The 108,706-nt window shown below is 48.9% G+C and overlaps 4 protein-coding genes, 1 long non-coding RNA gene and 1 other non-coding gene across 18 annotated transcripts; 3 read left to right on the top strand and 3 right to left on the bottom strand.

The window, feature by feature from the left end:
- Nucleotides 1-29,171: 29,171 nt before the first annotated feature.
- PLAAT5 (phospholipase A and acyltransferase 5) lies at nt 29,172-46,740 on the bottom strand. Of its 2 annotated transcripts, none has more exons than XM_027045321.2 (6): nt 46,592-46,740; nt 45,864-45,948; nt 43,890-43,998; nt 33,838-33,946; nt 31,537-31,799; nt 29,172-29,454 (listed from the first exon to the last, which is right to left on the bottom strand). In XM_027045321.2, the coding sequence occupies exons 1-6, from the start codon at nt 46,680-46,682 to the stop codon at nt 29,362-29,364; spliced, it is 750 nt and encodes a 249-aa protein (XP_026901122.1). In that variant the 5' UTR covers nt 46,683-46,740; the 3' UTR covers nt 29,172-29,361. The 2 variants fall into 2 exon arrangements, with proteins under 2 accessions (XP_026901122.1, XP_053058997.1); XM_053203022.1 differs by having other exon boundaries at nt 46,490-46,697.
- Nucleotides 46,741-52,731: 5,991 nt separating this feature from the next.
- On the top strand, nt 52,732-52,842 carry LOC113595535 (U6 spliceosomal RNA). The gene has a single exon (XR_003416062.1). It is a non-coding gene; the product is annotated as a U6 spliceosomal RNA (small nuclear RNA).
- A 3,607-nt stretch (nt 52,843-56,449) lies between these two features.
- Nucleotides 56,450-70,096, top strand: LGALS12 (galectin 12). 10 transcript variants are annotated; one of them, XM_053203020.1, is made up of 10 exons: nt 56,450-56,699; nt 58,208-58,492; nt 59,042-59,130; nt 59,214-59,427; nt 60,314-60,433; nt 60,962-61,000; nt 61,573-61,599; nt 62,197-62,285; nt 67,961-68,111; nt 68,970-70,096. In XM_053203020.1, the coding sequence occupies exons 3-10, from the start codon at nt 59,090-59,092 to the stop codon at nt 69,114-69,116; spliced, it is 828 nt and encodes a 275-aa protein (XP_053058995.1). In that variant the 5' UTR covers nt 56,450-56,699; nt 58,208-58,492; nt 59,042-59,089; the 3' UTR covers nt 69,117-70,096. The 10 variants fall into 10 exon arrangements, with proteins under 10 accessions (XP_053058995.1, XP_026901035.1, XP_026901040.2 ...); XM_027045233.2 differs by lacking the exon at nt 56,450-56,699 and adding an exon at nt 56,753-56,891; XM_027045235.2 differs by lacking the exon at nt 56,450-56,699 and adding an exon at nt 56,755-56,891 and having other exon boundaries at nt 58,242-58,492.
- Nucleotides 70,097-82,726: 12,630 nt separating this feature from the next.
- LOC106981733 (uncharacterized) lies at nt 82,727-86,141 on the bottom strand. The gene is made up of 2 exons (XR_008290275.1): nt 85,231-86,141; nt 82,727-82,849 (listed from the first exon to the last, which is right to left on the bottom strand). It is a non-coding gene; the product is annotated as an uncharacterized LOC106981733 (long non-coding RNA).
- A 2,381-nt stretch (nt 86,142-88,522) lies between these two features.
- Nucleotides 88,523-91,469, top strand: LOC106981730 (phospholipase A and acyltransferase 4-like). 3 transcript variants are annotated; one of them, XM_015079871.3, is made up of 3 exons: nt 88,523-89,094; nt 89,266-89,370; nt 90,339-91,469. In XM_015079871.3, exons 1-3 carry the CDS (start codon nt 88,729-88,731, stop codon nt 90,420-90,422), a joined length of 555 nt encoding a protein of 184 aa, XP_014935357.3. In that variant the 5' UTR covers nt 88,523-88,728; the 3' UTR covers nt 90,423-91,469. The 3 variants fall into 3 exon arrangements, with proteins under 3 accessions (XP_014935357.3, XP_014935358.3, XP_014935356.3); XM_015079872.3 differs by lacking the exon at nt 89,266-89,370; XM_015079870.3 differs by having other exon boundaries at nt 89,266-91,469.
- Nucleotides 91,470-97,177: 5,708 nt separating this feature from the next.
- Nucleotides 97,178-101,399, bottom strand: LOC106981690 (phospholipase A and acyltransferase 2-like; the record flags this gene model as incomplete). Its single annotated transcript, XM_053202659.1, has 4 exons — nt 97,178-97,410; nt 99,327-99,528; nt 100,141-100,322; nt 100,953-101,399. Coding segments are annotated over 4 exons (927 nt in total), but the record flags the coding sequence as incomplete, so codon positions are not given.
- Between the last annotated feature and the right edge of the window lie 7,307 nt (nt 101,400-108,706).

Raw genomic sequence — 108,706 nt, 5'->3', positions numbered from 1 at the left:
AGGGGAACTAAGGCCAGGAGAACTACAGGAAAGCATCTCCTGCTGTCTGCCCCAGGAGGCAAGAGGACCACCCATGGACCCCTGGGACTCCCCCCAGTTGGAGGAGCCCTTGTCTGGCGGTGGGCACACCGGAAGACCCAAGTGCCACCTCCACACCTCCCCCCACCACTCTACTGCCACCCTTTGCCTGTTTTAATTGAAGCATACTTGATATAAAATGTTACTTTCAGGCATAGACATAGGGATTCAACAACTCAACCCAGTAAGGGTTGTCACCATCTGCTACCGTGCAACATTAAAATAACGCCATTGACTATTATTTCCTACGTTGTACTTTCCATCTCCATGACTCATTTATTTTACAACTGGAACTTTGTACCTCTTTATCCCCTTTTTCTCTTTCGCCCACTGATCTCCCCTGTGGCAACCACCAATTTGTTCTCTGTGTTTAAGAGTCTGCTTGTTTTGGCTGTTTGTTCGTTTGTTTGGTCTTGTTTTAATTTCACATATAAGCGAAATCCCACGATGGGGCGCGTGGGTGGCTCAGTTGGTTGAGTGGGTTGGACTTTGGCTCAGGTCACGATCTCACAGCTCATGGGTGTGAGCCCTGCATCGGGCTCTGTGCTGACAGCTCAGAGCCTGGAGCCAGTTTCGGATCTGCATCTCCTTCTCTCTCTGCCCCTCCCCTGCTCATGCTCTGTCTGTCTGTCTCTCTCTCTCTCTCAAAAATAAACATTTACAAAATTTTAAAAAAATAAGTGAAATCAACATGATATTTGTCTTTCTCCATCCGACTTATTTCACATAGCATAATACCCCCGAGGTCCTCCGTATTGTCACAAATGGAAATATTTTGCTCTTTTTTTATGGCTGAGTAATAGTCCATTGTGTATAAATACCACGTCTTTAACCATTCATCCATTGATGGATGGAACTAGAAAAAATAATCCTAAAATTTGTATAGAACCACAGAAGACCTCAAAGAGCCAAAGGAATTTTGACAAAGAACAAAGCTGGAGCTATCACAATTTCAGATTTCAAGAGAATAAAGTTAGGGGACTGTACCTGACTTCAAGGCTTACAATAAAGTTGCAGTAATCAAGACAGCATAGTACTGGTGAAAAAATAGACAAATTGATAAATGGAATAGTATAGAGAGCCCAGAAATAGACCCGTATAAATACAAGCAATTGATCTCTGACAAAGGAGCAAGCTGAAACAGAGACATGAGTGTCTGACTTCAGCTCAGGTCATGATCTCACGGTTCATGAGTCTAAGCCCTACATCAGGCTCTGTGCTGGCAGCTCGGAGCCTGGAGCCTGCTTCAGATTCTGTGTCTCCCTCTCTCTCTGACCCTCTCCCATTCGCACTCTGTCTCTCTGTCTCAAAAATGAATAAACATGAAAATTTTTCTTAAAACATAAAAAAAAACCCAGGATCACAGGCTGAAATGCAAAACACAACCCTATCAAACTACAGGAAGATAACATAGGAGAAAATCTAAACAAACTTGGGTTTGATTATAAGTTTTTAAATACGGCACAAAAGGTGTGCTCCATGAAAGAAAGAAACGAAGAGTGAATTTTATTAAAATTCACAATTTCTGCTCTGCGAAATACACTGGCAGGAGAGTGAAAGGACAGACGACAGACCTGGGAGAAAACATTTGGAAGAAAAAAAACCCACATCTGCTAAAAGATTATTACCTAAAAATAGACAAAGAAATCTTAAAACTCAGCAATGAAAAAAACCCAAATAACCTGATTTCAAAATAGGCCAAAGACCTTAACAGACACATCACCAAAGATATACAGATGGCTAATCAGCAAATGAAAAGATGTTCCACATCGTGGGTCATCATGGAAATGCAAACTAAAACAACAATGAGATATCACTACCTATGTGTTAGAAAAGCCAAAATCCAGGACATTATCAACACCAAACCCTGGTGAGGACATAGAACAACAAAAATTCTGTTTCATTGTTGGAGGAGATGCAAAATGGTTTAGCCACCATGAAAGACTTAGAAAACTGCATGGTTTCCTACAGAACTAAGTATGGCCAACAGGTACATGAAAAGGTGCTCAACCTCACTAATCATTAGAGAAACGTAAATCAAGATTACCTCATGCCTATTTAGAGTGGCCATCATAAAAAAAAAAACACAAAAAAAACCCCAAAAACCCAAGAAATAACAAATGCTGGTGATGATACAGAAGAAAGGGAACCTTCATACACTATTAGTGGGAATGTAAGTGGAAAACAGTATGGAGGTTCCTCCAAAAATTAAAAATAAAACCACCGTGGGGCGCCTGGGTGGCTCAGTCGGTTGCGCGTCCGACTTCAGCTCAGGTCACGATCTCGCGGTCCGTGAGTTCGAGCCCCGCGTCGGGCTCTGGGCTGATGGCTCGGAGCCTGGAGCCTGCTTCCGATTCTGTGTCTCCCTCTCTCTTGGCCCCTCCCCCATTCATGCTCTGTCTCTCTCTGTCTCAAAAATAAACAAAAAACCTTTAAAAAAAATAAAATAAAATAAAACCACCGTATGATCCAAACATTCTACTTCTGGGTACATATCTGAAGGAAGCAAAAACACTGTGTTGAAGAGGTATCTATACTCCTACGTTCATTACAGCATTATTTACAATAGCCAAGACATGGAAACAACCTAAGTGTCTATTGATGGGTGAATGCATAAAGAAGTTGAATGGAATATCACTCAACCATAAAAAGGAAGGAAATCCGACATTTGCAACATCATAAATGGACCCTGAGGGCATTTTTTAAAGTGAAATACGTCAGACAGGGTAAGACAAATACTATATAACATCTCACTTAATGTGGACTGCGAAAAAAATCGTAGAAAAAGAGATCAGATTTGTGATTACCAGATGCGAGGCAGTTGGGAGGGATTGGATGAAGGTGGTCAAAAGGAACAATTTCCAGTTATTAGATAAATAAGTACTGGGGATAAAAAAAGTATAACATGCTGACTACAGTTAACACTGCTGTATGATATATGTGAAAGTTGCTAAGAAAGTAGATTCTAGAAGTTCTCATCACAAGAAAAATTTTTTTTCTTTTTCTTTTTGTGTCCTTATGAAACGATTACTGTTAACTAACTTTATCATGGTAATCATTTCATAATATATGTAATTCAAGTCTTTATGCTCTATGCCTTAAACTGATACAAAATATTAAGCACATACTAACAGATATAAAGGGAGAAGAAGACAACAACAATAGTAGGGGATTTAAACACCCGCTTTCGGGCGCATGGGTGGCTTAGTCGGTTGAGCGACCAACTCCCGATTTCAGCTCAGGTCATGATCTCGAGGTCGTGGGATCGAGCCCCATGTTGGGCTCTGTGCTGAGCGTGGAGCCTGCTTCAAATTCTCTCTCTCTTTCCTTCTACCCCTTTTGTCTCGTCTGTGCACTCTCTCTCTCTAAAAAAAGAAAGAAAGAAAGAAAGAAATTAAATTAATTAATTAAAAAGCTTAAATACCTCGTTTTCAACAATGGATAGGTCATCCAGATAGAAAATCAATAAGGAAATATTGGACTTCATGTTAGGGTACAAAACAAGTATTAGAAAATTTTAGAAGATCGAAATCCTATCACGTATCTTTTCTGGCCACTATGGCGTGAAACTGGAGATCAATAACAGAAGGAAGCCTTTGCATCAGCTTAGCCTTAGCTTTCAGGGCCCCTGAGACCCCAGAACAGATATGGATCCACTGAGTTCTGGCCACCACACAGACTCTCTCCTGCGCCAAAGGCATCTCTTCATACAAGGAATATTTATGATGTGCTAACAGTCCCAATATTGCAACGTGCCTTGTTTGAGTTTCAACTGGTGTCAAAGATCTACTGGTAACAGATGGGGGAAGAAACTGTGACACTCGGTACCTCTTTGCAAACAGGCGGGTTGCTTCTGGAAAGATCTGTTGCCGATGACCTCTGTTGATTATTTTCTTTAAAATTTTTTGTAACGTTTATTTATTTTTGAGAGAGAGAGAGGGAGACACAGTGTGAGCAGTGGAAAGGAAGAGAGAGAGGGAGCCGCGGAATCCGAAGCAGGCTCCCAGCTGCAAACTGTCAGCGCAGAGGCAGACGGGGGGGTCGCGAACTCACAAACCGTGAGATCATGACCTGAGCCAAAGTCAGATGCTTAACCGACTGAGCCACCCAGGCGCCCCTCTGTTGATTCTTTGTTTCAAGCCTCAAGTTTCATTTGATAACACATCACCCAAATGGCCATGCCTTTCTTTTCACACTTATTTTTACCATAAACTGCTGTCATTCCCGTCATCGAACCTATATACTTACTCTTCAGGTTTGGGAGGAAGTTATTTCTCAGATGGGGTTTCTGCCAGCTCGCCGTGACTGACACCTGTGCGGCAGGTATATCATTTCCTGCTCTCTGGGTTCTTGACTGGACTTTCTATCCTGACCACCTTTGCAAATAGTTGTATGCTCAGTAAGTCAACACTTCTGGCCTTGTACCTTTTCCAAGCCTTGACTCTGACATTGACATCCCACCTTTGTTTGAACTCCAAATCCCGTCTGTGTATTTTTTCAGAGTGGACAGCGCCATGAGAACGACTCTGGCCACCCATGCCAGGAGTTCCAGACATTTCATCTTAGGAGGCCTGTTTTTGGCCATTCAAGGGTGGCATCATCTCCAGCTGGTGGTTTCTGTGCATTGTTTGGACATCTTTCTGTCTTTAAGATATAAGCTCTCGCTTACTCTTAGAGGATCCTGGGGTGCAAGAGGCATGGAACCAGGATACATGAATTCTGTGTGGTCCTTGGTCAACCCTTGGGCACGTGCTCCCCTACTCTGGGTGATTCCAGAAGCTGAACCAATAGGGTTGCCAGATAATATCTTGGACGCTAAATTAACATTGAATTTCAGATAAACAGCAAGTATTTTTGTATAATAATATCCCAAATGTGGCATGGCACATAGTTAGTTTGAAAATTATTTGTTTGTGGGACATTTCTACTTACTTGAGGGTTTGTATTTTTATGTGCAACCTGGAAAAAAATACAGGATGTCCCATTAAATTCAAATTTCTGATACATAACAAATAATATTTTAGGATAAGTATGTCCAAAATATGGCATAGACCATAGTTATACTAAAGTTATTCCCCGTTTATTTGAATACGAATACAGGGCGCCTGGGTGGCTCAGTCGGTTGAGCATCTGACTTCGGCTCAGGTCATGATCTCACGGTTCATGGGTTCAAGCCCCATGTCGGGCTCTGTGCCGATATCTCGGAGCCTGGAGCCTGCTTCAGATTCTGTGTCTCCCTCTCTCTCTTTGCCCCACCCCCTCTCGCTCTGTCTTTGTCTCTCAAAAATGAATAAACGTTTAAAAAAAATTTTTTTGAATACAAATACAAATTCACTGTACTTACATTTGCTAAATTTGGTACTTCCCCCGAAAAAAAGGGGAGCCGATATGATTCCAAGTCTGTATTCCAAGCAGTGAAGGTACATTGCATGGAATTTTCCTAGTTATGGAACAAGAGGAAGTAGATTAAATATTTTCTGGTATAACTGAACAGGAGTGGGTACTAGATGGGAGGGGAAGGGCATGTATCTTCAGGGGAAGAAAACTTCCCTCTGCCCTGTTGGGTTCTGTGGGTGGCCTGAGAATTAAATTGACATGGGGCACTTGGGTGGCTCAGTCGGTTAAGCGTGGGATTTCGGCTCAGGTCATGATCTCACAGTTTATGGATTCGAGCCCCGCATTGAGCTCTGTGCTGACAGCTCAGAGCCTGGAGCCTGCTTCGGATTCTGTGTCCCCGCTGTCTCTCTGCCCCCCTCCCCCCTCGCTTGTGCTAGCTCTCGCTCGCTCTCTGTCTCAAAAATAAGTTGAAAACAATTTTTTAAAAAGGAATCAAACTGACATAAGACAGATTAGCAGGAGAAATACACACAGATTTATTTGATATTTTTACAGGCACATGAGAGTCTTCAGAAAGAAAATGAGGATTCAAAGAAGCCATTGGCCCTAAAAGTTTATATAGCTTTTTACCGCACACACACATGCACAGTAAATTGTGGGAATGAGGCACAATGAAGGGGCTGGGACTGAGGGCAGTAATTTGTGAGACAGGGGGTATGACGTATATGGGGAAACTAAGGGAAAAAATTCTCTGGGCTACAAGTTACTTCATTAAGTTTGTACAGGTCCGTTCCGGTATCAACTCCCAGTCTCTATGGATAAGAATATCCTCCTTTTTCTGGCACAGGAGGAACATTTTTGTCATGGGCAATTTTATGACTTATGTTTCGGTAGAAAGAGGGAGGTAAGAGCTCCTCCTGTGTCTGCTGTTTCCCAAGTGCTTTCAGCTCTAAAGAATCAAAAGGCCAAAGCAGCAGATTTGGGCGGTATGTTCTGAGTCCTTCCCCATCTCAGGACGAAGAATATGCGGAAAACGGGCACGTGAGAATTGACTGCAACTCTGTCTTCTTCGATCAGGTAGGTGACAGAGTCTGCTCGGTGGCTGGTTAATCACCAACAGACCCGAGGAGGGCTTAACGGCACTTAGAATAGCTGCACTTAGGAATGGAAGAAAGAATGCTGGAGACACACTAGCCAGGGGCATGAGTAGGAAGGGAGCTGGATTTGGGATATGGGGAAGCCATAACCTGACACCTCTATTAGTATCCGTAAGAGGAATGGAAGGTAAGATCACAGGTATGGTTGTGGCTCTTCTGACCTCACTGCCTTGGCTCTCCATGGGTGTCGGCATTGTTTGGGTTAGCATCAGAAAGCAACATACGGTTGCTGAAAGTATTGAACACTTTTTGCTCGATGAGGCAGAAAGGCACGGAGTGTTCGCAATTCTAAAAATTGTACTGGTCCCACTCTCTGTGAGAAAAAGTAATACAGACTCATCTGTGCCTTTCCAACTAATGTGATGGCAGCCATTTTTCAGGTCAGTATGGCCGGTGGAAGGAAGCGTTCGTGACCACGCAGAACAGAGCGAAAGGAGGGTTTCCTGTTTGTTAATTCACCCACACACTTCGGTTTATGGTATATGTAGTGAGTTTCTGCCTGTGGCAGGCTTTGTTCTATCTCTGGAAATTTGTAACATTCTATTATACATATATACCACATCTTCTTTATCCATTCATCTGTTGAAGGGCACTGAGGTTGCTTCCATGTCTTACCTGTTGTAAATAATGCATCAATGAGCATAGGAGCACATACATCTTTTCAAACTAGTGCTTCCATTTTCTTTGGGTAAATACCCAGTAGTGGAACTATTGGATAATACGGTAATTCTATTTTTAATTTTTTGAGGAACTTCCTTACTGTTTTTCACTGTAGCTGCACCACCAGTTTGCATTCCCACCAACAGGGCACCAGGTTCTTTTTTCTCCACATCCTCACCAACACTTACTGTTTCTTGGTTTATTTTTTTATTTTTTTATTTTTTATTTTAGCCATTCTGACAGGTGTGAGGTGGTATCTCATTGTGGTTTTCATTTGCATTTCCCTGTTGATGAGCGATGTTGAGCATCTTTTCATGTCTCTGCTGGCCATCTGGACGTCTTCTTTGGAGAAATGTCTGTTCATGTCTTCTGCCCATTTTTAACTGGATTATTTGGGTTGATGTTGAGTTGTATAAGTTCTTTATATATTTTCCCAACACCATTTATTGAAAAGACTGCCTTTTCTCCACTGTATGTTTTCGCCTTATCTGTCATAGATTAGTTCACCATACAAGCATGGGTTTATTTCCAGCTCTCTATTCTTTCCTATTGATCTATGTGTCTATTTTGGGGCCATACAGTTTGGACTACTATATCTTTGTAATATAGCTTGAAATCTGAGATTGTGATATCCCCAGCTTTGTGCTTCTTTCTCAAGATTGCTTTGGCTATTTTGGGTCTTTTGTGGTTCCATACAAATTTTAAGATTATTTGTTCTAGTTCTGTGAGAAATACTGTATTTTGATAGGGATTGCATTGAAATCTGTAAATTGCTTTGGGTACTGTGAACATTTTAATAATATTAGTCCTTCCAGTCCATGAGGATAATACATCTTTCCACTTGTGTTTTCTTTAATTTCTTTCATCAATGTCCTATAGATGTCAGAGTATAGGTTTTCCACTCCCTTTGTTACCCTTATTCCAAGGTATTTTATTCTTTTTGGTGCAATTGTAAATGGATTGTTTTTTAAATATCTCTTCCCGGTACTTCATTATTAGTGTACTGAAATGCAACAGATGTTAGCTGTGGATTTGTTTGCTGAGAGTTTTTATCATGAATGAGCGTTGAATTTTGTCAAATGCCTTTTCTGCATCTACTGAGATGATCATATGGTTTTTATCGTTCACTTAGTTATTGTGATGCATCACACTGATTGATTTGCGGTTACGAAATCATCCTTGCATCCCTTCTTATTCATGTTTTTTATGACAAGGAAATTGAGGCTTAGAGATTTCATGTTACTTTCCTCAAGGCATATACATAGCATGTTGCAGGGCCATCATATAATGCCAGGTTATAAAATCTGGGTGTAAATTATACTACACGAAGATCCTCCCTGATCTCATTCTCATATTGAATTCTAGGCATCTCACTCATGGAGCACAGCATGCCAGGATTTCTCTGAAAGAGGTAAACCCAAGAACCAAAATCTAGGTTCTCAGAAATTATCCTCTTTCCTGAAATAAACTGTTTGTTTTTTTTACTAAGAGTGGCCAACTGAGAACCAAGTTCAGTTACCAGAACTCTCATGCCCCTCGGGGATAAATGAAGCTTTGGACCATAATCCTAGTAACTTCTCATTTAGTCCCCATCCTGATCTAAATCTCTCACCTACACACCTCTTCTGAGGCCCTGCAGCCCAATTGAGTCGCGCGTTAAAATGTCATTCCCAGAGCGCCTGGGCGACTCTGTCATTTAAGCATCTGACTTTGGCTCAGGTCTTGAGCTCAGGTTATGATCTTAATGTTCGTGAGTTCTAGCCCCACATCACGCTCTCTGCTGTCAGCATGGAGCCCGCTTGGAATCCTCTGTCCCCTCTCTCTCTTCCCCTCCCCTGCTCGTGCACTCTCTCTCTCAAAAATAAATATTTATTTTTTTTAAAAAAAGTCATTGACACTGTATGATTTCTCTCAGTCCCCTTAAACTCCCCAGTTCACCTTTCATAACACTTTCACACCTATCAATGCAGGTTTCATGGCTGTATCTTCCCGCACATAGAAAAACAAGCCATCTGTCTTGTCGTCCATTATGGACCTCACAATGCCTACATTTTGGGACCGTGAGCAATTTCTTGCGGTTGTTGTTGAAAGTTGGGAGACCCAGCACGCAGGGGGAGCTGGAGGCAGCACCAAAAAACCTTCTATGGTTGACTTGTTCCACACTTGTTCTGCATCAAAGAACTGGGCCCTGTCCTGTGTGAGATAGGCTCTGCATACATAGTACATGAGGAATGCTGACATAATGGAGACACGATTCTGTTGGTTATTACAGAGGACACATGCTCTAGAGACAGATTTGAAATAAAACATAAGGAAGCTACAAAGATAATTGCCTTTTGGGAGTAGCACACGGGTCATGCAGAGACCAACACAAAACAAATTGTACAGTGATGGGTTTTATCGCATGGTCCCACCAGGCTCATCGCTGGAGAGGATGCTGAGATCTTCAGTCGTGGACAGACTCTGCTTTAAGTTCCTTCACGTGTTTGTTTTCATTTTAACTGAGGTAAAATTGTAAACAAGAAGGGGCTAACATAGATGCAACTCAATATTTCCCTATGTGAACATATAACCATCACCTAGATGAAGATATAGGGCAAAACTCTAAAACTCTAGGAGGCCCCATTATGTATACTCCACCACAAAACTCCCCACTCCCCTCCCCCAAAAACTTAACAGTTATAACCTCCATTACCGTATCATTGTTTTACAACTTTAAAAAAAAAATTTAATGTCTTTTAATTTATTTTTGAGAGAGAGAGCAGGAGCAGGGGAGGGACAGAGAGGGGGGAACAGAAGATACAAAGCAGGCACCACGCTGACAGTAGAGAGCCCAACGCAGGGCCCGAACTCATGAACTGCGAGATCATGACCTGAGCCAAAGTTGGACACTCAACGGACTGAGCCACTCAGGTGCCCCTTCATGGTAACTTGTAAATCATTACCTTGCAATGAAGGTGTGTTTAAGTGGTACCCAGAGATTCGTTTTAATCAGGTATGGTAAGACATGCAGACTTGGAAACGATTGTCATGAAGGAAGTTTATACTCACAGATCCCTGGAAAGAGAAGGCAGGACGCATCAACAGGGCCATGTGGAGAGAGGCACCAGGGTCATCCCGGAGGCAGAGAGGTGAGAGCATGGCCTAGCACCTTTATTGCAGTTTGGGTGGAAACAGAAGATGGTAGGCCCCCGAGTAGGGTTAGGATTGGATGGTTCGAATAATTCTGGTGTGCTCTGGGTGATAGTGGTGGCCCCTGGTTGTCCAGTACCTTGCCCTGGGGTGATTTAGGGGAGGGGGAGTATTGGCATGGTGTGTGAGTTTGACAAAGGTGGCTGGGCTGTGGGCTCTGGGCTGGTGGTCTGTATATCAAAGGTGCACTTACAGGAGAGTCACTTGCTATCCCTATGAATTAGCTAACCCTGGGAGAGCCAGTATCTCTGGGATCGAGGCCCCAAATGCCAGAGTGTCAAAAATACAGAAAATAAGAAAATGCCCTCAACACAAATATTCCACAAATCAGACTATGCCTTTGTATTTTATCACCAACCCCTGGCTTCCTCGCTCAAATTACCATTTTTAAGACAGAGAATCTAAACCTTATGCCATCTGTCTCTCCTCTTTTGTTCACCGCAGACTTTAGGGAGGTCATCATGACCTCAAGAAAACAAAAATTCCTTGCCTTCAAGGAAAGGAGGACACAGCAGGAACAAAGCATTAAGCAGTTACGAGACTCTCTTAGATCCATTTTATTAAACGGAATGATTATATGTGATGAATGGGGCAACCAAGGTGGCCTCCACGCTTCCCCTAACTCCCAGCACTGTTGTGTATTTTACAGGATTCCAGATCGGCGGCTCCGCGTCTCACACTCAATGTCCGCAATGACGCGAGTTTGCTGTCTTAGGACAGAGCCCGCTCCAATGTTGTAACACTCTTAATAAAACATTGGAAGGGGAGGGCAGGAAGGAGGTATCAAACTGACTCCCTGAAACTTGCCTTCTGTGACTTTCAAAGTCACACGTGTTCCTAGTAGAGGTCCTTAGACTCGATCACTGAAACGGGCTTCTAGATCCAGCTACTCTCCAGCAATCCGTTACGAAAGGTGCTGTTATTTTATCATTCTCTTCCGCAATACTAGTCCCATGTCAACACGGTGTAAGCTCCCAGGTTTTAAACTCTGGAATACATGGAGGAGTCTTACACCCTCAGTAACTGCTCACGTGACAGCCCTACGTTCTACATGATGGGCAGAGGAGACGCCGGACAGAATAAATTAAAGCAGCTCCTGCTGGCTTCACCTTCCTGTCTCCTTTTCTGCCAAGTCTCAGAGACACAAGAAGAGTTGACGAAATACCTTTTCAAACCTTTTATTCACCATAAGCCTAACGACGTAGGTAAGTCACAGATTACCTACTTACGTAGGTAAGTTAGCAGATTAGCCACTGCACCCATCCCGTCTCTGTGCAACGTCCATACGATGTATTTTACAAAGGCAAAAACATCTCCAAAAGTGTCTTTTTCACTTATCATTGAATGGATTCTGATTCTTACAGCTCAGATTTTTTTAATGTTTATTTATTTTGAGACAGTGTGAGCAGGGGAGGGGCAGAGAGGGAGAGAGAGAATCCCAAGCAGGCTCCGTGCTGTTGGCACATAGCCTGACGCAGGGCTCGATCCCCCGAATCGTGACATCGTGACCTGAGCTGAAATCAGGAGTCAGATGCCTAACTGACTGAGCCACCCAGGCACGCCTCAGCTTATCAAAAGCATCGATTTTAATAATAATTATTATTTTTAATTAATTTTAATTAATCAATTTTAATTAATTTTATTAAATTTATTAATTTAATTAAATTAATTTTGATTAATTTTAATTAATTTAATGTTAATTAATTTCAATAAATTTTATTGAAAGCTAAGCTTTTGTCAGGCACTGGATGAAGTCGTTTAATGTAATAGCTCATGTGATCTTCTGAATCACACAAAAGGTAGATGCCATGGTTAACAGTATTTTTTTTAATGATCAAATTGTGTCTTACTGAACGATTAAGCTTGAAAAAAAAATCGTTAGCAAATAAGAGAGAAAATTTCCAAAGCAAGAGAGTCTCGTCAACCTCCCTGGTGCCTAAACATGCTGATGTGCTGTCTCCCATAACCAAAACAAAATGATAAATCACAAATTACATGCGTGGATATTCACTATACTTTTTGTTTTGTTGTTTGCACCCCAAGGGCAATAGTTACAGGAATCCTGGGGATTGCTGCTTATATTGGGGCTGCCCTGTCTCCCCTCTTGATGATCCTAACTGTGTCTTCTCCCCACCTGCCCTGGATCATGTATGGAATCTTCTCCACCCTCGCTGGTCTTATTGTCCCACCCCTTCCTGAAACCAGGAATCAGCCTCTGCCTGGCTCCATCCAGGATGTGGAAAAGGAGTGAGTAAACCCCTGGCGGTCCCTTAGGGGAGCTGTGTGCTCTACGTCTACAGTGAGGAAGGCAAAACATGAGTTGAGCCCACTGTCCCTCAGCCTTAGACCTAGACTATTCCATGTGGCCCGTGCCTTTGGGTTAGGTACATCTTATGTTTTCCAGACTCCCTAGGCTTCAGACCCCTCCCACATCTCCCTAGATCACACAGACTAGCTCTTCTCAGCCTGCAATGGTAGGTTTAGTGGCAAAGAGGCCAAAATTTGGTGCCTTAGTGTGGCAAACACACCCTAAGGTATTTCACAAACACACACAGATTCTCTCTCCAGGCTCTCATCCCTCAGACCCTGACAGCCCCCAGCCCCAGGGACTGCAGTCAGCTCTCTGGGACTGCTGATCCCTGTAGGCCTGAATTAATCCGACTCTCCAGAGCAACAGAACCACTAGGATGTGCACGTATACAGAGAGAGATTTATTTTAAGGAATTGGCTCACAAGATTGTGGAGGCTGGCACATTCAAAATCTGGGGACCCAGGGAAGAGTTGAAAGAAGAGACAAGTTCCCCAGTCTGAAGGCGATCTGGAGGCAGACTTCCTCTCTCATCTGGGGGACCTTTTTCTTTAAGGCCTTCAACTGATTGGATGAGCTCCCCCTCTCATCCCTGCCCCCCCCCCACCACATTATGGAGGGAAATGTGCTTTACCCAAAGTCTACTGATTTATACATTAATTATATCTAAAAACTACCTTCACAGAAACATCTAGATTGATGTTTGACCAAACATCTGAACACCACAGCCTAACCAGGTTGACATATAAAGTCAGCCACCACCAAGCCTGAGGACTGCCCTGACCTCTGAAGAATCTGAGTGAGACCAGAGCCCCTCCCACAGATGACAATACATCTCAGGGGACAAGTCCTGTTGTGCAGTCTGCGAGATTCAGACCAACTGGTTTTGCTGGGAATGAAACTTTTGAGAAAAGAAGGAAAGGAGTAGTAATTTTAGGTGTTTTTAAATGATCAAGAATTGGAAAGGATTTTTAAATTTTTGCATACTATCCTTCCCTTTTCCAAATCCCTTTGGCATCTTTTTGAGAGAGAGAGAGAGAGGCAGAGTGTGAGTGTGGGAAGGGCAGAGAGAGAGGGAGACACAGAATCCGAAGCAGGCTCCAGGCTCTGAGCTGTCAGCATAGAGCCCAACGCAGGGCTTGAACTCACAGACTGCGAGATCATGACCTGAGCCGAAGTCGGACGCTCAACCAACTGAGCCACCCAGGCGCCCCCATAACTATTTTTAAATAAGTGACTAATGTGATGTTATAGCCTAAACCAAAAAATATTCTAATTAATAAAAATTTAAATGGAATAGGGGCGCCTGGGTGGCTCAGTCGGTTAAGCGGCCGACTTCGGCTCAGGTCATGATCTTGCGGTCCGTGAGTTCGAGCCTCACGTCGGGCTCTGTGCTGACAGCTCGGAGCCTGGAGCCTGCTTCCGATTCTGTGTCTCCCTCTCTCTGACCCTCCCCCATTCATGCTCTGTCTCTCTCTGTCTCAAAAATAAATAAACATTAAAAAAATTAAAAAAAAAATTTAAATGGAATAAATAAATCATACTTTCGATAGAAAACTTGGCTACAAAATCCTGGAATAAAAAATGTTTTGAATAGTAAAGCAAATGCCAGAAATTTAGAGAGAGGTCAATTTGAATAATGTTCATTTAAAACCACTGTTGGGCCAAACTTTAACAACTTATCAGAGGAAAAAAAAACAGAAAAATATTCAGCAAAATGATAAAAACGATTAACTTTTATTGGTGGACTTTCCAGTGTGTGATTTTCAAAGTATTCAAAGTTTCAACAAAAAGTACATAAAATTTCAAAATATCGTGTCAAAAATAAAAGAGGAGGGGCACCTGGGTGGCTCAGTCAGTTAAGTGTCTGATTCTTGGTTTTGGCTCAGGTCATGATCTCACAGTTGGTGAGTTTGAGCCCCGCATCAGGCTCTGTGCTGATGGCCTGGAGCCTGTTTGGGGCTCTGTCTCCCTCTCTCTCTCTGCCCTCCCCTGCTCTCTCACTCTCTCTCAAAAACAAATAAATAAATATTTTAAAATTTTAATTAAAAAAGAGTAAATGACAAAATGAACAATTTTCAAAAAAATACACTTTTAATATCTACTAAAAAAAGATAATAATTCAATAGAAAATGGGTAAAAGGCAGAATATTAAGTTTTCAAAAGAAAAAAGCCACATGGCTAATAAATTTATGGACAACCATATAAAACCCACTAGAAATTAAAGACATACAAACTAAAATGGAATGTCAACTTTTATTTTCAAAAGATCAAAAATTAAAGTGTGCTCATTGTCAAAGTCGGTGAGAGTGTAGTTAAATAGAAATTCATTATTCAAGAGCAGAATTGTAAAATAGTTCATGCTAGAAGGCTGGGAAAAACACAATTTGGCATCATTATCAAGAGATTTGAAATAAGTCTTCACTAATTCAGATGCCTTTTATTGAGCATGTAGTGTTGGGCATGTAGTAACTACCATGCATACAAAAAGCACGCCACATTCAGAGATGAAATGAAAACATAGGCATAAACAGAGGTAATGGTATATATCTTAGTGCACAGTGCAGGTGTAGGCTCATATTTTTATTTTCTATAACTCAACATAATTTTAATTTAAGTCCCAATTTCTGGGGCGCCTGGGTAACTCAGTTGGTTAAGTGTCCGACTTCAGCTCAGGTCATGATATCTCAGTTTGTGGGTTCAAGCCCACGTCAGGTTCTGTGCTGACAGCTTAGAGCCTGGAGTCTGCTCTAGGTTCTGTGTCTCCCTCTCTCTCTCTGCCCCTCCCCTGCTTGTGCTCTCTCTCTCTCTCTCAAAACTAAATAAATATTAAAAAAAATAATAAGTCCCAATTTCCTCCAAGTGGGCAGTAAATCACAAATTGGTTAGTTTTGTGGATTATTTTTACAATCCTTCCCTACCAGAACTATCTATATCTCACAGACATGTGCAATACTACAGTGATGGGGTGAGAAAAAGCTACAGATGATCAGTTATATGTTCAAAAGACTACCTACCAAATGAATGCTGACCCTGTGCTCTTGGCTGCTACAACCTTGCCATTTACCACCACATGAGGCATTGGCATTGGGGGCTTCCAGTCTCACTGATTAGCTCCCTAAGCAGCCACTCTGCTATGGGCCTGCTGTTCCCTGGGGTTCTACCAGATGTCAGCACTGAATCCTTGTGGCCTGCAACGCACAGACCCTCCCCCATTTTTTACCCCTCCCACACACTCAACTTCTTTCCTCTTCTCTCATTATCTCTTCCAGAGAACTTCTAGTGTTCCCTATGGACCTTGGGTTTTGAAAAGTCAAGCAGTATTACAAGCTCCTTCTGTTTTTCATCAGCAAAACGCCTTTGAAGAGACAAACAACACAAAACAAAACACCCCTACAGATATGATAAACCTTAGGAATGTGGGAAAGACACAAGGGAAATTTCAAAGAAAGCATCCATAATAGTATTGGCCAGCCATATCCCTCTTCCTAAGAAATGTTTGAGGCCCTATCATGAGAAGAAATATGGAGAACCTATTGTTCTCTTTGAAGAATTGTGGCCACTCCAGATTCTGAGGTTTCTGGAGAGAATGCCCCACGGTTCTTCATGGGCATTTTATGTTGCAAACCAGCAGTTGGACTTCACGAGACGATCGGTGGTGCAAAGATTTAAAAAGAATTAGGTAGGGAGTGACATCATGGAAGATGGGCAAGTAGAAGCACCAGGAATCCATCTTTTCATCTGGATGACAAAAGCACGGGTAGAAGCTATCTGGTTAACGATTTAAAAAATATAGAGCCTATTCAAAGCTTGGAGCTTCTAGATGAAGTCTTGGCTTATAAAGTGTTTTTCATTTTAGTCAGTTTCAGCCACTAGCACAGTATTGGCTACTATCCATAAACATCCATCCTTGGGGTAGGTAGCTATGTCCACATTCCTTGGAACAAGCTATGGGGGCCAGCGTGGGCAAAAAGGGACTTTGTCCTTCAGACAGTCAGGTGAGCATCATCGGACTCTTGATTTCGACTCAGGTCATGATCCCAGGGTCATGGGATCGAGCCCTAGGTCAGGCTCCGTGCTGAACCTGGAGCCTGCTTAAGACTCTCTCTCTCTCTCTCTCTCTCTCTCTTTCTCTTTTTCTCTCTCTCTCTCTCTCCCCCACTCATGCTCTTTCTCTCTCTCTCTCTCTAAAATAATTTTAAAAAGAAAGAAAAAGAAAAAAGAAAAAATTATCAACTGAGAATTTTATAGCCAACAAAACTGTCCTTCAAAAATGAAGGTTAAATTAAAATACGCCTACCTAAACTTAAAGCCTAGGGAGTTCATTATCACTAGATCTGCCCTGCAAAAAAATACTAAAGGTAGTTTTCAGGTTGAAATAAAAGTACGCTAGACAGTAATTCAAAGTTCCAACTATATGCTGTGTACTCACAATAGTTAAAAGTGAAAAGATGGAAAAAGATATTCCATGTAAATAGTAATCAAAAGGAATCTGGGTTGGCTACGTGAGTATCAGACAAAAGACTTGAAATCCAAACGTTTACAAGAGGCTAAAGAGAACATTATATATTAATAAAAGTTTCAATACAACAAAAATATCTAACAATCATAAACATTTACACACCTAAAGACAGACCCTCCAAATGCATGAAGTAAGAAAGACTGCCAGCGAGGAAATAGAAGGCACTCATTCCCCCCATGGCATCATTAATAAATTTTTAAACACTACAGACTTCAGAAAATAACTTCATAGGAGCTCTGGAAAACAATCAAAGGACTACAGCGACCAAATGAAAACCAATCGAGGATAACAGCACATTCAAAAAGGTAGGAAATTTTTCCTTACCTTACCCCCACCCTTTCCATAATCTGCACAGTAATGAGCTGGAGGAAAGCCCAGCTTTCAAAGCCTTCTGTAGAACTGGAAGGAAAAGAGAAAACCTTATTTGGAATGTTCTCACCTGTCTGGAGGCTGCCTGGAGTAGTGGTCTCTGTTTCAACTAACCAGGAGCTCAAGGCAGGAAAAGAGCATAATTCATCGCGGGCTGAGTAAAGAGACTGAAAGTGGTGGGCAATGGCTATAAAAGCTGGAGGGCTATAGATGTACAGAAGGCAGACATTACAGGTGAAGGAATACAACAGACCATCTCAAGTCCCAAAAGGAAGGAACGCCTGGGTAACTCTGTTGGTTAAGTGTCTGACTCTTGACTTCAGCTCAGGTCATGGCCTCACAGTTCATGGGTTCAAGCCCCATGTCAGGCTCTGTGCTTGGGATTCTCTCTCTCTCTCTCTCTCTCTCTGCCCTTCCCCGGCTTGTGTGTGCTCTCACTCTCTCTCAAAATAAATAACCTTTTTTAAAAATTTTTTTTAACGTTTTATTTATTTTTGAGACAGAGAGAGACAGAGCATGAACAGGGGAGGGGCAGAGACAGAGGGAGACACAGAATCAGAAGCAGGCTCCAGGCTCTGAGCCATCAGCCCAGAGTCCGACACGGGGCTCGAACTCACGGACCGCGAGATCGTGACCTGAGCCGAAGCCGGACGCTTAACCGACTGCGCCACCCAGGTGCCCCTCAAAATAAATAATCTTAAAAAATAAATAAAGTCCCAAGGGGAAGCTGTGATGAGACTCTTTGCAAAATAAAGAAATAAAATCTTCCTTCCCAGGACACCGACACAAGACAAATATGAAAGTGTTCATGGGTCTGCAGGAAAGCAGGGCAAGGTTAGCATGAATTTTGTTTCTTTGGTTTTGGCTGGAACCATAATAAGTCAGAGAAAGCTACAGTTTTCTCTCTGGACTCATCATGATGATGGAAAGAGATTTAATAGGTATAAATGGCTGGATTTGGAACTGACTGAGCTTTGAGTGAGGGTAAAGGGAGAGTGAATGGGTATTGTAAAGGCTTTCACTCGGGTAACTGGGTGGGTGAGAGTATCATTTACAGAGACAGACAAGAGGAGGAAGTGACAGTAAGAGGACCAGTGTTTGAAGGAGATAGCAGGAGTGATACATTTCTCTTCTCTTGTGGTTTTGCTAACCATTCCTAATGTCTGCTTTGCTGGATACAACTTCTCAAAGCCCTCTTTAAAATCAGAGTCAAATGTTCATGAGATCAAGCCCCATGTCGGGCTCCATGCTAACAGCACAGAGCCTGCTTGGGATTCTCTCTCTCCCTCCCTCTCTGTCTGCCTCTCTCCAACTTCTGTATTCATTCTCTCTCTTTCAAAATAAATAAATAAATAAGCTTTAAAATATATATAATAAAATAAAATCAGAGTCAAAAGAGTTCACCCTTAGCCCTCTTCTCTTCTCCTTTGACATAACCATCTTTGACGTTCTTGACATTAATAGGGACTTAATGTGCACCTATACCTGCAATGTCTCCAGCCCAGACCCTCTATTTAATGTAGACATATATTTCAAATGCCAACTGGAAAACCCTCCTTAGATATCCCCAGAAAATAATGGAAAGAAAGCATAAATTTGCTCCTCTTATATTCTGATTTTAGAGAATGCCCACTCAGATGCACAAGAAAGAAAATTAGGACTCAATCTGATTTCCTATTCCTAAATTCAATATTCAATGATACACAAAAATCTGGCGATAAAAATATATCACCATATAATACCGCCATAAGATATGTCTCAAAATCATTTCTTTACATCAACCCACAATGACACAACTTTAAGACCTTCTTCATATCTCACACAGACTGTTGCAGTATCTTTTCAACTAGGTCTCCTTGTCCTTGACTCTCCTTGACTTCTTTCCTTTTCCACTCACCTGTCGGTAATTTTTTTTTATAAAACACAGGAAACTATGGCACTCCTCTTTTTAAAACCTTTTGGGGGCGCCTGGGTGGCGCAGTCGGTTAAGCGTCTGACTTCAGCCAGGTCACGATCTCGCGGTCCGGGAGTTCGAGCCCCGCGTCAGGCTCTGGGCTGATGGCTCAGAGCCTGGAGCCTGTTTCCGATTCTGTGTCTCCCTCTCTCTCTGCCCCTCCCCCGTTCATGCTCTGTCTCTCTCTGTCCCAAAAAAAAATAAATAAACGTTGAAAAAAAAAAAAACAACCTTTTGATAGCCCTTTAGTATCTGTGGCAAAGCCAACTTAATCATTAAGCATGGCAGGCACAGTGCCTGAGGCATATAAACATGTTTAAAAACATTTTATTTTTTTATTTAAAAAATTGTTTTAATGTTTATTTATTTTTGAGAAAGAGAGAGACAGAGTGTGAGCTGAGGAGTGGGGTAGAGAGAGAGAGAGAGAGAGAGAGAGGGAGAATCCCAAGCAGGTTCCATGCTCATCACAGAACCCAACATGGGGCTCAATCCCACGACCCTGGGATCATGACCTGAGCCAAAATCAAGAGTTGGACACTCAACCAACTGAGCCACCCAGGTGCCCCCTGTTATCCTGGCACAGTTATTCAGCCCCCCCTTACTACCAAAAGTGCTTCAGTTTTGCTTTTATGATCATCCTGCCTAAGGCCTTTCTTTTCAGGTCAAGCAGCTGGAAATAAGTCAATGAACTAGGCATGAGTTATAACATGGGAGGAAACCTGTAAGATAAACCAGCACAATTTTTAGCGTGGGTTCACAAATCCAGTATCAGAAAGAATTAGGAAGACAGCTTATTTAGCAGTCCTGTCCTCATGCCATTCCCTCAACCCAAAGACCAGCTAAAGATCTTCTGAGCTGGGGAAGGAGCATCTGAGAGGAAGCAGCAGGAGACTAGGAGCTCATCAAGAACTGGCCAGCAGGTCCATGATGCACCATCCAAAATGGAGAGAATAAAGTCTCCCACTTAGCAGGAAGTCAAAGGCTTAAGGAGGTACATTCAGGTAGAGAATCTGAAAACAATAATACAACTTACTAAGTCAGCCTCTGTTTTCTTATCACCAGACATCAGCAATTTAAAATAATGTAAGTGATAAACTCTTCCTACCCAACCAAAAAAAAAAAAATACTTTGTCGGTCCGAGTTCTAGACAATAGATGTGATTATTAAGTTTTGATAATGTATCTGTAGGCCTTAAGTTAGCACAGTTTTGTTACTTGTCACTTGATAGATATTGTATCCAGGGGCACCTGGGTGGCTCAGTCGGTTAAGGTCTGACTTCGGCTCAGGTCATGATCTCACGGTCCGTGAGTTCGAGCCCCACATCGGGCTCTGTGCCGGCAGCCCAGAGCCTGGAGCCTGCTTCGGATTCTGTGTCTCCCTCTCTCTCTGCCCCTCCCCCCCACTCAAAGTCTGTCTCTCTCAAAAATAAAATAAAAACATTAAAAAATTTTTTAAATAAATATTGTATCTACATGGACATTGATTTGGAGGACTGCCTGCCATATCAGTGGTCCCAGGGATCCGTGGAGCCAGCTACACTCATTCCTTCCAAGAAGAAGTTCATGAAGATTTAGAATCCTACCAGCTCCCCTTGGGCACTATCGTGCCTTCCATCCCTGTGGCACGACATATTCCTGCCTTTCCATAGTGGGTTCAAACAAATGATGAAAGCACAGTGATTGGTAAGATAAAGAACTTGAACTTGAATTACTTAAATGATGTCATTTTATGTGGCCACCTGGCGTCTTATCTGTGTTTAAAATTTAAAACAATAAAACAATGCCAACTGTGAGATGTAACATCTTTGTCTGGCAAGTGAACATTTAATTTTGTGTAATGAAATATTTTACTGAACTTGAATAATATTTTCCAACTGGAACTTACATTTTTAAGCCCTTACCTGGTTTAAAACCAATGAATAAATTAAGAAACACAAAATGTTATGTCAGCGGTAGAAGAGGGGTTGCTTCTGTTGAACCTTTTGCTGATGTTTCCATTTTGCTGTGTCCGGGTTTTTTTGGTTTTTTGTTTTTGCTTTTTTTTTTTACTCACTGGACAATTATTTACATAAAATACCACTTCAGGCTGTAAGCAAAGGATCAAAGTTCAAACGGCAAGGCAGGATAAAATCTATTGAGCAAATAGTGGCACTTTGTATTAGTTGTTTTTTCTGTTTTAAAATTTTTTTGAGTTTATTTATTTTTGAGAGAAAGAGAGGGCACAAATCGGAGAGGGACAGAGAGAGGGAGAGGGAGAATTCCAAGCAGACTCCACACCTTGCACAGAGCCGCACATGGGGCTCGATCCCACGACTGTGAGATCATGACCTGAGCTGAAATCAAGAGTGGGACATTTAACCGACTGAGCCATCCAGGCGCCCACACCCCATGTATTAGTTGTTTTATGTATTCAAAATTCAATTAAAAATATTTTGTCCCTATGAATGCTAGCTATGATTATTATTTGCTTATTTCATGATTATTACTGACAATAATTTTGCCATATAGAGGATGAAGAGCTTAAAATATGTCCTATTCCGGGTGACAACATATATGCTAGGTTCTGCCCCCCCTAAAATTGGGGAACTGAGGATGGAACGAATTTGTGCAAGACTCCCAACAGGAACTTTTGTCACCGGACAACACTCTCGATGTTCCCCTGCCACAAAGGTAGGGAAGAGGCAAAGTACGGATGGCTAAATTACGGGAAGGGTGTGAATGCAGACCCAAGCCTCCCCTCCCCAGGCGGCGAACAGGCCAAGAGAACAGCTAGAGCTAAGAACGGATGGCTGGAAGGAGTTTCAGAGTCTTGAGGAGGGTGCCCCCCGGTGGACAGTGGTGTGAACTGCACCTTTTTCCTCCACAAGGTGCATGCACAGGGACTTCACCTGAGGCAGATGTTAAGCAACAGAGGAGAGGAAATAGGTACGACTCCACCCTCTTCCGTGTCATTCAAGGTATCTATCATCCAGGAGCAAAAGAAAGAGAAGAAAATCCTCGGAAATGACTCGCCTTAAACCTGAAATAACTGAGTACCGATGCTGTCAGGCAGACCTGGGACTCTAAACGGACGGAAAGTTATATTTTTTCGAAGTTGTATTTTCGCAGCGCCTAGTTACTTGGCTTTGAGGGAAATCTCGTCTGCAACTCTTGCATCGGTGTTGAGTAAAATCCAGGGGTGCCTGGGTGGCTCAGTCGGTTGAGTGTCCGACTTTGGCTCAGGTCGTGATCTCATGGTCCGTGAGTTCGAGCCCCTCGTCGGGCTCTGTGCTGACAGCTCTGAGCCTGGAGCCTGCTTCCGATTCTGTGTCTCGCTCTCTCTCTCTCTGCCCTTCCCCTGCTCATTCTCTCTCTCTGTCTCTCAAAGATGAATAAACGTTAAAAAAAATTTTTTTTTAAAAATCCAAACACCATCCCTACCCTTCCCCTGCTCATGCTCTCTCTCTGTCTCTCAAAGATGAATAAACGTTAAAAAAATTTTTTTTTTAAAAATCCAAACACCATCCCTACCCCACCCGCACCCCAAAACAGGAATCATTTTGCTATCTGCCAACGGAATCGCATGGACAGCGTCTGTGGAGGGCAGATGACGCTTTGGTTTTCTGTGCTGTGGGCATCCCCTCCAGAGGCTGAACTTCGCAAGGACTCTTTCTATTGTTGACTCTCCAGAAACTATCGTGGCGCCTGGAAATGTGATCACCGTGTGCACTGCTGTGGATTGCCTACACGCGTGATGTGCTGCCCGCTCCCCACTGTCTTCAGGACTGAAGGATGCATTTTCCACCTGCTAGGAGTGTTGACGGCTGACAGCTCCCAACTGAGACCCTCTCTGGGAGGGCCACCCCTTGTCCTTGGCAGCCTGCAGCCACCAGCCAATAAACACAGAGGCCCTCTAGTCAAGGACTGGCCTTCCGTCCTCACTGCGGGACAACCCCATAAGGGCTATTGCAGCTCCCCAGCTCCCCGGAGGCTGGCTCAGGCCTTTGCCGTGACAGCATCGCGGCTCAATTCTCTCTGCCAAGTTCTGCTTCCTCATCCTCCCCCAGGGAACTTCCTGCCCGAAAACCTCTGTCTCAGAGTCTGCATCCCAGGGAGCCTGATCTGCAACAGTAGAGCATGTTCTGGGACCTACCGGAAAACGAGCAAGGATCCAAGATGGTGAGGTGTCCTGCAGTCATGTGCTCTTTTGTCTGCCCGACTCCTTCACCTCCTGATCCACAATAATCATACGGTTCTGGAGAACCGGCCTGTCATGTTATTTTAAAGCCGTCGTCGGGGCGCCTGGGTGGCTCAGTCGGTTAGGGGTCTGACTTCGGCTCGGGTCCTGATCTTGCGTTCATGAGTTCGAGCCCCAGGTCAGGCTCCGTGCTGACAGCTCAGAGCCTGGAGCCCGCTTCGGATTCTGCGTCTCCCTCTCTCTCTCTGCCCCTCCACAGCTCACGCTGTCTCTCTCTCTCAAAAATAAATAAACATTTAAAATAATTTAAAGGTATTTAGATTTTGGGGCACCTGGGTGGCTCAGTTAAGCGCCTGACTTTGGCTCAGGTCATGATCTCACAGTCCATGAGTTCAAGCCCCACATCGGGCTCTGTGCTGACAGCTCAGAGCCTGGAGCCTGCTTCGGATTCTGCGTCTCCCTCTCTCTCTCTGCCCCTCCACAGCTCACGCTGTCTCTCTCTCTCAAAAATAAATACACATTATAAAAAATGAAAAATAATAGTGACATTCACGGAGTGCTCACACTGTTCTAGGCACTGTTTTAAACGGGTTAGGACCTTCATCCCCCCCCCCCCCACCATGTTCCATATCACCTTCGTTGCAGGCTCTGTGGCCCCTTAGGCAGCTGCCCCACTCAACCTGCTTTACCCAGTGCCTTACGTGGGTAAATGTTTATAGCATCAATGTCCCCACTTGGCGAAATAAGGAAATTGAGACCAAGAGCTGCTTTATGATGAACCCAGAGGTAACTAGGGGAAGAGAGTACTTCAGGGCCAAAGAGAGGCATAACCATGACAAGGTGGGCAGGGACCAAAGACAGCGTCAGCCACCACGGGGCTCACAGGCAGAGGCAGAGTCTGCATGTGACCCTAAGGGGGGGGGGGCATGTAGGAGGTGAGTAGCAGTAGATACTAGTGGGTAGGATAAGCTTTTGCAGCCGATCTGTGCCACGTTTGGGATGCAAGGTGTTCTGCAGCCTCCAGATGCTGAGAGGTGTATTCGCCCGCACACGGTATCTACTCACAGAGCGGAAGCAACAAGTTGCGTTCTCTTCCCGGGAGATGGGGGAAAACGCAGTCCGGGGAGCCACAGAGCATCAGAATTTCTTTGGCACGAATCAGCCTTGCGGGATCGACATGGCAGAGACCAGCAAGTCGTGGGTGCCCCCGAGCTGGCCCAGACACTGACGCCCCGGGAGGAGAGGGCTCTGCTGCTAACATCACCTGAAAGCCACTCTTCTGGAAAATCAGCTGAGGCCACAGTGGCCTCGTCTTTCTGACTCAGAACTTCTCACTGCCACCCTGGTCACTGCTCGTGGGTTCAGGCAAAGGTGAAGGAAGCCACCTTTCGTCAAGAGGAAAAGACCCGGCGGGAGCTGTGGGCTCAGCTGAGTTTTTCAAAAGCCCTTCTTCTGGGGCAGAAGTACCCCAAATGATTCCTTGACAAAGCATCACCCACACTGCTATAAACTCCACTACGCTTTACCTCTGGAGCTGAACTTTAAGCAATCTGTCTGAAAACAAATATCAAAACTGATCTTTTGGTTTTAACCTGGCAAACTGAACAATTTGGGTTACCAAAATATTTCTTAAAAAAAACAAAAACACTAATCAAGCAAAAAAAAAAAAAAAAGCCCAAACCACTCCTTCTGTGCCAGGAAGCAGCACAGGGTTCGTAAATAGTTGCCTTCTCTTCAGAGAGTCTGCTTGGCCAACAATTGGCTTCAATAGCCCTGGGAACGGAAACTTTGAGAGAACAGAGCCTTAGGCGGCCCAAATAGCCTTCTCAGAGTTTGTATAACCATGTATTGGTCTGCTAACGTGACAAAAGAAGTTTCGGTAGGAACAGTGTAGGGGTCAAAATGCTTTATCATCATCAGAATGCAGTGTTCAATTCCCACTGCCCTTATGTTGTGCTGGACGCAGTGTGATTATAAGCATCCAAGTCCTACAGATTCAGACGCCATCCTTCCCTTTAAAATCTTACTTTTTTTAGGGGCGCCTGGGTGGCTCAGTCAGTTGAGCATCCGACTTCGGCTCAGGTCACGATCTCACGGTTGGTGGGTTCAAACCCCGCGCCAGACTCTGGGCTGACAGCTCGGAGCCTGGAGCCTGCTTCGGATTCTGTGTCTCCCTCTCTCCCTCTGCCCCTCCCTGTTTGCACTCTGACTCTCTGTCTCTGTCTCAAAAATAAAGAAACATTAAAAATTTAAAAATAAATTTTAAAAAGATACGTTACTTTTTTTGACAGAGAGAGAGAGAATCAAGCAGGCTCTATACCCGGCACGGAGCCCAATGCGGGGCTCGATCTCACGATCCTAGGATCGTGACCTGAGCTAAAATCAAGAGTCAGATGCTCAATGGACTGAGCCACCCAGGCACCCCCCCCCCCCAAAACGCCACTTTTTTGACCAAGCCCCGCCCCTGCATGACTACAGGACATCCAGTTCTCTCCCAGGGTTTTGCAGAGGACATGGACAGGGAGACTCCCTGGGCTGCTCGCTTCTGACGACTCCTCCCAGTGCTCCCCGAGCCTCTTCCCTCGCAGCTCTCCTGGGGACCGCGGCTTGTGCACTGGCTCTCCACTCCCCTTCCCAAGACAAGGCTTGAGAATAACAAAAGGTGATTATGCACAGTAGACAAAAAAACTTCAAACCAGGACCTGGGGAGCAGCTTATCGCTACCCCTGGCGTCCCAGGACGCCCCTCTGTCCATTTCCCCCCTTAGCCTCCGGCCTGCTGCCCCAGTGGAGGGCTGCATTCTCTTTTATGCAGCTGGCATCCCCGACTGGACTGACGTTTTCTACTCCCTACGTCCCGCTCCCAGTCAGCGAAGCCAGAGCCCTTTACCAATCCCTCTCCACTTAACCTCGGCAGAACTTACTTCTGAATTTTTTTTTCCTGAATTCAGCCTCTCAAGCAGTAAGCCACGCACCTGGACCGCGTGAAGCACCTGTCGGCTCATGTGTCACTGCCACAGGGCCCCCCTCCCCGCCATGAGGGAACGCAGCGCGTTCAAGTTCTCCGACTTTCCCTGTGACACGCCCAGTGAACCAAGACCACCACTGACCGCAACCCCCACCCCCCGGCCCAGCCCCCAAAAGTGAAAAGGAATACACACTAAAAAATAAGCACCCAAACGAGAGATCCGGGTCTGACATCTCAGAAACACTTCCGTTTCCACTGCTTTCCCTTCGGATTTCCCAGAACCGGGGGGGGGGGGGGGGGGGAAATGGGCCTTATACCTGAGAGAGTAAAAACCCTCACCCAGGGTTCAAAGCAGAGATTTCAGTTTTTACCCGCGAACCGCAGACACTGCCCCGGGGTTTTAAACGGCGCTTCAAGAAACTCTGCCCCCACGTCTGCAAGGTGTGGGGTGGGCATTCCAGACCCCACGGCTTTGCAGGCAGCTGGGAAGCAGAGGCTGGCCAGCCGGCAGGTGGTCTCTTCCAACCAACTCAACTTCTCTCTGCCGTTCCCCCCACCACTGCTCACGGGTTCAGGCAGAGGCCCTCTGCCCCACCGGGTGCAAACCAGAAAAGAAACCAGGGAAGCATCTTTCTGTCCCCAGCATAAGCGATGGATAAGCCCTTAGTTTAGGAGTCACCAAAACACTCCCTGGTGTGGGGGAGTTGTTTGTTTGATGATCAAACGACATCCCGTTTATTCGAGTAAGGATTAAAAGGGGAGGGGAGTTCAAAGTCTCATCCTCAGAATCAAAAGGGTCACTAACACACGACTGAATTCATTTAAGACTAAAAGGAATATACTCCAGAAAATATAAATTCCTGGCGGCTGCGTTCTGCTTCAACGTGTCAACCCAGACCATAATGAGTATGGAGACTGAAGGGAGAGGTATCGGGGGCTCAGCAGATTTTGGAGAGGGGGTATGGGGGGAGATGATGGGAGCGATAAGAGGTAATGGCTTTATGCTCATCCTCGATTCACAGAAATGAGGGCACAGGCTCGCTCTACCGACACCTGGAAATGCCACGCAAAGCAAAGAGGGAGGTCATCGGGCAGGGCAGGTGGAAGACAGAGACACACACCCAGACTCCAGCATCTAAGAAACAGGAGGATACGGTCAAGTTTGGATCGCCAAGAAAAGAATGGAAGGGGGGAAAAATGGAAGAGTTTCACTGAGGGTCTACTTTCTCCAAACAGGAGAAAGGTTCATGGGAGATCTGACAGATCTTATGTGAAATGCTTTGGGGGTTCCGTCCTGCTCTCCCAGCCTTTCCAGGAGCCCTTTTCTAGCTCTCCTGGATGGCTTCAGCTCTCAAAGGGCACCAACCATCCCTGGTCATTATTTTATTTTATTTTATTTATTTACTTATTTATTTTTTATATTTATTTATTTTTGAGACAGAGACAGAGCACAAGTGGGTGAGGGGCAGAGAGAGAGAGAGAGGAAGACACAGAACTTGAAGCAGCCTCCAGGCTCCGAGCTGTCAGCACAGGGCCCGACGTGGGGCTCGAACTCACAAACCGCGAGATCATGACCCGAGCCGAAGTCAGACGCCCAACCGACTGAGCCACCCAGGCGTCCCCCTGGTCATAATTTTAGATCTATCACACCAACAACGGTCAACACACAAAAATCACTCCTTCCCCTCCCTCGTTCACACAGAAGTCCACTGTGTAAATCATTTGAAATATTCATCTGAAATCGGTGAAAATAACAATTTCATATTTCCTGGTAATTGTAAGATAGAAAAAAAAGCAAAGTAAATGGTGATGTTGATTATACTTGAAAGTGTGGGGGGTGGGGGGTGCCTGGGTGTTTCTGTCGGTTAAGCGTCTGCCTTCAGCCCAGGTCATGATCTCAAGGTTTATAAGTTCAAGCCCCGCATCAGGTTCTCTGCCTCTCTCCCCCTCTCTCTGCTCCTACCCCGCTTTCACGCGCAATCTCTCTCAAAAATAAAAATAAAAACTTTAAAAAGAAGAAAATTAAGGGGGGGGTGGTTAAACAATGAAGAACAAGGCTGATGTATGATTTTTTTTTAATCCAAGAAAGATTTTCTCGGATTAAGGCACCGAGGACCCTGAATCGCAAGTCACGAGCTCCCTTAAAATCCTCCTCCCCTGCACAGCTCTGTGGGTCGGAAAGAGCAGCATTCGCATGAATGCAAACTCCGGAGGCATTTAGCTCAAGAAAAAGAACTTCTGAAGAGCTCTTCGTTTCTGGGAATGTTCGAGCGGAGGTTTCCGGGATGTGTCAGATGGTATTCAGGCATCACAGACCAGAGTCGGCCTCGGAAGCAAGCAAGACCCTTCCCACAGAGAATAAAATGAAACGAGTATATGAAATGATGCCTAGCACGGTGCCTGGCACCTAGGGGAGGCATAATAAATATTCGGTTCTTCTCACCCTGAGAGTCCATGGATCTATGATCACATATATTGGATGTATTTCTGGGGGGGGTAATTGGATACACCCGAGATTCCTCCAGAAGCTCCCGATTTTCTCGGGAGGAGCTATGGCGAGAGAAGGCAAGGGGAGGAAAGGGGCTGTGATTGTCCTTGCTGGTGGCAGCCGTTCTTCCTCTGCCTGGAATTTCCAGCACCTTCAGGCGGGGCCAGGCTTGGGCCGTATGCTGTCCACCACAGCTGAAATAACCACACCAGCAGCTTTCGCTCCTTCCATCAGGGCGTGTTCCACCTGCAGAGCAGAGGGGTTCACACTCAGAGGCTTGTGCCCCGCCCTACCCCTACACCTCACTCCTCCCCTTCAGGAACCGGCCTGCCTGGAGTCTTTTTCTAGAGGAGGAAGCGACCTGGCTGGCCTATATTTCCAAAGATTCGAGAGAAGTCAGGATGGCCCGGGATGGACAGCCGAGGCAGATGCTCTCCCTTTCCCCCACGGGCATCCACGGCTCCTGGCCCCCTTCTTCCCTCGGAGTCCATTCGGCTCAGGGTCTGCCTCCAGTGTAGGGCTCAGAGGCAAAGGATCTCAGAGCGGCACAGCCACAGGGGCCCTCATTCCACATACAGGGAATCTGAGAGCCACGGAGGGGGACTCACTTGGACAAAACTCACTGGGACAAAGTCACGAAGTGAATTAGTGTCTAAGCTTGGCCCACACTCCATAGAAGGCCGCCTATAATCCATCTGATCCTTGGGGGTCTTCTTTTCATGTACAAACGCTCAGGGGACAGGCGATCCTTCACACCGGAATCCCCAAGCCCTCGGCCCTGGAGTGAGGCCTCCCAAGAACGGTGTACGGGCCACGAGTGGACAGAGTACAAAGGGGGAAGGTGCACAAAGTAGAGGGGGCAGGGGCGGGGGCTGGGTGACCCGCTGACACTCAGCAACAGTAGACAGACTGGGATTTGAGCCCCGCAGCCAGAGAGAACATAAAAAGACATAGGAAAAAAAGCAGAAAAATTACGTCCTACCTTTAATTCTTGGTATTTTTTTTTCTTCTCACAATTAATCTTTATTTTTTCTTATTTAGTTTTTAAGTCCTGACTTCTTAATCTATGAAAAAGGGGATGACAAATATGTCCTCCACTCATCTCAGGGGGTTTTAGTAAGGACTGGATATAAACAAGGGCCGCTCAAGTTGTCACAGATATTTAGGTTTTCAAAGCTCTTGAACACGTGGGCTGTGCCTGGTTGGATTTACTTCCGCTCTGTGTGGTGGGAAGTCATAAACCCAGACACAGCCCCGGCTGGCCAGGCAGGTTAAGCGGGTGAAACTGGAAGGTGGCATACCTGACCCCCGCCACACACACCCCGTCGAAAGAGGCAGACACGCTTGGCCCCACAGCGTGTCGGCAAGCAGGGATACGCGCCTGACGGCCTGATCAATTAGTTGTTCTAGGGAGGCTGTGAATCCAGATCCTTTTATATAAAATCTCTACGTGGTTAAATGCTGTTTGGGGAACCTGAGGGGCTCAGTCAGTTACGCGTCCGACTTCGACTCAGGTCATGATCTCACAGTTTGTGAGTTCGAGCCCCGCATCAGGTTCTGTGCTGACAGCACGGAGCCTGGAGCCTGCTTCTCTCTCTCTGCCCCTCCCCTGCTCACACACACACACACACTCTCTCTCTCTCTCTCTCTCTCTCTCAAAAATAAATAAACATTAAAAAAAAAATGCTGGCAAGTCATTCAAATTAAAAAAAAGAAACTACTCATCCAGGCAAAACACGTCTGCGGGCCACATGTCGCCGCTAGTTTGCAGCTTTAACAATAAAGTATGGACCTCGGTTCATCCCCATCCTGTAAAAGAACAAACGGTCTCAGAAATAAAAATGGTTTGACCAAGGAGACACACGGCCAAGCTGGGACTCGGTCCAGGGCCCTTGCTCTACAGTCCTCCGTGGGTTCCTAGCAGTGAAAATACCTCCTGAACCGTAAAGCCCCGTAGAAGCAGAAGCCCATGGGGCGCCTGGGTGGCGCAGTCGGTTAAGCGTCCGACTTCAGCCAGGTCACGATCTCGCGGTCCGGGAGTTCGAGCCCCGCGTCAGGCTCTGGGCTGATGGCTCAGAGCCTGGAGCCTGTTTCCAATTCTGTGTCTCCCTCTCTCTCTGCCCCTCCCCCGTTCATGCTCTGTCTCTCTCTGTCCCAAAAATAAATAAACGTTGAAAAAAAATTGAAAAAAAAAAAAAAAAAGAAGCAGAAACCCAGTAGTGCAACAAAGAATACGAAACCACGCGCACCGTTCCGACCAGTGACTGGGACGACAAGGCCCCAGGAGAGCCGGGCAAGGAGCCACCGGCGGAGCCAAAGGCACCCTACCTGCTGGCTCCTGGGCACACCGTATCTGAGGTTGTTGACGAAGTGCTCACAGTTCCCATCAATCAGGCTGTACTGCACCATCTTGTTGATCATCTTCTTCGTGCGCCGGACGATCTTGTCCACGGGCAGGGGCAGGTACGTCCCATCCAGCTTGTTGTTGATCTTCCAAGAGCAGCCGTGCAGCACGTCCTCCAGGCGACTGTATTTCACCACGGCCCGGTTGCTGAAGATGGAACTGATACTGCCGGCCTCAAATTCCTCACCTAGAGACCCAGATGAACATAAGCTGGAAACCTGCAAGGGACAGCTGGGCGGGGGGCGGGGGCGGGGGTGTGCAGAGCACTGGCTCCGGCCAGGATGTTGGTCAAGCTGCTTCCCTCCGAGGCCTCGGCTTCACCATCTATAAAAAGCATGGCAGGGGGCGCCTGGGTGGCTCAGTCGGTTAAGCATCCGACTCTTGGATCTTACAGTTCGTGAGTTCGAGCCCCGCCTGGGGCTCTGTACTGATCCGTGCAGAGCCTGCTTGGGATTCTCTCTCTCTCTCTCTCTCTCTCTCTCTCTCTCTCTCTTTCTGCCCCTCCCTCGCTCATGTTCTGTCTCTCAAAATAAAGAAATACGCTTAAACAAAAATCAAAAGGCACGGAAGAGGATGGGAGTCAGATGAAAGGAGTTGCCCGGGACCAACTTGCCCATGAAGACTTTTACCCTGCACCGCACTCCCCACGGTCAACCCCCGCAGCAATCTCTCTCTCTTATAAAACTCCAGAAGAACCTTAGGTCACAGCCCCGGACTCCATCCTGTGTTGCACTGACCTGACAGAGTCCTAAGAGTTTTGAGTCTGGCTTTCCTAACTAGACTTCAGCATCTTTGCAAACGTGCGCTAAGCACCCTTACAGGTAAGTGTCAGCTCCCGGGTGTGGGGCTCCGTGACCTGCCTCCCTCTGCAGCCACCGCTGGGCACAGGGGAGCCCAAGCAGACAGGCCTCTCGCTGCTACCCCACTCAGCTTCCAGCCAGAACCACGATGCCTTTCTCTCCACTCAAACACTGGGATTTGGAAACAGCATTCCACGGATTCGAAAAGAGAAACATTTGAAAGGGGTTATGTTATCATATTCAGTCCTTAGAGGACACAGATGCTCAGAGAGGGTCAAGCACCTGCCCAGAACCAGGACGGTCGCAATCTAAAACCAAGACTGTGTTTCTGCCGAGCCCATATGGATACGCCAAGGTGGGTACCCTCTTCCTCTGAAAGCTGTCTGAGAACAAGAAGTGTCCCTTGTTCTGTTCTTCCGTATTAGAAGACTCTCTGTTGATTTTACAAGAGCTGGCAGCAGGGAATTCAGCTCTGAGGAGCAGAATTCATTTTCAGAGGAAGATCTGACGGGGAGGGTGGGGACGTGACTGTTAGCGACCTCTCTGGTTATACAAGACTGGAGGCTCCCGGACTCAGTCTGGGAAGGAGAGGTAGAGGAAACTGTAAAGGGGAGCAGTTTTCACCTTGTCCGGGTGTAGGCGGGGCATGGGAGAGGGGCTCTGCCCTGCTGGAAGGTCCCAGCAGGTGAGAGGCTCGGCCCAAGGAGGAGGGCGGAGCCCCAGGCAGTGAGAGCCGTGAGCCGTCCCAGTGCCCTTCTGTAATTCCATCCTGAACGGGCAGTCCTTGCACAGGATGCAAAATTCCAAAGGCATCAAAGAATATGCATATTCTCCAGCTCCTCCAGGGCCCCTCGCCCCAGGCGACCAGTTAACTGAGTCAGTTTCCTGTTCTGTTCTATTCTGTCAGTTTCCCCGCTTCCTCCCATCAGGTCTCCACTCAAGTTTTAATCAGCCGCCAGTTTCATCTCAGCCTTTGTAGGAGGCAATGTTGACAAATGAAAGAACAGCTGGGTCCACAATGAGGCCCAGAAGCCCCGGACAGGTGGAAAGCGCAGGGAGACAAGGGCGGGCAGAGGGGCCCAAGCGATCAGGGAGCCGGAAGCAGCATTTGGGGACGATCAGAACCTGTAAGCATCTGCACTCCTCCCGGGGAACCCTCAGAAATATGAGGAAGGGGGACTGAGGTTCAGGGAACAGGGGGACACTTTCTGACTTTCCATCTCCCTTAGGGCTGGACACTCAGTGGATTTTGGTAGACAAGAGATCAGGCTCCATCACCCAGTTCAATTAAGGCCCCGTAATGCTTCGAGAATTCTACGGCTAATGAAAGGCAGCAGCTGAGGAACATGATAACTAACTGTATTTCTCTTCACTCCGCTAACTTTAATATCAATATCAACATTTCAATAGAGTATCCACTCTTACTCGGGGGAGCCAGATGGACCACACAGTCGTCTTCCACGTAGATGGCCCAGTGCTCATAGCCGATGCGAAAAATCTCAATCAGGTCTCCAGGTCTGGGTCTTGGTTTGCTCTGTGACGGAAGAAATAAGATCGAAGAAAGAAACTGCACGTGCCCAAGGACCCGGTTTGGAGAGCAGCTACCGTTCAGCCTAAAGCCACCGGATTCCATCGCTTTACAGAAATCCCGGCGGCAAGAAGCTCTCTCCACACACGGGACCAAAGGACCCACCCCCCCTCCTGCTGTCACCCTCGTTATGAAAGCCACAGAGGCTAACTGTGCCAGCTATCAATGTATTGCCCCTTGGTTCCAAATGCACCTTCCAGATGAGTTCTGCGATACGTGCTGGAACTCTTTTCAGCTTTTCTCCCTGAAAATGAGCACTGTGGAAGGGGTTCTCCTGCAGGGGCGGGGGTGGGGGGGTGGTGAGGAGGGTGATGGTCAGTAGTGTGGGTGTGAGGACTTCTAGTGGAGCTCTGCCTGAGCCGGATCCCTCCGACCCCATCACCTTGCAGCCTTGGCCTGGCAATAACCCTTCTGGGGCCCTTTTGATGGAGACATCAGTGCGCAGACACTTCCTGCACCTGCTGATGTCCCGATTTCCTCTACAGGTCACCACGTGGACCACCTGTGGTCCAAAGGGTCCTCCCCTCCTCTGCATGCCAGCTCCCCACACACACTCCAAAGGGTTGCATTTGCCCAGCAGTCACGGTGCCGTCCCAGCCTGGCCAAACCAAACTTCTCTGCTCACCTCTCTAACCGAGTCTCAATCCCTTCCAAGCCTGTCCTTCCTTGAGTTTTCTCCCTCAGCCCTGGGAGACCATACTGAGTTTCTTCATATCTTTTTTTTGAGAGAGAAAGAAAGAAAGAGAGCGAGCGAGTAGGGGAGGGGCGGGGGGGGGTGGGGACACAGGATCCAAAGCAGGCTCCATGCTGATAGCAGAGAGCCTGATGGAGGGCTCTGACTCACCAACCATGAGATCGTGACCTGGGCCGAAGTCAGATGCTTAACCGACTGAGCCACCCAGGCGCCCCAAGTTTCTTCATATCCTGTAGTTACTCTTACGTAGTTTAATAATTCTTTATAGTAAATCTCCCCCTGTTTAACCTACTGTGTGTTTCCATCTCTTGACTGGATACAGAAAAAGAGAAAGAAAGAAAGAAAAGAAAGAAAGAAAGAAAGAAAGAAAGAAAGAAAGAAAGAAAGAAAAAGAAAGGAAGGAAGGGAGGAAGGAAGAAAGAAAGAAAAGAAACAGAAAGAAAGAAAAAGAAAGAAACTCTCATATCCTTCCTATCCCATATCCCTCCTTCTGTAATGTGCGTCCCTCCCAAACTATCCCTGTTCGTCCTGGGAAGAAGGTCTGTTCCCTGATTCCTCCCCCAGAAAGGAAGGTCAGAGCCAGTTTAGACAATCAAACCACCCCACAGAGCCGTCAACTTTACAGTGGCTTGTCACTTACGCCAACTTTACAACAATTTGCCCACATAGCCTAACTTCCTCAAGGCTATAGCTCACCTCCCCGTTCCCAGCTCCATTTCCCTGGCGAAGGACAGCCATTTGCCTGGGCCAAACCTCCTGGAAGTAAAAGGGGGGTGGGAGGGGGTTCACCTGTTTCTTTTCCAAGTTACAAATTCACAAAGTTTGCTTAACCATCACCACCATCCAAGTGAGAACGTGGATTGTCCTAAACATCCGAAGAGATTTCTCGTGCCTGTGTCGACCTTCCCATCTCCTAACCCCAGCCCCAGGCAACCCTGGGTCCATCAGCCCGTCATTCACCTCGATTTTGCTAACTGCCTTTACTGGGTACAAGGATAAGATCACATTATTTCTGTCCTTCATTAATATGGTGTATGACATTAATTTATTTGAGGGTGTTATACCCAACTTGCACACCTGGGATAAATCTCAGTTACGGTGTATATCCTCTTTCTGTGTTGACAAATTCAGTCTGCTGGTATTCTGTTGAGGATTTTGACATCTATATTCACAAGAGATGTTAGTCAGTGGTTCTTTTCTTTGGGGAAGAGGAGGGGATTTTAGAATTTTCAGGAGTTTTCTTTTGTTCCTTAACACTCTTCACCTGCAGTATTACCACTGGATAGGGGTAGTAAGGTAAAAACTTGAATGTGATTCACAACAGACTCAATAGTCAACAAGAATTACCACCCCCTTGCTAGATTTTCTCTAAGAAATCACTAAATTGATTTTATTGAGCTTTGGGTCTCCACCTTGGTTGCACATGAAAATGACCTGGGGAACTTTTAAAAAATAAGACTCTGGGGCACCTGGGTGGCTCAGTCCGTTAAGCCTCCGGCTTCAGCTCAGGTCATGATCTCATGGTTCGAGGGTTCAAAGCCCCGCATCGGGCTCTCTGCTGACAGCTCAGAGCCTGGAGCCTGCTTCGGATTCTGTGTCTCCCTCTCTGTCTGCTCCTTCCCCACGTACACACACACTCTCTCTCTCTCTCAAAAATAAATAAACATTAAAAAAATAAAAAGTAAGACTGATCTGGAGTATGGCCTGGGGACTAGAGTTTTAAGTGCTCCCCAGGTGACTCTAATCGCAGCCAGTGTTCTAGCTACATTGGAGGCTTTTCCAAAGTCTTGTCCTTCCTTTTCCCTGTACTTTATCCTCCCCAGCATTTCATGGACCTCATAGAACCGTCTATAGCCTCCAGGACAAACCTCCAGTCCCAAGTGATGTTCCAATCTCCAATTCCAGATTAGGGTCTCTGTGCTCTCTTTCTCTCTTTGGAGTCAGATGTTACTTCAAAACGTTCCATCCACCTGCCTTTTATTCCCTTTGCAGAGACTGGCAACCCAGCTCTGACCCTCCTCCCAGAATTAGTCACCTGCTGAGAAAAACCGGTATTTTGTAAGGCCCCGGGATAATGTTTCTGAAAGTTTTATCAATCTGACAGATGTGGTAGGGAAGTGGGTCGAGGGTTTGTTCCTGCCTGCAGCCTGTGGCAGGTTGGCAAGAGCAAAATCACAAGGTAAGAGCAATAATTTGAACTCCTAGGAGTAAAAAGGTGAAGCCCTGGGGCCTTTTCTAGAACGCATGGACTCTCAGGTCAACCCCTGACCAGGTATTAGAGCGGATGTGGAAAGCCAGCGGTGTAAGAAAATCCTCAAGACACAAATATTAGGAATTCCACTTTAGGCTCTGACCCTGACCCCGACAACATCTCAGAAATAAAACCCAGAGCCGGACTCTCTAAAACGGGGGAAGTGAATGAAACCATGTATCAATGATATACACAGTCTCCTACAAGGACCCATGATAATGTTGCTTATCACACTGTAATGTTAAGTCTTATCTACTTCCTGTTTCCCCACAGTCTGTGAGGGCCTTGAGGGCAAGGATCCTTCCAGATCTCTGCTAAATAAAAAAAAAGCGGGGGGTTAGGGGGGCGCCTGGGTGGCTTAGTCAGTTAAGCGTCTGACTTCGGCTCAGGTCATGATCTCACAGTTCGTGAGTTCGAGCCCCGCGTCGGGCTCTGTGCTGACAGCTCAGAGCCTGGAGCCTGCTTCTGATTCTGTGTCTCCCTCTCTCTCTCTCTGCCCCTCCCCTGCTCATGCTCTGTCTCTCTCTGTCTCAAAAATAAATTAAAAAATTTTTTAAAAATAAAAAATTAAATAAATACATAAATAAAAATAAAAACAATCTTCTAAAATGTCGAAGGTGATGTCCTCCCCGCAGCTAGAAGGGCAACAGCAACTTCCCGCATCATAAAGCTTGCTAAAGAGTCTGACTTGGTAAAGTACTAAACTGAAAACACTTACAAAAATATCAACCTTGTTATATATTGTGCAATATGGGGGCTTCATGAACATTTATGACTGCTACCCACTTGCTCTGCTCTCTGTGAAGCTAAGTCAGTCCTTAGAGTACCATTTGAACAAAATGGTCTTGAAACATTCTGGAGCCACCCAGGCGCCCCAGAAACGGAAATTCTTATTGGTGGCTGGACTTGATCATCCATTGGCCTGGTAATAATGTTCTAATCATCGACAATGCTACATTCCTGAACAATATAACTAAGACCAACTCGATTGGCACTTTCCTCTTCTTTCATAGAATCAATTGGCCCTATCCTCTTCTATCACATAATGAGAAATAAAAACCTTTGACTGTCAGGATCATTATTTGACTAAAGAGGTCAAAAGCCTTACCTCCTTTAAGCGAGTACAATGCAGAGGGTCTTAATGAACCCACAGTAACTGGGATAGTCAACTTCTGCAGCCAACTCTCAGCACCTAGAATCATATCACACTAAAACCACCTCTAGAAGATACCTTCAAAAACACTGGGTCCAATCTCTTCATTTTTTTCTTATAACTTCCGTTCTTTTCAAAGGCAACTGACTGGGGGCGCCCGGGTGGCTCAGTCGGTTGAGCATCCGACCTTGACTCAGGTCATGATCTCGCAGTTTGTGGGTTTGAGCCCCCCATCGGACTCTGTGCTGACAGCTCAGAGCCTGGAGCCTGTTTCTGAGTCTGTGTCACCCTCTCTCTATGCCCCTCCCCACCTTGCACTCTGTCTCTCTCTCTCTCTCCTTCAAAAATAAATAAACGTTAAAAAAAAAACTGTAATTTAAAATAAAAGGTAACTTACATCCAAGAGAATTGAAAACCTATGTCCACACTTGTACATGAATGTTCGTAGCAGCGATATTCACAATGGCCAAAAGATGGAAACAACCTAAATGTCCATCAACTGATGGATGGCTAAACAAAATGTGGTCTATACAAACAATGGAATATTATTCACCAATAAACATGAATGGAGGGCCGCTACATGTTACAACATGGACAAACCTCATAAACATTATCTTAAGTCAAAGAAGCCAGACACAAAAAGCACATACTGAATTTCATTAACATGAAATGTCCAGAATAGGTCAATCCATAGAGACAAAAAGTAGGGTTCCCAGGTACTAGGACAGAGGGAAACCGGGAAGTGACTGATAACGGGTAGAGAGGTTTTTGAGAATATTGAGAAAGTTCCAAGATTTTTTAGTGACAATGGCTGCACAACTCTGAATGTACTAAAAACCCGTGCATTATAATTATACACTTTAAAGGGGTAAAGTTTGGGGCACCTGGGTGGCTCAGTCAGTTAAGTGTCTGACTTTGGCTCAGGTCATAATCTCAGGGTTTGTGAGTTCTAGCCCCACATCGGGCTCTTTGCTGTCAGTGCAGAGCCTGCTTCAGATCCTCTGTCCCCCTCTCTCTCTGCCCCTCCCCTGCTCGTGTTCTCTCTCTCAAAAATAAATAAACATCAAAAAAAAAAAAAAAAAAAAAGGTAGAGACTGTTAGATTGGATTAAAAAGCAAAACCCAACTCCATGCTGCGTACAAGAAACTTATTTGAAATATAAATGCATAAATAGGTTACAAGCAAAAGCAAGAAAATTTTATGCCATGCTAGCACTAACTGAAAGGAAGTTATACTGGGGCACCTGGGTGGCTCAGTTGGTTGGGAGTCCGACTTTGGCTCAGGTCATGATCTCATGGTTCGTGGGTTCGAGCCCCGCATCGGGCTCTCTGCTGTCAGCTCAGAGCCTGGAGCCTGCTTCGAATTCTGTGTCTCCCTCTCTCTCTGCTCCTCCCCCACTCGTGCTCAGTCTCTCTCTCTCTCTCTCTCTCTCAGAAATAAATAAAAACATAAAAAATAAATAAAAAATAAACATAAATAAAAAAAAGAAAGGAAGCTAGAGTGGCTATACTATCAGACAAAGTAGATTTCAAAGCAAAGAATATTACTAGTGATAAAGAAAGTAATTTCATAGTAAGGGAATCAGTTTATCAAGAGTAAATAATAACCCTAACTGTCTACATGTCTAATAACAGGCCCCATGATTCATCAAGAATGAACTGATAAAACTACAAGGAGAAAGAAACAGATCCATAATCATGTTCAGAAATTTCATACTCCTCTATGTAATTAATAGAAAAATATCAACATAAGACCCGAATAACACTATGAACCAACTTGACCTAACTGATATTTATAGCGTACCCCAACCAATAAGAGCAAAATACACAGTCTTCTCAAGAGCTAACAGAACATTTACCAAGATGGACCATACTTCGGGCCATAAAGCAAGTCTCAATAAATTTCAAATGGATTCAAACCATATGAAGTGTGTTAAATGGGGAAGTTTATAGTCATAAATGCCTATAATAGAAAGGAAGAAAGGTCTGAAATCAATGACCTCCACTTCCACCTTAAGACATTAACAAAGAAATGTGAGGGGTGCCTGGGTGGCTCAGTTAGTTAAGCCACCGACTCCTGATTTCAACCCAGGTCATGACCTCATGGTCGAGAGTTTGAACCCCATGTCAGGCTCTGCACTGGGCGTGGAACCGGCTTAAGATTCTCTCTCTCTCCCTCTACTGCTCCCCTACTCTCACACACACACACACACACACACACACACACACACACACACACTCTCTCTCTCTCTCTCTCTCTCTCTGTCTCAAAAAAATAAACAAATAAATAAATAAGAATTGTGAAATAACACCAAAGTAAGGAGAAGAAAGGAAATGATAACAAATGGGGCAGCAGCAGAGATACAGAAAATAGAAAACAATAAAAGAAAATCAACGAAATCATAAGCGAGGTCTTCGAGAAAACCAATAAAATTGATAAAACTCTAACCAAACTGATTAGAAAAATAAAGAGAAGACAAAAGTTACCAATACCAGGGATGAGAGAGATGACATTATTACACATTCTGCAGATAGTAAATGGGCAGTAAGGGAATATTACAAACAACTTTATGCCCATAAATTTGACAAATTATAAGAACGGCAGAGATTCTTTGAAGACACAAGCCATTAAAGCTCACTCATGAAGAAACAGATCATGTGACCACCCCATATCTACCAAGGGTTTGTAGTTAAAATTCTTGTAGCCTTGTAATTAAAATTCTTCCCACAAAGAAAACTCTAAGCCCAGATGACTTCACTGGTAAATTCTACCAACCATGAAAGGAAGAAATGATATGAATTCTACACAGAATATTGTGAAGTGAGAATACTTCCAAACTCAATCCATAAGGCGAGCATTACCCTAATACAGAACCAGACAATTACAAGAAAATAAAATCACAGATCAATATCCTTTATGAATATAAATAAAAAAAATTCTAAGCCAAATTCTATAAATCGAATCAAGCAATGTATAAAAAGGATACATCATGGCCATGTGCGGGTTCCCCCCCCCCCAACCCGGTATTTCAGGGTTGTTAGAACATTTGAGCACCACTCAGTGTAATTCAAACTAAAAACGGAAAACTGTGATCTCAATAGGTACAGAAAAAGCACTTGTTAAAGTTCAATGTCTATTCCTGATTTAAAAAAAAAAAAAAAAGCTCTCAACAAATTTAAAAAGGGATAAAAAGATCTGATAAAATGGCTCTATGAAAAACCTAAAGCTTACATCATGTTAAATGGTAAAGACTGGATGTTTTCCCTTTAAGTTGAAGAATGAGACAAACATCTGCTGCCACCCTGCTATTAAGCATTGTACTGAAATTCCCAGCTAGTGCAATTGGAGACAAAAAATAAATAAAGGCATCCAGATTAGAAAAGAAAATGCCAAACCGTCTTTATTTGCTGATGATGTGATCACCTATGTAAAAGGTCTATTGGAATCTATCCCCCAAAGGGTACTAAAGCAAGTAAGTAAGGTTGAAGGTAAATCTACAAAAGTCAATTGTAGGGGGCTCGGTTGGGTAAGCGTCTGACTCTTGATTTCCGCTCAGGTCATGATCTCATGGTTCATAGGATCAAGCCCCATCCTGGGCTCCATGCTGACAGCATGGAGCCTGCTGGGGATTCTCTCTCTCCCTCTCTCTCTGCCCCTCCCCTGCTCATGCCCTGTCTCACACACGTGCAGTCTCAAAATGAATAAATAAACTTAAAAAGTATTTCCGATTACTAGCAACAAACGGTCAGAAATTAACATTTTTTTCAGTTTAAATTTTCAAAATTGAAATCTGAAAAAAAATTTTAAGCTATTTCAGGGGTACCAAAAAATATTAAATACTGACCAAAGATCTGAAAATCTTTCAAAAGAGGTGCTAGATCTGTATGCTGAAATTTATAAACCATTGCTGAGGGAAATGACAGAAATAAACAGCACATCTTGCTCATGGGACAGGAGACTCAATATTGTTAAGACATCAATTCTCTTAAAGATTTGATGTGATCCCCATCAAAATCCCGGAAGGCTTTCTGTAGAGTCCTCTGTAGTTGGAGGACTAACATTACTTGATTTTAGGAGTTATTATAAAGCTATAGTAATCAAAATAGTACGGTACTAGCCCCACAAAAGACAAGTAGGATCAACAGAACAAAACAGAGAGCTCCGGAAGAGACTTACAGTACGTAGATAACTGGGTTTTACGCAGGTACAAAGACAACTCAATGGAGAAAGAATGGTCTTTTCAACAAATGGTGGCAACACAACGGGATATTCATAAGGAAAACAAAACAAAACAAAACTTCAATCTGTACCTCACACCATATAGCTCAATATGTATCAAAGATGTAAATGTAAATGTAAAAAAAAAAAAAAACTAAAACTTTAAAATATCTAGGGGTAGCTGAGTAGCTCAGTCGGCTAAGTGTCCAACTCTTGATTTCAGCTCAGGTTGTGATCCTGGAGTGGTGGGATCAGGCCCTGATATTCTCTCTTTCTCCCTCTGCCCCACTCCCCTGCTCGAGAGAGAATACTGCAAAGCACGTATCTGATGAAGGGCTTGCACACAGAATGTCTGAAGAACTCCCAAACACACAAACCCAAGGCAAACAACGGGCAAAAGATTTGGACACTTCACCAAATAGGATATATGTGAATGGCAAATAAACACATGAAAAGATGTGCAATATCATTAGTCATTAGGGAAATACCAATTAAAACCACAATGAGATCCCTACATACTTATTAGGATAACTAACATTAGACACTAACTATACCAAATGCTGATGAGGACACGGAGGAACTCGATCGTTCACACACTTCTAGTGGGAATGTAAAATGGCACAATCAGTTTGGAAAACAGTGGGTTAAACATACATCTACCGTATGATCTAGCCATTTCATTCCTACATGTTCACCCAAGAGAAAAGACAGCATATGTCTGTACAATGACTTGTGCACAAATGTCCATAGAAGCTTTATTTGTAAGAGCCAGAGACTGGGAACAGCTCAAATGCCCATCAAGAGGTGAATGAAAAAAAATGGAATACTACTCAGTAGTAAAAAGGAATCAACTATTAATAACACCCAACAATATGGATACAACTTAATTGTTTTTAATGTCTATTTATATTTGAGAGAGAGACAGTGAGTGAGCGGGGGAAGGGGCAGAGAGAGACGGAGACAGAATCTGAAGAGTTGTCGGCACAAAGCCCGACGCAGGGCTCGAACTCACGAGCCACGAGATCATGACGTGAGCCAAAGTCAGACACTTAACTGACTGAGCCACCCAGACGCCCCTGGATACAACTTTAAATAATTACATGAAATCATGTGAAAGGAGATGGACAAAAAGGGCATGTACGATATGATTTCCTTTACATAAATGTCTAGAAAATGCAAATTAATATACAGTGACATAAAGCAGATCAGGTGATTCCTGGGGATGCAGGTGAGAAGGGGGGGGGATTTACAAAGGGAAACAAAGTTTCGTAAGTTATGGAGATGTTCATTATCTTGATTACGGTGATGGTCTCATGGGTGCACCCATATGTCACAACACATCCAACTCTATATATTCTAAATATGTGCAATTTATTGCATGTCATTTACACCTCAATAAAGTTCAATGAAGAGTTCAACAAAGCTGTGTTTAAAGAATTTTTGAAGGCATATCCAACAACCCAAGTCGCTAGGCAGTTCAACCTGCCACACAGTCTAAATAAAGTAAAACACAGTCTGCAGAGAAGCCACAGGCACGTTAAAGATACGCGCTAAAAATTCTTGTGATGCCCACCTTGGCGGCTTGCTTTGCTAACTTGCTTGCGCTCTCAGGCTTCGGGGTTGAATGTGACTCTGCTCTTTTCTGGCTGGGTGTGGTCTCCAAGTTAACTCCGGGCTCCTCCCTAAATGAATGTTGGGATCACGTAGTTAACAAATCACACTATTTCACAAATACTGGAGATTCTGCATCACTTCAGATGTGGGATTTTAAGATACCTTTCAATTTTCAGATTCTAGGAAACATTTTCCCCAAGGCTTGTTTCTGCCATCGATCGCGCATTTAGCTGTCGTACAAAATCACTGCCATTTACTGCTTTTCAGACGATTGTTTACAATGCTAATGATGGCAATGAGTAGCTCTCAGGATTTTTTTTAAATTGCTGATAATCTTTCTTACTTATCAAAGGGACACTTGCACATAGCTTTAAAAAACTGGTAATAGTACATAATGGCTTCTAATGAAATGCAGTAGAACTCTGCTCCCTCCCTTCTCTCTTCTGGTCCAGCTGTGAGAGGCAAGCCCCTTGAACTCTTGAGCTGTTTCTTCCAACAACTTGCTCCATATTTCTGAGAAATCTCATTAGGCCACAACAGTGTAACTGCAAGTGTCATGAAAGAAATCAGATTTTGTCCCTTAAACAAAATGTTGCAGGAGAGGGCTGAAACCAAAGGCAGGAATAGGCTTTGGGATAGTGTGGTGAAATATATTGGGGTCAAAAAGACACATGGCTGGCTCATTCGGTAGAGCCTTAGGAGCACGTGACTCCTAATCTCAGGGTTGTGAGTTCAATCCCTACATTGGGTTTGGAGATTACTTCAAAAAAAAGTATATATATATTTGATGAGCCTGGATGGCTCAGTCAGTTGAGCATCCAACTCTCGGTTTCAGCTCAGGTCATGATCTCGTGAGTTCAAGCCCTGCATCCAGCTATGTGCTGACAGTAGGAAGCCTGTTTGGGATTCTCTCTCCGCCCCCCCCTCCCCCCGCCCCTCTGCTCCTCCCCCACTCACGCTGTCTCTGTCTCTGTCAAAAAAATAAATAAATAAATAAACTTAAAAAAAACTTTTAAATAAAAATAAAATAAAATCTTTACAAAAAAATTTTAGTGTTTATTTTGGAGACAGAGTGTGAGTGGGGGAGGGGCAGAGAGAGAAGGAGACAATCTGAAGCAGGCTCTGAGCTGTCAGCACAAAGCCTGATAGGGAGCTCGAACTCACAAACAGTGAGATCATGACCTGAGCCAAAGTTGGGACACTCAACCAACTGAACCACCCAGGTGCCCCCCCCCCAAAATAAAATCTTAAAAAAAAAAAAAAAAAAAAAAGACCTGGATTTGAATCCTGGCTCTGATATTTGCTGTCCAACCTTAAGCTAGTAAATAAATCTGTCTGAACATCAGTTTGATTATCTATAAAACAGAGATGAAAATATTTTTCTCAGAATTCCCAAGAGAGTTAAATGAGCGACCATATGTACACGTCTGGTACATTACCAACCAAAAAAATGGCATTTTCTTGACCTTTCCCTACGCTTCACCTCTTCTCCAAAGTATAGTGTATGGGAGTGGACAGAACCCCTCCTTTTCAACATAGCTCTTTGGGGAACTTTTAGACCCTTAAAATCTTCAAAAGAGGCAAACCGTGTTTTCAATTAAAGTGAATTAAGGAAATTTGCAAGAAGATCTCATCATTCATTAGTGAGACCAACTGGCCACATTGTAAGCGTTTTTCTAAAGCGATTCTGTCCTCAGGGCTCTGGGCAAGACATTGTGACTAGAGCTGCCGCAAGGCAGGTCCTGTCAGTGGCCCCAAGCCCTGGTCACAATCTGGTTATTATCAGGCGCACACGAGCCTTCCGGTTACTGGTTAATGGTAGGCTGGTGCCTCTGAAAACCACCTCCGGAATTATAAGAGCTGCCGTCAAAGTCGGTTCTTCAAAAGGCTCCCCCCACCCTAAAAGCCAGTCCCTCCGTAGGGTGACTCTTACCCCTCCTGGACGCTTCTGTCCAGTTCTGAGGTTCCCTGCTGCAGGTGCTTGGGAGAGAGCTGGACCAACGCTTGAGAGGCTATTTCTAAGGGGGAGAGGGGAGGGAAGATGCTATTTAAATCACAACTGCCTCCTACAGACCGTGAAATCTGTGAAGGGAGAGTTGGAGGCAGCGCCTCCGACATCTCTGTGAAGGTGGCTCCGAGCTCCAGCCTGGCCTGGTCAGCCCTCAGTCAATTTGGGGGGTAAACGAAGGGGGCTGTGGGACTAGGTGCTGGAGAGGTCTCGGCTCCTCCGGTTAGGAAAGACTTTGGAACTCTCCGGGGTAGAATGGGGAAGAAGGTGGAGGGAGAGCCCAGAAATCCCGGGACTAAACCCGGCAGCAGAAGCTTCTGAGGAGCTAGAACCCTCGAGCCGTTCTCAACTCCGCCTGCCCGGGACTGCCACCCCGCTAGCCCTTCCGCCCCCAGAGTCGCAGGGTTCGCTCTGATGAGATGAACATCAAACGCTCCCTCCCGAGCGTGCACTCGTTCCGGTTAACCGGCATTTCGCGCCATCAACACGTAGCTACGAGAAGGGGCCTGGAAGACAACTCTGGTGACTTCTCGGCGCGGGGGTCCGAGAACCTCCCAGTAGGGCCTCCAGGCCGGGGCGCGGCGGCTCGATGGGGAGGGGGCCGGTTGCAGCGGCGGCGCCCGGGCCGACGGGGTCACGGCTGGGCCGCGTACTTGCGGCTCCGGACGCGGGCTTGGGGCGGGGCCCGGGGGAGCGGGAGAGGCGGAGCCTGCTCTTCCCGGGGGCGGCCGGGCTCAGGCCCATCCCGCGGCTGCGGCTCGGCGCCGGCGCGGCCCAGGCGGCTCTGCCCCAGGTCGGCGGAGCCGCGGACGGAGGGGCGCGAATCCCGGAACGCGGGGCGCGCGGCCAACGGCGGGGGCGCGCGGGGTGCCGCGCGCACCGCCGAGGGAACAGAGAGGGCGCGAACGGGGGCGCTTGGAGGCCCGGGAAAGGCGGGGGAGGGCGGCGGCGGAGGTCATCCGTGGGGCGGAAGGCCACGCGGGCCAGTAGGCACGGAGGCGGGGGTGTGCCTTCCGACCTCGCTGCAGAAGCCAGACGTTAAGGAGCGACAAATGCATTGAGGCCAGATTAGGAGGGCCTGGGGGAGGCACGCTCAGGAGTTAACATCTTGAGGGAGCCAAGGTTTTTAAATTATTTGCATGACTTAAATTATATATTTTGTAATTAATTGCATATAATATATAATATACACAAAACGTATGGAATGCACGTAATTGTGAAAACGTGATAATAAAATCACTCCCCGTGAATACACCTGCCTACTTAAGAAGGGGAACACGCCTAGCACCGAGAGGCTAGGTCCTGTGTGTTGCTTCCTTATCCCATCTCCCTGCCGCCCTCCGCCAGAGGTATCCTCTGCTCACTCTTGTGTCTATCATGCCCTTGCTTTTTTTCTTCTTTCTTTCTTTCTTTCTTTTTTTTTTTTTTTTTTTTGAATCTTTTAATGTTTATTTCCGAGAGAGAGAGCGCGAGCGAGGGAGAGGCAGAGAGAGAGGGAAACACAGAATCGGAAGCAGGCTCCAGGCTCCGAGCTGTCAGCACAGAGCCCGACTCCGGGCTTGAACCCACAAGCCGTGAGATCATGACCTGAGCCGAAGTCGCAGACTTCACCGACTGAGCCACCCGGGTGCCCCTATACCCTTGCTTTTTAAAATGGCTTTTTAGGGGCACCTGGGTGGCTGAGTCGGTTAAGCCTTGGACTCTTGACTTTGGCTCAGGTCATGATCTCCCCGTTGGTGAGACTGAGCCCTGCTTGGGGGCTGACTCTGCCTAACCTGCTTGGGATTCTCTCTCTCCCTCTCTCTCTGGCCCTCCCCCTCCCCCCTCTTAATAAACTTTTAAAAATAAATAAGTAAAATAAGCCTCTAAAAAACAACTTTTTAAAATCCTTTCTTTGCATCCCTAATACATTGTTTGGTTTGGCATACTTGAAGCCTTATAAAAATGGTCAGCTGTGTTAACAAGCTTCTTCTTCTGCAACTTGCTTCTTTCAAAGCTGTTTCTACAATACATACCTATTACCGTGCAGATCTGTAATTCATTTTCCCTGCGGAAAAACATTCCATTCTGTGAATACACCACAGTTTACTGACCCAGTGATAACACCACTTGGTCCTTTTTTCTCATTTGGAATTCGAAACTATGGAAAAGAGCCTAAACTATGCCCTGGTGTGCACACGCAAGAGATTCTACAGAACGTAGCACCTGGGAAGGTATGCACATATTCAACTTTACAACAGAATACTAAAACGTGTTCCCCACTGAGTGTACCAATGTCACTTCTACCAGTGTGTGTAAGAATTCTTGTGGGTTTACATCTTCACCAACACTTAGTGCTGTCATACTTACTTTTTCCAGGTGAGGGGATGTAAAATAGTATTTTACGAAGGAGTTTTACTAGAAGTTGTGTTTTGGGGGGATGGGGGTGCCTGAGTGGCTCAGACAGTTAAGTATCTGACTTCGGCTTAGGTCATGATCTCATGGCTTGTGAGTTCGAGCCCCGCATCAGGCTCTCCGCTGTCAGCACAGAGCCTGCTTCAGATCCTCTGTCTCCCTCTCTGTGCCCCTCCCCTGCTCGCACGCTCTCTCTCTCAAAAAAAAAAAAAAAAATAAATAAATATTTAAAAATTAATTTTAAAAAAAGAGAGGTTTGGGGCACCTGGGTGGGTTTAGTCGGTTAAGCATCCAGCTTCGGCTCAGGTCATGATCTCATGGTCCATGAGTTCGAGCCCCTTGTCGTGCTCTGTGCTGACAGCTCAGAGCCTGGAGCCTGCTTCTGATTCTGTGTCTCCCTCTCCCTCTCTGCCCCTTCCCCGCTCATGCTCTGTCTCTCTCTGTCCTCAAAAATAAATGATAAAAAAAATTTTTTTTAAATAAAAAAAGGAGAGGCTTGATTCTATTCCTATAAAAATACCTTTTTTTTAAACTAGAAGTTTTAATTTACATTTCACTGATCACTAAGATTGAAACCTTTATATATAGGTATAACCATTTAGATTTCTGCTCTTAAAAAGTGCCTGTTTGTGTCTTTTGCCCAGTTTTCTTTGGAGTTGACTTCTTATTAATATGTAGAAGCCGTTTTTGTGTCTTTGATGCTCATCTTTGTGAGTTGTATTTGTTTGTTTTTTTTTTTTCATATTTTCTTCCAGTTAATGGCCTATCTTTCCACTTTCTTTCTGAAGTCTCCTGATAAGGAGATATTATTAACTTTAATGAAGTAGACTGTATCAGTCCTTTCTTTTGTGGTTAGCACTCTGGGTCTTTCCAGGAAGTCCTTCCTCGCCCTGAGGTCTGAAAACTATTCTATATTTTCTTGTGAAAGTTGCAAAATTTTGTCCTTTTCACTTAATCTGTCTGGAACTGATTTTCCCCATGTGAATAATCCCCATATGATTTACCTCAGCCTGACTTACTGATAGTTTCTTCTTCCCCCAGTAATGAGCAAAACCACCTCTGTCACACCTCAGGCTTTGGTGAATGAGCAAGAATATTGTTGACTGTATTCTATTCCACTGGTCAATGTGTCTCTCTTTGTGCTACTATCAAGGGATTTTAACCATTATATCTTTATGATAAATCTTAAATTAAAAAAGAATTTTATTTAATGTCTATTTTTTGAGAGACAGCGTGCATGGGGGAGGGGCAGAGAGAGAGGGAGACAGAATCTGAAGTAGGCTCCAGGGTCCGAGCCATCAGCACAGAGCCAGACGCGGGGCTCGAGCCCACAAGCCATGAGATCGTGACCTGAGCTGAAGTCGGACGCTCAACAGACTGAGCCACCCAGGCGCCCCTATGATAAATCTAGATACGTGGTTATCTTGAGATCCTTCCCTCCCCCCCTTATCCTTCCATAGAAGCTTCTTGACTCTTCTTGGGCTTTCGCTCTTCCATAAATATTAGCTTGTTAAATTGCTCAAAATACTCTGTCGACATCTTGACTGAAATTACATTGACTGGGTGGCTCAGTCAGTTAGACGTCCAAGTTCGGCTCAGGTCATGATCTCACAGTTTGTGAGTTTGAGCCCCATGTCGGGCTCTGTGCTGACATCTCAGAGCCTAGAGCCTGTTCCGGATTCTGTCTCCCTTTCTCTCTGCCCGCCCCTGCTCACACTCTGTCTCTCTCAAAAATAAACATTAAAAAAAAAAAAAGAAAAAAGAAAGAAATCACATTGAGTCAATAAATCAGCTTGGCGATTTTGACATCTTTACAAAATTGAGTTTTCCAGACGATTACATATGATCTCTATCTGTTAGGTCTCCTTTAACCTCTTTCGATGAAGTTTCATATTGTTCTTTGTAGGGGGTGCCTGAGTGGCTCCGTCGGGAAAGTATTCGACTCTTGATTTCTGCTCAGGTCATGATCTCATGGTTCATGAGTTTCATCTGTGCTGTCAGCGTGGGAATCTCCGTCTCTCTCTCTCTCTCTCTCAAAATAAAGAATATATTACTCTTCATAAAGATTTGATCTTAGGTATATTACATGTTTCCCTCTACTCATTTGGAAGTTTACACTCTACTCTTTTATTTATTGCCCTTGAAATTTTAACATGCATGCTCAAAGTCTAAAAGTAATATCTTAAGCACCCCTCTGAAACAATGCAAGGGTGGAGGGGCAAGAACTGGACTGGACAGCTGGGAGAGGAAGGACTCCTACTTCTAGAAGGGTCCAGGGGCGCCTGGGTGGCTCAGTCGGTTGGGCGTCTGACTTCGTTCGGCTCAGGTCATGATCTTGCAGTCCATGAGTTCTGATGGCTCAGACCCTGGAGCCTGCTTCAGATTCCGTCTCCCTCTCTCTCTGCCCCTCCTCTGCTTGCTCTCTCTCTCTCTCAAAAATAAAATAAAAACATTAAAAAAAAAATTTAGAAGGGTCCCAAGGGAGACCCGGGTGCCTCTCTGAAGAGGTCCTCAGAGGTGACAGAGTATTGGAGTAAAGGAACTTTGCCTGCAGTCTGTCTACTGAGACCACACAAGCAGAGGCCTCAGCACTAGGACTGAAATGGCACAGAGATGGGGACAGTCCACGGACCACCCCCGGCTTCCCGGGGCCTGTCAACTCTGACCTTCCTCCTTGCCCCCACATGCGGTGATGTCTACACTCTGCTCCCAGGCCCTCAGGCCATGCACCTCACCCCAGGTGAATTAGGACACGCAATCAAATCTGTACACTGAGCTGTGGTTTTTGGTTTGGTTGATTTTCTTGGTCGGGTGTTTTCTTTATTTATTTTAGGGCTTTGCTTGCTTTTGTTACTTTTTATTATGGAAACATGCACATAAAAATAAAAGTCAGAGGAAACCGAATAATGGATCTCCACTAACCTTTCACCCAGCCTCTCCAGCTTACAGTGCATGGCCAGTCTTGCTTCATCTATACCCCCCCCACCCCCGCCAACTTCCTCTCAACAACCAGATTTTTCTGGAGCCCATGCCAGATGCCGTATCATTTCATCTGTAAGTATTTCAGTACATATGTCTAAAACATAAGGAATCTTTTAAAAATGAAGATGACCACGGCACCGTTAGCACATTTAAAGACATGTTAGCAGTTCTGTAATGTCATCAAATAGCCAAAGTCTCCCTCTCCCTGATTTTGCTTATATGTTTTTTTTACGTGGTTTTTGTTTGAGCCCAAAGCCACGTGGATCCATAAATTACAACCAGGGGATGTGCCTCTTAATTTCCTTTTGTGAAAGTGGGAGTCAGCAACTATCCTCTGCCATCCAGCCATTGCCTGTTTTTGTATGGCCTCAGAGCTAAAACTGGCTTTATATACTGTTGAATCGTTTATAGGGATGTCTGGTTGGCTCAGTCGATTTCCGTCCGACTTTGGCTCAGGTCATGATCTCATGGATCATGGGTTCGAGCCCCACATGGGGCTCTGTGCTGACAGCTCAGAGTCTGGAGCCTGCTTTGGATTCTGTGTGTGTCTCTCTCTCTGTCCCTGCCCCACTTGTGCTCTGTCTCTCTCTGTCTCTCAAAAATAAGTAAACATTAAAAAAAAAATTTTTTTTAAATACAAAAATATCATTTATAGATTTTTGTAAAGTTTATTTATTTATTTTGAGAGAGAGAGAGACAGGGAGAGAGAGAATCCCCAGCAGGCTCTGCACTGTCAGCACAGAGCCTGACGTGGGGCTCGATCCCATGAACCAAGAGATCATGACCTGAGCTGAAATCAAGAGTCAGATACTTAACCGACTGAGCCACCTAGGCACTCTTATTGTTAAGCCACTTAGAAAATAAGAGTATTTGTGTCATGCGAGAATTATATGAAATCCAACTCTCAGCATCCATGTTTGATTTATTTTTTTATTTATTTTTTAATTTTTTTTTTCAACATGTATTTATTTTTGGGACAGAGAGAGACAGAGCATGAACGGGGGAGGAGCAGAGAGAGAGAGGGAGACACAGAATCGGAAACAGGCTCCAGGCTCCGAGCCATCAACCCAGAGCCCGACGCGGGGCTCGAACTCCCGGACCGCGAGATCGTGACCGGAGCTGAAGTCGGACGCTCGACCGACTGTGCCACCCAGGCGCCCCATCCATGTTTGATTTAAACATCACCTTTAAGTCCCCTTTATTTCACCTTTAAAAGCCCTTTATTTTCAGACCGTGTTTGGCAACTCTCGCACGACAAGGGCAGGGGTGTGTAGTTGCTGTGGCATCTGAGACTTTATGGCCTTCAAAGTGTAAATATTTACTCGCTGGCCCTTCACAGAAAACGTTTGCCGACCTCCAGTCTTACCGGCTTCTCCTCCACCTCTTTTCTTCCTTGAAACTTTCTCATTGAAGTAACGGGGATGCTGGTGTGGGCACCCTACATGCTAAAATTGGAACAGTACTGAGATGATGACCATGGCCTCTGTGCCAGGAAGACACACACATTTGTGAAGCGTTCCATATTTAGAGGGGGAAAAAAAAACCAAACCCCAGAGAACCAGAGTTATTTGTCTTGTACAATACAATCATTCATGCCCTATATTCCTAGACACTGGTAACTAAGTATAGAGACTCAATCAAATTCAGCTTCGGTGACTTTTTCTTCCAGAGGATTCCATTAGCGTCCATGTGTTCTTCCATCAGGAAGTAAATATGTCTGCTTCTGTATCTTTCTGTGATGTCACCAACCGTTGACGACCAGCGCTAAACTATTTTGAGTTCCAGTAGCCAAAAGTGACTGGTGAGCGACAGGAACTGTCTGGGATATGATGAGGTCTGCAACCCCGCGGGAAAGAGGGAGTCAACACACGTGGCCCAGAGCCATGGTTGGGAATAAAAATCAAGCTACATCAAGTTTTTAGGTTGAGATTCTGCAATAAACTTATGTTCCATGGGGGAGGGGAGAAGGGTCGTAGGCTATACGTCAAAGAAATGAGAAGTGTCGTGTTAGCCTACGGAGGTTACCACCGGTGATGCTTGCTCTTTCCCTCCGTTTGACAGTATTTCTGTCCAGATGGTTTGATCTCTTTGGGAGAAAAAGAAGTAGGCTCTGTCCTATTGGCTCTCCCCTCCCAGGGTGTGTTGTCTCTCCAATTAGACTGGAAGCTCCCTGAGAGCCAGAGTGATTGCTGCTCCCTTTAACAGCCACCGCACCTGGTCATGCAAAATGGCCGCGACCATAAAAACGCACGGGGCAAAAGAGAATCAGAATAAATGGCAACTGTTTTCTCCAGAGTGTATTAACATGCTTCCAGACAACAGCATCTTTATTCCTTCAATAAATGCTGATCGAACATTGACAGAGGCCCTGCCCAGGCTCTATCCAGGCCAATTCTTGCACCCCCCACGTCCTCCAAACTGGTCTCCACTGGAACCAGCCAGCTCACACACCCCCCCCCACCCCAGATTACCTACAGCTTCCCTGTTTTTCCATTAATGCACCAGACTCTTCCCAATCCATTGGTTCAAGAGGCTGGAGTCTTCTGTCTGTCTGTGCGTTTGTTTTCCAGCTCCTTTTCCTCATCTTCCTTACCCAGCCACCTGTCTCATTCTGTGGATTCTTCCTCCCAGATTTCTGCTCATTATCCCCCCATTCCGTTCCACGATGGGTCCACGCTGGTCCCGAGAGAAACAGGATCCATGAGAGTTTCCAGTGACCTAGAAAGGGAATCAGATAGAAGAAAGGGCTAAGATGTAGAGCAAAATAGGTTCATCTGGGCACTGGTCCCTCCCTAGGCCCAGAGTGACACCCATTCAGCAGCAGGGATTGGGAAAGAAGCTGCTGGATCAGAGAACAGGGGAGAGTGAGGAACCCTGAGGTCCCTGACCGTGGATTAAGTTTCCCAGGCTACGAATTGGTTATTCACAGATAATTAGGTAAACTTGCCTCGGTTACAATCCGCAGCCAGTTAGAAGAAAATGTGCCTAGTGTCTGCTTGGGCCAGTACTGCTGGGGGAAGCGACAGAGAAGGAGGTGGCTGCTGGACAGGAGCCATAAAACCACAGCTTGTTACAGTCATTCATTCTTTAAATACATTTTGAGCACTTGCTCGGTGTCAGGCATTGCTTGGTACTGAGGGTGTAAGAATAAATTTGCCCTCATGGAACGTATAGTCAGGAAGGAGGGGGAGGGAGAGACAAACATTAAACAATTCTTCAACATAGAATGATGAGTATGGTAAGTGCTCTGAGGGAAAAGTCCAGGGGTAGGGAGCTGGGGTGGGGGTGGGGGGCCACCAGCCTGGGGCAGGGGAAGCCCCTCTGGGTTCAATGTCAGGGTCAGCAGCAGCCCTTTCCCCCTCCCCCACAAGTTCCCCTCACTCTGGCTCAGGAAGAGGGATTTTCCCTCTCCCACCCCTGGACAGACCAACGGGGTCTCATATTCAGTCTTGGGGGTCCAGGGTGACACCGGTTATAGGAATTCCAGGCTGAATTGTGCTCCGCTCCCAAAAATCATTATGTTGAAGTCCTAACCCCGGTAACTGTAGAATGAGACTATATTTGGACAAAAGGCCTTTAAAAGGGTCATTAGGGTAAAATGAGTTCCTATGAGTAGCATCCAAGATGACTGGACCACTTACAAGAAGAGATTAGGTCACAAACACACAGATCAAGGAGCGACCCCTCTGCAAGCCAAGGAGAGGGGTCTCAGGAAAAAAAAAATCCTTTCCGACACCTTGCTCTTGGCCCTGTAGCCTCCAGAACTGTGAGAAAATAAACATCTCTTGTGCAAGCAGGCACAACAGGCCGACTAAGACACCCTCCTTCTGCATTCAGACGAGGACGGGGGACTGAGGCTGGGTTGGGGAGTGGGGGAGGACACATTTGCCCCTGGCCCAAAGATCTGCGCAGGCTGGGAGGCTGGGATGGGCCCCCCTGCCCCTGCCCCACAGGATTCTCCACCTCAGCTTCTCCTCCACAGGGGGGAGGGGGGAGGGTGACCCTCTGATCGAATTTCCTAAGGCAAAGCGCCTTTAGCAGCCCACCTCCTCCTACCTCCTACCCGGCAAGATTTGAACAAGGCTCCTGGCTCTGCACCCCAAGCCCCGCCAGTTAAGCCCTAAGACAGTGAGTGCCTCTCACGCATCGACGTCACCTGGAGAGTATGTGCAAATGCAGATTCCTGCGCCCTAGCCCTGCCCCCAGAGTCTTCTCCAGTAGGTCTGGGGTGGGGCCTGAAAGTTTGCATTTCTACCAAGCCTGCTAACAAGCCACACTGCTGCCGCCCTTGAGAGGCTCTGACCGAGATGCCTTTCCCCAGAGGCGCCCCTGCACTTGCCCCTCGATTAGAGCAGCGGCTGACTCCTCCCTCTGCTAAGGCGCCCCGGAGCCTCGGCCCAGCCTGGTCCCGCAGAGAATTCCCTGCTGCCGGCGTGGTCGGATCCTGGGACCTCCCAACTCAAGATTAAGTTGAGAGATTGTACTGCCTTGTAGAGGGAAGGCTTTATGGGAATTTGGACCAGAACTGGAGCGACTCTAGTCCAAAGATTCCTGGGGGATCTTGATAAAGATCCGACCCCCCCCCCACGCGCCCCCCAGACACAGACCTCCCGTGGAAACACTCTTCTGGAGTCGCTCAATATACAGATGAGCAAAGGGTGTCACAGAGAGGGCAAGTGACTTGTCCCAGGGCACACAGCACATTACAGCAGCGGCTGGGTGAGAACCCAGGATCCCTTCAGCACCGGGTGGGTCCCGCCCTCTGCACCTCGCTGCTTTTTCTGAGCTTCAAGGGGTGCCCCTCTCTTTCTGCCCCTTTCTCCCCATCCCCTGCCTCCTTTCTGGTGACCGCAGCTGGGCCCTGGCATTTTTAGCCGAAGCCGAAATGGAGCCTCAAGGGACTGTAATCTTGCAAAAGGGAGAAAAGTGGAGGAAGGGGCAGGGAAACGAGGGGAAGAGATGAAAACCTCATGGCAGGAAGGGAGTAGGGAATGGGAAGCCACGGAATGGTGGCCAAGAAGCGGGGGCGGGGCTTCTCCGGGGACCTGCCCACGTGCACCATCACCCCTGCCTTTGACTGGGGAGAGCTCCCATGGGAGCCCCAGAAACCACAAACCGTCCGAGGCCTTAGAAGAGCCTGCCTCTGCCCTCCCTCTGCCACAGCTCTGTGCTGCAGACCCGGCTGTACACGGTGGGGGCGGGGAGCTGGTTGGCCAGCTGCTTAGTTAGTTCAAGCTTCCTGCTCCTGGACTCGGATTTCTGCTGCCAGCCCCAAGCCAGCCAGCCGGTGGGACTGGAGCTGGGGTGTGGACGAGGGGTAGACCGCTGCCCGGACCTGCCCTCCCAGGCCGGCTTCCAGGAGGCACTGGGGCCCGGCTGGGCCAGGTGAGGCTAACAGCTGGAAGAGCTGTCCTGGCACCAAGGATCCTGCCGGGGGGCAGGCGAGTCAGTGGGGGCAGGGCTCCTGGAATCCGGATCAGCAGGTCGAGCTGGAGGCCCTCCACCCCCATGTCACCCAGAGAAAAACCGGACCCTCTTCCCGACAACTTCATCCTGCAGCCACCAGTTTTCCACCCGGTGAGCAGCCACTGTGGTCTGGAATCTCCAGGTTTCGGGGCTCCCCCCACCCCAGCGGGGCCCAGACTCCCCGGCGGTGGGTGGAGAGGCCTTTAATCTTGGGCCCTTCTCCCCCTGCACCTGCCCACGGACTCTGGAAGGCCCTCCTGAGCTTAGCAAAGTAGCTGACCAGCTAATTCCCATTTGGGTGGGAACGATCATTGAGCTCACAGGGTCCTCACATTTTAAAAGCAGTAGAGGGGCTCCCGGGTGGCGCAGTCGGTTAAGCGTCGGACTTCAGCCAGGTCACGATCTCACGGTCCGTGAGTTCGAGCCCCGCGTCGGGCTCTGGGCTGATGGCTCAGAGCCTGGAGCCTGTTTCCGATTCTGTGTCTCCCTCTCTCTCTCTGCCCCTCGCCCGTTCATGCTCTGTCTCTCTCTGTCCCAAAAATAAATAAACGTTGAAAAAAAATAAATAAATAAAAGCAGTAGAGCCTGCCGGGAGTCAGTGCTGGGCTCCTGCTGCAAGACACGGGGCTGGGAGGCTCTGGGCTCCGGGGTAGTACCCCTGGGGGGAGCCACTGAGTACCTAGGGTACTCTCCTCTCCAGCCTGGAAGAGAGTCAGGTTATCCAACTCAGGGATGGCCGTGGGGTCCCCTCACTTCGTCCTCTTGCTCAGTGCCCTCACAGATTTTCTATTTTTTGTTTTCCTTTTAAATGTTTGCTTATTTTGCGCTGGGCAGGGGCAGAGACCGAGGGAGAGAGAGAATCCCAAGCAGGCTCCATGCTGTTAGCACGGAACCCAACACAGGGCTCGATCTCACGAACGGTGAGATCGTGATGCAAGTGGAAACCAAGAGTGGGGCGCTTAACCAGCTGAGCCACCCAGCTGCCCCCATGCAGATTTTCTGAAGTCTGGCCCTGCTTTACGGAAGGCTGACCGCCCAGCACACTCCGCCCTCCCCTCACTGAGCACTAATTATCGCTTTCTCTTTACTTGGCCCTCTCCCCCCAGGAGAGCTGCATCAGGTCCCTAGTTATAGGCCAGGCCCAGAGCCTGGGAAGTGGGAGGGACTGAGGTGCTGAGCCCGGTCAGCGGTGGGCCCTCTGGAGCCTGTGGGGCTCCAGCATCTCCCCAGTTGCCTGAGTAACAGGGTGCAGCCGCTGCCCAGGTCACCACCACTCCTCTCTTTGCACGCTGCCAGCTCCTGCCTGGAGGGCAGCACTGTTGGGGCTCAGCTCCTTCTAGATGGTTCGGGCTTCTAAAGGCTCCTGCGAGCTGGAGAACACACGTATGCCCACGCGTAGCTGCTACATGTTCACATTCGTTCTGCAGACACCTATTCAGAGCCCATGCTGTGCCCCGCCAGGCGCTGAGCACAGAAGGGGAAGACAGGGCTTCAGTTTTGAGCGGCCTGGGCCTCCCAGGCCCCTGGTCTCCCTTTAAGACAGCCAACCACCAAGCCAGCCATGTGAGTGACGTGTGCTGGGAACAGCAGGGAAGGGAAGGGAAAACTCGGGCGCCATAGTGGACAATGCTTGGAGAAGGTGTCGGAGAACCTTGAAAGTCAAGTTGGATTTCACAGCGTGGTGGGAGAGCACAGGAAGCAGCCCCGAAAAGGTAGGGACCGGTAAACGTGTGTGGTATGTTTTAGGACTTCCGCACAGCTTCTGTGTGGGGAAAGGTGAGCCTGGGAAGGAAGGCTGGGCCACCATTGGGTATCTCTCCAGGCGTCTATATCAAGGTCCCAACTTGTCCTTCCCTCTGCCCGCCCAACCACCCCCATTTTCTGGGCTCTGGCCAGTAAACGGTCCTCGAGAAACCTCAATACCAGGCTTCTAGAGGCCAAGATGGCATCCAATGGACAGCAAGCCTCGCTTGGTTGTGCCCAAGGAGCTGGGGAGAGGGGCAGGGCTGGTGCTCCAAGGGGGCGATGGAACTGAACTCGGCCTCCCCAGGGCAACGTGGCTTTGACATGTGAAGGTCCAGGAAAGGGGAGAAGGTGGAAGAGAACAGACCTTTCAGAGAAAACTGATTTTTCCCCATGAGGGCGGTTTCTGTTTGGGGCTGGAGAGTCGAGTCGTCTCGTTCCTCTTCTCCCCCCACCCACCTGGTCCTAGTAAAGCCCTCTCTCCAACCCTTTACGGATAGGTCTCTCCCCTTGTTCAGGTGGTTCCTTACGTGACGACAATTTTCGGTGGCCTGCATGCAGGCAAGATGGTCACGCTCCAGGGAGTGGTCCCTCTTGACGCACGCAGGTAAGGGCGTGCTCCGTGGGGAGCTGGCGGCCCCTCTCTGCCTTCGGGGTCCCTGGGGGTCTCTGACCAGGGGTGCCCACCAGGTTCCAGGTAGACTTCCAGTGCGGCTGCAGCGTGCATCCCCGGCCGGACATCGCCATCCACTTCAACCCTCGCTTCCACACCACCAAGCCCCACGTCGTCTGCAACACCCTGTACCTCGAGCGCTGGCAGGCCGAGGCCCGGTGGCCCCGCCTGGGCCTGCAGAGAGGAGCCAGCTTCCTCATCCTCTTTCTCTTCGGAAATGAGGAAATGAAGGTGAGGGGGGAGGGGGTGGGCCTCGGGGCCTAGAACCTGCTAGACACGGATGCCCTTCCGCTCCTCCTTCCTTCAGCTGGATGCCCCGGGTCACTGCGTTGAGGGGCATTGCCGGGAGGGCTTGAGAACCAAGAGGCCCAAGCAGCCGCTAAGCCCAGTTCCAAGCTGCCCCTGGGCCCACACGGCCTGGTACACACAGGGCAGCAAGAAGGCCCTGTCGTGCCTGGCCCTCAGGGGGCGCTACCGCCACGGTCATAGCAAGTACCTGGAGAGAGCCTGCGCTGTGCAGGACTCTGCTCCAGCCCTTCAATATCAGCTCACTGAATCCTCACCGCATCTCTGATGAGGTGGGTCCCCACCAGGGAGGGGAGCGGAGCAGGGGCAGAGCGGGCAGGGGGCAGGGAGAGAGCTCTACCTCGAGGCTTTGACCGCTGATGTGAACTCCTGCCAGAAAGATGCCAGGACCTTGACCTCCCCGGGGGGAAAGGGGAGCTGGAGGGAGCCAGCAGTGGACGGAGGGCCCTGGGGTGTAGGGGTCACGCGGCCTCCTGGACCTCTACTTCCTCACCTGTGGATGGGGCTGCTGGGGCCACTAGGGCAAATGAGGAACAGTGTGGGGAAAGTGCTGTGTCCCAGGCAGAGGGACACAGAGGGACAGTGAGAGGTGCATTGGTTCCAAGGCCAGGTCTGCCGTCCGCCAGCTGTGCAACCTCGGGAAGGTCGCATAAGCTCCCCAAACCCTTGGGCACCTCGTCTGTAAATCGTGCCTGTCTCTTAGAGCTGGTGTCAAATGAGGGACATTCCAGGTGAGGGTGCCCACCGTGGCCTGGCACGTATCAATTCAGCGTGCATCCAAGGCTGCTGTGCTGTCTGTCTGTCCCTCCAGGTGAGCGTGAACGGACAGCACTTTCTCCACTACCGCTACCGGCTCCCGCTGTCCCGTGTGGACACCCTGGGCATATTTGGTGACATCTTGGTGGAGGCCGTTGGGTTCCTGAACATCAACGTGAGTTCCCTTGGGGCCAATGTACGTCCAAGTGGATGCGTAGACAGGCCCAGATCCCCCTGCTGCCCCAGACAGGCCCTGTCACACCAGTTACAACCAAGGTGGAAGGGGGCCATCAAGGTGTGGGATGCGAGCGGGATGAGAAGGGGACCACAGAAGGGGACCCAAGAGCAATGGCCAGGAAATGAATCACTCGGACACTTGGCACCACGGGGCCCAAACAGCAGCTAGCTATGCCATTTGCACCCGAGGAGCTTGCTAAAAATGCAGATTCCGAGGGGCACCTGGGCGGTTCAGTCGGTTAAACGTCTGACACCGGCTCAGGTCACGATCTCGCAGTTTGTGAGTTCGAGCCCCGGGTCGGGCTCTGTGCTCACAGCTCGGAGCCCGGAGCCCGCTTCACGTTCTGTGTCTCCCTCTCTCGCTGCCCCTCCCCTGCCCGCGCTCTGTCCTTCTCTCTAAAAACATAAGTAAACATTACAAAAATAAATTAAAATCCCGTGTGTTGCTTTTTCTCTTTCCTGACAGCCATTTGCAGAAGGCGGCATTGAGTATCCGGTCGGATATGTGAGTCTCTGGGGAGCAAGGTCGGCCCTTACGGTTCCAGCCACACTCGCTGAGCCACTGAGCTCCCTCCTCCCCCCTGGCCTGACCTGGTTGATAAGAGCCAGCTGCCCCTTCCGTCCCTGCACGGTTGCCATGGATACCTCTGGCCCCACTCCAATCCCAAGCCAGCCTGGCCTTTCCTCTCCCAGCCCCAGCTGGGGTGGCTTGGGAAGATGGGTGGGGTAGGCTGGCTGCCCAGTATGGCCATCAGAAGATCCCTCTGGGGGGCAGGGGGGGTGCTTTCTGTTCCCAACCCAGGGAGGAAGCTGGGGTTGGCCTGCAGGACAGAAGGGGAGATGAGGCCCAAGGCCACACAATAAGTGAACGACAGACCCTCTCTCCCGTTCCTCCCCATTTTCCCAGAGCTGATGTGTGAATCCAAGAGGGCCCCCCTGGGGCTCCGATCATTCACCTGCATTGTCTTTAGAGAGATAAACCCCAAATGCCCTCAATTCTTAATAACAATATTAAGAGGCTCTTTCCCACCGAGCAAACACCACATGATCTCCATGCCCCCTCTCTTCCCTTGACAGCCCTTCCTGCTGAAGAGCCCCAGCCTGGTGAGTGACCTCCCGCCTGGGTCTGGTGGAGGTGTTGTCCTGGGAGGGCACCCCCCACCCACCCCCGCCCTGGTGGGAAATGGCCTCAACACCAAAGTCTCCCCTTCCTTTATAGAAGAAACCTGTGGGCTGCGGGTGGGCCAGGCTGCTTCCAGCTGAAGCTCCCGCTTCTTGTCTTTTCTCCATTGATTCTGCACACAATTATTTGATACTCTTCTGTGCCAGGCCCGGTGCCAGGCTCTAGGATAGAGGGACTAGCCAGTCTCAGCCCTCCAATGGATCGCAGGCTGGTGGGGAAGACAGATCAGTGAACAGGCCATCACAATTCAGGGTGCAGCGCTGGGGGACATACCTGGTGCTCGGGCCCCGGGAGAGGGGGGTGGCCACAGAGCTCTACCCTGAAGGGCCAGGGAGAGTCGAGCGCAGGAGACCACGCATGCAATAGGTGTTTAATAAATGAGCAAAGCTGAGTCTTCTCCTGGCTGCAGGCCCGACGTCAGACGTCCCCCGCTCCAGGGCTCCACGGCCCCTGGGGGGCGCCAGCCCTCCCCAAGCCCCTCTATGTGTCCCTTCTCACTTATCTCCGTCCCCCTACAGGAGGTGCCCTGCTCTCGGGCCCTTCCCCAGGGTCTCTGGCCGGGACAGGTGATCGTACTGCGGGGGCTGGTCTTGCCAGAGCCAAAGGAGTAAGTATGCAGATGGGAGGGAGAGAGAAGCAGCTCTGAGCCACGCACGAGCTTTGCAAGAATTTCCTCTTTCGTCTCCAACACTACCGCTCAATCGCTGAGTCTGTGGTTGGGACAGGTGCTCAGGCTGCCTCCATGGCCCCGACAGCCCCAGTGCTGGGAGTATCTTCCCCGCCGGTACATCTGGGCGGGCCAACCAGCCTCTCGTCGCCGCAGGTCCCAGCTGGGACTTCGGGAAAGGTCCTTTAAAGGTTCAGGCTGAGACCCAGAGGGCAAACTCCACCTCCCAGGGCACCCCAGAGAGGAGGCATTGGGAGCTTGGAGCGACACACCAACTACACGGGCGCTGCCTGACCTCTCCCACAGGGGGCGCTCCTGCTCCATTCCCTAAACCCAGGGCTCCAAGCCAGACTAGTCTTTTCTTCCTTTCTCCCCTCCTTTCCTCCTTTCCTGTCTCCTTTCCTTCTTGCTGGAATCACGCTGGATTTCATGACTTTTCCGGGCCAGATCCCCCGGGTGTGACTTCTGCTGAGGACACTTCCTCCCTGTGCACCCTCAAGGCAGTTTCTTTTCCCTTCTGGGCTTCAATTTCCTTGTCTGTAAAAAGTGGTCATAATACTGCCAGCTTCAGGGGTGGGTGCAGGCTTAGAATTGTGCCAAGCACATAGTAAGGGCTCCACAAATGTGGTAGGGGCACAATTGTCTCCGCGGAGGGGCAGGAGAGGAAGGAGGGTGCCCCGTATTCTCCCTTTCTGTTTTGTTTTTGTTTTTTTTTTTAAATTTTTTTTATTTTTTTCAACGTTTATTTATTTTTGGGACAGAGAGAGACAGAGCATGAACGGGGGAGGGGCAGAGAGAGAGGGAGACACAGAATCGGAAACAGGCTCCAGGCTCTGAGCCATCAGCGCAGAGCCCGACGCGGGGCTCGAACTCACGGGCCGCGAGATCGTGACCTGGCTGAAGTCGGACGCTTAACCGACTGCGCCACCCAGGCGCCCCAATGTTTATTCATTTTTGAGAGACAGAGAGAGACAGAGCATGAGTGGGGAAGGGGCAGAGAGAGGGAGACACAGAATCGGAAACAGGCTCCAGGCTCTGAGCCATCAGCGCAGAGCCTGACGCGGGGCTCAAACTCACGGACCGCGAGATCGTGACCTGGCTGAAGTCGGACGCTTAACCGACTGCGCCACCCAGGCGCCCCAATGTTTATTCATTTTTGAGAGACAGAGAGAGACAGAGCATGAGTGGGGAAGGGGCAGAGAGAGGGAGACACAGAATCGGAAACAGGCTCCAGGCTCTGAGCTATCAGCCCAGAGCCCGACGCGGGGCTCGAACTCACGGACCGCGAGATCGTGACCGGAGCTGAAGTCGGACGCTTAACCAACTGCGCCACCCAGGAGCCCATTGGTTTTGGTTTTTAAAGCACTGACCTCACTAGACTGTTGCCCTGCACGCTCTTGATCAGGCCTGCGAGCTCTGGGACAGGCTGGCAACACAGCCCTGGAGGGCACCGACCTCCACAGCCTGGCACAACTGGGTTGGAATCCTGGTTTTGCCTCCTATAAACTATGTGCTCTTGGGGAAGTCACTACACCTCTCTGAGGCTGGAGTCCCGAGTTTCCCCATCAGAAGTAAAAGACAAAGATCGTCTCTGTCGTAAAGGGAAAATGAAAGAGTTCCCAGCGATAGGAGGAACACCCTCCCCAACAAAACTTGGAGACATGACACCAGCTTTACATCCTAGCTCAAAGTCTAATGGTCATTTTTTTTTTTTTGAGATTTAATGATCTATGTTAATTTTTTATCTTTTTTGAATCCAAATATATATTTTTTTCAGGAGTAGAATTTAGTGATTCATCACTTACATCTCCCTTACATATAACACCCAGTGATCATCCCAACCAGGGCCCTCCCTAATGCCCCTCACCCCTTCACCCCCTTAGCCCATGCCCCCACCCAACACCCCACCAGCAACCCTCAGTTTGTTCTGTATTTAGGAGTCTCTTGTGGTTTGTCTCCCTCTCTGGTTTTATATTATTTTTGCTTCGCTTCCCTTACGTTCATCTGTTTTGTATCTTAGATTCCACATATGAATGAAATCATATGATATTTGCCTTTCTCTGACTTATTTCATTTTGCATAATGCACTTTAGTTCCATCCACGTCGTTGCGAATGGCAAGATTTCATTCTTTTTCATTGTTGAGTAATATTCCATTGAATATATATACCACATCTTCTTTATCCATTCATCAGTTGATGGACACTTGGGCACGTCCCATGCTTCGGCTATTGTTGATAGTGCTGCTATAAACATTGGGGTGCATGTTCCCCGTCGAAACAGCACACCTGTATCCTTTGGATAAATACCTAGCAATGCAACTGGTGGATCGTAGAGTAGTTCTATTTTTAACTTTTTGAGGAACCTCCATATTGTTTTGCAGTGGCTGCACCAGTTTGCATTCCCACCAGCAGTGCAAAAGAGATCCTCTCTCTCCGCCTCCTCGCCAACATCTGTCGTTGCCTGAGTTGTTAACGTTAGCCACTCCGACAGGTGTGAGGTGGTATCTCATTGTGGTTTTGACTTGTGTTTCCCTGATGATGCGTGATGTGGAGCATTTTTTCATGTCGGTTGGCCATCTGGATGTCTTCTTTGGAGAGGTGTCTATTCATATCTTTGGCCCCTTTCTTCACTAGATCATTTGGTTTTGGGGTGTTGAGTTTGAGAAGTTCTTTATAGATTTTGGATACTAACCCTTTATCTGCATGTCATTTGCAAATATCTTCTCCCGTTCTGTTGGTTGCCTTTTAGTTTTGTTGACTATTTCCTTTGCTGTGCAGAAGCTTTTTATCTTGATGTGGTCCCAAGAGTTCATTTTTGCTTTTGTTTCCCTTGCCTCTGGAGACATGTCAAGAAGTTTCTGCAGCCGAGGTCAAAGAAGTTGTTGCCTGTTTTCTTGTCTAGGATTTTGATGGCTTCCTGTCTTATGTTTAGGTCTTTCATCCATTTTGAGTTTATTTTTGTGTCTGGTGTAAGAAAGGGGTCCAGGTTCATTTCTCTGCTTGTCGCTGTCCAGTTCTCCCAACACCATTTGCTGAAGAGACTGTCTTTTTTCCATTGGATATTCTTTCCTGCTTTGTCAAAGATTAGTTGGCCATACTTTTGTGGGTCCATTTCTGGGTTCTCTATTCTGTTCCATGGGTCTGAGTGTTTTTGTGCCAGTGCCATACTGTCTTGATGATTACAGCTTTGTAATACAGCTTGAAGTCCGGGATTGTGATGTCTCCAGCTTTGGTTTTCTTTTTCAGGATTGCTTTGGCTATTCGGGGTTTTTCTGGCTCCATCCAAATTTTAGGGTTGTTTGTTCTAGCTCTGTGATGAATGCTCGTGCTATTTTGGTAGGAATTGCATTGAATATGTAGATTGCTTTGGGTAGTATCGGTATTTTAACAATATTTGTTCTTTCAATCCATAAGCATGGAATGTTTTTCCATTTCTTTGTATCGTCTTCAATTTCTTTCACAAGCTTTCTATAGTTCTATAGTTTTCAGTTTTATAGATTTTCCACCGCTTTGGTTGGGTTTATTCCTGGGTGTTTTCTGGTTTTTACTATAATTGTGAATGGGATCGATTCCTTGATTTCTTTCTGCCGCTTCATTATTGGTGTAGAGAAATGCAACCAATGAAAAGTCAAATGGTTATTATTAGTGACACGGCAAGTCATTTAACTGCTCTTTCTCAAGGACATCGAATTCACATGCCTTCAGAGGCCTGACAGGTCACAGAAATAGCGAAACGCTGGGCTGGGAAGGCAAAGTGGAAAGAACATTTCCATAGACCCGCTCATGCCAGATCTTCTGATTATTTTAAAAGAGAAGCTGGAAGCCACTTTTGTACAAACCTTCTCAACTTTTGACCACAGTAGAAGTCGAAGAACACGATGGAACAGCCTGGACATTTCTCTAGGCCACTTCAGCCATGGGCCGCCCACATCAAGACATAACACGGTGCCTGGCATTTAGCAAGCCTGCAACAAATGTTGGCTGTTACTGTTGTTTTCTGGAAGCGACCGTGGCTTGAATTGGACAGAGAGAGTAGGAGTTAGAGGGCATGGAACTCGCCTGCATTAAACATCTGTCCTTTCCTCTCCAGCCCTCCCCCCAATCACTGAGGCTGTGGGGGTGTGGCTACAGCTGCTAAGAGGTTCCACAGAACTTCTCTAGGTGTCTGTCGGGGGGAGCCTGTTGTCCGGCCTGGGGCTGTGCTGGATAGGGCCAAGCTGGGGTGGGAACGCTGAATTCTTAGGCCAATGGGAAGACAAAGACTTTTCTGGGGAAGCACAGGGGCAAGGGTTTGGGGCTGGAGGCAGGGTCCCTGCCTTCCAAGCTTCTTCCCAGTGGTGAGCCCTTGCCGGCCCCCACCCAAGGCTGGAAATGTACGGGGCGTCCTCCTGGCCCAGGTCCAACAGGATCCCTTTTCCACACGTTGCCCTCCCACGGGCATCCTGGCCTCCCAACTGTCAACCGCCTCCTGCTAAAGGGTCAGTCACCAGCAGCTTCAGGGGTTTTGTTTCAAAGGTGACTTTGGAAGCTCCCAAGACATGAGACAGAATCTGGCTGCCCTGTGAGGGGCAGACGCCAGGCAGCAGGAAGCCCCCCAGATCTGGCGTCCTACATTGTTCACATCGCAGCGCAAAGCCCCACAGCTCTTACTAGTACCAGAGTCAGTCTCGGAACTTCTCGTCCCCGTCGGTTATATGGGCCGATGAGCCTCCAGGCACAGGATTTCTGAGAGGACTCCGGAGAAGCTAACAGTAGGCGGTAAGACACCTCCTGTGTGCCAGGTACTTACTAGATCTCCCGTCCGTTATCTCCTTTGTTCCTATCAGTGGCCCTATGAGATAGGTATTGTATTACATAGCAGTATTTTTAATTTTATTATTATTATTTTTTTTTAATGCTTATTTATTTTTGAGAGACAGAATGGGAGCAGGGGAGGGGCAGAGAGACAGAGGGAGACCCAGAATCCGAAGCAGGCTTCAGGCTCTGTCAGCACGGTGCCCGACGCGGGGCTCGAACCCACGGACTGTGAGGTCATGACCTGAGCTGAAGTCAGACACTCAACCGACTGAGCCCCCCAGGCGCCCCCATAGTAGTATTTTCTAAACACTAGATGTGATTCGCGTGCTTATTACGTGCCAGGTCCCGTTCTCACACTTTACCTATGTTACTCAGTTCTCACAACTGAGTAACATGAGGCAGGTACTGTACTCTTCTCCCCACTTGACAGAGGAGGAGACTGAGGCACAGAGACAGTGCCTTGCCCAAGCTCGCAGGACTAGAAAGTACCAGAGCAGAGCTGAAGCCGGGGAGCCTGGCTCTAACCCCTATAGCTATTTTCAAAACACTTAAGGCAACACCTGCCGTATGGTAAATACTGGTAAATACTGGCGACTACTGATACAACGATCCCCATCTTGCCGAAGGGGAAATGAGGCTCCGACAAGGTCACGTGCTCCGCTGTGGTCCCCGGCCGCCCCGTGGCTGCAGCTGTGCTCAGGTGTCCCCACCCCTCCGAGCCGCCGAACCTTCCAGCTGCTCTCCCACATCCGCCCCTCCCCTCAGGATCCGGCAGCCACAGCTCAGGGGCGGCCCCTTCTCCGACCCCCTCTTGCAGCCTCACGCTGAGCCTGCGGGACGAGGCGGCTCATGTTCCTGTGACGCTCAGGGCTTCCTTCGCAGACAGAACTCTGGCCTGGATCGCGCCCTGGGGGTGCAAGAAGCTGATCTCGGCCCCCTTCCTGTTCTACCCCCGGCGATTTTTTGAGGTCAGTCGGAGCCGAGCGGCCTCATCCCGTCTGGCGAGAGCCAAAAGCTGCATTCCCGTGGGGAGCCAGGGGTGCGTCCTGGGGAGGGGTGGAGGATGCGGGGCTGGGGCCAGAGCCTGCCAGAGAAAACATCTGTGCCACGGCTCTCAACCCCCTACTCCCCAGACGCGGATTTAATTAATCGGGGCTGCCCCTGGCATTAGTGTTATTTTTTTTTTTAGATGAAATTTATTGTCAAACTGGTTTCCATACGACCCCCAGTGCTCATCGCGACAGGCGCCCTCCTCCATGCCCATCACCCTCATTGGTGTTTTTTTTTTTTTTTTTTTTTAACGTTTATTTATTTTTGAGACAGAGAGAGACAGAGAATGAACAGGGGAGGGGCAGAGAGAGAGGGAGACACAGAATCCGAAACAGGCTCCAGGCTCTGAGCGGTCAGCACAGAGCCCAACACGGGGCTCAAACTCACGGACCGTGAGATCATGACCTGAGCCGAAGTCGGACGCTTAACCGACCAAGCCACCCAGGCGCCCCTCATTGGTGTTATTGAAAAAAAGAAAAAGCCCCCCTAATGACTCCAAAGTGCAGCCAGGGTTGAGCCCACTGCTCGAGGGCACGCAGCCGGCACAGAGGGTGAAACTGAGGCCCAGGGCTGAGACGATCCTTGTGGAAAGGTCACAGTGATCTGGTGACAAGCGGGGCACCCAGTCCTGCCCTTTCCCACCACCGGGCGCCCTACGGTTCCCGTCTTTGTGACCTCTGAGCGGAGGGCTTGCTGGGTGGGGCATCGGGCAGGCAGTGCACCGCCTGTCTGTCTGTCCGTCTGGGAGCCTGCAGGGCCCTCCTGTCCTTTTCCAGGTGCTGCTCCTGTGCCAGGAGGGAGGGCTGAAGCTGGCGCTCAACGGGCAGGGCCTGGGGGCCACCAGCGTGCACCAGCAGGTCCTGGAGCAGCTGCGGGAGCTCCGGATCAGTGGCAGCGTCCAGCTCCACTGTGTCCACTGCTGAGGAGTGAGCCAGGGGCCCCGCCAGGGAAGAGAAGGACCCGCCCACGCCCGGCACCCCTCGCTGCGGCTCCGCTCTCCTCCCTTCGATACGCTGTGCGCCTGTCACCCCCCTGCTTTCGGAGGCCCCAGCCTGGGATTGGCACCCCCTGCGCGCACTCGCATCTCATCCACAAGCACTCGGTCCCGGGGCCACGCTGTGTGCAAGGAAGGCTAAAAATGACTCTCCAGCGGGATGGCCGTGTGCCCGGCCACGGTGCTACTGCTGTGATTCCTGGTACATCTGGGGCATTCCTGGTATGTCTGTTTATACCGTCTGATTCCGTGGCCTCCACTTCCGGTGCTATTTTTCCTTGTATTTTCAGCTTGCCTGCTTGCTGTCGGGTTGATGAAATCTTTATCACCCTCCCTACCTTTCTTGTCTTCTACTGGGTTGGAAGTTATAACTGCATTTACACTTCTAGTGGTTTTCCTTACTTTTTCTTTTTCTTTACTGTTTATTTATTTATTTTGAGAGACAGAGAGAGAGAGAAAGCAAGTGGGGGAGGGGCAGAGAGAGAGGGAGAGAGAGAATCCCAGGCGGGCCTCCACACTGTATCAGGACAGAGCCCGACACGGAGCTCGAACTCACAAACCGTGAGATCATGACCTCACCTGAAATCAAGAGCCAGACGCTCAGCCGACTGAGCCACGCACGTGCCCCATTTTTTATTATTTTAGTAGTAGTAAGATTGACTTGGGGAATGGGTAAAATTCTGAGTTTTAACACGTACGGAGGTTTGTGTAACCACGACCGCCACAATCAGGACATGTGAAGACCCCATCACTCCAAAACCCTCTCTTGTGTCACTGCTTTGTAATCATACCTCCTTCATCCCTCCCCTGACCCCAGCAACCGAGGATCTGTTTTCCACTCCTACGTGTGGCCTTTTTTGGAAATGCCGTATCAATGGAATCCTACAGTATCTGACCTGTTGAATCTGGTTCCTTTCATTGTGCATCATCGTTTTAGATCCTTCTAAGTAGCTGTCTGCATCAGGGACCAGTTCTCTTTATTACTCAACAGTATTCCATTGTGCCACAATTCATTTACCTACTGACCCATCGAAGAACACTTGGGTGGTTCCAGGTTTGGGCAGTCATGAGTAGAGGTACAAGTCTTTGATGAACATGAGCTGTAATTTCTCTAAGGTAGGTACCTGGTAGTGCGATTTCTGGATCATACGATAAAGGCACCTTTGACTTTATCAGACACTGCCCAACAATTTTCCAGAGTTATTTCAGAGTGGCTGTGCCCTTTTGCATTCCCGCCAGCAACGTGGGAAACTTCTAGTGGTTCTGCATCCTCGTACTTGTGATTGTCAGTGGGGTTTTTTTTTTTGTTTGGGTTTGGTTTTTGTTTTTTAATTTTTTTAATGTTTATTTATTTTTGAGAGAGAGAGAGACACACACACAGAGCGGGAGCGGGGAAGAGGCAGAGAGAGAGGGAGGCACAGAATCCAAAGCAGGTTCCGGTAGGTGTGGCAGCACAGAGCCCGATGCGGGGCTCGAACTCACGAACCGTGAGATCATGACCTGAGCCGAAGGCGGATGCTCAACCGACTGAGCCACCCAGGAGCCCCTCTTTTCTCCATGTTTTAACTGAGTTGTTGGCCTTTTTACCCTTGACTTTGAAGGGTTCTTTATACAAGCTGGATAGAAGTCCTTTGTCAAATATGCTATTTGTAAAGAATTTCTCCCCATCTTAGCTTGTCTTTTCATTTGGTTTCTTCCACCGAGTATCAGTTGGGTTTTGGTGAAGTCCAGTTCAACAATTTTTTCTTTCATGGATTATCCTTTTGGTATCATAGCTACAAACTCTTCGTCTAGTGAGAATTTCTCCTTTGTTTCCCTCTGAAAGCTGTATACTTTTGTTAAGTAATGAAATTGAACCAACTAAATCCAGAGATCTAACAGGCTTTGTTAAACCATTCATGTAGGGCGAGCTCCCCATGTGGCAAGCAGAGAGGTGCTCCAAGGAGTTAAACAAAATGGAAGGTTTTTATTAGCAAGAAAAGATTGGTCCAGGCAGGCCTGCTTTCTAGGGGAAAAGGCAAGGGGTCTTATCATGACCTCATCTTTCTTTGGGGGGTGGAGGGGACCCAGGTGCTCACTGATGCTGATGGAAAGAAAAATTTCCTGACTGGTTGAGGCCACATTTCTGGGGGAGGTTGAAACTCCAATCAGATCGGGGATTGAGCCTCAGTTTGGGAATGTAATCTAAGCGATGCCATTTGGGGCCTGCCGTCTTCTTTTTGAGCAACCTCAATAAACCCAACTTAAATAAAAAGACTAGTCTGGAGGGGCGCCCGGCTGGCTCAGTTGGAAGAGCATGCGACTCTTGATCTTGGGGTCGTGAGTTTGAGCCCCACGTTGGGTGTAGAGATAACTTAAATAAATAAATAAATACTTAAAAAAAAAAAAGACTAGTTCGTGGAAAGTAAGAACGTGACAATCAGGGCTCGTTCAATTATTTTATGAAATGATTAGAGAGAGCACCTTGTTTTCATTACTTACATATTAACAACCCTCTGTTAAAAGGGAAGTTTACGCTGAACTACATTCCAAAGCCATCTCCCAGACCAAGGCACGGGTATTTTCCGAGGGAGATCGGCGACTCCCTCCCACAGCCGCTCTCTGACTGCACATTCCAGACATCCTGGGAGTCCTTAAAACATGCCAGTTCCTGGTGCCCACCCCAGAGGGATGAAATCAGAATGTCTGGGTGTGGGGCCTGTGCCTCAGAATATTTTAGGAGCTCCCAGGAGATTCTGACATGCAGCTAGGATTGGAAATGACTGTTTCAGGCCCCGAAGACTCTGGACATTTCTGTACCTTTACATATGAAATTGCTCCAAGAAAGAAAAAGGCCTAGTGACCAGCCCGCTGAGAGCAGGGCTTGAGAGATGGGACCCCAGCAGGGTGGGGATCGAGGGTAAGATGAAGTAGCAATGCCAGAGAAGAGGGGGACACCCCAAATTAGGGAGCCAAGCCCCCCAGGCATACCAAGAGCGGGAGGGAGAGTGGAGAATGTGCCAGACCCAAAGGGACAAGCTCTATGCTGATGAGCCTCAGGTAGACCCCGTGACCTCTCTGGTCTTCAGTTCCTTCACTGTAGAATGAGGATAAGTCATTGCTCTGATCACCCCACAGGGCTGTGGGGCTCACGTGGGAGCAGCCCTCTCAGCTTTCCAGCACTTTCCGACACATTTCATTCCTATAAAAACCCTGTGATATAACAGGATAAGGATGACGCAGGGCCGACCGGCCGAGTAATTTGTCAGAAGGTCACAGAACGGGTCTCGGGGTCCTCGATTCAGGAACCAGCTCGTCCTGTCTCCTGGTCAGGAGCTCTCCACTGATTATCCTCTTGAACGTGGTTCCCAAGGCATACAGCCCGAGTTCAAATCCTGCTGTGTCTACGAGCTTAGAGGTCACGGCTTTGGGCAAATTCAGCGCATCCGCGTGGCAAGGTATGAACAGTTACATCAACCCAGCGGGATGGTTGTGAAGTGAGGAGTCAAAATTGCTTAAAATACTGCGTACTGAGTTGGAACTCAATAAACGGTGGCTCTTGCCGGACATGTGAGCAATCAAATGTCGCCCCCTCCCCCCCAACCCCCTCCCCCGGCATGAGCAGAACCAGGCGGATGGCCCCGTGCTCCCGGCCACTCAAGGACATTCTCAACCAGGTCTCCAGGCATGGCGCTTGGCGCACCTCCTGGGAAGCCAGGGAGGTGAGAACGCGGGCCGCGTAAGGGATGTCCGGCCCTGCTGCGCCTCTCACGGGGTCCCCTCGGCGCGGGGCCCAGATGCTAGAGTCTGGGAAAAATGACCCGCGCTCCCACCCCCCAAGTCGTGGAGAAGGAGGGAGGGTCCCAGGACTACACGTGTGTCTGCTGAGCACACGTTCATTAGGTGTGTGTTCACGTGCCTGTGTGGTTGCGTTTCCGCACCTGTGTCGTCATGACGCCATGTGTCCCAGCATCTTTCCGACGTGTCCAAGCACCACTCCCAGAAGTCCCTGTGGAGTCCCTTACCTCCTCGGAGGCTGACCCTCGAGCCCAGCACCCCCCCACTCGTGGTGTCCATGGCCACGGTGAGGCTCCTCCTTAGATTCCCCTCCTGGCCTTGGGATGCCATTCTCTCTTGGCTGGTGTCCTGACCGGCAGCTCGGGCAGGGAGCAGGATCTCGGGGTGGGGGTGAGGGGGGTCACACAGCTGAAGGCAGTGGGGCGGATGTCTGCCAGCCCGTCCTCCCATCCACACAACCTGAGCAGGAAGCATTATCGCCCCTTGTTCAGGTGCAGGAACCGGGGCTCCCGGACGGTGATGACTGGCTCAAGGTCACTTGTGTGAAAAGGCTGAGCTGGGTCTCTCCTCTGCCCACGTCTCCCACCGGCTGCCCCCCGTGGCCCTGCCTTCCACACCCCAGTCCTTGCCGTCAGTGTTCCACCCAGGACACCCCAGCTGCAAGAATCGACACTTTCCCGCTTCCTCTTCCTTCTATATTCCTGATCCCGGGAATGACATTGGCACTCTAACCCTTTATTCCAGGCTTTCCAGTCCCCAAAGAGGGCCATCCTAAGTCTTCCATTCCCCTCACACACCCCTTCCCTCCACCCAGCCTCCATGTCCACCCCCACCACTTGTGTCCAGTCCCAAAGTCCAGTCAATGCTAACTCTAGAAGCTTCTCCTGAATTCACCTCCTCGTCCATCTCCCACCCCCTGAATTGGCTCGGGGCAGCCCTGGCCCGGCCTCTGTGACCCCCACAGCCTCCTGACCACCCCCTGCTACCCCACATCCCGTCTCCCCAAGACCCACTGTGGCCTTCCCAAAGGGTACATGTGGCCTCAGGGCACAGGGCACGCCCTTTGGGCAGCGGCTCCCAGGCCCTCCTGAGCGGCCCTTCCTCAGCCCTCCTCGCCCTCTGCCCCACCCCGGATGACTGAATGGCGTGCCCCCCCCTCACCACGGAGCTGGCTCCTGCCTCCGCTCCCCTGCACATCTGGCTGTCTCTGCCTCCCATCACCTCCCCTCCTCCCCTCCTCCCCCTCACCCCCCACACCAGACACCCCTCTCCAAGAAGCTGCCCCCCAGGGCCCCAGCCTGGCTTGGCTGCCACTCCCTGGGGTCCCCAGGCCCCTAGGACGTCCCCCTCCCTCTGCATGTCTCGCTGGCATTCCCTGTGGCCGTCTGCACCTCCCCCCTTCACCTCCAGGATCCGGTGAAGGGCCTGGCTTGGCATGGGGGCCCAGGGATGGTGAACACGAAGGGGCTACTCACCTCATCCCTAAATGCCTAAGCCCTCAGCTGGGGCGCTGTCAACAGGATCCCAAATCTGAGCTTGTTCCCTCCCTGGATGAGGAAACAGAGGGACACTGGGGACAGGACAGCTCCCTTCCAGAGTGAGGCCAGACAGCCTTCGCTTTTCCAGCTGATAAGTAAGACATGCTTTTCAGGAATGTTCCATTCCCGGGAATCAATGCACGAACCCCCGGCTTGTTCCTTTTCAGCTGCACGCCACTGAGTGCAACTTCACCTGCAACTTCAAAGACACAGAAAGGCGGGGCTACTGGAACCTGATAGTTCACAGCCTAGGTAAGAACGGTCTGGAACGGAGAGGAAAAGACTGCAGAAGGAAGGAGAGGGACAGAGGTGCCGTGGGGGGGGGGGGGGGGTAAGAACCTTTGGCCGGAGCAGAGGCCACACGATGGGGATCAGTTCACCTCCCAGAGACTGAAGGTGCCCCCCCCCCCAGACACAGCATCAAGCCTCCTCTATGGGCTGCCTGGGGGCAAGCGGGGCCCCTAAGGCCCAGACAGACACAGCTTCTAGAACAAGAATCCAGCTCCCTTCGTGTTTCACTCACTGTGCCTTCCCCTCCCTACAGGCCAGGCATGCAGTCAAGCCCTGGGGACACAGACAGGAGCTATCCACTCGGAAAAGACCTCATAGTCCGTCCCCCCGCCACCACCTCCAGGGAAAAATAGGCTTTTATATAATAATGGCATGTTTCCACAAGTTTTCAAACTAGCAGCTGGTGCCCACTCTTCCCAAGCCCCGCAAAGCAGACCGAGGGAGCCAACCCCCAGCAGAAGTGCCCTTATACATCAAGAGGACCTCCGCGCAGACATCACCAAGCGGAGGCTGAGTAAGCCTGGCACCTGCTGATCGCCCGCCCCGCCTTCCATACGAACTCCGAGAATCTCACTCTTGGTTCCATTCTGCCCTGCTCAGAGCCCCTCGCTCACTCACCGGGCATTGAACCCAACTCGGAAGCCTGAGAGGTGACCGTGATGTACAGTCACACAGGGACCCCTCACACGCGGAAGCAGGAGAGGGATACTGCCCCTGGGAAGCATCCCTGACCCGAGGGAGGGCTACATCCCGACTCCCACCTGAATATTTCATCAGCTTTGCTGGGGTAACAAACACACCCCTCCCCATCCCCCGTATCAGCAAACGCTTAGCTCTTCTCCTTCATGTAACCTGAGGGCTGTGGATCAGTGACGATTCTTCTGGGCTTAGCTGAGTTTGGCTCATCGAGTTCAGGCCTTCCACCACCAGGGGTTCATTCTGGTACCCCGGCTGAAGGGGCAGCCTCGAGCCGGGACGCGTCTTCCTTGGGACAAAGAGCACAGGAGCTAAAGAAGCTGAGCCTAGCCGGGGCACCTGGGTGGCTCAGTCGGTAAAGCGTCGGACTTCAGCTCAGGTCATGATCTCGCGGTTGGTGAGTTTGAGCCCCCGTCGGGCTCTGTGCTGACAGCTCAGAGCCTGGAGCCTGCTTCGGATTCTGTGTCTCCCTGTAGCTCTCTGCCCCTCCCCTGCTCATGCTCTGTCTCTCTCTCTCTCTCTGTCTCAAAAATAAATAAAAACGTTAAAAAAAAATTTTAAAGAAGCTGAGCCTAACCATGCGCGTTCCTATAAAACTGCTCAGACGTGGGAAACGTGTGCTCACGTGTGCTCCTTTGCTCCCATTGGTCAAAGCAGACCACATGACCCAGCCCCCCAGCCCAAGGTCAATGAGGAACATGGCAATGCTCCAGTCACATGATAATGGCAAGGATGTGTAATCTATTACTGTGAGGGAGGGTAGTGGGGAGCGAAAGAATCCAATCCACAGCAGGGACACTCTTTCCACAACCGTTCAGGAACTGAGCTCTCAGGAAGTATTTGGTCAAAAGGGACTGGAGAGTGACAAGTGGGAGGCACTGCATCTACAGCAAAAGCACAGCAGATGGGATCTAGATTAGGTGCTTTCGGGCACAAAATGTGCACTACATTCCCTGGAACATCTTTGGCAGAAAGTAACTAAACTACAGTGCATTAGACAGTGAGGATGTAATACTCAACTCCCACTTGCTGTTCAAGAAGTCAAGAGATGGCAGTCCCAGGATTTGGCAGATGGTCTATGATGCCATCAAGCTCCCGGCCCCTGTCATCAGGTCCTTCTCAACAGCTACAGTATCAGCCCTCATGGAGGCAAAGCGGCTGCAGCAGCTCCGTATGTCACCTTCTCACATGACAGCATCCAAAGGCAGAACAGACTTGTTTATCATGAGTCTTTCTTTTTATCAGGTTGCAAAATCCTTCCCAGAAACCTTGCAGGCAGCCTGGCTATTCACAGAGATCATCACTATTTGAGGGAGGGGCCCATGTTGGTTGGGAAGTGTAAGTAGACGGCTATTTAAGAAAACAACAGTGTCTTCCATGGCTCTTGATTTAAAAAAAAAAAAAAAAGGATTCAAGAGTATCCACAGGCAAGAATGGCATTTAAACCCATCAGACTAACTCCTTCCAGAATTCAGGCCAAGCAAGTTTGAATATGGCCCAGCCCTGTGTGCTGGGAGAGCTGTTCACTGGCTGCTCCCAAAGGGCCGTTCTGTCCTTGGACTCGTTCTTTGCTGGTTCTTCTGAAGTCTTGCAAGCACAGTTTAGGGTTTTGTTATTCAAAGACCCCAGAGGACCCCAGTGCGGATTTTTCTAGCTCCTTCTCCTCGCAGCTTATTTTCTCCCTTGAAAATTCCAGCCACCCCACTATCCCCAATCTCCAATCTCTGTCTTTTCAGCTTAACGAGATTGCCACACTGTTTTCTTCCCCCTGCCCCAAAGTGGGGTCTGGAAAGGGCCGGCAGGCAGAAAGCTGGGCTGCTTGAAGCGCTCATTTTACTCAGAGCTCTTTCCTCCGATTTCCAAAGTCCAGTGTCTGGAAACAGTCATTCCGGGCGTTTTGCCAAGTTGCATAGCTACTCGTAACAAAGAGCTACCCGAAGCAGGTACTCCCTGCAATCCTCTTGGGTGTACGTTTTACGTTTTGATAGTTCCAGCCTCGCGGATCCTGCTTTCCAACGTAGAGTCTAAAACGTGACATTTTTCCCTGGGTGCAAACAGTGACCCGGGTTCTGTCGTCACACGCACCCACATGGGTCTTGGTCTGGTCGTGAGTTATACCGAGGAAACACGAGAAGTGTGCAGAACTAGTTTCGCTGATGCAAGATTGTGTTTGGCTTCCATTTTTACTCAGGAAATTCAGGTTGCTTTCATCTGGATCTCTCTGTGTAAGAGCCCAAATTAGGATCAAAGGCAATACAGGGATTCTGCCAAGTGTTCGATACATCCGTCCCAACTATGCTTTGGGGAGTAAGTGAAATAAACAAACATAGGACACGCAGGATGGGTTTAAAAGCTGTTAAGCACTCATCAGGCCTCTGAACATCAGACCTAAGGTTTTCTCAGCTGTGCAACTCAAGTACGAATGAGTTGGGTGTTGGGGCGCCTGGTGGCTCAGTCGGTTAAGCATCTAGCTCTTGGTTTTGGCTCAGATCGTGAGCTCACGGTATGTGGGTTCGAGCCCCGCATTGGGCTCCACACTGAGGAGCCTGCTTGGAATCCTCTCCTTCCCCTCTGCCCCTCCTCCACTTGCTCTCTCTCTCTCTCTCAAAATAAACAAATTTAAAAAGACAGAGGGAGAGAGAGAATCCCAAGCAAGCTCCATACTGTCAGCACAGAGCCTGATGCGGGGCTTGAACACCTCCATCTAGCTAGCTGTCCCAGTGTAGAGGCTTCCTGAATACCCACTCCTACTGCCCACCGTGCCGACTCACCCAGTGTTCTAACACCAAAGGTGCATGGCCAGAAGTTAAAATGAGATACAATGGTCTTATGGAAGCATAAGAATAGCAGAGAAAAAATAAGGTGAGAGATGAGCAGAGTCAGAGGCTAGTCTACAGAAGATCCTTCCAAATCTTAGAGCTCATATACAAAGGGAGCTAGATACAGGTTTTCCCAGACTTGACCATCAACCAAAAACGCATGTAATATTGCCAATGGTGAACGGAGAAGGTGAAATGAACTGGATCCCAGAAAAGAATTGTATGCTTTCGCCAAATTCTTGCCAGCCAATCCGAGCTCACAAAATGGATCCTCCAACCCACGGGCTCCTTTGCCACCCAAATTTGGGCAGTCAGCCTAGCCTTGAATGGAATCTTAATTGCAAGGGAGTCCAGGAAATGAAGGGTAGCATAGCCTTGAATGGAATCTTAACCGCAAGGGAGTCCAGGAAATGAAGGGTAGCGTAGCCTTGAATGGAATCTTAACCACAAGGGAGTCCAGGAAATGAAGGGTAACCATTCTTAGCCTTTATAATAACCCCTGATTGAAACAGGTACTAAATTAATTCATAATATCTGTCGTTCAAGGTAAATGGACTGATTTGATGTCTCCCTGCCAGACACTGCATGGGTTATATTACTCGTCAACTCAGCAGGAAATAAGCCATCAGTGGAACCAAATGCAGGGGGTGAGAAAGCTTGTTATGATAATGACTCCTCTATGATAATGAACATAGTGTCAGAGATATGTGTGTGTGTGTGTGTGTGTGTGTGTGTGTGTGTGTGTTTAGGGAGCATGCACATATATGAAGAGGTGTTGGGTAACTTGAAATATCTGTCATTGGGTTGTTTATTCACAGTAAAAAACATACTCAATATCCGAGATCATTCAAACTGAATTTTAATGATACTGAGTCTTCGTGGGGTAAAATGTCTATTTTTTGTGGTATACAAAACTGTGCCGCCATGGAAGGGAACATGGTTGTTTTATGGACGGGGTTCCTCAGTTTTTTTTTTTTTCCGTTAACTTGCAAGTCTTATTTTTCAAATTTCCATCTTTTTAAAATCGACCTTTGTACGGAATGTTCCGACCCGTCCGCAGGTTTATCTCTGAACGCTCTATTTTGATTCATTCTAGCTTTGAGCCAACATCATCTCTAATATTTCGTGGTTTGGCTTGTATATTTCCTCTTCCTAGCCATCATTTTTACCTTGACTTAGGTATTCATAAACCTCTATTTTTCCATATAAAATTTACAGCGACTTTGGTCTCTCAGAAAGAATCTAGCTTAGGTTTTGGTTGTTGGCTATCAGATAAATACTAATCAAGGCCAAAAGCATCAATAATAGCAATCCAGGATGTTTCACGATCACAAAAGTTTACTTCATCATCCCCCTCCCAGCTTCTAGAGCCTGCGTAACCCATCCATGTCGTCAATTCCACCGTCTCAAATACCAAAGGTTTTCGTGAGTGGGCAGCAAAAGCTGGAGCAGATTCTGGCTCATGATTAAGGAACAGAGGCCACATTTTCATTACCCACATGGATGGCCCAGTGCTCCTTGTCAGAATACAACATTTCAAGCAGATCTCTGGAATCTGGCTCTGTTAGGATGTCAGTTACCGGAGAAATGGAGAGAGGTTGATCTGAGCAGACAATCGATAGCCCAGTAGACAGGAAAGAGAAGCCCTCCTCACAGATGAGACCCCTTCCCCGCTGTCCCTGTCAGTGCAGGGCTTGATCCCTTGATCCTGGGATCATGACCTGAGCCCAAATCAAGAGTCGGATGCTCAACTGATTGAGCCACCCAGGCGCCCCTAGCATCTGACTCTTTTTGTTTTTAATGTTTATATATTCCTTTTGAGAGAGAAAGAGCACAAGCAGGGAAGGGGACAAGGGAGAGGGAGAGAGAATCCCAAGCAGGCCTGACACTTAACTGGCTGAGCCAGCCAGGGGCCCCAAGACTCTCGGTCTCAGCTCAGGTCTTGATCTCAGGTCATGAGTTAAGCCCCGCGTTGGACTCCATGCTGGGTGTAAAGCCTACTGAAAAAAATAAAAATAACATATTGAGCATTCAGGTTGTTTCCAAGTTTTGATTATTATTAAAATGATGTTATGAATAACTGTACCTTTGTCTGGTTACGAAAGGCAACATCAGGGGCGCTGGGTGACTCAGTCGGTTGAGCATCCGACTTTGGCTCAGATCTGTGTCTCCCTTGCTCTCTGGCCCTCCCCCACTCACACTCTGTCTCTCTCTCAAAAAAAATGAAAACCAGGGGCCCTCGGGTGGCTCAGTCGGTTAAGCATCTGACTTCGGCTCAGGTTATAAGCTTGCGGTTCGTGAGTTCGAGCCCCGTGCCGGGCTCTGTGCTGACAGCTCAGAGCCTGGAGCCCGCTTTGGATTCTGTGTCTTCCTCTCTCTCTGCCCCTCCCCTGCTCACACTCTGTCTCTGGCTCTCTCTCTCTCTCTCTCTTTCTCTCAAACATTTAAAAAAAATTTTAATGAATAAACAGTAAAAATAATTTAAGAAAAAAGGTACAGGAATTAAATCCAAACTACTTCAATGATCCAATTTTGCCTTCTACATACCATTATCCATTAAAAGGCACCAGGCTGCCTGGAAAAATAGAAGATTCCAGGGGAGGGTCAGGGAAAGTGGAAGCCAAGCCTGGATTACATTGCTTTGCCAGAAGGTAAATGTCATAGGTTGAATATTCAGGTTTCTCCCCCCCAAATTCATGTGTTGAAATCCTAACCTTCAACACTTCACAAGGTATTCGGAGATGGGGTATTTAAGGGGGTAATTAAGTTAAAATGAGGGCCTATGTGTGTGTCCTAAGCCGACTGGTGTCCTTACGAGACAAGAGATGAGGACATAAAAATGCACAGAAGGGAGACCGTGTGAAGATCCAGGTAGAAAGCATCCATCTTCAAGCCACGCGGCTTCAGAAGAAACCAGCCCCGTGGACACCTCGATCTTGAACTTCCAGCCTCCGGAATCCTGAGAAGATAAAAATTCTCTCATTGAAGCCACCTCGTCTGTGGTATTTGCTCACGGCAGCCCTAGCAAACTGCACCTTCGACATACATGAAGAATCCAATCACTTCTCGCTGGTCTATTGCCCGGAATACTAAGGGCTGCTCTCGCTGCTTCTACCCGGGACCCCGCGGGCTATTTTCAACACAGGATTCAGAGGGAGTCTCTAAAAACTACCCGAATCAGGTCGCATCCCTGCCGTGCCGCGATCCTTCAGCGGATCCCATCTCATTCAGAGTAAGACTCAACGCCCTTAGGGAGGCAGCGCCGCCCCCATGTAAACAGGGCTCACCGTACCTCTTGGCTGTCCTCTCCTGTGACCCGCTCCCTGGCTCCGGATACCCTGGCAGACACGTGTGGCCACAGGGCCTTTGCAATAGCTGCTGCACTGCCCGGGACACTCTGCGTGTACATACACGCGAAGGGCTCGCTTCCTGCCTCCTTGAGTTCATGACTCAGGGAGGCTGTCCCCCCGACACTACCTAAGATTGCACCTCCCCCTCAGCCCCAGCCCCATCCTCTTCTTCATTTTGCTCAGCGTGTGGCCATCTAACATAATACCTCCCTTACTACACTTTCGTCCAGTCTCTCCAATGAGAAAGTCAGAGCCACGGTGGCACAGATTCGTTATCGCCTGATTTTGATCACAGGCGCGTGCCTACAGCGGTGCTTGGCACACAGGAGGAGCTCAGTGGGTCCCTGCTGAATAAAGGTGCAAGGCGAGGTTACACCGTGTGCCGGGCACCGCGCACTTTAGTCATCTCCGAGTTCGACGCTGAGATAATCCTTGGCCTTTGCTCCCCAACCTGGACAGCCAGCACGGCCTCCCTCTTGCCCCCGCTGCCTTGCCCTCCCTGCTCCGTGGGTTCTCGTGGAAGGTTCATGTTCTGATCTCTTACTGGCTAGAATGAGGAAAGACCCTAGAAATATCCGGGCTGGGCAGCAAACACGCGGAATACCTCCCAGCCCTCGCTGAACATTTGTCAGGCCACGTCAGTGCCAAGAACTGCTCGGGTCCTGATCAGACCTGATAGCAGAGCCCTTGAGGAAGAAAGGCAGGAGGGATGTGGCCGGCGGCAAGTCCCCCTGATGGGTAAGCATGGGAAGAGCCGCTGGGGGCAGAGGCACAGACCACCTAACAGACCACCTGCCGAAACCACCCACCAACTTTGAACCTGGAGACAGGCCTCAGCAACTGAAGTCCAGGGACAGAGGTGGCTCCAGCTGGGTCAGCAATGACCAGAGTCACCATCCCTCCAGAGGCTCCAGATCCGCAGACTCACAGCCTCTATCTAGCCTGACCAAGACGAAGCCCTCCGTCTTAAAGAGGAGGTAACTGAGACCGGGAGAGAGAGGCGACTGCCCAAAGTGACACCGCTTGAAAGACACAAGACCTTGCTTGCGACTTACTTTGGTTTTTGTGGGGGTTGTTTTCCTTCTTCTTCTTTTTTCAATTTGAACGTGACCTCAGTGCAGGGACGTGAATGGTCATGACTTATCAGGGGGGAAGGCTTTCCCCTGCCCTTTCAAGATCCTTTGAGCTGGACTGAAAATTAAATGGAGATGAGACAGAGTAACAAGAGAAAATCAACTTTAGTTTCGTACCTACAGGGAATCCACAACTATTTGGTCAGCAAATAATTGCCAGGCCACCCAGAGACGGTGAGACACAGAGGACTTTAATCAAACAGCCCTTGCTGGTTCCTCCCTGTTTATTATACCCGGTTCATGGCATAATGTAGTTATCTGTGGTGACAACTCTCTTCCCGGAGCAAGCCTCCCATCTAAATTCCTTTCGGCATTTGTGCGAGAGGACAAATGCTTTTCCTGAATCTGTTGCCAAATCTGATTGCCTTTAACTGAAAAATAACCTTCAAGCCAAGGTGGCCCGTCGTGGGGCAGCCTGCCCTTGGCCCCTCCAGTCTGTTAGGCTCCTTTTAGAAATGAAGTTCACTTGGAAACAGAATGGGTGGCCAAGTTCTGGGGCCAAGGCCAAAGGAGCCAATAGACCTTGGAACGTCAGAAGGTCTAGTCAAGAGAACCAGGGGGCAGAGGCAGTGCCCTCCCTGAGCCCCTCAGGCATAAGCTCCTTCCGATGGGGGCTCTGTCCGCATCACGTCGGCAAGTCTGTTACATTCTCTGCCGGTCACTGAGTCAACTGCCCCCGCTTTTCCTGCCAGATCCTATAGGGAACCAGTCTGGTTGTTTGCAAACGGTCTCCAGCCTCTGTGTGGCCTTATAACAAAGCTGTTGTGACAGCGGATGGGAAGGAGGTGAGTGAGGGCTTCTTCTGTATCGGTGGCCTCGCCAGTGGCCATCTCCCCATCCCACCCCCCCCACACACACACACTGCCCCTGGCCTTCCCCCAGGCTCACAGGGCCCTGCGGTTCACTGGGCAGCAAGAGCCCTGCCTCGGATCCAAGGAAGCCCACAACTGGTTTAGGACCCAGTGCTGGGGAGTGAAGGCGTGGGAGCGAGACAGGCAGGGGATCGTGGGAAAGCTTTGACTCCCAGGAGAAAAAAGAGACCAGTGATGAGAACCGTCTTCCTTTGCCACTTTTGGACATTGCCAGGTGAAAATGCGCCCCTCGGGGCTGCTGGCAGGTGACCGACGGCCTCCAGGGGGCTTTGAAGCTACAGCAAGACTAACTCCATCTTGAATTCATTTTGCCTTGAACCCTTCTCCCTCCCTCGTTATGCCGCATTACACCTGCCTGCACACTGTACTGTAAGCCTGAAGGGAAACTAGCTGACCTTTGAATTTTTGTTTTATTTAACAAAAAAAAATTTTCTAATGTTTATTTTTGAGAGAGAGAGAGACACACAGAGTGTGAGTGGGGGAGGAGCAGAGAGAGAGGGAGACACAGATTCCAAGACAGGACCCAGGCTCTGAGCTGTCGGCACAGGGCCCGACGCGGGCCTCGAACTCACCCACGGGGAGATCGTGACCTGAGCGGAAGTCAGAAGTTTAACCGACTTGAGCCACCCAGGCGCCCCGATCATCAGATTTTACTGGGATGACTGCATTAAGACAAAACACATTGCACAAAATAATCAGCACATTCTTGCCTGTCACTCCCGAAACCCATGAGAAGCTTTTAGTAATCAATTCTGTTTGAAGTTTCTTAGGGAACCTGAGCCTGGCCCCCATTAATTGAAGACATCTGACTGCTCAAGTGCTTGTATGAGCTGGTTTCTCTCTTCACGTCTCTCCTGTAAAACCCCTGCCTGCACCGACACAGGAGGGTGGTTTATTGGGACGTCAGAAGGCCATGTTCTGGGTTAGCTGACTCTCTCGAATAAAATCACTTTCCTTGTCCCAACACTCTTGTCTCTCTCGTGCAGCGAGCAGATCAGACCTGGGTTCAATAACCAGCCACAGTGATTCCATGGTTTGGGGGTGATTCCCGGCTTTCCCTTTAGAGGAAATGTTTAGTCTCTCTTAAAAAAAAAAAAAAAAAGTTTAGCATTGAGCAGTTTCTAAGTGATGTCAAAAGGAAAGCGAAAGCAAAACTCAACTTTGGTGCAACAGCCGGCTCACCAGTGGCAAACACCACCAGACACAGCCATGGCTCAGGTAAGCTCCCTGGAACTTTCTGTTGGTGGCTCTACAGCAGGAGGGGGCCCCCTCCGATAAAGGCCTCAGTCTGGCCTTGGGCACAGTTAACCCCAGACCTCAGAAAGGCTCTAGAAGGCGTTTATGGAAAATCCTTTGTTGTTGAAAAGTCCCTTGCCCTGCAGGACGGCGGCGAGGGCTTGGGGCTGAGGCTCCCGTCTGGCACAGCGTGGGGCCCAGGGGCCTCCCGTGGAAGAGCCGTGGGTGGGTGGCTGGGGGCTTTGCCGCCGGGTGGGGTGCATAGGCAGAGGGGGACCCAGGACTTGGGAAGGGAGTGGATCCCCACCCCGCCAGCCTCCGAGCTCGGTACCTGCTCAGCTCTGTCCTTCCCTCTCTCCCGGGCATGTGTCCTGAATGTCAGGTTTCCTGGCTCTGGATCTCCCGTCCTGTCAGCCCTGCCAACACAAAATCCTGGCTCTATTGCCTGGGCAACTGTCTCCTTATTCGGGCAGGGCCCCAGGTCACATTTGATCTGCCACCAGCTACCGTGGACAGTTTCCGGGCCCTACCTTATTTAGATATTTAATCTCGGAGTGAAAAATCCCCTTCTGATTCCAACATGGTGACCATCCCTGGCCCTGCCCCGCCCTGGCTGAGAGAGGGGAGGAGCGGGGAGGGGGTCCTGGCCCCGCTGATGCTCCAGCCCCTCTCCCACGGAGATTTCCTTTGCCCCCATGCCAAGCCAGGCCCTTCACCGGATCCTGGAGGTGAAGGGGGGAGGGGCAGCATACAGGATCCCGCCCCGGGGGAGGTGCAGACAGGCACAGAGGATGCCAGAGAGACGTGATCCATGCAGAGGGAGGGGGACGTCCTAGGGGCCTTGGGGACCCCAGGGAGTGGCAGCCGAGCCAGGCTGGGGCCCTGGGGGGCAGCTTCTCGGAGAGGGGTGTCTGGTGTGGGGGGCGAAGGGGAGGAGGGGAGGAGGGGAGGTGATGGGAGGCAGACACAGCCATTCAGTCATCCTGGGGGGGCAGAGGGCAAGGAAGGGCTGCTCAGGAGGGCCTGGGAGCCGCTGCCCAAAGGGCATGCCCTGTGCCCTGAGGCCACATGTGCCCTTTGGGAAGGCCACAGTGGGCCTTGGGGAGACTGGATGTGGGGTAGCAGGGACGGGGGCAGTCAAGAGGCTGCGAAGTTCGGGGGGGGGGGGCCTGGCTGGTTCCTTCGGAGGAGCACGTGACTCTTGATCTCGGGGTCGTGAGTTTAAGCCCCATGTTTTGTGTAGAGATTACTTAAAATAGGGGCGCCTGAGTGACTCAGTGGGTTGAGCGTCCAACTTCGGCTCAGGTCATGATCTCACGGTGTGTGAGTTCGAGCCCCGCGTCGGGCTCTGTGCTGATGGCTCGGAGCCCGGAGCCTGCTTCGGGTTCTGTGTCTCCCTCTCCCCCTGCCCCTCTCCTGCTTGCACTGTCTCTCTCTCAAAAATAAATAAACATTTTAAAAAAAGAGATTACTTAAAATAAATAAAATTTAAAAAGACAAAGGAAGAAAGGAGGCTGTGAGGATCTCAGAGGCAGGGACAGCGGCTGCCCTGAACCAAGTCGGAGGGTAGGAGATGGATGAGGAAGCGAATTTGGGAGAAACTTCCAGGGTCAGCGTTGGTTGTTGGATATTGGCAAGAAAAAGATGGTGAAGGTAAACTGACCCCGGGGCTCCGATCGGATGACCTGGAATGAGAGATAGGGGGCTGTCGTTTGCTAAGATCAAGGCACAGAAAGGGAGACCAACTGAAAAATTCTCAACTCAGAAGCTGTGGCACCCGGGGGGGCGGGACGCTGAGGGGCAGGAAAGAGGCGAGGAAGGGGAGGAAGGCAAATGCCTGGTGTGGCCATGGACTATCAGAGCCAAGAGGTGTGACAAGGACTTGAGGGCCAGTCTGAGAAGCTGGTGACTCACCTGCCCGACTTGGCTGGGGAGGGTGTGGGGCACCCAGCCTCAGTGAAGGGGTTTTGTTTGGTTTTTTGTTTGTTTTAGCGATTTCTTAATGTTTCTTCTCTTTTGTTTCTTTTGAGAGAGAGAGAGAGAGCTCAGACAGGAGCAGGGGAGAAAGAGAGAGAAAGGGAGAGAATCCCAAGCAGACTCTGTGCTCAACATGGAACCTGACGTGGGGCTCGATCCCACAACCCTGGGATCATGACCTGAGCCGAAATCAAGAGTCGACACTCCACCCACTTAGCCACCCGGGTGTGAGGGGGTTTTACACCCCAGTGAAGGGGTTTTACACGCAGCTTGTGATGTCCACACTCTCAGGAGCGTGCGCACAATTCCCCTGCACATGGGCGTTCACGCCCTCGGTGTGCACACGAGCATACCCAACACGAATCTACAAACCCAACACATACAACACACACAGAGATGTGCATATACACAGAACACGCAACACACGTGCATATGACATGTGCACACACACACGTGTGCCCATGCACCCCCGTGTGATGCGGGCACACACGTACATAAGAAATAATACACACGCACTGAATAAATCTCCACTCTCCCATTCCACGGGGTCCTTTTTTCCAAGCTTCCAGCCCCCAGTTGTGGAGAAACCTCTAAAAGAGACAGAAGGCTGAGGCCCCCACGGGGGCTAGGACTTCCTTACCATTCCAGGCTCTGACCTGGTGATGAGTATCGGCAAGGGAGTGGGGGGATCCTCAGGCCAAGCTAGGGGTCTCTGGAAATATAATTTCCAAAATATTTGTTAACATAATGAGAGCAACCAGGGGCGGCCAGGTGGCTCAGTCGGTTGAGGCTCAGGTCACGGTCTCGTGGTTCGTGGGTTCGAGCCCCGCGTCGGGCTCTACGCTGACCACTCAGAGCCTGGAGCCTGCTTCGGATTCTGTGTCTCCTTCTCTCTCTCTCTCTCTCTCTCTCTCTGCCCCTCGCCCCACCTCACAAAAATAAACAAAGATTTTTTAAAATTCCAAGAAAAAAAACCCAAAAAAACATAACGAGAGGAACTGAGAAAAGAGCTTAACCGGGGAAACCTGAGTTGGTTTCTTCCTGAGCAGCCCTTGAACATGCCCGTCCTGTTTGAGTAATCGAGCGGGGTCCCATGGGTCCGGGAGCAGGGAAGGCAAGCAGAATGCACGTTCCAAGGACAGGGAGGGAGTGGGGAGCCTCTGACCGCTGCCGTCCAGGTCATGGGTCAGCGGTGGTCATATCCTCTGGATGACCTTGCCCGACACCAATATTGGTTGTCAAATGGAGATCATCACCTTAAAAGTTAAAAAGGAGAGTAGTAAGTAATATCTGAAAAGTCACACAGTGTGTGCCTCGCAGTGGGTGCTAAGATAAACTTGATCTCTTTCAGAAATGTACAAGGGCGAAAAGATGAATTATAAACGTTTGACTACCATTGCCTATAATGGTGAAATTTTTTTTTAATTTTTTTTTTTATGTTTTTATTTATTTTTGAGACAGAGAGAGACAGAGCATGAACGGGGGAGGGGCAGAGAGAGAGGGAGACACAGAATCGGAAGCAGGCTCCAGGCTCCGAGCCATCAGCCCAGAGCCCGACATGGGGCTCGAACTCACGGACCGCGAGATCGTGACCTGAGCTGAAGTCGGACGCTCAACCGACTGAGCCACCCAGGCGCCCCAATGGTGAAATCTTTGAACAACCTAAATGCTCGGCAACCAGGGCTTGGTCAGATAGCCGATATATATCCGTGTAATGGGACACGACGACACTGGCACCAATAGCCGTGACATTCAGTGTCTTGAAAAAAATACCCACAGTTTGTGAAGTAAAAAGAACCAAATCTGTGGCCCCTCCGGTCCCATCTGTGAAAAGACAAACACCAACACCTCGATGGGGTGCTCCCCTCGGCCTTCTTCCTCGCCCCGCCCCTTCTCTGTCTCGGTCTTGGCTTCCCCAGCGGCTCCCCGTGACGTGTCTCCGACTCCAGGTGACCTCCTGGGGGCCAGCTTCTCCATCATCTGCTCCGTTCTGAGCAGCAAGGCGGTGGTGAGACGAGAGGTCCTGCGGGACGTGGTGGGGCGCTGCCGCTATAGGGCCAACAACCACTTGGACCACAAGTACAAACCACGGCCTGTGAACGTGATCATCTGTTCTGCGAAGAAGAAGATTGGTGAGGAGATGGAGTACAGGCTTCTGGGCAAGAACTGTGAGCATTTTGTCACCGATCTGAGATACGGTGTGCCCCACAGCAGGCAGGTAAGACCCTCTTTGGGGCCAGCCCTCTCCCCCTGGAGGTCTGCTGCGGGGCTGGGGGTGACCAGGCTGTGTGGCCAGAGGGGAGACTCACCATGACCCACTGGCTGGGAGTCGGGCCGTCCGAGCTCAAATCTCGGATCCGCTTCTGATCCGCTGAGGGTCTTTGGACAGGTCGCTGTCTCTCTGGTCCTCAGTTTCCCCACGTGTAGGAGGGGTTGGATGGAGGACCTCTGGAGGCCTGCCAGTCTGACCTTCTGGGATCCTTTGCCTCTAAAGGTAGATCGTGATGCCCCCACAGGTCGTCAGGAAGAGTCTGGGCCAACCCAGCACCGTGACTCGTCTCCGAAAAAGAGCACAGAGGCAGGGGGTGTGCTCAAGGTCCACGGGCCTATGTAATGGCTCAAGCATTTGTCTATGTAAGACCTGGGGCACAGCGTCTACCCCCACCCCTTCAGTCTTCCGCGTCTGTTGTCTCAAAACACACAGCAGCTGATAAGTGGCAGAGGTGGGATTCGAACCCCAGCAGTCCTTCTCTGGAGTCTCTGCTCCCTTCCATCGTACAGCGGCACCTCCGGGGCTCCAGGCCCAGTTGATTGGGTGGACGGGGGCCCCTGGATGAGACGAGGATAAGGACGGGAGGAGCAGGTTTGAGAAGGGAAATCCAGAATTTGGATGTGGTGGTGGGTGGCCAGTTAGACCTCCAGGTGGAGATGTTGAGTCATAGGTGGACCTAGGAGCGTGGCGTTCAGGGCCGAGGTGGGGTTGGGCATAGAAGTTTCCAGGCTGCACTTGGCAACCATGCACAGTGAACCCGAAGTACGCTGCCCGTGGCCCTAGTCTCCTGAAGTCTCTCCTCGGCTTTTGGCACAGCCCTGCCTCCGCAGGGGTGTAGCCCCGACTGCAGAGCCGTTCCCAGGCTCAGCCCCAGAGCCCGGGCTCTGGGAAACCAGGCACAAAGCCTCCTCCCTCCCCACTCAGAGTTAGGAACAAATGTCCTCACCCAGCGCGCTCACACGAAAGGATCCCATCCGCCCATCCTGCCAGGTGTCGGGACAAACCCTGACAAGCTCACCAATAAGAAGGGTTCATAACCCCATCTCCCGGGGCCCCTCTGACTCATCCAGCATCTTCCTGGGCTGGCCAGCTCAGAGGGCAGGAGGATGAGGAGACTCCAGGCCCTTGGAAGGGAGGGAGAACTGGCCTGCATTTGCGATGGATGTTGAACATGGGCTACTCACTTTCAGGCGGAACATACCCTGATGGGAGGAGGCGTGTCCCTGGGACTCGGCATTCTAGGCATGGTTGGCTACTCGCTTGTGAAGACATGATCCCAAAAGCAATGACAGCCCGAAGGAGCCCCAAATCCTTCAGCTGCAGAGACCAGTGGAGACACCCCATGGCTCCTCTGTCTACCGGACCCTCAACCTCCAGCAACCTGTCGTTCTGTCTCTCCCTCTCCCTCTCTCACTGGCTGAAGACCAATGAATTGTGCCAAGACCAATGAATCAAGCAAATGTATCTTCAAGAAGGACTTCCACTATATTTTTGCAGACTTCTGAACCAGGAAGGAAGGAAGGAACATTACTTCGACACCTGTTGGGTTCTCCCCGCAATTTCTAGCTGAGTGACCTTGAGGAAATCTCTGGACTCCCAGAGCTTCAGTCCCCCTTCTCTGGGACGGGGATAAGGATTACATAAGGCAAGGTGATGTGGAGAAGACTCCTGATGTCTGGTAACCAGCAGATATTCAACGGGTGGTCTACATCGCTCCATGTAGACTCACCATTGTTGTCACAAGACATCGTTCGTTTTACCGTCGGGGTGCAAAAGTGCCCCAACAACTCAGTTGTGTCCTGGCACAGCCACACCACCTGGTGCGTAAACATTTCCCAACACCTTTCCGAGTACCTTCTTCATCCAGCCTTCCTTTCAGTTTTCCTTTTCAACTCCAGGGCCTAGTCTTCACCCACCTGGGACTGCCAGACGGAAGTATGTTAACTTTCCATGCCGACGTTGCCATGGCTCAAGCTGCCCGTGGGTTGAATGGTGAAAATTCGCCACCTCAGTCTTTAGGGCAGTGAAACTCTGAATGAGACCATAGCGACGGGTACATATCATTACACGTTCGTCCAAACCCACAGAATGCACAACACCAAGGGTGAACCCAAAGGTAAAGTGTGGATTTGGAGGGATTGCGGTGTGTCAATGCCGTTGGTCCGTTGTAACCCACACAGGTCTTCTGGGGAGGGATGTTGATGGTGGGAGAGGCTGTGCCTGGGGGAGAACAAGGGGTGTATGGGAAATCTCTACCTTCCTCTCAATCTTGCCGTGAATCTAAAAAGTCTCTAAAAAATAAACTCTCTCTAAAAAAAAAATTAGCCTCCTCTGAGTATCCCTCCGTTACTTCCCAGCAAGCCCTCGGTGCGGTCTCAGAAGCTCCATGGTCTCTTCCTTCCTCAGCCAGCCTCTGCCGCCGGTGACCCTGATGAATGGCCACTCCATGGTGGTCACCGCAGCCACTCCCCCTCTGGCTTGAGCACTAAGGATGTCACCCTCCCCTGGGCTGTACCCTTCAAGGGTGTGAAAGCTGGTGGGTTCCTTAATCCCCCCGTGCTGCAGAGACCAGGCTGGCGCTAATCACAAGACCCCCCCTATAAAACGCAGGGCTCTCAGAAGGTTGAAGGTTCAGGAACAGAGAGTAACTCGCAGTTGCTACTATCAAAGGGGGCCCCGCTCAGACTGTCAGGCTGGACTATCCGCCCCCATCTGAGGGTTCCAGAAGGGTCCATGCCTGCCGCACTCTGGTCAGAGGGCCCCACTGCCCTGTACAGAGTCTGGGCCCAAATGGGAGGCCCAGAGAGAGGGGCAGAGGCTTCCTTACTCCTTGTTGTCTAAGACTCGCCTCCCTGGACCTCGTTTCCTGTCAGGACCAATTGTTGCACCAAAATGGACAGTGGAAGTTTCCAGGCCCTTCCAGGGTGGGCTTGGTCTGCGTGACCAAGTCATATCCCCGTGAGTGGTCTCGGGTGTCCACGTATCTGCCCTTTATGGCAATTGTCACCGTGGGGATTGAACACTGATCCATGTGGTCCCTTTACTAATATCCCTCCGTCTATCAGAACTGCAAGGACCCCCAAGAGGTAGGACTGTGTGAGCTCGTTACGGTGGGACCCCAGCATCCATCACAATGCCTGGTGTACTGCCGGGGCTCAATAAAAAGTTGTTTACTTCATAAGTTCACTACTACATGGGAAAATACAATTATTATTCTCTGCAGTCGAGAGAAAAACTGATATGAAAAAGAGTTGCAGCCAAAACAAAAAAAAGCGTGTTGCCATCAAGTTTTAAAATGTAACGGACCGGGGCGCCTGGGTGGCGCAGTCGGTTAAGCGTCCGACTTCAGCTCAGGTCACGATCTCGCGGTCTGTGGGTTCGAGCCCCGCGTCAGGCTCTGGGCTGATGGCTCAGAGCCTGGAGCCTGTTTCCGATTCTGTGTCTCCCTCTCTCTCCGCCCCTTCCCCGTTCATGCTCTGTCTCTCTCTGTCCCAAAAATAAATAAACGTTGAAAAAAAAAATTAAAAAAAAAATAAATAAAATGTAACAGACCATTGGGGCACCTGGGTGGCTCAGTCAGTTAAGCATTCAACTTCGGCATCCCACTTCGGCTCCTCCAACTCTGATCTCACGGTCCGTGGGTTCGAGCCCCGCGTCGGGCTCTGTGCGGACAGCTCGGAGCCTGGAGCCTGCTTCGGATTCTGTGTCTCCTTCTCTGTCTGCCCCTCTCCCACTTGTGCTCTGTCTCTCAAAAATAAATAAACATTGAAAAAAAATTTTAAATATAATGGACCAGGGGCTCCCGGGTGGCTCAGTCGGTTGAGGGTCCGACTCTTGATTTTGGCTCAGGTCATGATCCTGGGGTCATGGGATAGAGCCCTGTGTCCATGCTAAGAGTGGAGCCTGCTTGGGATTCTCTCTCTCTCTCTCTCTCTCTCTGTTTCCCCTTCCCTCTCCATCTGCCCTTTCCCCTGCTGGCACACGCTCTGTCTCAAAAAATTAAAAAATAAAAATAAAAATAAAATATACTGGACCAGGCTCCTACCCTCTAGACTGACTTCCATAAACCGGATTCCAATAAAATGTAAAATATATATATATAATTAATAAAAGCACGCTTTATTTTCATATGATAAGTTGACAAAATGGTTGCACTCGCTCTGGACAGTCCTTGTTCTCAGCAGAACTGCTGTTAAGGACTATAACTCGCTTTAGAGACTGTGCATATATTCACCGACTGTGTGTCAGCCCAAGAAAAGTTTAACAAAACTGAGGAATGGGTGCTGAAGAAACAAGGATTCTGGAGCCTGCAGGGCATGACTCGGATTCTCCTTGAACGTCATTCTGTCACTTTTGCAAGCCAGCGTCTCCGTCGTCACCCCCCACAGCTGGGGAAAGGCTGGCAGGACAGATGAAAGTCCCCACTGCTTCCCCTCTGGCCTCGTGGATGTCTAGGTGTTTTCCTCTGTGTGCCTCCACTAGAATCACCAGAATTTTCTAAAGGCGGTTGGGATCCGGGATGACGGAGACATAGGAGGACAAGGGAACTCTCAGGACCGCCAGCCGGCTGGATGTACCACAGAGCCATCCTCCAGGGGAATGACCCTGCGCTGCCTGGGGTGAGGGGACAGGGGCTCAGGGGAGATACTTGCCAGGGTGACAGCAGCACCAAGAGCACCTAGTGACCCTTGGCAGTCCCTCTGCTGTGGGGAAGGGCCATTGTCCCATCTCGTGGCTGGTCACCTGGAGAGCTGTCTCCCATCATCTCTCTGCAGGTTTTGGGGCAGTCCCCCTAACCCCAGTCTGTTTCTCTCTGCCGATCCTGGTACCTGGAATTTGCCACAGTGAATTCAGTTTTTAGCATTTGCCTTCCCAGACAGCATTTGCATCCAATCTCTTTTGAAGCCGTTGGTATCTTAGTAAAAAGTGGTCCTGTGGCGGCCTTCAGCTCTCTGGAAGGACCTGGAAGAATCGGGACTTAGGGCGGGTAAGTCTTGGTGTGAGAGTGTGTGTGAGGGTGTGTAGCCAGGAACCGGGGCTGTTATAGGGGGAGGAGAGTGTTCTTTAAAAGTAAACAAGACAACGGCACGCCTGGGTGGCTCAGTCGGTTGAGTGTCCCAATTCCACTCGGGTCGTGATCTCACCGTTCGTGATCTCACCTGCTTCGTATTCTGTGTCTCCCTCTCTCTCTGCTCCTCCCCTGCTCACAGGCTGTCTCTCTCTCAAAAATAAATAAAGATTAAAAAAAAATTTTTTTTTAAAGAAACAAACAGGGTGGGGAGGCAGTAGGGAGTCAGGAAAGAGGGATGCTGAAGAGGGAGGGGGGAGACTTGAAAGCTTCCCAGTTTCCCAGGGAACACCTTGCACGCTACAGAGCAGGAGGGTCAGTCCTGCTCTGGGGGCTTCTGGAAGGCACACGGGAGTCAGAAGGCTCGGTGGCCGCCCTCCGGGAGAGGCTGGTGGGGAAAGGAGACAGGAGGCCAGGGTTGTGGGTTTCCCCTCGGCCCTTCCGCTCAGCCAGACCCTCAGGGCAAATGCTGGCATCCTCAGAATGCAATCTACACCCTCGCTGTTTGCTTTGCTCTCTGCGCAGCTCTTCCTTGAGACTTTTCCAGGAAAAGGCCATGCTCAGCCCTGATGCACATTCTCCAGCTGCCTGAAAAACAAAAGAGAAAGAAGCTAGTTTCCCCTCCTCCTCTTGGGCTGCCCAACAAGAACTCCCCAAGAGTTATTAATGAGGAAACCGAGGCCCAGGGGCACCAGGCTGGCATTCTGGCTGAATGAGATGGACACATGAACTGTCTTCATGTCTGAGGACCCGATGTTTTCCGAACTAGCACACTGAATCCTGGAAATGGTTTTTCCTTGGAAAAATTAAGGACGTGGTAACAGGGCCTGGCGATGATGTCTCATTGGTGAAGTGAGTGCTATTCGTGGGATGCGAACTGGCTAAAATACTTCACCCGCCTCGCCCCTGGCAGGAGCACAGTGCGAGAGAGAAGCCCGGAGCCTGTCTCTTTAGGGATGGCATCTGAAGCTTGACTCGTAAACTCTCCCGTGCCCCGCCTCCAGGGGGGGATTTCTGGTTGCCTGATGCTGGCCATGTGGGCACCAGGACCCTGCCTTGAGTGAGCCTTTCATGCAAGGCGTGGGCACAGCACGTGACAGGATGGTGGGTTCATGTGCTTCCAGAACAGGCTGGATGAAGGGCTCTGTGCCTCCTTGGTGAACGCGTGTTTAATCAATACTGAGGTGTGTGATGTGCTCAGCTTTTGTTATAACACGAGGGGGAGGCCTGGGGAAGTGGCTAACAGTCAGACATTTCCCTGGCTACCATTATTCACCAATGGAAACCCAAAGAACTGTGCAGGAAAGCGACAGCTCAGCTGATCTGCCATAGTGGGGGCCAGGCTCTGGCTCACAGAACTGGTTCTGGGCCCACAGGAGGCCCCTCACGGCCACCCTTCCTCTTCACGTGGTAGGCCCTCAGCACAGACAGGGAGTCTGGCCAGGTGGGGCTGGAGGGACAGAGCCTTTCTTCTTTCTCAGTGCTCCTGACGATGAAATGGACATCTGTCATGAGACATGAAAAACATAATCACAGTAAGTAAGGGGCGCCTGGGGGGCTCAGCCCGTTAAGCGGAGGGCTCTTGATTTCAGCTCAGGTCATGATCTTGCGGTTTGTGGGTTCAAGCCCAGCTTTGGGCTCTGCTCTGACAGTGCGGAGCCTGCTCCGGATTCTCTCTCTCTCTCTGCCCCTCCCCCCCCACACTCTCTCTTTCTCTCTCAAAATAAATAAATGTTTAAATGAATGAATGAATGAGTTGGAATCAAATGTTTTATTTTCCAAAGAGTTATGAGGTTGGGGAATCAGATCTTAGGAGAGATGTGAGCGCCAGCCTGTCATTCCAGTCAACGAATGTCCCCTGGCTCAACACCCGGATTCCCAGCAGTGGGCCCCCCCCCCCCCCCACCAGGGCACTGGCTCCGCCCCCTCCCCCTGGGGCTAACCGCCTCTGGCCAGTCCCTCCCAGGTCAATTCACTCTGTGGTCAGCTTTGAGCTGGGTGACCCCGCCCCTGCGGGCAGAGCTGATTGGCCTAATGAGATCACCTGACCCAGCGGCGGCCAATCAGCAGGCTGAGCCAAGAGAACGCAGAGGCCCCCCCCCTCCCACCCCCGCACTTTCTTTTTGGGAACGCGTTGCGGTTCGCAGGCCGCAGGCCGAGGTGGGCAGAGGTGGAGCTGGGGTGATGGCGGAGGAGGAGCCGCGGAAGGAGTGTGGGGCGGGGAGGGGGTTGCTGCACACGACAAGCCCAAGTGGAGAGGAAGCAGGAGCGCTGGGGACGTGGAAGCGACGAGGCAGAGGAAGGATGCGGAGAGCACAGAGAGCGGTACAAATCGGTCCCCGGAAGGGCAAGGAGCCGGGAGTAGCAGGATCGGGGAGCCTTCCCTCCCTGGCGTCACATTCGTGGCCGAGAGTCTTGGACGCAATTCCGGCTGCTGAGATCCCAGGCCCTGGCAAGCCCGTGGTTCCTGTTTTTATCCATCGTGGGTGTGCCTCCCTCCCCCTCGTGTGTCCTCACAGCATAAAAAAGAATTCAGGCCTCGAGAGCTGTAAATGGCCAGGGCGCACCTTGCCGCGGGGCGGGGAGGGGGGCTTCAACAGAGGACATTTACATCTCATGGTTCCGGATGCTGAAAATTTCAAGATTGAGGTGCAGGCGGACCCAGTTCCTACTCAAAACCTTCTTCTTGGCTTGCCCGTGGCCACCTACCCACTGTGTCCTCACATTGGAGGTGTGAAAAGAACTCTGGTCTCTCTTCTTACAAGGTCAATAACTCCATTGTGGGGGACCCCACCCCCCATGACCTCATCTAATCCTGATCACTTCCCAAAGGCCCACTTCCAAATATATCGCATTGGGGGTTTAGGCCTTCACCGTGAATTGTAGGGGAATACAACCATGCAACCCATAACAGAGCCAGTTGTGTCTTTAATAGACGCTACACGAGGCTGCATGTCCTGTGCTTTCATTTAGCTTTGCTAAAACAGGCCTCAAGGGTCACGAAACAGAATGAAGTCAATAAACCAAACGCCACGGCTGCTGGCCAGGCCACGTTTGCTCCATAGTCACCGGATACCCGGAGGACAGTTCCGTTCAGCTCATTGTTTTTTCCGCTTGCTTCTGGCCCACAGAATCCTCACGAAGACCGTGGCAGCCAGGAGAGCCGCTTGTATGGTCTTGACCGCATCAGGGATCTGCAACGGAAGAGAAAGGGGTCACGCTCAACATCGGGGGGGGGGGGGGGGCTGACTACGGAAACACACACCCAGAACCCGCATCTCAGGAAAGCCCCTTGTGGCATTTATCCTCGCTGACAAAACCACAGACGCAACAAACGTCAGCAGGGAGGGGGGATATTAAAAGCGCAGGCGAACCAAGAAGTTAGCCTGGTGGGTATTGACAGCATAATAAAGCCCCAAGGGGTGGCTGTGGAAGGACAGAATGACAGTGTCTGATGTTCTAGGTCAGGGCTGGCCTGGAAGCAAGTATAAAACTGGAGAAACCACCCTCTGAGGGCAGAGAGCTTGCCTGGATTGTCCTCTGTGTTCCAGGAACTCAGCCCGCCCCCAAGCACTCAGAAGGTGTTCGTGATTTATCTGCTGAACAGCTGTCTTGACTCCCAAGTAGCACTAAGCTCTGCATTTATGAAATAAGATGGCCTCACTTGTGCACTGATAGCAAAAGGGCTCTGGAAAAGGAAGCGGATCCTCTGAAAACACGCCATGAGGCGACAGGGCCATGAGGATGATCCCTGAGGGTCGGTGTACCCAGCGTAGCTGGTGGGAGCCCGGGGGCCCACCCCCTGCCCACGTCACTGTGTCGGTGAGACCGGTGGAGGAGAAAGGAGCGAGAGGGAGAAAGGAAGGCAAGGTAATGAGCGACCTTCAGGGGAAGGAGTTCAGAAAGAAGCACCAGAGCAAGAGACACACGATGTAAGTGAGGTGGGTCCCTCCTGCCCTCTTGAGCTCTGACCTCCCAGAAGCGCAGCAGAGGGGACAACCACTCTCAAAAAGTTGGGGTCTCCCAGATTGATTGCTGAAGCTTCCGCACAGCCTTTGGATGTGCTTCTAGATACTTCTAGATGCCCATCTCTATCCCTCCCCTCCCACCCCCTGCCACCACCCCTCCTGGACAGAGGCAGGTCTGCCCTCCTCAGCTCAAAGGAGCAAGGGACCATCAACAGGGTCACTCCTGGCCACCCTGAAGCATTCCCGCTGTGCCCCAAGGCCACCAACAGCACCTCAGTTAACAGCCTGGGCTCCTCATTTCCAGAAGGTAAGGCTTCTCCTTGCCCATCCCCCTTCCCCCAGAGGCCTTCCCCTCCTTTCCGAGAGAAGAGCTTAGACCTCACCCATCCTGCACCTGTAGTGCACAGCCTGAGGTGTGAACGCTCCTGGATGCCGGTAGGGAAGATTAACTAATGCGCTGTCCTACCCAGGCAGGACTTTTGGAAGAAATATGTAACCCCAAACCCACCTCCAAGGAGGCGGCTCACACAATTCCCTCTGCCCGTCCTCCTTATCACTCTACTTCCTGGTCAATCTCCAACTCACTTTCCAGTTTTAGATTAATCAAAGGAATTAAATCAGACTCACCTCGGGCATGACCTTGCACGAAGCCTGGCTTGACCAGAGCTTTTGGAGCAGAACACCTCTGGGTGCAAACCCCCCCCTCTGCACAGTGGCTGTCCTGGACTAGAGACTCAGTACCTAGTCGCTGAGTGAGTTTGGACTAGCTACTTACACGCGGTAAGCCTCAGTTTCCCCATCTGTAAAGTGGGATTGGTAACACCCGCGTCTGGGGCTGTGGTAAGGGTCTCGGGGCCTAGTGGCCAGGGAGGGCTTGACAAACAAGCTGACATTCATGGCCATGACTCACGTCCTTCGCCATCACCGCCCCCCACCATCAGTCTGCGGGGCTGGCTTGTGGTTCTCCACACCCTGGTCCCCTCCCGGACTGTAACATCCTTGGGGCCAGGGATGCTGCCTCTGTTATTTTTGTCTTATTCATGCCCCTGTCTCTGCCCAAGCCCGGCCCACACTGACACCCAGCCACTGTCAGCTGAGGGAATGGCCTGGCTCCTGGACGGGGACACAGGCTGGGGACGCACCTGATCGCTGCGGGCGACTCCGTAGCGCAGCTCGTTTGCAAAGTGCTCGCAGTTCTCACAGGGCAGCGAGTAGGGCAGCTCCTGGCCCACCAGCTGCTCCGCCCGCTGGACGATTTTGCTGGGAGGCAGCGGCGAGTACTTGTCATCGTGTTTGTTGTTGACGTGGTACCTGTCTCTCCCGACCACGTCATTCCAGCAGCAGCTTCTCCGTCACGGCCTTCTCAGTCAGGGTGGACGTGGTGCGGCCACACCAGCTCCCACAATTTCACCCGAGATTCACAAAGAGGAGACGGTGACTTCAGCCCTGGGCTCAGAGCCGGCCCCAAGCAGGCAGCCCCGTTGCCCTCGGCCTCATCAGTAAGGATGAACTAGGGCCAACCTGCCTGGCCTTGAACTCCGAAACAGGCCAGGCCCATGCCTAGGTGACTTTGGAGAAGTCACCAGGAGTCCCCGGGCGCTGGTTTCCTCACTTCTAAAGCAAAGGACGTGAGTTCCTCTAAAGGATCACGTGAGCTCAGATGCCCCCGGAAGAGTGGAGCAGGAGTCAAGCAGAGGGGTGCAGGGCGAAGGGAGGGGACGGAAGACAAGTCCTCCTCCCGTCCTCCCCTCACATGCCCGTGGCCTAGAGACCGTCACTGAGCCCCCCTGAGCCGCAGCTGTGTGGCCCCAGCAGGCTAACGTGGCCTTTTGAAATAGTAAGAAAGGAAGCAGCTGAACAAGACGGAGGCCCGACCTGGGAATCAGGGCCCCAGACCGCGGCCCCGGCCCATTCACCAGGCCTCGAGCAGGTGCCTCCTCTTTTTGCCAGCTTTACCATTTACAGACCGAAGGGATGGGGCCGGGCAAGTGTCCACACTTGCTCAGCTCAACGTTGTCCAGAAGGAAAGAGAGGTTGGTTGGGCACCGGGCTAAGCCCTGCACCGGGGCTCTTCCCGAGCACCTCTTCACAACTTTCCTCCACCACCAGGAGGCAGGGCTTCCTGCCGGCTCTCCAGGCTGTGGTGAGCAGGGTGGGCAGGGGACCCAGGATGCCACACTGGTTCTGTGTAGCTGGGAGACCTGTGCTCCTTCCGTTACACTCTGCGGCCAGTTGTAAACTACTCGAAGGAAGTAGCTGCCTTTTACTCTTGTCTGTCCTTCCAGAACCACAGACGCACAGGGGATTGGACCTGGGGAGTGACGTCCCTCAAATACAACGGGGTGGGTGGAAGTGAACCCCGTCATCTATTGGAATAAAGGTGCACGGTGTCTCCACGAACCTCCTGCTAAGGAGGAATCACAGTCGACGTACAGAGCAGGGAAGGACACGCAGCAAATTGTCACAGAGGGCCTCTTAATGCCAGACACTCGTGAACACCCCCATACACGCACGACTGTTCACACCTCACCCCTGGTGCTTAAACAGAGAAACTGTCCTGGGGCGCCTGGGTGGCTCGGTCGGTGAGGTGTCCGACTTCGGCTCAGGTCACGATCTCACGGGTCGTGGGTTCGAGCCCCACGTCGGGCTCTGTGCGGACAGCTGGGAGCCTGGAGCCTGCTTCGCACTCTGTGTCTCCCTCTCTCTCTGCCCCTTCCCCGCCTCGCGCTCTGTCTCTCTGTGTCTCTCAAAAATAAAGGTTAAAAGATTAAAAAAAGAAAAAAAGGGAGAGGGAGCATATCCTTACCCAAGGGAGCCAGATGGACCGCATAGCCATCTCCCACGTAGACGACCCAGCGCTCGTAGCCAAAGTGAGAGACCCCAGTCAGGTCTCCAAGGCGTGGTCTTGGTTTGCCCCGCAGTGGAAAATCCAGAGGCAGGCAGAGGTGAGCCCTTGCTGGGACTGTTCTAGAGCCTGACCTGCAGGACGACCCAGCCCAGCCTGTAGATTCCCTCTGCCCGTCACCTGCAGGAAACAGGGAGGAGGGAGCCCTCCTCCGACACGCTGGGAAAGCCTCCCCTCTACCGGGGCTCCTGTGTCGGAAATGAGCTCTTACAGGGAAACAAAGGTGAAACAGAGAGCTGCGCTCACGACACGGTGGGGGTGCAGCACGGGAGTGGGGCCGAGTGCCGTGCACAAGCCGGGTATGCGTGCATTATGTGCACGGAGCATGGTTGTGTCATCGAAGGAGTATATGATTCCCAGGAGGTCTAAAGTCCCTCATAAAGGGCCGCCTGCTGCATCCCCGGGCCTGAGTGATTCCTGTGAATCACCGCCTCTAGTCCCGAGTGTCAGACACAGTGCTCACCACTGGACCATCTATCCATCACTCCTTTGGGTAAGAACGATCATTATTACGCCACTTACCAGAGGAGACGTAAGACTCAGGAAGGTTAGGCGATGTGCCAAAGACCCTTCCCTGGTGGGTAGGAGACCAAGACTGAAACCTAGGTGCAAACGTTTCTAATATTGATGGCCTTCACAGAATGTCCTAAGCAAGCCCGGGGCAAGTGACGGCTGGGGACCACAGGGTAGGTTTGGAGTCGATGGCGGGGAATGTCCTTCTGGACTTGGCACGAACAGGAAATAAGTTGCCTTGGCCACACTCAGAATGCCGTTGCTGTAGGAGCTCTCTGAGATCGGATAGCACCAGCCCCACCCTCCATTCTCCCCTCCCCTCCCCCCCCCCCTCCCGCTCAGCTGAGCCAGGCCTGGGGCTGGACCACCTGATCTGGGGATTGAGCCTCTGGAAGCATCAAGGCTGCCGGCCAACTGAAGGCCTTGGAGGGGAGTCACAGTTGAGAATAAAGCCTGACTACAGGGGTCAAGAGTCAACTTGACCAAAACAAGCAAAAACGAAAACAGAGTCAACTTGACCCAAGATGGGACAACGTGAGCATCAAAAAGAATAATCACTGGGGTGCCTGGGTGGCTCAGTGGGTTGAGCGTCCGACTTCGGCTCAGGTCATGATCTCACACTCTGTGAGTTCGAGCCCTGCATCGGGCGCTGTGCTGACGGCTCAGAGCCTGGAGCCTGCTTCGGATTCTGTGTCTCCCTCTCTCTCTGCCCCTCCCCTGCTCATGCTCTGTCTCTCTCTGCCTCTCAAAAATGAATAAACGTCAAAAAAAATTTTTTTCTAAAGAATAACCACGGCACACAGATTGAAACACACCAAATATGTTAAAAGCCATGCATTTGTAACATTTTAAAAACTCATCAGTCGCCTTGGCAGGACGTAAACAAAGTCAACATTGTATTCCAAAAACCAGAAAAGGAAAGATTCAAGCATTTCCTAAATGAACTGTACTCAGGGGACCAGACTAAAAACCATAACAAAACCCAAAGCCACAAAACGACACTTATAGGGTGACTATCTCTATGTAGGCAAAGGCATAGAAAAATACGTAGGGGGAGGGGAGGACACGCCAAGCTTTACTACCTATGACGGAGGGGATAATGCTAATAGTTTCGATTTGGGTCTTGTTTTGTTTTGTGGGGTTCTTTTAACAAGGGAAATGGATTCACATGCGCTCGGTGGCATTGAAGACATTAGTCTTTTTCACTTTTGTTTTTGTTTACAAAAGGAAAGCCTCTGGAGTCAGACCCTCCTAGGTTCAGATGCCCTCTCTGCCTCTTGGGTAAGTCGCTTTGCCAGAGTGGCCGTGCCCTCATCTGCAAAGTTGCTGCTTCACACGGTTGTTAAGATTAAATAAAAGCCTTCCGCGAGGCATTGCCTCCTTTGTCAAAGATTAATTGACCATCTGATTGTGGGTTTGTTTCTGGGCTTTCTATCCTGTTCTATTGATCTCTATATATGTCTGTTTTGGTGCCAGTACCATTTTGTTTTGCTTACTACACCTTTGGTATAACTTGAAATCTGGACTTGTGGTAGCTCTAGCTTTTCCTTTGTCAAGCAAGATGGCTTTAGCTATTCGGGTTTGTGTGTGTGTGTGTGTGTGTGTGTGTGTGTGTGTGTGGTTCCGTACAAATTTTAGGACTCTTTGTTCTAGTTCTGTGAAAAATGCTGTTGGCATTTTGATAAGAATGGCATTAAATCCGTAGATTGCTTTGGGGAGTGTGGACATTTTAATAATATCTGTGCTTCCAACCCACGAACATGGAATGTCTTTCCATTTCTTTGTATCATTTTCAAGCTGTTTCATCAAAGTTTTATAGCTTTTAGAGCACAGGTCTTTCACCTCCTTGGTTAAGTTTATTCCGAGGCATTTGATTATTTTTGGTGCAGTTTCTCTCTGCTGCTTCATTAGGAGCGTACAGAAATGCGATGGGTTTCTGTACATTGATTCTGTATCCTGCAACCTTACTGCATTCATTTCAGTTTTAGTAGGTTTTTTCCGTAGCATCTTTAGGGTTTTCTGTATATAGTATCATGTCATCTGCAAATAGTAAAAGTTTTACTTCTTCCTTATCAATTTGGATACCTTTTATTTCTTTTTGTGGTCTGATTGCTGTGACTAGAACTTCCGGGACTATGTTGAATAAAAGTGGTGACAATGGACATCCTTGTCTTGTTCCTGACCTTAGGGGAAAAGCTATCAGTTTTTTACCGCTGAGTATGATGTTACCTGTGGGTTTTTCATATGTGGCTTTTATTATGTTGAGTTGCGTTCTCTCCAGACCTACTTTGTTGAGGGTTTTTATCATGAATAGATGTTATGCTTTGTCAAATGCTTTTTCTGGATCTCTTGAAATGATCATATGGTTGTTGTTTTTTTTATCCTTTTTCTTACTGATGTGCTGTATCACATTGATTGATTTGTGAATACTGAGCCACCCTTGAATCCCGGGAATAAACCTCACTTGATCATGGTGAGTGATTTTTTTTTGATGTATTGTGTATTTGGCTTGTTAATATTTCGTTGAGGATTTTTGCATCTGTATTCATCACAGATACTGGCCTGTAGTTCTCTCTTTTCATAGTGTCTTTACCTGGCTTTGGTATCGGGGTAACGCTGGTCTCATAAAATGAATTTGGAAGTTTTTCTTCCTCTTCTATTTTTTGGAATAGCTTGAAAAGAATACAATCTGTATTTCTGTGGTGTTGGTTGTTACTTCTTTCATTTCTGATTTTGTTTATTTGAGCCCTCTCTCTCCCTCTGTCTCGTTGATGTGTCTGCTAAAGGTTTACCAATTTTGTTTTCAGAGAAGTAGCTCTTGGTTTCATTGATCTGCTCTATTGGCTTTTTTAGTTACTATTTCGTTTATTTCTGGTTTAATTTTTATTATTTCCTTCCTTCCCCTAGTTTGGGGGTTTGTTTGTTGTTCTTTTTCTAGCTCCTTTAGACATAATGTTAGGTTGTTTATCTGAGATTTTTCTTGCTTCTTGAGGTGGGCCTGTATTGCTATAAGCTTCCCGCTTAGAACAGCTTTTGCTGCATCCCAAAGATTTTGGACCGTTGTGTTTCCATTTTTATTTGTCTCCATGCATTTTTAAATTTCTTCTTTGATGTCTTGACTGACTCATTGTTAAGTAACATGTTATTTAACCTCAATGTGTTTGTGCTCTTTCTAGATTTTTTCTGGTGATTGACTTCTAGCTTCGTAGCCTTGTGGTTGCAGAAGATTCATGGTATGACTTCAGTCTTTTTAATTCATTGAGACTTGTTTTGTGGCCTAATATGTGATCTATTCTGGAGAATGTTCCATGTGCACTTGAAAAGAAAGTATTTTCTGCTGTTTTAGGATGGAATGTTCTGTATATGTCTATTAAATCCATCTGGTCTAGGGGCGCCTGGGTGGCGCAGTCAGTTAAGTGTCTGACTTTAGCCAGGTCACAATCTTGCGGTCCGGGAGTTCGAGCCCCGCGTCGGGCTCTGGGCTGATGGCTCAGAGCCTGGAGACTGTTTCCGATTCTGTGTCTCCCTCTCTCTCTGCCCCTCCCCCATTCATGCTCTGTCTCTCTCTGTCCCAAAAATAAATAAACGTTGAAAAAAAAAATTAAAAAATTAAAAAAAAAATAATAAATCCATCTGGTCTAATGTGTCATTCAAAGCCACCGTTTCCTTGCTGATTTTCTGTTTGAATGATCTGTCCATTGATGTAGGGTGTTAAAGTCCCCTACCATTAGTGTATTACCATTGATAACTTATGTTTCTTATTAACTGCTTTGTGTTTTGGGGTGCTTCTGTGGTGGGTGCATATATTCCATTGTTATATATTTTATCCATTGTTAATCATTTATAATTATATAGTGTCTTTGTCTCTTGTTACAGTCTTTGTTTTAAAGTCTGTTTTGTCCAATATAAGTAGTGCTTTCTTTTCACATCCATTTGTATAATAAATGTTTCTCTGGCCTCTCACTTTCAATCTGCAGGTGCTTTTAGGTCTGAAATGAGTCTCTTATAGGCAGCATATAAATGGGCCTTCCTTTTTTATCTGTTCCATCATCCTATGTCTTTTGATTGGAGAATCTAGTCCATTTACATTTGAAGTAAGTACTGAGAGGTATGTATTTATTGCCATTTTGTCATTTGTTTTATGGTTGTATTTGTAGTTCTTCTCTGTTCCTTTCTCCCTTGCTTTCTTCTCTCATGATTAGTTGGCTTCTTTTAGTAATATACTTGGATTCTTTCTCTTTATTTTTTGCATATCTATTACTGATTTTTGATTTGTGATTACCTTTAGCTTTGTATATGACATCTTCTGCATATAGCATAAGTTGATGGTCACCTAAATTTAAACCCATTCTTACTCCTGTCCCCCTCATATTTTAGGTATATGGTGCTATACTTCACATCCTTTTATTTTGTTAGTGCCTTGATTGATTTTTACAGATATACTTATTTTTACTGCTTTTATTCTTCCTACTTTTACACTCCTACTTATGGTCTTTCCTTCCCACTCAAAGAGCCCCCTCTAACATTTCTTGTAGGGCTGGTTTAGTGGCCATAAATTCCCTTAAATTTTGTTTGGGAAACTCTTCATCTCTTCCATTCTGAATGATAGCCTTGCTGGATAGAGTATTCTTGGCTGCAGATTTTTTTCCTTTCAGCACTGTGAAAATATCATGCACTCCCCTCTAGCCTGCAAAGTTTCTGCTGAAAAATAAGCAGATAGCCTTGTAGGTAACTGTTTTTTTTTTTCTTTCTTTCTTTCTTTCTTTCTTTCTTTCTTTCTTTCAAGTTTATTTATTTTGAGAGAGACAGAAACAACATGAGCAGGGGAGGGGCAGAGAAAGGGACGGAGAGAGAGAATCCCAAGTAGGATCCATACTGTCAGCACAGAGCCCGATGTAGGACTTGAACCCACAAATGTGAGATCATGACCTGAGCCAAAACGAAGAGTCACATTCTTAACCGACTGAGCAACCCAGGCATCCCTGTGACCGCTTTCTTTTCTCTTGCTACTTTGTCACTTTGCCATTTTAATTACTATGTGCTTTTTCTTTTAAGTTTATTTATTTTGAGAGAGAAGGAGAGAGAGCATTGGTGGGGGCGGAGCAGAGAGAGAGGGAGAGAGAGAGACCTGAGTAGGCTCCACGCTGTCAGCACAGAGCCCAACACGGGACTCAGTCCCCTAAACCATGAGATCATGACCAGAGCTGAAATCAAGAGTCAGACGCTTAACCAACTGAGCCACCCAGGCAACCTGATTACTATGTGTCTTTGTGTGGACCTCCTTGGGTTGATTTTGTTGGGGGATCTCTGTGCCTCCTAGAGGAAGATTTGTTTCCTTGCCCAAACTCAGGAAGTTTTCAGCAATTATTTCTTCAAGTAAGCTTTCTGCCCCCTTTTCTCTCTCTTCTTCTGAGATCCCTAAAAGTGAATGCTATTACATTTGATGGGGTCACTGAGTTCCCTGAGTCCATTCTCATTGTGAATAATTTTTTTTCTCTTACCTGCCCACCTTGATTACTTTCCATTACTCTGTCCTCTGGGTCACTGATTTGTTCTTCTGCTTCCTCTAGCCTACTGTTTATTCTATCTATTGTATTTTTAGTTTCATTTATTATGTTCTTTATCTCTGATTGGTTCTTTTTCATCTCTTTGTTAAGGGTCTCACTGACGTCCTCTACTCTTTTTTCAAGTCTACAGCTGAGTAGTTTTAACAAAGGATTGAAGATTTTGGTTCACAGTGGTCTTGCACTCCATATATCTACTGCTGGGTGATGAGGCAAGGCCTTACTGAGTTGAGCACGGAACCCAAGAAAGTGGGCGAGTAAGTTCTGCAGCTATATCTGGGGGAGGGGGTGGGGAGTAGTGGTGCAGGAGACGGGGCAGCAAGACGACCTGGGGTGGAGGGTGCTTGGCAGGACTGAAGAGCAGCAAGGAGGCCAGTGGCTGGGACTGGGAAGTGTGACAGGAGGAGGCTTAGCGACGACGTCAGCGAGGCATTTAGGTCCTGCTGATGCTCGGCTTTTGCAAGGGCTCGGGCTCTTCCTCTGGGGGAGGTGGGAGCCGTGTGTTGAGCAGAGTAGTGATGTTAGGTGAGCAGAGGGTCGCTCTGGCTGCTGCATTTGGGATAGATTTTTAGGGACAGGCGTGCATTCAGTGAGGCCGGTTGTGAAGCTGTTGTAGTAATCCAGGTGAGGCTCAATAAGTCCGTGTTTGTAAAATGCGTAGCTTTGTGTGCCTGGAAAAGAGTATGTGCTTAATAACTGCGAGCCATTGTTTATCATTACTGTCACTACCTACGGTTAATTACTCGCAGTCTTCTATTCGCCACGCAGCGGTCCTTCTATGTTCGTCCTGTAAAATACTGTCCCGTGGCGACTCCAGAGTGGGATGCAATTCTTAGCATGTCTTTCTGATTCCACCTGTCCCATTGACGTTCAAGAAAACACATCGGCATACAGAGGAATGAGGGTGTCATTTATTATGGGGATTACCTGGAGTTAGTTCTAACTTATAGTCCTGTAAAAAGCAAAGAACATCCTTCCTCAACCTTGGCCTGTACCTGGTGACTGGTGTTTCTGCACCGGGGCCGCGACTCAGTGGTTGAGAGAGCTGTTGTTCTTAAACGCGTCTGTCAAAACTTGAGTTCGACACCTTTTCCCCTGAAACGGATTCCTCTCTAGACTCCTGCCTTCCGCACACGTTTCTGAATGTCTACCTCGTGTGACGCGGTGCACCCGGTGCTGTAGACACAGTAATGCTCGAGGCAGACGTCACTGTGTGTGGATTGTGTCATCCGGTCAGCGAGAGGTCATAAATGCGTAGGCGTGGGTGACGGGTGAGGGCTGCTGTAGCCAAGGACCGCAAACGAGGGGACTCACACAACACAAAATTATTGGGTCACGGTTCTGGAGTCTGGAAGTAGAAGTCCAGCTGTCCACAGGGCCATGCCCTCTCTGAGCCTGTGGGGAAGAGTCCGTTCCCGCCTCTTCCTCGCTTCTGGCCATCCTCGGCATTCCTTGGCTTTGTAGACTTTCGGTCTCTGCCCCTGTCTTCCCTCCGTGCGTCTCTTTGTCTTCACCTTGCATTCTTCCCCGTGTCTGTATT

The sequence above is a fragment of the Acinonyx jubatus genome, chromosome D1 (assembly GCF_027475565.1).
Source record: "Acinonyx jubatus isolate Ajub_Pintada_27869175 chromosome D1, VMU_Ajub_asm_v1.0, whole genome shotgun sequence".
Taxonomy (NCBI): domain Eukaryota; kingdom Metazoa; phylum Chordata; class Mammalia; order Carnivora; family Felidae; genus Acinonyx; species Acinonyx jubatus.
The sequence above is the reverse complement of the archived record's forward strand: the minus strand, read 5'-3'. Positions and strand labels throughout refer to the sequence as shown.

What these genes read in the sequence shown, in the direction of transcription:
- LOC106981730 (XM_015079870.3), top strand. Translation starts at nt 88,729, where the DNA reads ATGGGGTGCTCCCCTCGGCCTTCTTCCTCGCCCCGCCCCTTCTCTGTC. An exon ending in GTGTGCCCCACAGCAGGCAG is followed by an intron (nt 89,095 to 89,265) that starts GTAAGACCCTCT and finishes GTCTTTGGACAG; the next exon opens with GTCGCTGTCTCTCTGGTCCT.
- LGALS12 (XM_053203021.1), top strand. Translation starts at nt 56,823, where the DNA reads ATGTCACCCAGAGAAAAACCGGACCCTCTTCCCGACAACTTCATCCTG. An exon ending in AGCCACCAGTTTTCCACCCG is followed by an intron (nt 56,892 to 59,023) that starts GTGAGCAGCCAC and finishes CTTTACGGATAG; the next exon opens with GTCTCTCCCCTTGTTCAGGT. An exon ending in ACCCCCGGCGATTTTTTGAG is followed by an intron (nt 68,112 to 68,969) that starts GTCAGTCGGAGC and finishes GTCCTTTTCCAG; the next exon opens with GTGCTGCTCCTGTGCCAGGA.
- PLAAT5 (XM_053203022.1), bottom strand. Translation starts at nt 46,682, where the DNA reads ATGGGCCTGAGCCCGGCCGCCCCCGGGAAGAGCAGGCTCCGCCTCTCC. An exon ending in GACAGAAGCGTCCAGGAGGG is followed by an intron (nt 43,999 to 45,863) that starts GTAAGAGTCACC and finishes ACATTCATTTAG; the next exon opens with GGAGGAGCCCGGAGTTAACT. An exon ending in GTGTGCCCAGGAGCCAGCAG is followed by an intron (nt 29,455 to 31,536) that starts GTAGGGTGCCTT and finishes TCTGCTCTGCAG; the next exon opens with GTGGAACACGCCCTGATGGA.